This window comes from Dicentrarchus labrax, unplaced genomic scaffold (assembly GCF_905237075.1).
Source record: "Dicentrarchus labrax unplaced genomic scaffold, dlabrax2021, whole genome shotgun sequence".
NCBI lineage: Eukaryota > Metazoa > Chordata > Actinopteri > Moronidae > Dicentrarchus > Dicentrarchus labrax.
In genome coordinates this window covers 19,246,296-19,368,191 of record NW_026136711.1, presented here as the reverse complement: position 1 = coordinate 19,368,191, position 121,896 = coordinate 19,246,296, and the positions used below count along the sequence as shown (strand labels likewise).

The 121,896-nt window shown below is 40.0% G+C and overlaps 3 protein-coding genes and 1 long non-coding RNA gene across 6 annotated transcripts; 3 read left to right on the top strand and 1 right to left on the bottom strand.

Moving 5' to 3' along the window:
• Positions 1-276: 276 nt before the first annotated feature.
• LOC127372130 (sodium-coupled neutral amino acid transporter 3-like) lies at positions 277-37,537 on the top strand. Of its 3 annotated transcripts, none has more exons than XM_051415548.1 (17): positions 277-727; positions 16,930-17,178; positions 18,140-18,172; positions 18,329-18,422; positions 18,514-18,629; positions 23,578-23,651; positions 24,073-24,165; positions 24,376-24,457; positions 27,947-28,029; positions 29,631-29,689; positions 30,066-30,212; positions 30,957-31,036; positions 31,466-31,566; positions 32,259-32,383; positions 32,490-32,634; positions 33,301-33,404; positions 34,422-37,537. In XM_051415548.1, the coding sequence occupies exons 2-17, from the start codon at positions 17,042-17,044 to the stop codon at positions 34,524-34,526; spliced, it is 1,578 nt and encodes a 525-aa protein (XP_051271508.1). In that variant the 5' UTR covers positions 277-727; positions 16,930-17,041; the 3' UTR covers positions 34,527-37,537. The 3 variants fall into 3 exon arrangements, with proteins under 3 accessions (XP_051271508.1, XP_051271510.1, XP_051271509.1); XM_051415549.1 differs by lacking the exon at positions 277-727 and adding an exon at positions 795-1,131; XM_051415550.1 differs by lacking the exon at positions 18,140-18,172 and having other exon boundaries at positions 278-727.
• Positions 37,538-39,408: 1,871 nt separating this feature from the next.
• LOC127371272 (guanine nucleotide-binding protein G(i) subunit alpha-2) lies at positions 39,409-97,148 on the top strand. Its single transcript, XM_051413988.1, has 9 exons — positions 39,409-40,275; positions 80,668-80,710; positions 85,684-85,825; positions 89,204-89,364; positions 92,056-92,184; positions 94,206-94,335; positions 94,509-94,662; positions 95,854-96,080; positions 96,201-97,148. Exons 1-8 carry the CDS (start codon positions 40,158-40,160, stop codon positions 96,042-96,044), a joined length of 1,068 nt encoding a protein of 355 aa, XP_051269948.1. The 5' UTR covers positions 39,409-40,157; the 3' UTR covers positions 96,045-96,080; positions 96,201-97,148.
• Positions 47,670-57,740, bottom strand: LOC127371273 (uncharacterized). The gene is made up of 2 exons (XR_007886382.1): positions 57,692-57,740; positions 47,670-48,332 (listed from the first exon to the last, which is right to left on the bottom strand). It is a non-coding gene; the product is annotated as an uncharacterized LOC127371273 (long non-coding RNA).
• A 5,052-nt stretch (positions 97,149-102,200) lies between the features above and the next one.
• Positions 102,201-105,265, top strand: LOC127372284 (PAK4-inhibitor inka2). The gene is made up of 3 exons (XM_051415829.1): positions 102,201-102,364; positions 102,476-102,515; positions 104,159-105,265. The coding sequence occupies exons 2-3, from the start codon at positions 102,498-102,500 to the stop codon at positions 105,134-105,136; spliced, it is 996 nt and encodes a 331-aa protein (XP_051271789.1). The 5' UTR covers positions 102,201-102,364; positions 102,476-102,497; the 3' UTR covers positions 105,137-105,265.
• Positions 105,266-121,896: the final 16,631 nt, after the last annotated feature.

Sequence of the window (121,896 nt, the reverse complement as noted above, 5' to 3'; positions counted from 1 at the left end):
GTGTCAAAAAAACAGACATTGCAATTGGATCGATTTTCCTTAAAGGCCCGCGTGAGTTATGTATATTTTTAGAACAAGTTAAAGGGGAAACAACCGAGTGGGTGAAATAAATGCGTGCGTGTGTGAGTGAGTGTGTGTGTATGAGGTCTCCTCGCGGTCATTCACTCATCTCATTGTCTCATAATGCGCGCTCAAGCACGACGATAAATCCACGAACATGAATGAAATGAAATACCCCCCCCCTCACCCACCACCACCACCGACTGAAATGACACTTTATGTGTGTCCAGCGCGTTAAAGAGCAGCGGGTGCGACCCTTCCCACCGGCTGATGATATCAATCTAGTGGCGGTTCATTCATTTTCTAAACGATTAAAAAAAGGCGCGTGCCAAATAGGGGGGCTCTCGTGTCTCCCCGCGCGCGCTAGCTGGCTGGCTGGCTTGGGTCTGGCTTCGCAACCTACACACAACAATAATTTGATTGCGTGCGCGGTAGGCGGAACCCGGACCCTCTTCACATCCCACTTTTGAGAAGATTACGAGGACAGTTTACTGGGAAAACACATGACATTAACGCCGTGTGGAGGGAAGGAGGACGGACGTAGCGGGCCACAGACAGGACGACAAGCCACGGGTCTAGGAGGCAGAGCCGAGCAGCGAGCGGACGGAGGCAGCATCGGGTCTGTGTGGAGATATTTGGAGTTGGAGGAGGACACTGGTACTCTCTGGTAAGGCACTGAGCGGCTGCTGTACGCTTTAACGTTGATGTGTAGTCCTTATAATGTATTTAAACTAGTCAGCGAACATGTTTTTCGCGCACGCGGGGACCTAAATATTTGGATAAAATCAAAAACGACGCTCTTTGTGCACGTACGTGCAGCCAGCATCAACGTGCTCGCTATGTCTGCGTGTTCACATGTACTACAGAGGAGTTAAATGCAAAGTAAAGATCGAGCCAGGAGAACGTTGTTATAGGTGGTTTCATTCAAGCGACTTGCAAGTCGGTCCTTGCAAGGTCCTCGCTCGCCAGATAACCAGCCTCAGAGAGAGGTGACATTACAAAGCGTGCTGCACTTGATCTTCTCGTGTGGCTGGGTATTCTGCTCCCCTTTGGACTACAAGGACCCCTGTTGTAAGTACTGTCTTCCTTGGGGCTTATCTGAGCATCTGGATAAATGTTTACTCTCCATCCCTGTTGAGAATGAAACCTCTGATTAAAAACAGTTGTCCCAGTGTCACCCTCTCACTACCATGATCAAGTGGAGCAGCTCAGTGAAATCAAACTTGGGCAATGGAGGGACCTACTGGAAGCTCCTCCATGACCCTGTGAACCACAGCTTCTTAGTATGAGTCTAATTTTTTCCTTTCATTTCATGCTTTTGGCTGAACTGAACACTTTCTTTTTTTCAGGACTTGTGAACAGCACTGTTTCTGTAATGCATGCCAGAGGCATTCGGTGACTGAGTTGCTACAAAGCTGGGTGCCTGCAAATGCATCCTACTGTTTCAAGCTTCATTTTTGGATTGCCTGTCATATTTTTAAGTTGCGCTGGTGAAGCATCCACAGCTGGCTCACACCACGTCACAGCTTGGCTACAGGTGCCATCTGGTCTTTATGTTTGGTCTTGCCTGTAGTCTGAGGGACATACCCAGGGTTTTGGTGGAATGCCAAGTCTAACTAGGAATGGGTAAAATCGGCTTATAAATCATAATATACATTACATAAACACCTCACATTGTTTTTAAACACTTAAGCATTACTTTTGAGGATTTTATAACATGCATAGTAACCACATTTAATCACATTTCTCATAAAGGAAGTGTGCATGCATAACAAGACATTTAGCAAAGTTATGCGTTTGTCCAGCTAAGGCGAGATGCAAAACATCCCATACTGACTGAATAAAACAGCTGCATGGTTTCTGGAGTCACCTTCAGCAGGATAAGTTGCCAGTCATTCACTCCTCCACGATGAGTCACCTCAAGGGCTGTGACTGCTGGATTTCACTGGCCGGAGCTGATGAGAGCTCCTTTCTGGCCCGCTTGGCCTCTGCTGTCATAATCGACTGACTTCTGTCTCTGCCTTGTCATGGGCCCATGTGCTGCCCCATCCCAGAATGAAATCACAGTGTGAACAGACTGCCTCGGACCGGCATCGGGGGTGCTGATCTTTTGATCTCATGTGTGATTAAAGCCTGCACTGTTGTGTGTTTCGCGTATATGTATGAGAGTGAAAGCATGTTAACGTGTGTGTGTGTGGTAACGCACATGTATGCGTGTTCACAGCTGATTGTTGGAGAGGAGATTGAAAAGATATTGCGATCAGATAATCCTGAAGGAAAGTCTCTAACATAAGAGACATAAAACAATAGAGTAATAAATATAAAGTGAGTAAATGCCAACAGAAGTGCCTGATATACTGAGTAAAAGAATAGTAGTATTGGCAATGATATTGAGAAGTAATAAACAGTAATATTTCACGTGACATTGATATTATTGTTCTCAGTGTCAGATATTTCAGCTGTCCCACCTGCACAATGGGGAGGAGTTATACATTTTGATGGCCACTGACCATCCTCTAAGGTGTCCCCCTGCTATTCACTATTATGTCTGACCTGGTGCTCTGCAGCCTCACATACTGTGGCTGACCTGTGAGATAGCTGGTGATCCAGGCCTCTAGTGGAGGATCCACCTGCATATCCCAGCTTACTCCTGACCTGGGCAGGTCGTATGGTGTTAAAAGCACCGGTAAAGTCTAAAAACATGACTCTAGCAGTGCTGCCCGCCTCTTCCAGTTGATATAAATGTCATTGCCTCTCGGATGGATTGCAACATTTATTGATTGACAGAAAAAGTTTGGGAGAGTGGGGAGTGCTGTGCAATGAAGGTCACAGCCCTCATTAACAACTAGAAATGGTTCTCTACTATAATAGGTAGAAATGATTCCAATCATGGCATCACATTGAGCCAGCAGAAAAGAAGCTATCAATAGTATTTAGTGTCTTCAGTATTTTTCCTTCACTTTCAGTCTCAGGTTAGTGGATGAGAAATGTGTGTGGCTCCTTCTCCTGCCTTGCTCTTTCCTTCACCATTTGAATGAGACATTGATACAGAGATTCACTAAGTTACTATTTAATTTAATCAAAGCTCTGTGTCCATGTGAAATATATTCTTGTCCTGCAGCAGTATTGGTTTACCTCTGCAGGAATGAAAAGCAAATATTAAGGGATTGTTCAGTCTTAGAGAGCAGTGTAGTTCACAGTGAGAAGAAAGGAACACCCTGCTGTGACTTTGTTGCTGGTATTAAACTATGAAAGGATATGAGCTTCTGTCTGGCCTTGAGGTTGTACAGGGATTTGATTTTGGTCTTTCAAAAGACAAACAGAATTATTGTCTTAACTCTTTCCTCTCTCTGGTTACAAAAAGGCAATGTTGTATTCGCACTCAAAATGATATTTTGTCAGATTCATAGATGTGTACTTTGTGTTTTATAAAGACGGGAAAGGATGGGAAAGAACATCTAGAACCTGGGCAATAACACAATAGCAATATGTGTTGCCAGTAGAATAACAATAAGAAAATTGTATTAATAGTTTAATTTAAATGCATTAAATGCAAACAGCCATGAAAGCAGATAACGAATACGCCTGGGCTCAAAGCAGCCTATCATATCTCTTGATAATGGAGCATGCTATGAGTGAATCACCATAGCTACTTCCACCTTTTGGAGTACGCAACATGTCGTCAGTCACGACCTACATCTGCTACATCCCAAGAAACGATCCACAGGCAGTCCACGATGGAGAGGTCTACTCAGCAACATTACCATATGACAAAACATCAACATTATTATTATTACTTAGATACTTTGACACGTAAAGTTAGTAAAATCAACCTTTTGTCACCTGATAACTGCACAGCTTCTTCCCCATCCTGACAACATTGTAAACATAACGTAACACAGAAAGTAAATAGAAAAGTAGAAAATTGTACACTTCTCAGGGCAGCTTGCATTCAAACGCGTGCAGAAAGGCCACCACAGTAATGGCGACTTTTTTTACTTCCGGTACTTCATGATAGGGCTGGGCGATATGGACCAAAAGTCATATCCCGATATATTTAGGCTGAATATCGATATACGATATATATCCCGATATTTTTTCCGCAAAGTGAGCAAATGTTCAGTCTCTCTCTCTCTCTCTCTCTCTCTCTCTCTCTCTCTCTCTCTCTCCCTCTGTCTCACTCTTTCAATTCAAATTCAAATTCAAATTCAAAATGGGCTTTATTGGCATGAAAGTTTTTTTAAACATTATATTAGTTATATACAGTGTGTGTGTGTGTGTGTGTGTCTGTGTGTGTGTGTCACCCACACACACACACACACACACACACACACACACACGTTGTGATCAGAAGTTAGGCTGCATTATAACTTTTAAATTAATATTTTCAGAAGGCAGTAAGGCTGTTACCACTCACCAAAGCTGCTACCGTTATTACACAAGCAAGTACAATTATGTTAAAACAACGTAACGTAACTTAACGCTATTACTGAGCTGTCCATTAGGTTGACTCAGCAACAAGTGTCTGTAACATTAGTAACATAACGTTAATGGTATGATAAAGATGTGCTGCCTGTAAAGAACAAGCAACCCATCCCCACTAAAACCACACTCAATATTAACGTTGTGTTTTGCTAACATGAATCATGCCGAGCTTAACAAGCTAAAGCTAGCTAACGTTAGCTAACATAACGTTAGCACGTTAAGTTACCACTCATTTGCTTGCGTCTAGCCACATCACAGTATTTCTACTTTTTCTAAGTGCAGACTGGGTTATAAAAGAGTTGTGGTATCTGAGGACATACTGGGGGATATCATTGATGAATTGCAGCTTGCATAAGGCCATACCACTTAGGATAAATGCCAGGCCATTGGTTAGATGAGCTCTCAGTAGAAGAAAATTATTTTACCTACAACTCAGTGCTGTCCAGTTATCAGCAGTAGATTATAAAGAGTCTCAAATCCACGTCTTATGGGAACAGCTGCCTAATGTGATTGTAACTTCATAATGACTAAAAAAAGGTACATGTACTGTTTTATCAGTGTGACTGCATGCATAATAACATATTGATCCCAGTATTGCAGTGGTACCTCAGAAGGTCTAAGAGCTGTGGGCAGTTTAATTGATGAGTAGTTTATTTCTTCTTGAATTGATTGATATATTGATTAGGCCTGTTAGGTTATATTTGTTTATTGCTTATTCCAAACACCCAGGTTGGGAACCACTGCCATAGGGCATGCTTTTTACTTGCCAGCCTCACAAGGTAGTCAGAGTAAAGGGTTGAAATGAGTCTCTTGTTGTGGGGTTTGATTGAATTGCCAAAGACACCTCAGGACAGATAGAGGAAAGTCTTCACAAGGGATTGGAATTGATATGTTATTGATACCAATGGCATTATTGGTTCTTCTGATTCTGGTCTGATTTATTTTATCTATAAATTCCTGATCAGTGTTCTGCATGGAAAGAAGTAGGTCCACATAGGTTTTCTTGATTCCCTCTAGCATTCATTTTCATTTTGGTTTTCTTAGTCAAAGAAAAGAAATCTGCTGAGCATGTTTGTGTGGCGCTAAAAGTTTTATAACATAAGAAAGATAGACAGATGTTCAGCATGTTGCCAATATTTCCACCCTTACTTGAAATTATAATTGTACAGTAATTGCAACTAGCACTGATTTTGTTTTTTGTTTGTGAAATGAGGCCACGCTTTGGACTGTTTATTCCTCTCTGCACAGCTGTCAGAGAAACACGATAAGCTTGGAGGCATACAGTTCCGATGGATCAGACAATTTGGAACTGGTTCCATCCGGAACCAGTTCTCAATTCCCATCCCTTGTCTTAGCATTGGACCACCTTACACACCCCAAAGTCTGAATAAAATCTCCTGAGCCTCAGCAAGAGCTGTATTTTTTGTTCATTATCCATCGTTGGCTTATTGTACAATTCTTAGTTCTATAAGGGATTTGATACTTAAGCCTTACATTGATCTACTTACAGTGGGTGACTCCCTGCCTCAGGAGTTCTCTGTCAGTGGATTGGGATTTGGACTTCTATGGTGCTATGGCATGTGACAGAGTCAGCAGTGCAACATCCACCATGGTGGTCACACACTGTGTGAGTTGTACTTCCAGCTGAATGAATGCATTCGGCCCCATGATGCACTCTCTTTCTTTTGCTCTCCTCCCATGTGATGAGGAGGAAGCTGAAGGGAGACGGGTGGCAGATGCCAGGAGAGGATGGCACTTTGTTTTAGGGCACATGATTGAGTAGAGACAGAGCTGGCATTGAACAGTGTGGTGTTGATGGAGAACTGTTTGGAATCTCTCCGATTGTTCTACCTACAACTGGCATATGATTTTCTCAAAGAGGTTGTGTCCTTGACTGTGTCATTGCTGTCCTATAGGTTCAGTCCCTAGATACTCTGCTTTTGGGGGCACAGTGTGACTACAGCTGACTATCTGGAGGAGAGAAAAAGTCACATGCTGTCTCTTTTAGGCTAAGACAGGTAGAGCTGCAACAATTCATCGATTAACTGCTTAAAAAAACTGAAACTATTCTGAAAATCGATTACTCATTTAAGCAATTTAAAAGCAAATATTTGATGATTCAAGGCTCTACTTTTGTTGCTCTTACATTATAGTAAATGTTTTATTTTGTGGTTTTGTTGGAGAAAACAAGACATTTAATCATGTTATCTTGTGCCCTAGGATAAAACATCACAAAGCAGTGGGCATTTTACACTGCTTTATGATGTTTTAAAGACCAAATGTTTACTCAGATTACTGCACTAAATAGTCGTCAGATGAACTGATTAGTTAGTTGCAGCCCTATAAACAGGGACTTCTTAGAGCTTGATCTCACATGTTGTGAGTTCTTTCATTCAAACAGTATAACTTGTATTTTTTTTTTTTTTTGTCGTTTAACAGTCTGATAAAAACGTTAAGTTAGAGGAGAAGACTTATGCAACCTCTTAGTCAATTGGATTTGAATGGATTTGCATTATTGACATGCAGACAAAAGATGGGCTTACCTAATCGTGTACCCCAATTAAGTAAACACCAGGTTTGTCCTTTAAGTTTGAAGGAATACTTTGATTTGTGTGTTCCGCATGTGCAAAACATTCTTAGTTTCCCCACAGTAGAGGTAAATACACAATGAATACCAAAGTACTGTATTTAGTTGGTAAAGTGGCAATTGTTTGAAATGTACTGAACATACAGATCAAAGGCGGAGAAGTGGAGTATGCTGCAGGATAAATTGATATATAACGATATATATCAGCTGATCTTAGCGCATTGCAGATATATCCATATTGGTCAATATCTCAGCCGATAAATGACTGGTTTATAAGCATAACAAAGTGGTGGCTTTAATTGCCTCATAGGCAGCTGAACTCATTCAAATGTTTGCATATAATTCCCCGTCAAGACATCATCTCCTGCAGTGTGTCAGCAGCACCGTGTGATATATATATTTTTTTCGTCAAATATTCTTAGTTTACATTTATAAAGCTATAGCCTACTAAAAACATCATGTTTTGAAGTGTGCAAATCGTGTTTGCTCTCACCATGACTTGCAAGCTTCTTCATCTGGCAGTGAGTATACTGGCATTCGCTTCCAGTGCTGTATTTGACAGCAGTCTGAGAACAGGCCAAATTTGATTTGTCATTACCATGCCAGCATTGTGTTACTGTCCTGGCCAGTACTTTTCACCCTTGCTTAAAAAAAATTAAAATGCATATCCATCCCAGTAACGTGCTGCTTCTGCCATAAGCAGCCATAAGCCAATTCATCTATATCTCTATCTCTATAAATATATAAATATAGCTCTAAAAATACACCTTCCTGGCTCTGACTTTCATTCCAACGCCATGATTCCCTTCTGTAAAGGACATTTACGCAATATCACACTGTGGGATAATGTTAGACAACACACAATCTTGTTCTACAAGTTTTCAGTATACTGTAGATACAATATTTTAGAAACTGTTCTTGTTAAGAGTTAATTTGAAGTTTTGCTTATTAAGCAGCATAACACAGTGTTACTGTGTTCAGCACAGAGGTGATGAAGACAGCTCATGAGGCAAGCAGCCACAAGGCTGGGAGATCACATTCAAGTGAATAATTTGTTCTACATACGCAGTATGTTGTTGAAACAGATGTGGGACTGCACAGAATCTTGATAACCTGTCAAGCTCATCACTTCAAGAGCAAATTTGGCATCCTTGCTGTAAACATTATTTATATCTACACTGGTGATACCAGTTTTGATTGACTGTTTCTGTTTGGACACCATTTTCCGTTTTTAGGAAAACAATATATTTACAATATCTGAGTTAAATCAACAAGTGACATAAATGTACTGCTCTTTTAGTGCCTAATTACAGTTGCAATCTGCACCATGAGAGATGTCTGTGTTATAGTACGGACCACACATGCACAGCGGCCTGGAGCCACCATTTGACTATCATCTAAGGCAAATGCAGACGTGTTAAATGGAGGATTGTGCAAATAACAGAAGGAAGTATGCTTGATTACAGTTTCTGCTGGATTTAATAACCTTGCAAGGACCCATTATTAATAAGTACATGCATAAATAGAAAGAAAAAGAGAAGTAATAACAACATATTTAACTATTTTATAGCACCAAATAAATAGAGGTGGGGAGTTTTCAAGTTTCCAGTGGGCATTTAGTGTTATTCCATCTCTTTTTCATTTCCTTTTAAAAAGCTTCTAACAGACTCGGTCTCTTACTGCGTAATTAGCAACTATAGCAACTTGGTATCATTTAGTGAATTAGATGCTAATTACATTTAAGCAAGACTCAGCGCCCTGTACTTTCATGTACATAAGTCTAACCCGTGATATGGTATCCTATTTTGTCTCATAGGACCATACTTCTATCCTCAAGCCCATCCTTACAGCTGTGTGTACCTATCCTGCCTGCCTTGTAAGCTCAGTCAGTGAACTTTATGTATGGTTATGTTGTTTCTCTATTGTCCCTTCCTGTCTGTGGGGTGTCCAGTGTTAGAGTTGAGCCAGAGTGACAGAAAGTGTTGCGTGATTCTATAAATAACTCACATTTTCAGTGAGTCACCAGGCTGGTGCTCCCACTCAGGCGTGTCACGAGACACTAAAGACAATCCACACTTCCTCACGCCTCACTCTATCCCTAGTACAGCCCCACGTCATAATGCAGACACTCATCATCCTCGAGCTACATCATGCCAGTCAGGCCAGGAGACAAAACAGTAGACTTTTGGCCTCTTTGAGTTTCACAGAGGAAAAACACAAATATGAGTTACCAAACTCGAGACTACCCAAAATCAACAAATGTAATATTAAAGAGGAGGTATTATGGAAAACAGAAATGGGTCTTCATCCCCATTTTGCAATTTGAGTATACTTCTGCCTCAAACAGGTCACCACAGTATTACATTTTGGGTCAGGCTTTGTTGTGTAAAGTTTTTGTTTGTGTAAAACTGTATTTGCTCATTTCCAAATGTAATTTATGAAGAAATGTCTCTATTTCTCTCTCAGACTATTCCTGTTGTGCCCAGTGAGGGAAGGGGAAGACTGGCCAATGGATAAAATAGTAAAAATAGCTCTGGGTATTGGGTCAGGTTCTGTTTGCTGATGATTTTATTTTTTTTGCATTTTTGCCTTATTGGACAGTTGATAGTGTGGAGAGAGACAGGAAATGAGGGAGAAAGAAAGGGATATGAAGCAAAAGTCAACAGCTGGAATTGAACATGGGACACTGTGATTATAAGATGTGTATAACGTGCAGTTATTAAGTGCGGGTGCAGGTCGAGCAACATTGTCATTGTCAGCTTATCACAGTAGTTGAATCAGGAAAGACACAAGTTAACATGAATGCAGAAGCTTTATTTGATAAAGACTTTGACAATGACCTCATCTATTAGATAGATGTATATGATTAAAGCCCTATAAAAAGCAGCCAATCAGAGATCCTCCTAGAGAGACTTGACACTGGTGGCGGTGGAGGTGGCGGAGATGCACAGCCTGCAGTGACAGCAGAGCAAACAAAATGGGTAAGGTGGTTTAAATATTCTACAGCTAAGATAATCAGTGGTTGAAAGGTAAAGCCTGAATCCTGTGAAATCCCTGGATAATAGTTGAAGAGGTGGAGCCTCAGTGTGAAACAGGCTCTTTCTCCTTGAACTTACACTAAAACCTTCATTAGATGTAAATGTGGAGCACCGGAAACCAAACAATGTGAAGTAAACTGAGCGACCTAGTTTGAGATAAGTACATAATCTAACCTGTGAATCGGAGATCTTGTCTTTAATTCTACATAATTTCCTCTACAGCGTCATCAAGATTTATTTAAATCAGGTATGCATTATCTATGATTGATTGTTGACAGGCATGTTTATGACTGTTAACAGTCAAGTGCAAATGTTTAAGAGGACATCAGAAGGAATGTGTGGTGATGTGTGTGTGTGTGTGTGTGTGTGTGTGTGTGTGTGTGTGTGTGTGTGTGTGTGTGTGTGAATCCACTGTTTCCCTGACAGTGTGCCATACATTTCAGTATTCCATGCAGTACTTGTGCACGTCAGCATCCATCCATCTGTGAAGAAATGTAAGTTACAGAATCATCAGAGAAAATCGGACCGCAAATTCCTGCTTATCTCTTTTTTCCCTGCTTTGAACATACAGAATAATCCTGATTAGAGACTCTGTCTGAAACACTTGACTCACTTGAAAATAATACCTTCCACCTAATAGTGGATATTTAAATGCACTGCCAAGCAGAGACCACATCCTGCATCATTTAATAGCCTCTGACGTGGGTATCTCACAGCAGCTTATAGGAACCCTGGAGATGAGGAGACTCTCAGAAGCTGACATACAAATCTCTTAGTCAGAAGTTAATCTCTTATTCTCCCTGCTGGCTAATCACAGTGGTATGCAGGGCCTGCAGCAGAGAGGGAGAGAGATGGCAGGAAAACACTGTAAGGAAAGGGAAACAGACCATAAGGCAAGTAGTGTCTAATGAGAGACTCAAGTCCTAGTTACAATGGAATTCTCCTCAGTTTTATTGTACTCAGGCTCAGCATATACAGTATGCCTTTTTTAGAAAGTCAACTGTAGAGGGATGACAGGAAATAATGGACGATGATAGGGAATGACATACAATAAAGGTCCTTGGCCAGACTTGGTATACTTCATGGTTATTTGTTGCATAGTCGGTGCCTTTAATCCCTAGGCCACCACAGAGCTTCTTCATCTTCTATCATTGTTATTAGTACATGGAGCCCAGTTACCTCACCTTATTCCCAGCATAGCCCTGCCCACCTGAGCAGAGGTCTAATTAGCTAGAATGATTTAAAACACCTGTGTGGGTCTGCAGAGCCTTAAATTATATCTTCAGTGTTCCTCAACATAAAAACACCTCCTGGATAATTTAGCCGTACCCAAAGGTTTATGATACAGCCATCAGTTTTAATCAACTTCCCGTCAAATTAGTTTGGTGTGGCTCTAAATACTACACTACCCATGACTCTCAGCCAGAGGCGCGAATCAGAGCTGAAAGAAAAAATGCTTTGCCAATGCTAACACCTTCTACGTAATAACGTAAGGCGAAAATAACAATACTTTTTTACATTGGGAACCCTGGATGCCCGAAATAATTCCTCCTGTTTTGTCTCTGTATGATTGGAAGTCTGACACAGTAGACGTCACAGATTTTTGTAACATTTAGCATTAAAATGTCAACACTAGACCTATGTTATATATTTTCTTGAGGTTTGTACTTACCCAAATGTTTCCAACAATGTTCAAACCTAGAGAAATTTGTAGTTTTATGCCTGTAATAGTGCGTTTCAGCAGTCGCCTGTCAAGGATATCCCCTTTGAGCTGTCATAAGTTGATTTTTTATCCAGTTTTAGACCACATTTTTACAATATACACTGTGTCGTTTTTGCCGGTTTTACTCACCTGGTCCAGTTTGAAGAGAAGTCCTCTGCTTCTGGTACAAAAAACTCAACAATGAACACTGAAGGAATCCTAACCAAGAGAAGCTGACTGCAATGACGGCAATGGTTATTAAGACTCCCATGATCCATTGCTACTTTACTACCTAATCAAACTTCGTCGTTTGTTGTTGTTTTTGATGCGAGAGACCCTGTAGCGGGAGAAATGACATATTGTACGTTTAACATAGTAAGCTCAAAAACTCATCCTGGGCTACATCGCTTGTTTGTTATACTATATACTATACTATACTACTATATTATCCAATAAATTGTATATTGTGTGTACTAGATAAATGATGTTCCATAAGAAGTAAAGGTGCAATAACACAAGCTTTTTTTCCGTAGCTGATTAATTGCCTTCTTGTGTCATAGAAACGCTGAAGATCTCACACATTGCAAACACTTCACTTCTACAACAAGTGTAGTTGTACACCGGCCTCAGTTACACAGTTCGGTAATGATGACAGCTTTATTTTCTGCCTGTAGCTGCTTGGGATGTTCTAATTCATTCAACAGCATGACGGTTTTCCCGTAATTACACTGCATATGTCTTTGTATGTGTGTCATCATGTGTATTTATGTGCCTGTTCACCCTTGTGTGAAGAACCACAATACAGACAGATGGTTGTTGGACGTGTTTGCTGAGTGTTTACTGCTTATTTCAGGCAGCTGCTGTGTTCAGTGGCACATGCAGCAGCACTTAAACACAGCTTTGTGTGTGACATGATGTGGGGTCACAACAAGGCGATTCACTCCTCTGCAGCTATTTTTATACAGGAGCAAGAGTGTATGGAGTGACCTGAGCTGGTTGATCCTGATTTCCTGCTTGAGCGAGATGGGACCCTAATCTGATCGACTCTATCATCCTGACTGTCAGAGGTCCCAGGTCTCGACTCACTATTTTACAATAAAATGGTCTCTGACAGATCTATTAGCTGCTCATCAGTGAGATTGTGGGCATATGTAATCTCTTAATCTACAGGAAATCTCTTCCTGTTCATGGACATGAAGGATGAGGATGAGAAATTTGTTTTAAATGCTGTCTGTCATTTTTCCAGTGCAGCAACTATTAAAAAACAGGCAAGGCAGTACCATAAACAGATCCTTTACTAAGTCATTTCTCAGAATTGCTATGGTGAGACAGATTTGCTGTGATTTGCTGTGATGCTGTAGAGAAAGGTTATTCAAGCAAATTCTAGCTCTGCTTTTACGGGATCCCTTAAAAAAAGAGTAGAAATCAGTCAATGCTATGCACATGCTCTTCAGCAGATTAGGAGAAATTACAGTGGAGACTCAATTAAGAAAGCTTATATAGCCAGAGGCATATGAGAATGTCATCAAGTTGTGACAGAGGAGGGAGAATTACACTTTGAGATTACTCATCGCATAAACTGCAGACACACGCACAAAGCCACACATTTAATTATTCACCGAATGAACACAAATGCACACATGCATAGCAATAAGAAAAGGGGAATCAGCATGCACAGTGCTGCGCGGTTCAGGTATCAGTATAGGAATAACAATCAGTGGAAGAGCCTGGCTCTGTTTGCCTCCTTGTGGGATGACGTGTCTCAGCAGAGTTGTTGACGTCAGAGCCAGCGAACTGAGGCGCATGCACTCGCTGTGTGTTGGCAAACTGAGGTGATGTTTTGGACGAGGGCTTGAATAAACATAGCCTCTGCTGTTGCTTTGAAAAGACTCATTTACTCCCACCACGAGCATCACAATGTAGCAGCATTAACTCTTGCATAGGATTTAGGAAGTTTGAATATCAGTGGACACATTGGGTTTCTCAAGACTGTGGTCTTTTCTTTTCTCCTATACAACCATTGTTTTATTTTTTATCATAAAGCTTTGCAAAACTGTGCTTCTGAGAAATGCGGTTTATGGAATTATTTTATCTGTAACAGATGGCACTACTGAGGCAATCAGACTGTAGAGGAAGACTGATTATCACCCAGTCAGCTTGTCTATGACTTCATTTACATGCACACTAGTATCGTGGCTATGGTCTGGTTTTTGGAGTATTCCTGGTGATGTGTTTTGACACCAAATAAACTTATGTGGAGATTTCTTGTGGTAATGCTTTTGAAAAGAAAAAGTCTGCTCTCTTAACAATGTTTTTCCTTTGGATGCAAGATGTTAATCAGGGTTAATGCATTTGCTCATACAGATAGTTGAACATGTGTTTTTGGATGACATAGTGTCTACAGACTACAGAGCATTTCAGTTTTCCTGAGCATTTCCTTATGGACACACAAGTCTTCTTCTGTTTCATACCACAATGGTGCTATGGTAACTGGTGTTCAAGCCTGTGGGGCTGAACTCAATTGTTTTCGTGCTCATTCTCATTTCCCTTGATTTCCTTGGTTATAAATATTGGTGGTGGCACGTCACTTTGCACATTTGATCCTAATACGCCAGATGGTTGTATTGAGATTTTGGATAATTATATAGTTGATGATTTTGTGTACATTTTTGTGTAAATACATTTCACGAACACACAGGTTATTTATGTATATTATAACATAAATAACCATGTCAGTGAAAGTCATGAGTGCTAACATTATATATCCGTTAAATATTTACATATTGGATTGTCCCATAAGATCATTTTTTTCAACTGAATCTGCATTATTTCAATACAAATATCTGTATTTAGTAAATAATCCCTGATATCAGAATTAGTATTTCTGCAGCCAAAACCTTGTCCTACTTTTGAAGGAGTATTTTCCCCACAGTATTTCAGCTCCCTCTGTTTCACCTTCATTTACTTCAAACTTGGAGGACTTGAGAACTAGTTTTCTAAAAATAAGAGTTTCTGACTGAATGAGAGTTCTCTCACTCAGCTATTTCCAAGGATGCATTTCCTTTGTTATTAAACATAATGATTGTAGGAGCCACAACTCTGTCCAATTGGGTCTGCTGTTTCAAGCTCCACTGCTTGAGACCATTGAAGAGGCACCCTTGTAGCCGGACATCCCATCATGTATTGTCCTTGAATGACTCCCCCAACCTCCTCGTGATTTGTAGACTATCTGAGTGGCAGTGCGGTTCTGTGCAGTGATTTGTCCCACGAGAGGGGCCCTGCCTCTGCCCATGCTACCGTCAGCAACTCTGCTACAACTGTGCATGAATACAGGATACTGGCATTTGCTGAATTCAAGGTGGCGTCTTTTCAATTAGAGAGTGAAATACCTTTTCAGCCCCTCGAGTGGCCTGGCGAACTGCAGCCAAGGGGGCCCAGGCAGTATAATGATGCCTGGCACAATAGTACCACTGTTCTCCAACCCGTTCCCAGGAAACCGCACAACATGTGCCATTGTGCACTGTGCTTTGCTGCCCAACCACGTTGCCTGGCTTTAGCCAGAGACACCGAGAGGCCTGGCTGTGCAGTGAAGCTCACAGCGGCGTGGTTGGTGAGACAGGTTCAGAGGACTGCTAGATGAAGACCAGGGTTTATTCTCATCACACCGCGTTTGATGTGTTAAGATAATATTACAAAAAGCTACATCTTTAAAGGGTGGGCTGTGAAGCGGAAGAAGCCTGAGGGAAAAGGATAGCTGAGTGGTCTCCACGAATGGTAGTACAGAAAACCCTGAGCATTGTTGCTATGTTGAACCCTCCTCAATAAAAGCGGAATCCAAGAGAAAAGTGACAAGCAGAAAAATGGGGCCACAAAGACGGCTAGAACTGGTTCGTAGCTGGTCCTAGCTGGTTCTTCTCTATTTATCTCAATGCTGGGGGTTCTACCATTTGTATGTGTTCCTCCTCTATGGCCCCCAACGTGCTTTCCATTATAGCCTCCAGTGCTGTTTATGCAGCAGAGCAAAGGAGATCATTCAGGGCCAGCCAGATAGGGGGTTTTGGTCAACAGCATCCAGGAGATACATGTCACAGGGGCCTTTCTGGGCCCCACTAGCCAGCTGGTCAACTAAGACACAACAACAGGATACCCAGGAAATAGAGGCCTGACGGAAAGCCCAGTGTGTCACAGTAAACTGAAAGCTCTGTTTCCTCTGAGCGTAGACCTGTCAGTTGATGTGTCAATTATTCATGGGATTTGCCAAAACATCCATTTTACTGTTAACTCTATATTTTGGCTAACATAGTAGGAGTGAAAATGTTGGTTAGTCTCGTCATTTTCATACATTTATATTTAAAGCTCAGGGTTGACACATTGACACAGGATTTTATTCTGAATCCCCAAAGTTTTGTGACATATCCAAAATGGGGTCAAGTTGGTCAGACTTGTCAAGTGGCCCAGTTAAGCCACGACTATGTAATTTAATCACCGTATTACTCCATCTTGACAGCTCTGTTGTCATCTCTCAGTCAGCATTCATAAAGTGATTTTGAGTTCAGTCACGTCCCAGACGTAAGGAAGATACAGACTCACTGGAATGCCCTCAGGGTGGCCTCCTTTATCTTCCCACCTGGCTCTAATTGTCGAAACTAGAAATTAAAGCATTGCTTGGGCCATTGCACTTGTATGTCAATTTCTGGTTGAGTTGGAATTCCTGTGATTGTTCATGATTGTCAAATGTTATGTCCATTCTCAAGCAGTTACATATGTTGCTATATAATGAAAACCATGTATCTCCAAAATGTGCTAATGATGATATGAGAAATTATATGAATCACTTTGCATCTGTTAATGAATTTCACAGTTCTGTTTTTACAAAATACAGTCATCATTACATTACATGAGTCATGAAATCTACGTATATAGATCTCTTTTACCAGTGCTGTAAGGGAAATACAGTAAAAAAGGACAATAGGCTTCACAGCCATTTTATAAACACAGAAAATGCCAGTATCATTGCAAAATATTATGCTAATTTACTCATATCTTTTTTTCCACAGATCCCAGGAGGAAAATAAAAACTCAAACTTTACAAAACTTTGACACAGCCTAAAACATTTACGCATTTCAACAAACTGATTATTACATACACACAAAGGCACCAGAGCAAATATGAGTGAGGATAAACCGGCCGACACTGTGGAAAGTGCTCCTGCTGAGGAGAACGCTATTCCGAATGGGAAAGGCCACGAGCCCGGGGAGGAGATCACTGCATCGGCCAAAACACCACCCGCAGGGGACGGTGAAAAGTGAGTATAGTCCTACTTAACACAGTCTATGTTGATCTCTTAGAAATACCTTTTTTAATTCATCACCGCTCACAGATGTTCACATTGTTTTATTCTTACAAGAAATATTTACTGTCAGTTTGAGAGTCTCTTTCATTTGAACATCTCTTCCTCTAAACCCATTGCCCCCGTTCAAAGCAAGGTGATCGGATTCTCTGGGTGCTTTTAACTGTCGTCTTAACCTGCCACTTACTGAACCTCTTCACTTGTCTTCTCTCATGCATCACATTACACGCCGTGTGTTAACATCAAGTGAAATAGGTGTCAGGTGTAGCTTGCCTGTGCCTGTTTCTTTACTAATCATGAAGGATCGTGCACGAGAAGGACCGGACCATCACTTATAGAGAGACAATATAATGTACTGTATTTAGCCGGAATTCTGTATGCATCAGTTAGAGTGATTATTAAAATATTATCTGAATAGAAGACTTTAATGTTCACAATACATTAGGGAGAGATAAAAAATAGCAGCTAATTGTGTGCGTTGTGGTGAGACTGATTATGTCACTCTGTTGTCTGGGGTAGCAGTTCAACCTTGTCTCTAGAGTGACTGTTTCATAACTGCAGGCACAATACTGGGAACAGCAAAATACCGTATGTCCATTAACTGCCTGGTGATGTGCCTTTGAGCAAGACATTTACCTCCTACCTGCTCACTCACTACTATAATTTGTGCTGAATAATGGAGTGAGCTAAATGCCTTAATTATCATGTTCACTGGTTGACTGACAATATTTTTTGTGTCCTCTCTCTGTGTAATAGATGGTTTAATTAAAATGTCTCTCTCCGGGAATACAGATGATAATTTATAGATGGTCCCTTTACTGTATTATTTGCCTTATTATATTATGACTGAGGGTGTTGTTTTTCCACTTTGTGCTCTCGCTGGGTGATGGATGGCCTCTCTCTACACTGCTTGTAGGGAAACTGTACCCAATAGTGACCAGAATGCTAGGTATGTATGTTATAATAATGATCAGAGAATGTGTTTTCAACCACAGAATAGCAATTTGTTCTAAACCAGAACCTGTAAGAAATTACTCAGTTTGTTTGAGTGTTTTTGTTTATTGTGTGTTATTCAAGATATTTGACTGTATTTCCTTCTGTTTAGTCCCCACAGAACTGAGAATACAGAGGCCAACCTGCCAGAGAGCCAGGAGTTCCTATCAGGCATTGATGACAAGAAGACCACACGCTTCACAGATGTAAGTTCAAACTGGCTTCTCTCAAAGATATAATATGTACATAGGCAGTGCTTATTGTTTATTTCTCTCTTATGCCTTGTATCGGTCATAGTTTGAGGGGAAAACCTCGTTTGGGATGTCCGTCTTCAACCTGGGCAATGCAATCATGGGCAGTGGAATCCTAGGACTGGCGTACGCCATGGCCAACACAGGGGTCGTCCTGTTTTTGTAAGTTATTCATATGTAATTGATACATTAAATATGTAATTCCATGACTACAGATTGGAAGCATTAGAATGAATGAATTGCAGCTCACAGATGTTGTCTGACTCATTTTCTTCCTGCTCTTCCAGTGGAGGTCTGCGTCACACATAAATAGTCCCTAATTGTATTGTAATTGTCTTGTATTAAGCAGGCAGCGGCCTCTGTTTGTGATACAGAACCTGATGATACAGGGCACATTTATTTGATAAATAAAGCCTCAGAGTACTAGCATACTGGAAATCATTTACTGGTGCCATAGACAAGTGCAATTTCAATCACAGATGCAGAAAATAACCCTGTTCTGACGGTGTGGTTGATTCTCTGCTTTGAACCAGTGGGAACATGTACTGTATACATGAGGGGCTTAACATTTAAAAACCTTTGCAGCACCATTGTCTGTCAAGATAATGACGTCACAGTCGACTGCAGCTTCCAGGTTCTTCATTTATATTTTCATGTTTTTTCTACCTGATTTAGATGCACTGGAGGCGGCGTATGTGGAATCAAAACAACAGTATAATTTGTAATAATCATCTTAGTAAGAGGAACATGTCACCCAATGTAATAGTGAGGCTCACTGATTGGTTTTACATAGTTTTGGAACATCAATGGAGCTCTATTGCAAAGAGGAATAACATCGGGCTTTAGCTACACAGACAGTACTTGCTAGCATCAATTTATTTTTGGTTTTGATCTTTTTATGGTATTTGTTGACAATAAGAACAAAATACAGAATATCTCCAACATTATCCTTTAAAGCTTGTAGAGTGGCTGATAGCTTGGTTTCAGGAAAATTCTGTGTCATGTACTGCACTTTTGTTGACCGTCCAATCAGACTACTCCTGCCTGAATCTGCTATCAGGAAGAGCAGGCACAGTCAGCTAGATATTACTCATGTACCCTCTGATCATTTCAGCTAGTGGTTATAGTTTGGATTCATGGTGGCTGGATTTTGCATAAACATAACTATGGCATAATATTAGAACGACTGGTTGTTCAAGCTTTAATATCTCATTTAGTTCTTATGTGTCACTGCATTTAACATTTCCTTCTTGGTTCATGAGCTTTCCAGCTGTAAGCTTGATCTCTTTTGTTGCATGTCTCTCAAAAATAATCAGGCTGGTGTTCACAGTGATCTCACCAGATAGCACTAGCAGCATCAACACTTTCATCTCCTCATCTTCCTCGTGCTGTTTTGACACCTCTTCCTGATGGTGCTAGATTGTAAGGTGGCTGGGGCTGGAGCTGGCTGAGCTAAGTATTTTCTGTAACAGATTAAAGGGCACTACCGTAAGCTTACTAGTGTTACATTGTCAAGCAGTTAACTAAGCATCCCTGAATAAAATTACAATGCAAAGCTCCAGTGAGAGGTGAAGCAATGTTTTGGATGTTTGCACAACTCGTTGCTTGTTTTAATTGAATTTGTAGCTGTAGTAAAAAACTAGTGGAGACAGTTTGTTCATTTCCTGCAAAACTCTACAACACAAAAGTAATAACATATTCATGTTAGCGTTCAATATTTAAATAAATCTGGGAGAAATGTGAAGCTAGTTTTATTGTTTGAGAACCACCATCCTAAAATATTTTTCCAGGACATTATTTGAGCTCTTTTCCAAGTCATGTCTGTAGGATTTTCTCTGGTGTTTGAAAAAGCTTCTTATTTTGAGCTGAGTTGTGTGACTGTAGTTTTTCAAGTCTGCTGTCTGGAATGGCTGAACTCTGTGTCACCGAATGCCAATGTATTTGACACTTGGCTAGACAGGATCTGAAATGAACTCTAGCTGATTAGTCTACATTTTACTTTGATGAATACATGTAATCGCGTGCGAATTAATAGTACGTGACTGAGAGCAACAGAGAGTGTGTATTTATCCATCCTGTTACAGATGAAAGGCTATGTCTTTGTATTCCTGTCTGCATGATCTTTTATCAAACAATAGAGTAGCTACTGAGAAATACAGGCAGGGTCAGCGACATATTTGGTAAAGGCATACAGGCAATTTTTTTCTGTGTTTCACATTGGACTCCAGGCTGGTGATTGCCACAAAAAAATCTTTTTTCCTGGCAGCGTAGTGTGTCATTCTGAACCTTAGGTCATACTCCTAAAGGGGACAGGAGACCTACAAAGGAGATGACCATGTATGCTGAAACGCAGGGAGGTAAACAAAGGCAAAATAAATGCCAACAGCAAGAAAATTGGCCTGTTGCTGAATATTTTAGTTATATAGGTTGTTTTCATTCCCTCCGCTGCTGCGGACATCTTCTGCACATTGGACTTAGAAGGATTGAGAAGGCGGTCATTCATCCACTTCAACTTGCACACTGATGTGAGGCAAGATGCATCAGTTAATTTCACATTATGTCAACGTTATGTGCATAATTGTTTATATCTATTGATTGATAACTATAATTGAATATATTCTGAAAAGAAAGAAAATCAAGAGTGGTATTGTTGCCGTATTAAAAGAGATTAGCTGAACAATAGGCACGTTTATGGTTTATATGGTGCTGAGTACACCTTGTATTGTTTTTGAAGTTGTAATACTTGCAGACTGTAGTGAGGATAAGGGTGAATCAAGGTACTTTCAGAGTACAGAAAGAGCCACAATTATACTCATAGTCTTAAACTTAACAAGCTGTAAATGTACTAGATAACTTATTATATCTGATACTTGCATGGAAATGTCCTTTGTTTCCCTTCTGGCCCGATGTTTCATTTCACACAGATTTTTGTTGGCGGGTGCTGAGACTTCAGCGGGTCAGTGGCCCCGGCCCGGGTAGGAATGCAGCGGGGTGGAAAGCTGTGAGCAGAGCTACAGTGACCCAAGTGTGTCAGTCTGTCTGACTGTCAGCAGATCTGTCCTCCCACTGCCACTTGACTGACTAAATCCTCCACCGCAAGTGAAACCAGCATTCTTCCACACAGTCAATAAAAAAAAAAAGGAAAACAAGGGTAAAAAAAAAAGGCACCCAAAAAAAACTGTTAACTGGCCAAGAGTTGAGGTCGAGATGAAAGACGTGCTGTCTGGCTTTTCCAAAAGGAGACAGGAATAGAGAGAGTGTGTGAGGGAAAAAGTTAACGTCGCCAACAGTAACAACAAAAGAGGAAGAAAATAGAAAATAGTTGGAATGAGGTAGACTGGGTCGGGAAAAGTCAACAGGGACCCATTCACAAAACTTCCTCATGCTGAGGATTCTAACAAAAGTCTTCTGATGTTGTTTTCGCCCTTAAAAATAAATATTAAATAATAAATCCTAGTAAACAATGTTTGCAAGCCATCAAAACACCAATAATGGGTGTAGCAGCTTTTCAAAGTGTTGTTTGGTCACTGACAATCAGCTGTGTCCCCTTATGTTTAACAAACATACTTATGTTGGTCATTAATTAAAACTATCTTATCTTATATAATTACCATCTTTACTATGGCTGTGTGTCATTTTTCAATACCAGTTCCAATATGTTCCTTGAAATTATAAATATTGCTTTGAGAAATATAAACATGTTCTGCGAAACCCTTTTTTGTTTTGATTAAAGATCCAAAATGTAAAATCTTTTATTAACACTAACAGCCATACAAGAACTTAATTTAATACTAAAAATGGCAACATTTTTATTTGAATAAGGAACTAAAGATTTGAGCAGACATTTGATGGCAGTTTTCAGTACTTGACAGTATTCAATAGACATATTTTGGTTAGGTCAAATAAAGTATTGAGGTTAGATACTCAGCCCTAGTCTTAAACTACCACATCCTCATAAATAGCATCATGAACCAGCCTGTGAAGGCAGTGGATGCAAACATTTTGCCAAAATCGTCAAGTTATGTCATGGATTTTCAGTAAATAATACTTCTGGTAAATAGACCTGTACTTATATAGCGCCTTTCTAGTCTCCCAACCACTCAAAGTGCTTTTACGCTACATGCCACATTCGCCCTTTTACACACATTCATACAGCAAACAGAAACTTTGACATGCAGCAGGAGGAGCCGGGGTTCGAACCAACACCCATCTGAATAGTGGACAACCCGCTCTACCTCCGAGCCACAGACGCCCAATACTTCTGTATTTTGTACTTTTATTCACAAAGACCAAAGCAGATTTTAGGCCAGGTTATGAGCTATGAGTGTATGTTTGGAAAAAAATGGTTATTCTCATTTGGAATAATTTTGAATGAGACCAGCAGCACAATATAACTGACAGTCATTCCAGTTCAGAATAAGAGAAAACTCAAAGATTAATTAGAAAAGATAGAAGATAATAACTGCAGCAGAATGCAAGAAGAGAAATAACTTGCAAAACTATGAATATGAGTCAGTGGAGAGAGAAAGATTGCAAGTGAAGTTCCTCTGGCGGAGATGTCTCTATTACTGAAAATGGAAGGAATGACTGTTGTGACTGTGACTCAAGTGGGTTATTCCATAAGTGAGGAACAAAGAGGGGAAGATTAATGTTTACAAAAGGATTTTTTCAGTTTGTCAATCTCAGCATAGCATTGGAATCGTTTCTTGTGAAGCTGTCCATCTGGTGTGTGTGTGTGTGTGTGTGTGTGTGTGTGTGTGTGTGTGTGTGTGTGTGTGTGTGTGTGTGTGTGTGATTACTTACAGCAGGGGGCTCAAAGGGCAGCCTCGTTGGATCAGCTTGAGTAACAAACCAGGGTAAAGAAGAGCCACAGGGACTCTGTTCTTACGACATGATCTAGGTATCGACATCCACAAAATATATGCTGCAGCTGTATAAATAGCCTACAGGGTAATGTACAGTGAAAAGATTTAACCTATAAAACTGAGATTTTCAGTTGTGTGAAAAATTAAAACACTGGGTTTAATAGTGATAAAACATTGATTTTTGCTGGTTAAAGAAGTGGCAGTAATGCTATACATTACCCATTTTTGTTTTGTGTCTGTTTCAGGACACTTCTAACAGTGGTGGCAGTCCTCTCGTCATATTCCATCCATTTACTGCTCAAGTCATCTGGTATTGTAGGTACGTATGTAGCCTGGCAATCTGAATCTTCTTATTCAAAGATACAAGGAATTTATTGAAAATGTGTCCCGTGGCAGTTCTACATTCATCATGTTCACAGTAGTGTTACAGTATAAACAAATAAGTAGACTTGATCAAATAGAACAGAAAAACACAATGGGTTAGTAGCTTCCTGTCCTTGTGCCCTGCACACTGTTGAAAAGTCTCTGTGGTGCCTGTGGACAAAAGCTGTCTCTATTGTAATCCTACAATACTGCTTATTACACCATCAAGGTGTCATCTGCAAATTACCAAAACCTCAGATGATGAGATCTAAAACAAATGTAGAAGCTTAATTTAATTTACAGTGTCTTTATAGTCATACACATTGTTAGTATGGATTTAACACATTGATAAAATGTATCTGGTATTTGTGACTCAGGCATTCGGGCGTACGAGCAGCTCGGCTACAGGGCCTTTGGGACCCCGGGGAAGATGGCGGCAGGTATTGCCATCACGCTGCAAAACATTGGAGGTGAGGTCACACTGCCATCTGTGCTCACACATACACACAAATTCCTTCTGACGTTTCTGGGATAATACTCATAATAGTATTCTGTCGTTTGTTGCTTGGGATTACTATGTGTGTGCTTATGTGTGAGGGTGTTTTCATTGTTATACTGTACATAAGCGTCTGTGTAGTTTAGTACTAACTCATTAGTGTGTTTATATCTCCTTTCCACAGCCATGTCCAGTTACCTGTACATAGTCAAGTATGAGTTTCCTTTGGTCATCCAGGCCTTTCTGAAGGTGGATAAACCTGCAGGGTGAGTGGTCAATGCATGACATAAAGGTTTCTATTCATACTAGCAGTAGCACACATCCAGTAATGGCAGACTCCACCACTAATAACTTAAACGTGTTTATAGAGAACAACAAAATGTTGCCTTGAAAGGCTATTGCTGAGGTTGCTGTTCATTGAAAATCTTAAGAATTCTAACTTTACCTTTTATGGCTTATCCCACAAATCATGGAGATCATTGTTTTAAAATTAAAGTGCTGGCCTGTGTTCAAAATGTCACATAGAAGCACATAGTCAACCTGCAATGCTGCAGAATTAATTCATTTTCTTGCACTTAAACCTACTACAAGGAGTTTTTAAATGATTGTGAAACAGTCTCAGTTTAATACTGATACCTCCATGACCTATAAACACACCAGACCATCAGCAAGAAGATTTCCATATTAGTAATTCTTAATGCCTGCCACCTTGATGTCAGTGAAACAAGTTCCTTGCTTCTACTTTAAAGTAAAAATATAAAAGTGATTCCTCACACTTGAAATGCAGTAATTACATCTGGTTCAGTGTGACATTTGTATGCACTTCCATGCGTCCTAGGGGTTAAAAACATAACCTGCTCATGTTTTTAAAAAAAGCAGTGTGATAGCCCTTCACTTCTCTATGGGACCTCATGCAGCTGTCCTGTGTGTATAAAGATTTTAGCATCCACAGAAGAGTTCTGACAGGCCCTGCCAATTGGCGAGCTTGGTGCTGCTTTGGATGTACTGAGCAGCTGGCGTGAGAACAGCTGTGATAGTGACCCTGGAGGAGGAGAGCAGCATGGCCACAGAGAAACACTCACATCAAAACACAGCTAGACTCCACGGCTAAAAACGTAAACCATGGGATATCACTGGCCTGTGCAGGTGGCCTCAGAGACAAACAACGCTCACTTCCTTGGATGGGATTTTTAGTGTGAAGTTACCCCCTTACCCCTTAACCCTTACCCCAGTTAGAGCCTCTCCTCACCTAGTTTTTGGGTTTGAGAGAAGTGGGTGAGGAGGAGAAGTTTCATGCTCCCTCATATTAAAATGTACAATGGAGTGATGAAATTTTGCTGCCTCTCACAAATATTGCAACAGAGGTAACTGAAGAAACAAGCACATTTACTGCGGCGGTTTCAGCCTGTATGGAAGAGAATAAAGACTACCACTGCTACCACAAATGTTCAGATTGATGTGTACCACTATAAACAGCCACTATAGAAGTTATATAGTGTGACAACATGTCCATGTTGTTTTCTGGTGTCTACTCTGTTTTCGTCGTGTAGCAGGGCTTGGTGCTGTTGGCCATGGTCAACAATCACTGTTTATTTGAAATGACAGACTAGATTGTCCCAGTGGCATTTCATCCTGTCAGTGGGTGTGTGTTTATATTGCTAAACTGTACAGGGGGTGGTCAAAATAACAGAGACACCCCACAATCCAATGCAATATGATACAATCGCTCTACAGCAAACACTGCTTTAAAATAGAATATAATTATACTGTTCAGTTTTTGTTTACTGCACCTACAGATATTTTTCAATTTCATAAAAAAATGATGAATCTCCAGGAATTCATCTGTGTTTATTTAGGTTTTTTTTCAAAGCAATCTAAAATCTGATGAAAAAAAATAAATAATACAAAAATATTGGAAAAAATCAAAATGCTATTTGCAGAGCAAACACTAACTGTTTATTTTTGTATTTTCACGGAAACTTCCTTCACTTCATTTTCTGTTTCTGGAGAGTATACTGCATGATGCATAGTGTCTTCTCACAGCAGGAAACACAAAATAGTTTGCATGCACAGCAATCCATTGAAACTGATCTGTGCTTTTTAAAAAATAAATCTGTTTTTCTTTGAAAGTGAGTTAAAAAGAATATTATTAACAGACACAGTGTCAACAAAAACAGAAAATTATAAGCTTCACATAGATAGTGGTTGCATCGCTGTTTTTTGTATCATGTGTATCATGTGTATGGGTTGTTTTGTCCACCCCATGTGTAAACGCATGGGTGTGCCTATTTGTGTCTCTGGGTGTGTGTTGTTTTTTTAACAAACCTGACCCTGGTCAGCTCACATGCACAATCAGTGAACACCTGAGGCTGTGTCTGTGTGTTTGTTCAACCAGTGAACTTACTGGTATTTCAGTGTGGAGAGTGCTCGATCAAGTTTCTGTCGCTGTGATTATTGGTGATTAACATTTGCATGTTTGTAAAACTCTGTATGTTTGTATGTTTATGTTTATCAGTGTTGGTGAGATATTGTGTCCCTGGTCCAGATGGCCGGAGGGGAGGATGACATGAGGATAGATGAGCCTCTTCTTTTTTTGAGATGTGTTTGTGTGTGTATGTGGCCAACAGATGTTGCATCTCTGTCTCCCGCCTGATAGAAGAGAAGAAATTAATCACTCCTACTGTGTCAATCTAAAAATAGTTCATAGAGGTTTGTTTCCTAGACATGGCTGTGCATGAGACAGTAACATGTGGTAGGTTGTGTCAATGGAGTCACATGTTTTTCCCTGTGCCTGCGTGGGTTTCCTGTGGGTACTCCAGTTTACTTCCCACAGTCCAAAGACATGTAGGTTTAGGTTAATTGACTCTAAACTGCCTGTAGGTGTGAATGTGTTTCTGTTACTGACTGGCACCCTGTCCACGCTGTACCCCGCCTCTCGTCCAGTGTCAGCTGGAATTTACTCCAGTTTCTGATACTAAGTTTAGTTAAGTTCTCAGCAGGGCTTTAGCCAGGATTTTAAAAATACTATGGAAAGGGTTCCGGTTTCCCCCATTGCAACCCCATACCCAGCCGAAATGTTTGGCTAGCCATCAAAAAGTCTGTAAATTGTTTTATAAATTATTTTTGCTCTGATTTTACATTTTCTTTTAATCATTTGAGTTTTATCTGAAGGATCATTGTCTTCTCCACACTGCCTAGATAATTAATACAATTTATTTTAATCATTTTCAAATGTATAATTTAAAGAAACGGAATCTAAAAAGTACCAGAATCAGCCTAAAAAACTACAATGTGGAATTGTGTGTGTTATTAACTTCTTATATATAAATATATATTGAAAAAAACCACTTCTGAGGACATGACCTCTGTGCGTCCTAGCTACAGCCACGGTTCTTAGTGTTCAGTGGTACAGGGAGCAAAGAGGCTTATTTTTTCCACTCTGGATATTTGCTTTCAAGGGAACCAGTTGAGTTCGATTTATGTTCATTTCTGTTCAGCTGTGAATTAAACTACTCGGCATGGTCATGTAGATATAAAATAATCCTCAGTCAGTACCTCTGCTTTTTCTACCACGTCAGCCTTATTTGTGTGTACCTCATTCCCTTTAGCTGTCCACACACTTTCTTCCTGTGTCCTATCAATCAATATCTGACACAGTGCAAATGCTTAACAGAATTGAGATTGAGAGGAGCGTTTGAGCGGAGTAATTCCAAATCAATACATTTAATTCTCTGTGTCTTTCTGCCTCTCTGCAGCGAATGGTACCTGAATGGGAACTACCTGGTGATCATTGTATCTATTGCAGTAATATTACCACTGGCTCTCATGAAACAGCTAGGTGAGTATGTAATATCACATCCTTCTTACAATGGGATATGCAACTCATTCTTCTAAATCCTGTTTTGTGTTACGTTTTGCATGATTAGATTAAAGCGAGACTGTAACTTTTGTACAGTCAAGACATGTAGCTGCAAATTATAGGCTAATGTTAAATGCTGAACTACTGTTTAGCTTTTAGCTAAAATGCTAAGCTATTGTAACAGCAGCACAATTGGAGAAGAGTAATAAAATGAGCCAACTGATTCAGTAATATCTGTTATACAGCAATGTTTAGTTTAAAGGATCACTGTGTAGGATTTAGTGGCATCGCAAAGGAGAAACTATGGTGGCTGTGGAGCGCAAGAAAAACCTGAACGGCCCTACCTATAGGCAGTGTTGGTTCATCTCTTCTAGATAAAAAGGGCTCATTCTAAGGTAACAAAAACATTACGAATCCTGTATTCAGGAGATTATGCATTAATGAAAACATAGTTTGACATGTGACATGCGTATAATATTCCATTTCGGCCAATATATCCTCCTAAATGTTTCACACTGGACCTTAAAGTTTGCTACCAGACCAAGTATTTCTGTAGTAGTAGTGTATTGTATTTGTTCTTTCAATAGTTACATAGTCTCGCTTTAACTGAAGGTTTTCTAAGATTTACAAAGTATATTAATATTAAATCAAAATGAAAACATTTCAAGAATTTCTCAGAATCCTCAGGTTTGAAATGACAGGAATGAAGCCGTGAATATTGTTTTTAAAGTATTGTTTTACGAAGTGACTTTCTGGTCTTTGTGCTTGAATAAAAATTACGTTAACCACCCTTCAAACCTCAGTCCACAGGTCACCTTCTAAATTTTAACTGATGCCATGGGGGGGGGTTTGAGACCCACACATGGATGTTTTAGCTTTTATTGAAGGGCAGAACTGAACTCTGCCTTTTCTATTACGGCAGAGAGAGGATTTTTCAGATCTAAGAGTTCTGTCTTTCTCCACCCCTCCATTGGTCTTCCTCCCTGACCATTTCCGCTGGTGTCTTGCTGAGATGTCCATTGGTACATGGCTTATGCCCCTGCGTCCATTCTGTAGCCGTGTCTGTTAACTTGTCAACACACTCCTAGATTGACTTGTTAACTCACTTTAAAATAATAAGCCTTTTTTGCTCTGGTGACACACACAAATCCAATGTGTTTCACAAGGTCGGTCGAGTGTCCTGCAGTCTATCTGCATTACAGCGCTTTGGAAGAGCTAGCACATAAAATAAAACAGATGGAAAGAAGAAAAAAAACCCAAGGGGAGCCAGTTTGGAAGTGAGAAAAGGAGGCGTATTGGCTGACCTCTTGTAAGAAGTCTGTCTCCTGCCGAGACATCCAGTCAAGTAATGAGCTTCGACTCCCAGCACAGTCCACCGTAGGCTTGAAGAACATACAGCATAAGATGCAGTTCAACAGGAAAATGCTGCGCTACCTCACTAGTGATTAGCTATTAGAGTTTAGCAGAGAGGGGAGATATTATACGTGGCTCATTTTAGCATTTATCGTAATATATTTCAGATTAAGCATGACCATGTAATCCCAGATGAGAGAAATGCTAATGAAGCGTTTGTCTTTTAGGATACCTGGGATACACCAGCGGTTTCTCCCTGAGCTGCATGGTTTTCTTCCTCATTTCGGTATGTCTTCTAACTCTTGGTATACAAGTTGTTGTCTTGCTTCTTGTTTCTTATCTGTTGGCAGAAACATCAAGGAAGCATATTCAGATGCACTAGGATCAGTCTGGGTTTTTTCCACCTTCCCACCACCTTTTTAGTATTCCCTGCTCTCTTTACTCATTGCCATGGACTAATGTTTGCACGCTGCGGTTCCAGGCTGTGTTGGTTCTCTGTCTTTCTCTGACCTAGTTTTGGCTGTGTGAGCTGTAATCCACGCATTGCTCCCTCTCTCTCCCACTCTTTCTCTCTCTCTCTCAGTGCCATATTTTCCGCCTGTCTGTATGCTAACTCTGTCCCACAGCCTGTGTTTCTAACGCCTCTCCTCTGCACTGTACAGGTCATCTACAAGAAGTTCAATACCCCTTGTCCATTCGTGGACTTTGCATTTAATGGCACTGCCAGTGTGCTGAATGTCAGTGCCGCCGACCCAGGCGGGGAGGATAATCCTGCCTGCATTCCCAAAATGGCCAACCTCAACTCACAAGTAGGTTTACGCATGTCACTCAGTCTGAAACTGCAAATCCACCTCCACTGCCATGGCCACTGACAGACACTCACTTATGTCATAGTCATCTTCAGCATGTTTGCCAGTGACAGTTCACAATCCAAGCATGGAAATGACACTTGGTTTGAAGCACTCAGTTGCACTCAAGAACGGCTTTTATCAAGCTGTTAATGATAGACAATAGTCTGCGATTAATGCAAGGCTCAAAGATGGAGAGTGACCCCTGAGCTGTCTGCTCCTGTCGGCAGAACAATAAAAATTGCTTTGGCATTCTGTTGCTTCCAGTGAGATCATCAAGTTTGCCCTTTGTGGACCAAAGACACAGGCAATGAGTGAAATGGGAAAGACCTGACATTTCTTAGTACCTTTACTTTTTACACACAATGCATACCGGGCATACCGGAGGACTCCTGAAACACAGCTAGAGCTTGTAACATTACATATAAAATCCTATCAAGTCTTTATTAGCATCCCTTAAAGATGTATGAGACTTTCCTAACCCAGGCTAGTAAGACCAATTCCTGCTGCTTAGCAGCTCATAAGTAAGGCATTCTTAAATAGGCTAAAGCTGGTCCGCAGCCAGGCCCAAGTTAATCACAGGGAAACAATTAGCTCTCTGTGATGTGTCTGAGGGAGTAATGGGCAGTAAAGCGCGAGGTTGGTGGTAAGACGTCTGGGATGGCGCTGCTGTATCTATGGTGACCTGTTGGGGTTCATTTTCAGACGGCCTACACCATCCCCATCCTGGCGTTCGCCTTTGTGTGCCACCCCGAGGTCCTGCCCATCTACACAGAGCTGCGCAAGTATGTTCTTATGATAGAAATCTCCTGCTATCTTTTGGACGAGAAATAATCAGTTGCATAACAAAGAGGAAAGCTATGTCTGATTTGTGCTTGGCTGATCATAACGTAGTCACATGCACTGCTTTCACCTTATTTTGAAATGCATTGGCACTGCTTGTATGATGTAGCATGTTAGTTTAAACTGATCATCCTGCTTTGAACCACTGCTGCTTGTTCTCCCAAGATTAGTTGTGATGTGTTGATCTTATCTCTGAGGCATAATTGTGCTACAAAAGTAGCACCCCAGCTGAAGATGGTATTTTCTAGTGACATATGGCATATACAGTAATTTGACAGTGGATGCTCTGATGTTATGTGTGTGTGTGTCTGTGTGTGTGTGTGTTTATGTTTGTGTGTGTGACATCACATGGCAATATCTTCTGATTTCAGTCCCACCAAGAAAAAGATGCAGCATGTGGCCAACATCTCCATTGCAGTCATGTACAGCATGTACTTCCTGGCTGCCCTTTTTGGATACCTAACTTTCTATGGTGAGGCCTGGTCCTCCTCCCATTGCAGAAAATTCTCTCTGACTTTGTCTACCTATCTATCTATCTATCTATCTATCTATCTATCTATCTATCTATCTATCTATCTATCTATCTATCTATCTATCTATCCATCCATCCATCCATCCATCCATCCATCCATCCATCCATCCATCTATCTATCTATCTATCTATCTATCTATCTATCTATCTATCTATCTATCTATCTATCTATCTATCTAGTCATTTATGCTACACTGCTTAAGTTTGCTTCTTTATTTCTTTATTCATGCTTTGAATTAATTAATTAGCAATGCCCTGTATTTGTTCTCATATCTCAGAACAGTAATCCTGTAGGTTGGAAAGCATCATGATGCATTTGCTCCCTCTAGTGGTCATATTGTAGATCTTAAAGTTACCATTTATACTAATAATGTGAAAGGACATCATGATTTATGAAGGTTTTATTAGCTATACTAGCATTTCACAAAGTAATTTACCTATATTAAGGATCTTAATAAAACAGTCTAATTACCACTTGTTAAGATATATACCAGTGAATATCAATATTTTACTTACACTGTTATTATATGATTATTAATAAATATTGTCAGCACAAATGATGTTTTTACCAGCTGTTGTTCCCTCATCATTCTTGGACCTACTCTATTTTCCTCTCTTATGATCTTTTTCAGGTGAAGTGGAACCAGAGCTGCTTCACACCTACAGCCGTATTGACCCGTATGACACTTTGATTTTGTGCGTGCGTGTGGCTGTGCTCACTGCTGTCACACTCACTGTGCCCATTGTGCTCTTTCCCGTAAGTACATTTTTAGCAAAGTAAGTTTACACATTGGCTCACTTCTGTTCTTCATGCGTTGGCTCTACATTGTTACAGTAAAACTGGCTTTTATTGTTATGATCAGGTGCGGAGAGCGATCCAGCAGATGATGTTTCCCAACAAGACCTTTAACTGGCCCCGTCACATCGCCATTGCCATCATCCTGCTCACTTTCATCAACCTGCTGGTCATCTTTGCCCCCAACATCCTGGGCATCTTTGGGATCATTGGTAGGTTAGGCCAACCCTGGTTTTGATGCATAAAACACCAACATTTAGACTTTAGACTGACTCAAGGTACCATGACAAATCCTGAGTAGCTTTTCAGAATAATACACTTACATCTGTATATTCACTTATTATTATATTATAACGTAATTAAAACAACAGTTCTTGTAGTATATTTTTTTGGGATGGTCCAGACTGAGTCTAGGTTTTTAATGTGGTGAGTCACACTTTCTACCTCAAAGTGCAGAGTACTTCCAATTGTGTGACATGCAAATACATTTTAAGTTAACACATTACATTTTTAGTTAAAGACCATAAGTATATAAGAAAAAATAGAGAAATAGACACATCCAAGATTTTGAGAGCAGCAGTTAAATATTTGGAGAGAGAATTTTTGTAGGGTGATAAGAACTGAGCAGCACTTTTTCAGATTAATCCAGGAGTCCAACAGGCTCATTCACACTTCAAATATTAAGCCTCATATCATCAATATTCATTTGGTGGTTGGACAAGATAAACATAAACTAATTATTTTTCCCCATTTCCTTATTTCCATACCAACTACACTGCCGTCAGACTGGCAGCAACACTTAATGAGAATTGAAGGCAGTCAGAATTTAATGAGTATTAGTGTCATGAATAATTTTGTGTTTTTTGTCTGCTCTCCAGGTGCCACATCTGCCCCTTGTCTCATTTTCATCTTCCCTGCTGTCTTTTACATTCGCATTGTACCCAAAGAAGAGGAGCCACTGCGCTCGGTTCCCAAAATCCTGGTGAGAATCTAAGGAGAATAAGAGTTAGTTGCATTTATTTTAGGTCACGTAGTGCGAAGTTATATAGAACCGATCTGTCCAAAAATATAATTATATTTGAGAATGTGAACAAAAGTAGGGGATGTAATACTGAACAAAAATAACTATTATATGGAATAATGGGGCATTTTTCTGACCGTTCTTGTATTGTTTTCTCAGTGACTGTTATTTTGAGCTGTCAGGTGTTGATTGGAGTTTATTTTCAGATGTAAAATGTCACACTCTAGGAACACTGGGTACGAACTTAAAGAGAAACATACTCGCAGACTGATAAGCAGTGTTTTGCTGCCCTCTCTGGTTGAAATGTTCAGGCCTCTTTCACCTCTGACCACACCTTGCATCACTGATGGGTGTGGTTGTGGTTCGTGGTCAGAAATGTGTTTTGTTGCACCTGTAACCACACCTAACATTGAGGTCATGATATAACTGTAGCAAGGTGAGAAGTTAAGTAAGGGATAATGCCCGACGAGGTGTCCATTATCAGGAATTAATGGACTACGCAGAGGCCAGAACTCTATGACGCGCAGTGACGTTGTTCACTACCTCAGCAATACGACAAACCTTAGATACGACTTGGCTACTGGATATTTTTATAGTTCCCTCTGTTCCTAGAACCCTTCGGCTCAGCTACGAGCCAGTAAGTTAACGTTATTCTAGCAAGATTCAAAGTCAGAGTAGAGTAGAGTAGATGTCCTACATCAGGAATTAATGGACACCCTGCAGCCAATCAGAATCAAGTACTCACCCAGACAACGATATAATTGGAGTTAAACAGGAGCTCAGAAAAAAGGCTTACTCTCGAAGCGACCCTTTTTACCCCCAAATTAGGTTGGTTAAAGTCATACATACGTTCAATGATTTACTAGTAAAGTTGCTGTAAATATGATGACACTTTCTGAAAATGATCCAGTTAGTGTTCCTACAATGATCTCTCTGTCATCTGTTCTCTGTAATTCAGTCACTCCTTCTCTCTTCCAGGCTGCCTGTTTTGCCGGGATAGGCTTCCTGTTTATGATAATGAGTCTCAGCTTCATCCTTATTGATTGGACATCGGGCACCAGCAACGCCAGCAGTGGTCACTAGGAACCACCTTTCTTTTTTTTCAGGTTTTATATTGTTGATTTAGATCTGTGTTGTAATGTTACTGTTTTTACTTTGAATATAATGTTTGATGTTGAAGATGCCCTATCTTTTCCATTAGAGAATATTGGCCTCAGAGGAGGAGTCTAGAGTTGAGGATGGTTCTCTGTTTCTCCACAAAAAGCTCTCACTCGTTACATTGTACTCTACATCCTGCCAGTCAGTGACTGCAGATGCAGGCCAGTAGGCTTTCTTGGAAAGTTGATAGTGAATTTACAAAATAGGCCAGGTGCATAAAGATTGATGTTGACATTTGGAGGCTGTGCCTTGTGAGATGGATGTAAAAAGTCACAATACAGAAAGCTGCTGTCTTTATACGCCTGTCCCTGTGTTGGTTGTGAGCATCTGCCTCCCCTCGCTGTCCCTGTATTGTCCTAAAATGATCTGCAAACTGCTACTCAGATTATAACACACAATCTAAGGCACCTCCCTTTTAAGAAATGTATTGACTGATAAAGAATTCTTTTAAGATTTTTATGTCAATGATTATTATTATTATTATTATTATTATTTTAAGTTATTTGAATACCTACATCTTTGCCATTCTGTGCAACTGCAGAGGAAAGTGATAGTAAGCTATTGCACAGAAATAAAGATAAGTTAAAGGAATAGTTCAACATTTTCAGGAAACATACACTTACTTTATTGGAGAGTTAGATGAGATTGATTGCCACAGACAGCAGCTGGTTAGCTTAGCTTAGCATAAAGACTGGAAAATGCTGAACTATTCCTTTTAAGGCGTGTAGCCTCTGACTCCACTAACTTGTGCTGCTGCTGCTGTGTATTTTAAAGTTTGGAGGTGTTAACATTCTCACCTCTGACAGAGCAAAGCCACATACAGTATGTGGTATTGTGTTGAGAGCACATTTATTATAACATTCCTATACAATATGATCTAGATGTATATTTTTTATTATTAGTCACTACCTGTTGAAAACCTCAGAAGATGCAGTACGGACTGATGACATGATCCTCAGCGCTTACCGAGGCGATCAATATCAGAAATGCAGGTTTCAAGTTCGGAGCATTTTTAAATGGTTCTTGGCTGTCCAGACCACTAAATAACAGAGTGCCTATATTGTGCACAGGGTTTTTTTTTCAGTATTACTGTTTGAATGACAGTGACAAATGGTACTGAAGACCTCATCAGTTGGATTGTACAGATCAGAGTGATAAATGAAACGAAAAGAAGAAAGTTACCGCTCAGTGTTCTTAACCATGAAGCGGGGACCTGGAGGATTTGATGTGTTGTTTCTGAACATTTACTGGCAGTAATCAGAGATAACCAAAACATGTATAAAAAACAAAAAAATCGACAGGGTCACTTAATAAACAGCTTGGTGTCTGTAAATATTTCTGCGTCCAGCACAAACTTGATCCCTAATGAAAATGATAGACATAAAATTACAGTCACTTTAACAATCTTGAAAAGTTGGTGGTTAGCAATAGCACTTTCCTTTGATAAGCACAACTTCCTGCAGCCATTAATAAGTTAAAACACAAGCAAAGGATTTGTGAGAAATTCAAATATTTGATAGATGTGATTTAAGGGTTATGATTCTTTGTATAAGTAAATCATTGAGAAACGAATCAATCTAATTTAGATAACGAGAAAATTAGCAGTGTATTGATGGTATAATATGGATGTCTTTTCAAACATTACTTGAAATAACGTTAAAGTTAGCTTTCCTGTGAGCCCCTGTGATCATTAGTTTCCTCCTCTGGTCCGTTCTGTGGATAAAAAACACTTTTTAGTTGGATGTACTGTTGGAGGTTTTCAAGTGTCCGTGTTGTTTAAAAAAAGAAAACATGGCTCCACTGTATTTTGAACTATAGTATCTATATGCATTTGTGTTGTTAAACCTGGACCTATACTCTGATCAGAAGTATAATTCAAGTATTCGTCTCCTACAATTGATAGATGAACTTCGTATATAATGTTTATTCAGGCGTATCAGTTGGATCTGATTCAGTGATGAAATACAAGATGCAAAACCTATTAATGATTAATTTCTTGTTTTTTTTCTTCTTATATTTGTCTTTATAGTCAGTGGTATATCATCAGTGGTTTGGGTCATTCTTGACTTTCTGGCTGCTTCTTTGGCGGACAATAACCTACTAACTTGGAGTTGTTAGTGAGCTGGTGTACTTGCCTACATTTCATTGTTTTTAAATGATAAATTCTGTTACACCAGACTACAGTGAGTGCTGTATGGGTAAGTTAGTATTGTCATGTCAATTTGTTACACAAACAAACCTCCCTAATACCTTTTTTTTTTCATTATATCTAGATATATGGTTGTCTTTATGTGTCTGTATGCAGAGGGAATCATCTGAATCAGCCACTGGGGCATAACTTAGTGTTTGTTGTTGTTTAACCAATGCAAGGGTTATATTTATCCCCAACTTCCTGTTCCTAGTTTTGACCTTTATGCATGTATGATAAAGCCATTTGGTAAAATACATAAGTATCATAAGCAGTTTTTAAATGGTTCACACACACATAACACTTCAAAAACCTCACAACATGCAAAAAATAAAAAAGAGGCAACGCAGTGAGGGGATACACTGTGTTAGTGGCTGATAGAAGATGATCTCTGAGGACCTCTATTTAGATCTCAGTGTTGTTAGTCTCCCTCTTTTTGTGATTTATTGAAACGTGTATGATTTGAATAGTAACATATTAAATATTGACATCGGCCAGCATTTATAAATAATGTATATAAATGTATACCCTTTATATTCTATATGCATATCTAGTTTGTACAATGTAAATAGCAATTAAAGTTTTAGTCCAATTAAAAATATAAATGTAATCATTTTCAAAGTGCTTTTAAACCTTTTTGTCCTTCAGTTCATGTCGATTTTCTTGTATCTCTATATATTTTAATATGTTGCTGGCAGTTACTGTACTGTAAACAATGTTGCAATAAAGATAATGAGGTAACAAAAAACGTTGATCTTTTATTGTCTGTTAGATATGACATTGTCCCTTTGTCCTCCACCTCATTAAAGGCTATTGGAAACAGGATATTACTGTATTTATAGACTGACTTTTAAGACTTTGTCCTTGTATTTTATAAAAATCTGTAATTTTTTTTGATTATGCGAGTGCATAACCTGAATTATAACAGCTTTAAATGGACCAATATGGCTGTGTAAGCTATAAGCAGTATATAACTGGAAATTTTAAATATTTTTCAGCGGTAAAAAGACACTGTGTTTATATTTAGTTTATATATTTTAATCTTATAATGTTTCACTTCAAAATGCACAAGACCGTGTAATACTTTTTTTTTTTTTATTACCTCATAATAAAAGGTATTAATTCCTCTCTTGGGTATCAGAAGCCAGTCCACAAGGTGGCTCTATAGCGCTGTGGAGCTATGACCATCATGCAATGTAACAATATGGTTTTTAAAGACCATCTACTTAAAGTGTTAATTATCTAGTTTGCATTGGGCTTATTTCAATTCTGAGTTTTGACTTCATGCTGTCATAGTATTTAATATTTATGGTCAAAAGTGGCTGCTATTCCAACAAGTGCTTTAAATATCAATACCCTCAACTATTTGCCTAAACCAATTTGGATTTGCAGTATTTAAGACACAGTGACCACTAATACCATAGTTTTATTTTTTCTGCCGCCCTCAAATGCTCATTGGAAGGTCCTGAGGTTTAAATTCCTAAAGTCAGTGTAATGTTTATGGTCTAAGCAGAGCTTTAATAAAGTCAGGCTACTTTTTATAACCTAAAAGTAATTTTAGAATATAATTCAAATTATACAGTTTGCAGACTTTGTTCATATTTCAGTGGCACATTTAATCATTTACTGTATTCCATCCGATGTAAAATTTTGACTTGTGCTAGTTTCATTTGATGCTACTTACTTGTCCACTACATTTATGAGGGAAATATTGTATTTTTTTACCCCACCACATGTATTTGACAGCTATAGTTACAGCTAACTTTAGACTTTACATCATCTTATAAAATATGAACCATTGTAAACGATCCATCAGTACATAAAGTATAAAATATCTCTCAAGCAGTCACAATATTAAAATGTTCATTATCAATAATGATAATCAAATTAAATATCTATATTAACATAACAACATAACATTTTTGAGAGGGACCATTCTGCATAGTGAGTATAGCCAGTACATTTTGCAAATATGAAGCTACTTAACTTAGTATTTTTAATCTTTGATTGGAGTATTTTCACACAGTGCTAGTTTTTACTTTAAAAGTAAAATCTGAATCTTTTCCACCACTGTTGTGTTCTGTTGTTTTCATAATGAATAGTAGCTAAAGGCATTGATGCACTGCTGTTGGTTCTCCATCTTGTTGCTCTCCATCAGCGTTGCACAGTCCTGTACACCTCTTAGATCTTTCTATCTTTATTCATATTTAAAAATTCCTTGATTGTGATTCTTATGCACCAAGGCAATATACCCGATTCTGATTCTGATTCTGGCTATATATATATATATATATATATATATATATATATATATATATATATATAATGTATGCATTTGCAGATGTAAAAGTTACTGGTGGTGTCTCTTATCCAGAAATGTAGGCTATTAAACAAACAAACAAAACAAAATCTCTCTTCTCGCCAACTGGGCCGTCACATAAACCTCTGATTTGCAATCTGATCTGCAGCAATTCTTATGAACTGGACCGGGCTGAAGGCAGGTAGACCATTTCCGCTCGAGTGAATTGTTGACTACATTTCCCATGAAGCACTCGGGAGTGGGCGTTCACGTTCCGACGGAGGCTGTCCGTCGCTGCTTGCTGCTGCTGCTGCTGCTGTGTGGAGCTGGGAGGTGTCGGCGCTGTCTATCTGTTTGTCGGACGGAGGGGAACTTCACGGCGGCTACGGGTGTGGCTTCAAATGTGATAAATCTCAACGCGGGGGAAAGAATGCGCAACGCCGATAGGGATTAAAACCAAAACAAGAAAAGAAAAGAGAAATATCATCTAAAAAGGTGGTTAGTGTGTGTCCAGGTAGCCTTTTTTAGGTGGCGGCGTGTGCTCGGTTTTTCAACAGCTGGAATACTTTTTTGTGTGTGTGTGTGTGTGTGTGTGTGTGCTGAACTTCGTGGCCCGTGTTCGTGTGTTGAACCTGCTCCGATGGTCTGCTGTAGGAACTAGCTAAAAGAAAGTCAACCAAAAAGTAGCTTTCTTTTTTCTTTTTAAGGGGGTCGCTGGACAACTTCTCCACGCTCACATTTAAGACCACCAATGCTGCCGAACAACTGACTGAACCAGCAGCAACTCTTTCTTTTTGGGGGGGGATATAAGAAAAAAAAAAAACCCAAGTTCACGTCTCAGAGAGAAATCGTTTGTTTTTGTGATTTTCGTTTCCTCTCTCGCGGATGAACGGACTCCGTCACGTTTGTCGCCGCTTGTCAAAAAGGGAAGTCGTCTCGCTCAACTTCAACCCCTGCTTTTTGAAATAAAAAAAGGGGGTTTTCTTCTCTTTTTTTTTCGGGCTCGGCCGTTTTTCCCAGGTGATATTTTCCCCACCAAGCAGCAGTCCTGAAGCGTGCACTAGGAACCATGGGTTGTACAGTTAGTCAGGAAGACAAAGCCGCGGCCGAGAGGTCTAAAATGATTGATAAAAACCTGAGAGAAGATGGAGAGAAGGCGGCGAGAGAAGTGAAACTCCTGCTGCTGGGTGAGTAGTCTGTCACAACGCTGATACTGTGGGGGGGGCAACCACATTAATGGTTGCAGACGTATTGTGCAACAGCATTGACAGTCTTGACCATTTGTACAGATATGACACACTGGTGTAACAGACGGAAAAACCCACAACTAATGCTATTAAAAGTACCATTTCTATCCCTATATGTCTGCGTTGTTTTCTAGCTACACCAGAACAGTGTGGATTGTTTGGGCTGAGAGTTCACCCACCTCCTGAAGAGACAAACGTGGCAGTAATGCCACCAGAAGTGCAGTAGTAGTGCAGCCCTGGCTGTGCACACTTAAAAAAAAAAAAAAAAGAAAAGAACAAGTAGCATGTCCTTCTTGTCTCCTCTGCCTCTTCATTCTTAGATCTGCTTTGATGTAAACATGTGGGCTTTATTGAGAATATCTGCGGAAGTTTGGAGTTGAAACAGCACCCTGCAGCTCGTGCCCCAGGCCAGAAAAAGGAAAATGTGTTAAAAGCTAAACCCTGAAAATATGATAGTCAAAACAGGCAGTCTGAAGTTTGGAGTGGTTTCCTCCTACCAGGGCTGAATTGAAGGGTCAGACATGGCCGGGTCTGGTTGATAATGAGTGGGCTGCTGTTTGGACACAGGGTGAACACCCCTGACTCTTCCCAGCACTGACCAGGCTCTCTCTCTCTCTTTCTCTTTATCTCTCACACACAAACAACTGATTGAAAGTACTGCCTGGTAGCAAAGACAGTGACACTTTCCCAGGCTTTTAAAATGTCCCCCCGGTTCTTTTAACTTCATGTCTGAGGGGTTGAAAAATGCTAAATACCACTGCTTGCTATTGTCAACAAAGTCCTTCTATATTAAAGCCATACTGACATTATGCTTGTTGGTTTTACTTCCCACATGCTTATCCTCTTTAGATTTTCTACTTCCCTGCTTCTCTATGCAACAGTGATCCTCTAAGCTTTAAAACCTTACTTGATATGCAGCTCAGAGAAGCGGAAATAAAGGAAGGAGCAATTCTCATTGGCTCATAATTTGTACGAATTAACAGTTGAAATCGGTAAATTCCTGCGTCAGTGATGTGCTTCGTCTCATGCTCATTGATTTACACTCCAGTTGTTGCCTCGAGGGCATCAATCCAATTTTCTGAACTAACAGTGAGTCATTTTGTTAGAATATTATTGAAAACACCTTCAAGCTGATTCTGTGAACAGAGGAAGTTGAGGTGACTTATTTAAAGTCTGAATTAAAATGATTAAAGTAGGGTGTGGTGAAATATTAATGAATGAATAAAAATGAGTAGTACATTTTCAAGATAAACACAATCTACCTTTAACTAGCCTAAATATCAACATCTATATTTGTTGGTGAAAGTGAAACTTTTTTTATCCTGCAACACTCTCAAATATACTTTCTTATCTTGTTTTAAATCAGAAATAATGTGCGTGTATCGCTCATGCACTTTGTAACGGTTTTAACCGCAAAACTGATTTGCCATCTTCTTTCCTGACAGAAAACAGAAAATTCTGCTTAAATTGATAGAGAACACATACAGTGTTTTTCTCTCCTGGGTCTTTGAAGAAACGGCTGGTTGTTAAGTTCTGCCCCTGGTTAGAAGGCTAATTACATACTCCGCTCTGTACAGCAGGTTTCATATCAGTAATTACCATCCGGTGCAGTGTGTGGGGGTTGAGAAGAATTATAGGAGAGGTCTGAATTTGAACCGAGGGTTCATGAATTTGTGTTTTAAGACTCATGTCGTGCAAGTAAGAGTTTTCCTTTCAGTCGTGCAGTGTGAAAAACATGTCCCGGCGTGCAAAAAGAGATAAAACTGGAATGTCTTGTGGAGGGTTCCTGGTCTCTCAGAAGTGACATTTACATTCCAGTTATGTGAAGGGTAAATGCATTTGTGCATTAATAATACTGTCCTGCTGGTAGTTAAAGGCCGTGTTACATTAGGTCTGTTCTTTCCTTGGAAGATGTAATCCACTGAATAAAAGATGCTTTGTTGCAGTATGAAGTCGTAGCTGAATTCCCGATCCATCTATTGAGTGGTAGTGTGTGTGATATAGGTGTGACATCCCTCCAGAGGTGCTACATCACGCCTTCAGGTATGCTTTTCAGCACTCACATCTGCTGCCATGGTATCTGTTGGAACAGCTGAGAAAAGACTCTTCCTACATGGCGGCCACACCAGTAAGCTGTCTGTCCAACCTTATAACTTGTAAATTGTAATCCCATGTCCCTCCTAAAGCAAACTCGAGAGGCTCTGAAATGAGATGTGGGGTTTAGGTTGAAGGATGAGCCTCGTTTCTACTTGCAGTCAGAGATGGGAATGATGGATTTCTTTTTGAATCAACTCTGAGTTACTGCCTTCCCTCGACAAGCCAAGGAAGTCTAACCGCTAAAAGCTTAATCAAATATCTGGCACTTTATTTTTTACCTGGTGTAAACAAACTAACCCAATAAGTAATTTCCATGGTAACTGCGTTCGTTTGTCTAATTGTGCCTCACCAAAAAGAAGGCTGTATTAGATTTTGTCTTGTTAGTTGTCCCCAGAGAAAGCCATTAGTTAATGTAGCAGAGAGGACTTCACACCGTTGACGCTTAAGCTTTCATTAACAGGAAACACTCATTCACAGGCTTCCCTGCTGATTCTGGTCTTTGATTGACATTTAATCTCCTCCCCGTCCACAACAAAAATGTTGCGGCTCACTCCAGTTGATTTGGTCTATTCTTTGGCTTACTAACCTGTTTTTTTTCCCAGTCCACGAAAATGAGAAGTTCCTTTTTGGCAGCATGCTTTGCTTCAACTGAACAGTAGCGTGGTAGTAGGAAATATCTCTGCATGATTTACTGTAAGCACACACACATACATGCACACACACACACACACACACACACACACATACAAGCACAAACACACACTTCAGTGTTAATTGTATATAAACACATTTGCTCAGAGGCTTGACAGGCATTGCTGTTATGTAAATACGTTAGAATGCTGAATGCTTGCATGCTGCCTGTGGGCACAGTGGAAACACTTCTAACACAAATATATAGATATCTTACTAAAATATCCTCTGTATGTGTGCGCATTAGAAGAGAGTGCAATGGAATACACCCTTTCCCCCCACAGCTGTCAGCTTGTCAGGGTAGAGGTGATAAATGAAGGAAAATAAAGATCGTTTTATGAAGCCGTGGCAAAAAAGATGTTGATGATGTTCTTAGAAGAGAAACAACATGGTCTATTTTAAGACTAAAAAACAACTGATATGGCAGCACTGTTACTCATTTCCACTGCTGTGTTGTTCTTTTATGACATGATATACAAGGCATTGCACTGCAGTATACATCATGGGCTTTATGACTTTGGCGTCGCTGCACTGTTGAATTGGCTTGAATTCCATTCCACAGATCCTGGTGGTCACTGCAGTCAGGCTGCCACATATCACAACGTATGGCTGACATATTGTTTAGCCTGCAGCTGGCTTTATTCATGATCAAAGCGTGAAATGGTTAACCTAAAATGAAGGTGCCTGTCACATGACATCGCTCATGCCACGGGATGGGAAATGTGCTGTTAATGTTTTCAGGCTAAGAATATATTATCTCTATGAGGAGCGGGGATGTAAAGAGGAGCTTGTGTAACTCTGACATGGTCACCCTGACTGTTTTTTTCCAAACACTGGTCATTATTATGAACCATTGGTGAAACACCAGACGAAAGAAAAAAACACATGACAAGAAACCAGTTATTTTCTCTTCCTCTTTTACATCTCTGCAGTGTGCGTGAGGATGCTCATGCTCATTAATCAGCATATTTTGCTAAAGCCTTGATCAGAAAGTAAGGAAATGGACTTCCAGTGAACATTGAAGCAGTTATCGGATTATATGAGTTCCAACAATGACATCAGGGTAGTTACTGTACACTCAAGTAGTGGATATTATAATATTCAGGTTTCTCAACTGGAAAAAACATTAAAAACTATTAAATACATACTATGGAAAAGCGTTTGTGTAATTGTGGCATAACTACCAGTTTTAACACCTGCTGATGGTATCTTGGAATTGGAAGTTATATGCTGTTCATAACGGCACCATGAGGTGTCTGTCACAGTCAGAACTTGCACAGGCCACAGAAACAACATTGGCATACCAATAGCCACTTTTCGATCTCACCGTCAGTCTTAGAGAGGTCTGTCTTGCCTTTATCCTGCCTTACTGCATTATTTAACCCATACACACACTACTCTCTCTCCCATTAACATGCTGCATGAGCTTCATGAAAATATTGCTTATATTTCGAGTCACATTTTAAAGGGAAAAATATCATCAGTAACTTAAATATATACATTGTTACTCTGTGTCAAAGTGAAAGCTGTGAAAGAAGCAGAAGTTATGTACTACAAGATCTAATCTATTGCTGATGGGTTGCAGTCGGGTACCAACATTGCAGTTAACTTAATATCAGGAATGTCAATTAATTAAAATAATAATAATTCTGTCTTTTTAATCATTTATTTTATGACAGACTGATTCAGTATAGTTTTGGTCAACTGTGTGTGTGGGAATCGCAAACCGGTTCCAAATTGATTGATCCATTGGAACTATATGCCACCAAGCCTATCAGTTCCTTTTATCAATGCCAGCATGTTTTTTTAGTTGTGCATTGCAAAACAATGATATCGAACTCATGGATCTATCAATTCCCATCCCTAGCTTTAACAAAATTGAAATGAAAGCCGACCCATTCACGTCACAAATGGATGTCCCTGAAAGTGTTTATCTTCCAGTAAGTGTCACATCACCTGGACTGTGGATTGCCCACAGTACCCATCAGATAAACTTATGGTATGAAAATAAGTGGAGGTTATCTTTTCAGTTATGGTCTTTCAAAGGCTCACACAGTAATGTAATTTCTAATGCCTCCTTTTTGAACCATGTTTTGATATAACACAAAGATCTATGCTGTAAATTGTACACATACTCTACACACTTTATAGTTTTTCCCTTAAAATATAAATTAATGAATTTATGTACTGTTTTTATTTTATTTCCTTGCTGCAATGAAAGGCCACAGCCAAACACTCCAGGGTGAGATTTTAGCTGACCTCATTTTATTAGGTTGTAACCACAGTTACACATCTACAAAGGCAGTTTCCTCCTGTGGGTTCCTGGAGAACAACCGGTTACCTTAATTTAACTTAAATGCTTTAATTAGGTAACTTTCTCAAAGCGTAGCACTGCAGACACAATTAAACACAACCATTTGTGAAAGCCATCAATCTAAGCAGAGTATACCTGGGAAACCTGAGCTATAGCTACTGCGATAGTGAGGTTAGAGAAGCAAAGCGCTCGATCCTCTGATCCCGTTATTATCTCTTAGCCAGTTGGTGATTAGAGGTGTTTGACTGGTTCCTGTCAGGCCCAATTATTTTGTCTATTTCCTCTCGTACCTCCCCGGGGTTAAAGGGTTGTGATCAGAAACACAAAACATTACATTAGGTGTGTCTTGTGCTGAATTTTAGCAGCACATTGGAGCTGATATATCTAGCACAGTCATTTATTTACTGTAGATAGTCATGTTTGATGACAACACAAGGTGACATGTTCTGCTGGTCAGCCTGTGTGGTCAGTGTTGCATAGACACAGAGTTCCTCCCTCTTATTAAAGTCAGTGTCTGAGTTTTAGTGGGTGTCAGGTGTAATTACAGTTGGCTGATTATAGAGACCTGAGTTTATCTGGCAAAACCAAGTCAGGCTGACCTGTTCCACAGGTATAAACAGCTCTGTGCCTGAGTCCCTGCTCTGGCAGCAGAGTACACTTTCACAGCTCCTGAAAAAAATCTCACCTGAACATCAGCTACTTAGCAGCTGCATTGTAACTGATATTTACAACAAGCACTATTGGCAAAAATGTGCCAGTTCGATGAGAAATGAGCCGCTGCCCTATGTTTTAGGGTGACTTGACCGTGTTTACTCAACAGTCTGCACCACAACGCTGCCCAATTAGCCGTATGACGCACTGGATAGCAGATCTGTGAGTGTGTATGTGAAGGGGCTGAATATCCTGCAATTACAGGGAGAACTCCGAAGATAAAGCCTGCTCCTGCAGACTGTGTGTCTCAGTGCGAATCCACAGGGACAAGGCTGCACTATCCTCCCTACTCTGGAAATACTGATAGCTTAGAAAATCCTCCACCACCGCCTCAGTCCCTGCCTCTAGTCACAGCTTATATCTTTGCCTTACCTGCATTATTCCTGCCGTTTCATAAAAATGCTACAGCAGCACAGCGTTGAATATTTCAGTGAGTGAGAGGCAGTTTGTCGCCCTTTTTTGTGTGCATGAATAGAAACTGTTTTGAGTGCAGCCCTCAGGTTTCACCTTGATTCTGGTCACCTCAGGGTGTGAAGATGTTTGACACAGGTCCAGATCACACGCCTAATTCTCTGTACACGCCCTTTACCTCCAATAATGTGTGTAGGAGGGGGAAGTAGATACTGCAGCATGTAAGCCTGCAGACAGCCCTGCACAGACACAGGAACTGTTGCAAAATGCAAAGCTTTCTCAGTTGGAGACAGAAGGCTAAAAGCTAAGATAGAAGAATGTCTCTTTCTTATTTTTTTAAACAGCCTGTTCACCCGAATTACACAAAAAAACTCACCCACTTAATTATAAGGGAATCCAGCCATGTAGATCTAATTTTGGCTGGAGATGAGTTTTTCAGATCTTCTCCACCAAGACTTCTAGAAACAGACTTGTGCAATGAAGCAAATGGCTTTTCCTCTGTTGGTACTGAAACATCAGTCAGTTTACTTTGTCAGAATGTATGTTATTCTGGCTATTTTGAACATTTGGCACTCACACTTTTCAGTAAGAGCTGTTTTCCATCAGTGATTTAGAAATGCAGGGAACTGTTGACCGTCGACAGGGCTGGTGAGGAGATGAGATCTGTGGATTAACTTGAGAAACTGGAGCATTGTTTGTGGATAGACATGCCCCTGAGGAACTTCTTATGTTATTTTGTGTTTTTCAATGATGTGTGCTCCACAAAGAAAGTTGTGTTCTCTAGTGCTGGGCGGTATGACAAAGAATTTGTATTATTAAGGCACTGCCTCATTTTCAATACAAAATATTTTTAAATAGTTGCATAAGTATTTAGGTATTTAAAAAGATATTTCTCAAATGTTCTGTTGGACAAGTAAGGAACAGTGAGTCACAGTTGTTTTCAGCTGTGTGCCCGTATGGAAAATTCATATTGTACGGGAAACTAAAAGTGATATACCGGTTTATCCACTATATCGCCCAGCACTAGTATTATCCAGCATTGTATAAGGGTGGTGACAGAACTCTGGGTAAATACACCAAATTCATCTGCATTACTATACACAACTTGTGGTAAGAGATAAACCGTTTTGTTTATTTATTTATTTAGTATTTTGATGACCTTGTCATACACATCACTGAGTAGTCGGTCTTCCGTATTTTGCCCCTGGGCCAGAAAAACCTTTATGTTCCAGTTTAACCCAGACTTGATTGTCCACAAAGTGCCCCTGCGATGCTGCTTATTTTGCTAGTGTCCTGAAAAAACACAATTCACCCCTCAAGTTTATGACCTCCCCCCATAGCATCACCAGAAATGTCAAAGTTCCCCTCTTTATATTGCTTACATTGCAAAGTGCCTTTGGGGAGTGGGGGCTTTTTTTTGTCTGACCATGTCATTAAACACACATACAGCAAACCATTATCCCTTCTCTCCCCTCCCACAATCCATTTCCTTCTTCTTGCCATTATAGGAAATGAGCTCACTTCACTTCCTCTCCATCCTCTTCGGGTTATCCTGTCATTTTTCTGCACTGGAAGGTTTGGTGCTCTGGGGAGGCTTCTCTGGGGGGGCTGGTCCGCAATCTGACCTTTGTGCCTGTATATCGAAACCAGCTAAAGTACACTTAAACAACCAAATGTCAGAAGATAAAATAGTTCCAGTTTTCAATGGAGATGATGTCTCTTACATCCTACCCTTAGCTGTCTTGGAGGAGAAGTTGTGGGTGGTGAGGTAGGGCTGAAATGGGGGAAAAAATAGAGAATTTAATTTGTGTCAGAAACATAGTAGAAAGACTCATGAGATACCTAGAATGAAAGCAGAGGGTGGGCCACAGTACATATTTAACCATGTGGAAGATTGAACACGTCCATGATCAGCAGGGCGGCTTCACTCGACCACAAATATCACTGCTGCCCTTGTTCTATGTGTAAGTGTAGAGCTTCACTGTTGTTCAAATGTGTTCGAGGTGGTGGGAAAAAAAAGGCAGACAGCTTCTAGCTGCATCAGAGATTTTAATCTTGCAAAATGTGGACAACAGGTGCTACGACTGTATCTCTGTGTTTTTGTACCGAGTGACAGTGTGCTGCTGCGATGTGAAATGGTGATGTAGTGATGCTGTCAGAGAGCAGACGACAGAGAGAAGAGGGATGTTTCACTCTACCAGAGATACAGGGTGGAACTGCTTGTAATCTCTTCCCCCAGTTTACCCTTCCTCACTTCAGTAAAAAAAAAAACATCCAGATTTGATCTGTCACACTACTTTCAGGATTTCAGTTGCTTCCTCTGGCCTCCGTTGGTTGTTCATCTGAGTTGCATCAAGCAAGGTGCCTAACACAACTTGAGCAGCAGGTGCCCTTGTGAAGGTGATGGATGATGGGAATAGTTTAGATGTCACACTAGGCGGGTGTATGTTTTTTTTTTTCCCCACGGGGGGCTCACGGTGATAATGTTGTGACAGCTGCATTCTCAAGGGACTGTAATTGAAAGGTCAATTTGTTGCAGTAGCATTGCCTGTCCTCAGTTCTTTACGATCAACTGGACAGATGTGATCCATAAAACCTAGCTGATATGTCTGAACTAGAGGTAATAGTGCTCTTAGCGTCTGTCTGTGTTTATCTGTGTCTTTTTTTTCTTGTCATATTCTCTCTATCAAGCTTAAACTAAAGTAAAAGCCTTGCTCCAACACAGTTAAGACTTTAAGGTGATTCAAAACAAGATTTACATAATCTACAATCTGTAATCTAAAACAAACCCGACATGAATGAGGTTAACAGTAGACATTCATTATGTCACAAAGATAAAGCATACTGTTGCAAGCTCACGTGGTCAGGGGTTTTGTAAAGAAGCGCAAGGAGGTTCACAATATTGGTCATATTCTCACTGCACACTCCATTCATATTACAGCTTTTTATACTGTTACACCCGTACAAGCAGTTGTACATCACATCCATGCCCTTTTTTAGACTACCTGAACAGGAAGTTGTTAGTGCTGTGGTGGAGCCTGGCATGCTCTCTGAATGTATTTTTCTTGTTACTCCAGTTACACTTGCAGCTAAATGTATCAGCATTAGCGATATTAATGGCACTGGCAATGCTGTGAAATCGATTTATGCCAAGAAATTAGACTTGTTTTGAAGTAAGGAAATGTAGGAAAGAAATGTAGAATTTCTTCTTGTCAAATTTCTTAATACTAAAAAAAAAAAAAAACACTGTTCACCTTCCAAAACCAATCGGAGCTTCCTTCTGTTTTACAAATGATGATCCTCAGTGGGTAGAAGCGATTTCACGGTTATCAAATAAGAACGGCACACATGGAGGAAGAAATTGAGACCATAATCATCTCTTTTAGCTCCTTTTCTTCGATAGATTTCCTCATATTCCTGAAGGTTTTTAAATAAATATCAGTTAATAAGGTTTGTTGGACTCTACAAACAGTGCAGTAAGTGATTATACCCTGTGTCAAATGGATTAGGCATGGGATATTACTCAATACATACAATACAATATGTTTTCTTGACGCTGGCATGTCAGGATCTCTCTGACTCTCTTTTACCATTTTTGCTCATAGTTGTTAACTGAGTTGCAGTTGGGATTGATGTCATTTCCTGTTTCAGCCCATCAACACCCCCCCCCCCATCTGTCACTTCCTTTTTCAGATGGCTGCGTGTAAAAGAGAAGTAGATGTGAGTCTTTTGTTTGGCTGGTTGAGGAAACCAGCACACCCATCCTGTGTCAGTTGTCTGGTTCTGATCCTCATACTGTAGGCACCACTGTCTGTCAGCTTGTTTTAACACACAACAATGAGGCCCCCAAACAAGTCTGATTTAAAGCTTTTTTGCATGAAACACCCTGTACTTATAAAACAGGAAAGCAGCCGCCCTCCTTCTTCTTTCCTCCATTTTTTTCCTCTGAAAATGACAGCAGTATTAACAATACCAGTGTCAGTGTGTACATTTCACAATGCAAGTGACAGACTTTGCAGTAAGGATTAAAGCATGAAAATGACATCTGCTCTACACGCCCCTTAATTGGCCAATAACATGGTGTGTCTGTTTACAATGCCTGGAGTTAAAAAATGTGTTTAAAAGTGTTAGCTGGGATACTTTGGGACTGTTATAACTCATCTTTTACACATAATACTCAGTCACGGGTGTTAATTGTCTCAACACACCCCTCAGGAATGTGGTACAGCCATAAAATATGTTTGTACTTTGGTGTGTTGTTTTGTTTTCCACCCCATAAAAAACAACTCTTAAAGCAGCAGGGCACAATAGATAAATTGTGTGTGAGACCCCATACCAAGTCCTCTAACTTAAAAAAAAAAAAACAACACCCTGGCAACGCAGGCTGGGTTGTGCCACTTGTAATTTGTGTGTGCGTGTATGTGTGTGTCATGGAGGGCTTTTTTTTGGTGTATAATTTGGCATGCGGGAGGCGGCCTGACGGTCCCTCAAATACGACAGAAACTAGGATTCAACTTAAAATCAGTAAAAACACACACATAAAAAAAATAAACAAATTTGCCCTGAGGGAAAATATTATGAGGGAAATATTATTAGTAGGCATATAGCTTAAAATGAAAGCACCTATTATAATATGCACAGTAAAGGCAAGGCAAGACAACAACAATAGATCCATTTACTGCCTTAATGGCACAGGCTCTTAGATTATCCTCCCCATAGCCGTGACACATTAAGTGTCTCTGTGATGAAAAAGTGATTTATTAGTTTTGCATGTCAAAGCATGCTGCTGCGTCTCCTCCCCACAAAGACTCTGCATGTGGAGACAATCTAATAATAGAGCAGTTGCAGATATATCTATTAAAAGCAGATATATCTTTAAGAAACCAAAAGTAAAATAGCAAATAACATGCAGTGTTGTTCTGCTGAGCATGTTTGAACTAGAACCCAGAATCAGGAAGGTCACTTATTCTTCATTGGCAGCTACTTTGTTCTCAGTATTGTTGTTATTAATGTCATCACATCATGTTATGATAATATGTTTTGTGTGTTTTCTCCAACGCAACTGCTTAACACATACGCACATGCAAGACCTGGCTTTTAATGGCTACATTTGGTGGAAGCGAGGTAAATATGGAGATCCTTTAAGAAGAAAGGCAATTAATGTTTATCACCTGAATTTTCATGTTTAAGGGAATGGGGAGAAAAGGCTGACTCAGCTCCTGCTTTTCAGTGGCTCTCTCATTGACAGGGATTATGTCCTCCAGGAAGACTTTAATCAGACCTGCTGGAAACCTGGGAGCTGCTTTCACTTTGCTCTGTGTGTGTGTGTGTGTGTGTGTGTGTGTGTGTGTGTGTGTGTGTGTGTGTGTGTGTGTGTGTGTGTGTGTGTATGTGTGTGTGTGTGCAAGAAAAGCAACTTATTGCGCTCATAGTGAAAATAACTTCATCTTAAGGCCAAGTACCACCTTAGTTCACTGTGTTTTTTGTTCAAGCTAATGCTCTAACATTAGACTCCGAGGTAAGGAGCTCATAACTGTGGGAGATTCCCAGGGGAAATTAGTTTATTGGTTCCTTTCAAACAGGGTTAGTTTCCAATAAATGATCTCACCAATAATGTTAAAGACAGTGTTAACATGCCAAGTGAAAAAAGATTTTTCTCCCTAAGTTCTGATATAACCGCATGCAGCAAGTCACTGGAGCTTAAGAATTTGAATATAAAAGTTTGATTGTATGCTTTGGACTGGAAATCCCTTTTAAAAATGACAAACTGTACCTTATTCTACCCTATTCCTCACTTTTACATAATTCCCTCTAAATCCATTTTAATGTCAACTCTGGATATTAGCGCTTTCCACTTAAATAACTGAAATTGCAACAACTGTGCCAATGGCTCGAGGAGTTGTGTGCCCTCCATTCCTAGCGCAGTTGTCGAATGTTAGTGAGCCGGAGGTTAGGAAAACTAATAAGTAGAGCATATGATGGTCTCATCCACATTATTAAGAATTCCTTCCCGCAGACAGTGGAGTTCATTGTGGTTCAAATGATGCTTGTGTCGGTGTAATCATAGTAATTACACTCCGACAAAAGGAAAATAACAACAACAGCCGAGGAGATATCAGTGAGCACGTGTCCACCATTTGGCGTGTGCCAGATAAAGAAAGAAGAAAAGATGGAGAAAATGAGCAAGAGAAAAAGTGCTTGACGAAGCCACGCTTCCACTAGCGCCTTACTTCTCCCAGATGCAAACATAAACAATCACAATGGCTGACTAGTTAGGAATATTTGAGATAACTGAGGCGAGATATGGCCTGTAGCACATGTTCATAAAAAGGGATAATTGGATTGTGTGCTATCTTGATTTTTATGACCCTTTATTTCCATTTTTGACCCTTGAACCTTTGAGGCAAGATCTGGAGGCTGTAGCAACAGTTGTTACAGAATGGCTGGATAAAGATATTGGATGGTGACAGGATACAGTAGAAAGCAGAACGATTTCTCTGAAGTAGAGGCGACTGTGAGACTTTGTCTACCTCTTTGAGATCATTGTGAAGGATTGTGTTTTGTCTTCACTTTAGTGTCTGGAAATTGGCAAGTCTGTTTACTTAAGTATAGTACATCAAATTATTTTGGGATACTGGCACTTATCTTACTTTCTCTACATTTCTGAGGGAACAATAATTCATGTTTCACTTTTGCTACATTCATCTGATGACTGTAGCTACTTGGTAGACATGCAAAAACATAAAATAAACTCATAAAATTGTGACTCTTTCCTAGAGTTAAAACTAGCCAACGGTAAATTTAGTAGTATGACTTGGCTCCTCCTGTTATGATGTACAACCTTCAAATACTCATTGCCTGTTAGCAACAGTAATTTAAAACAGAAAGGGACCATTCTTCTGAATTGGTACTTTGAATGTTTTTTATTATGTTTTTAATTGAACATGTTTTTAATACATAACACAGCATATTGTCACGCAGGGATAGATTTTATTGGTTTTTCCACTGTGGAAACTCAGATACTGAGCGCAAAGATAGATGCAATCACATTCAGTCAAAATCCAAGTATATGTAACACTCCCAGAGTTACAGTACATGTTTGCATAGTTATATTTAGTTGTGTAGTTTCCCTGTATGTGTCCCTGCAGGTTCTCTTATTTATGGTCCTGTGTGGAAGATCTAGAAGTGGAAGTCAGTTACACTTTTTAGAGCAATGATAATTCAGTTGTTGCCTTCGCATAACATCAACAAACATGCCACTTTCAAGCAAGAGATTCTGTTTTTGAGGTGACCCTAATGTCAGACCACCGCTGATGCCCTGTAGGAATAATGGAACTATAATTACCTTTTAACTCACTGGAGAGATTTCCCCCCCTTACTCTTGAATACGGCTTAATGATTGGCTTAGTTTTGTTTGCTCAAAGCTGGAGCCTAAGCTCTGTATTAGACTGTATTAGGTCTTTGTTGCTCCGGCACGAATCTTTGGCTAATAAAAGCACATTTCTGTGTGTTTCTGTAGCGTGCCCGCTCAGAAACTAAATTTGTACTTTGTTATTATGGCTGGTACTTTACATTGTACTTTGTGTTTTCGTATGAGCTTCTGAGATGTAAAGTGTTTATACCATTCAAGGAGGGTAAGTTGAGGTTGGGCAGGCATTTAAACACAGGTTTTTTTGTCCATAGTTGTGTCCACTGAGCTGTAGATTGTCTAAGGTGAGTTGTGGCAGGCTTGAACAAAAAAGAGATGAGCAAATGGGACGGGGGGGATAGGAGTAAGATTTACAGCAGGGACGAGAGAAAGGGGGAGGGAGACAGGGAGGGAAGGAGGGCATGGGTTAGCAGACTGAAAGAAATTGGTGAAGGAAGGGGGGCTGTGTAGCTGTGAGCAAAAGCCTGGAGTTGGAGCAGAGCAGAGTGCAGCTGAGCCTCTGGCAGGGACACAGTACTGAGGGCTTTATTGTGATTTGTAATTATGTGGTTTTCTGTGGGGCCTCAGTTTGGTGCGCTCCCACACTGAGGCTCTTTTTAGCCAGGGAATACTGAGTAGGAGAACAGAGAGAGGGTGGGGCTGGGGTCACTGTTAACTATTTGTGTTAAACCAAGAATGAGCAGACATGGCTGGAGCTCTAATGGAGTGTTGAACTGAAGCCATGCAAAAAGCTGTGACTCAGTCAGGTTTATATTTAAATGCAGACTTAACTTGTTGGAAAGACGACAACTTTCCTTTTTCTTGCCATTTCCTTTTGTGGGATCAACATATGTGCAGTTAGTAAGATGTTTGAACCATATAACTTTATATGTGTACAATCACAGAGATCAAGCATAGAAAACTGTCCATGATTAAATCAATTAACATGAATAATTGGGTTGTTCAGTAACTGAAAAACCATGCTGATGTGTTTATAAGAGGGAAGTGAAAAGGTATGGGTAAAAAGGGTTTCTGAAGGTGTACAATATCTTGAATATTATAACAACCAGTAAACCAGTCATTTTCCAAACTTAAGTTCTAGGCCAGGACCTCGCATTGGTTCATGGAGGATTAAATCACTGGTAGTGGTATCTCTGATTTGGTTGTGGATTCCTTCAATGACAATTGTCTTGACTTTTCTCCTTTCCACTGGCATGTTTTTACCCCAAATCTGTCTGCACCATAGCAGTGTGTGATGTAAACACAAGTCAGATATCTTCATTCATATTGTTTGTTTTTTTTATTGTTGTGAGATTACAACAAGCGGGTGGAGTCGACGGTGGTCTGCTCTGGACTGGCTCAGCTATCCCTAGTCATGTGCTGATTGAGGCCTGAATCTTTATTCTTGGCAGCCTCTGGAGACTGACAGAAGATCCCTTTTATATAAATATAGAGGAAAGAACAAATGGGATGTAGGCAGTGGAACAAACTTAAAAAAGAAAAAAAAACAAAGATGAAAAAGAGAAGGGAAGTCACAAATTTAGGTGTCGTCCAGCTGAACTCGAATAGAAATGAAGGGAATGACGGACAGGGCAGTGAAGGAAAGAGCTTGAGGGGAGAGCAGAGGTGATAACAAAGTGTTGGAAGTGTTAAATAGCTGTGCTGCATGTTTTGTGGATGAGCTGTGCCAGTTAAGTTGAAGAGAGCAGACAGCTGTACTGAGATGAGTTTGAAAACAGGGCAGGAGAAGCATGGCTTAACCTCCCCTGTGTTATGCCTGCATGCCACTTTAATTGTAGTGCTTGCAGAGCCAGACGTTTATTACTACAGGCCGCAGCCTATAGCTTCTAATGTTTGTTGTGATTAGTTTTATATTGATCTGAGTTTGATCGAAGGCCGAATGCTGCATGTTTTCAACAGTAATTCTTTTATAAATACTGTTCATAGTTTGTTCATTTTAACACTTACATGTTGTGTATAGACAGTGACTCAGGGCCTTTCTGTGTACCTGCTCATCGATCAGTCTTCTCAGAGTCTGCCCTTTAAAAGCAGGCTGAGCCAAAGACAGAAGTCCATGCATTGACTCAAATCTGCCCACAAAGACTGCCAGTTGCAGCAGGTTGATTTCCTGTTTTTCTGCTTTCTTTTTTTCCCTTTGTGAAACACTGCAAGCATTTAGTCCTGCAACTCTCTATGCAACCACATGCAAAGAAATATGAGATCAGATTCAAGAGATAAATGTGGATTAAATTCCACCCTTCCGAGCTACCAGTCCGTACTTGTGTTTTCTGGTTGTGTTTTCTTAGTGGCACACATTGTCACATAATCTTGTAAAGTAGACCCCCAATCTTCAGCTGTTTCAATGGTAGGCTAATGCCTGTGGTGAAAAATGGCCTGCTCTTTCCACTCAAGTTTGATTAAAGACTGTGGGGAAATGAGGCAGCAAGACAATGGAGGATTCTGGACTGCAGCAGCATGGGGGAGGGCCTACCAGCTTTCTCTAGGGGACCCTAAATACAGCTTTTCCCATCTTTACAGGAGAACTGTTTTGTTAACATTGTCACCTCTCAATTACAGCCCAACTCACCCCAGGCACATGTGTAATCCTGATGTTTTTCAAGCTCTGCGTTTTCATTGGCTCACTCTCATGTTGTTGATCAGGAGCAAAGTAAAGGTAGTTTGCGTCTACAGTCTTTGAAGCGCAAGGCAGATCAGTTCTTGTTATGAGCTGTAATGTCTTCAGCTTTAATGTTGTTTTTTTAAAGTTCATTTTTCTGTACAATATAATTTTACAGTGTGATGTTCACACGATAGTTCTCTGGATGAGTTGGTGGCGCTAAATTACCTGAAAGAGAGTAAGAAACAGTCATCAAGCTGAGAAAACTGTGTGTGTGTATGAATACAAGCATAGGGAACAGGAAGGGCAGGGTGGGGGCTGTGCAGCGTGTTTCCTGTGAGGCAGGAAGTGAGCAGGGTCAGACCACAGAAGCACTAAGAGTTATTGCTCCGAGCTGCTGCAGCCAAAATCCAAAATAAACAATCCATTGGTTTCTCACTCTTCCCTCTGATTTAATACTTCATTCTGATTAGACTATGTGTTGGTTTTGTCTTCCTGGCCAGTCAGCAATGGCGCTATAGAGAGAAACTAACGGACTGGTACATTCTGAAAACGCATTATACAACCACCTGTTGTCTACGTGTAGTATCATCTGTATCATTCTGATATAAGACTTCTCCTCAGACCTTTACAGATTCCTAAATAGGAAAGGTGTCAATGTCACCCTTGCCACAGAAGTTTTCTGAAGGTTACGGTGCAGTAGAAAAGAGCCATTAGTATCAGTAATGCTGCGTGAGGGAGGATAGGAGCTCCGACATTCGTCTGAGGATCAAACCGTGACCTTTCATATTAAAGAGTAGAGAATTAATAGAGCAGAGACTTGGATGACTCAGCTGTTTGGGTCTAGTCTGTTTATGCTGAACTAAGTACTGGATTGAATATGTGCCGTCACTGCTCCCTTTTTTGTTTTGTATTAACATGTATGCACACATTTACACATATACAAAGTCATTAGGGCACATGCAAGTGTCAACCAACGTCATACTGTTGTGAAACTATGCTTTCATATTAGTCCTTAGGCAGGTACCTGTCTGCATGAGCACCAGAACTACATCAGCTGTGGACTGTATTACAAGAAATACACAACAAAGATTAAGACACCACTTACCATGTATAAACATGCTCGGAGACACCCAACATTGTTACAGACTTGCGTGACGTTCTTTTATAACTCTCAGTTCCCTTTTTGAAAATGTGATGCATGGGTAAGCAAATGGACATAATTTTTCATCATGTGATGCATATGTACTTTTCTAGAAATTGTCCATAACAAACAACAGTTCTCTCACAAAAAGTTTAAAGTAAAGAAAATGTGCCCCCTCAACTGTGACCTACTGAACCTTGAGGTATTATTTCTTACAATACCTTCTTCTTATAGTCATGAGTCAGTTGGCTGCTTTTACATCTTCTTTGCAGGAAATATGTCTCACTCATGCACAGTCTCAAGCGTTTACACTGGTCATACATGACTGACCTTGTGGACCATTACACAAACCTTTTTACCCCAAAGTTGGTTTTTATTACATCATAGCGTTCAACCAGCGAGTCTGTCCTAATATCAGGGGTGCTCTTTCACAGTGCAGCTTTATTCTGCCCATTTGAAATCATTCTCTGTGGTTTTGTAATTACTGTGATGTATAGCCGCTATAGCCTGACTGGTGAATCTCTTTATAATGCGCTATGGACTATTCAGATGAATAGCCCCTTAGTTTACAGGGGGTTCTTTCAAATCTTAATTACTATAACCTTGCTTTTTTTTTGTAGGCAGTTAGTCCTGTGTCAGATCTTTCATATGGTGCCACTGAAATTGAATATATAGAGGCAATGTATTAATATATTTAACCCTGGACACAAGGCTGACTAGATAGTTCTTCTAAGTGCATCCTGGGAGAGAATGAAAAACAATGAAAACAATTGCGTAAACAGCCTAAAGTAATGTGGTGAGATGTGGCACGAGAGCCAGCAGTGTTAACCCCAGACAAACCGCTGCATCAACGGAAATAAAATGACTCTATATGGTTGAAGAGAAGGACTGGATGGAAAAATGACTTGTTTGGGAAAGAGAGGAGAAAATATCACCTTCCTCTTCTTCTCCTTTGTTAGTTTCCAGCTGAGAGAATGAAATAAGCAAATATTTGTGGCATACGTTTTTTTATTTGCAACCATGCAGGGCCATTTCTCAATATGGTTGCTCTAAAAAATGCTATTCAAAGTTAGAAGAATAGAAAAAATATACAAACATAAAAACCCAAGATAATTAATTATCCCTCTACTCTAGAATCAGCAGTCACTCGTTATTTAGCAAACCAAGTGTTCGTATCAGGACATGAAACCGAATGACAGCTGGGTTCACTCTGGCCCAGTTTCTGCCTTAAAGCACTCCTCATAAGCTCTGATTCCTATCAAGTAGGAAGAAGGAAGTCAGCAATAGACCCCATATCAAAAAAGCTCTTTTTGCTGGCACATTTTATCTTTATTTTTCTTTATCATAGTCAGAATGAGGAGAAAATCCATGTAAGACATGTGACTGACCTGTAAATTCATTTATTTACAATATTTTTTTACAGCAGATGCTGAACACTAAATTGCAAGTCATCATTGGTTACTGGCATCGCATACAATGCACTGGCACCCACATTTTTCCTTGGTATGTCTGGTGGATTGTCCATTATGTCATTTATAAAAGCACTTGAAGACTGGGTTGCTTTTATTTTGGGCATTGTTTGTGTTTGTTTAATGAAAAGACATTGAACATCAGATTTATTTTCGTGCACAATCAAACTGTGTTTTTATTTCTTTATTTAAACCAGTTTTGGAAATCAGGAAAGCTAAGATATTTGAACAGTGCTACTCTTTGCATATATAAAGCCTGTACAATATTATGTACAGTTTTCAGATTAATCTCTGTATCTAGCATCACAGATGTAGCAAAAATCGGATACACTTTGACAGGAAGTTGGTGCAGGGTTTCACAGAGGGTTAGCAAAACGTTTTATATTTGATTTTGAGCTAATGATGGATGATGCGAGAATCACTGTAACTTTCAGTGGGATATGAACACTTTAACTGCTGAAGCACCATGTCTGTCTGCCTCAGCCTGACCTTTAGAAGGACAACTTTGTTCTGACTTCCTGTAGACGGTGTCAGACAGAGAAGGGGTTTAGCATTCTTGTCATTGCAAAGACGTCTTTTTCTATTTCTTGCTTTTTCTATGACGCCAACCTCTCCTTAACTCCGCTTTTGTCCATAAAAGTACCTGCAGTGATGGGGTAACAAATGCTCATTTACAGATAAAGCATCACCATCAGAAGAGAGCTTGTGATTGAAAAGTTGTAATAGATCTGGGTGGGGAAGTGAAACAGCAGCACTTGAATTTAACTTATTACCACAGTGGAGGTGCCCTGGAGCGAGATACTTAATCCCTGAGTTCTCCACTGGTGCTGCTCAGTAGCCATTAAATAAGACGGAGGTTGTACTGGGCAGCTTCCTGTGTGAGTGTGGAGCAGGACGTTCCTGCAAAAGAGCGTTTCATGCTCAGTGAATCTACCCTGGATAAATAGGGGTCAAAAAAGGAGAAAAAGTCAACAGCTGCATGCACTCAGCAAAGAGACCTTATCTCCAGCCTTTTCTTTATGCCATCTCCTGGATGAAGCCAGAGGGGCCTGTCGCCAGGCTGCGTTGTCAAGGAAATGTTTTCGTTGTCGAGAGTCAACTGTGAAGCTTTGCTCTCAGTGTAACCATGTTAATGAATTAATCTGCTTTGTCTGGTCATCTTTGACCCAATGTTTGATGATGGTCTTGTGCCATGTCGGCTTCAGTGAACTGTAATTGTTAACGTGTGGAAAGGCCCAGATAGCTTAGGGTTTCAGATCTCTGGTTACTATGGCAATTATCACTGGAGCAGAGTGTGTTTTGAAAGCAAACAGGTCTGTTTTGGCACTATAACCGGCTGGGAGGATGTCACTGGCAGCAATAAAGGTGAATGTGTGTTTCGTTTGAGTCCTGTTTTCCTAGTTTTGGCCATCATTCCTATCTATTATGATAATGTAGGGATGTGGCATAAGTTATGGTGTTTAATTTATTAATTTCAATTAAAATATAACATATATACAATATTTTATTGTCTTTTAATCGTTGGTGACTGCTAAAGTTGGTGACTGACGGGAAAGGGGGAAGAGGGAGGGGATGACACGCAGCAAAAGGCCACAGGTCAGAATGAGTGAGAGGAAAAACAGCTGTAGAGCCAGTGTATTTAAAATTTCCAGTGAATTAAGGGTTTATTTCAGCTAGTTTAATGATGGAATACAGTTAAAAGGTGATTCACAGAGGCTCCAAACAAGACTCTAACAGGGGAAGATGGGGCTAAGATCGGTTAACAAGGTCTTAGTTCAGTAAAAGAGCACACACACATGTGCAAATATATCAGCCTTGGCACATGGGGTGCCAGCTCTACCAGGTGAGCTATCCATACGCCCCATCACTGAACACATTTACCGGATTTCATGAAGACCCACCTCAATTCCATTTGTACCCATAAATTATATAATACATATGCAGCATGATGTTCATTTCAATTATGATCCCATTTAGAGTAGAAGATAAACTAGGGTGTGCTTCAGCACAGTGCTGATCAGATATGCATAAGCAATCAACCCTCTGTTGCTGTCCCTCTGATAGAGAGCTAGCCATGAACCTTGTGCCAAAATGGTGCCAAACAAAGGAATGAGTTGACAAAAAAAAAAAGAAACTTGTTTGTGGTTTTTGGCACAGAGCTCATGGGTTATACGTATGAAAGAAATCCTCTTTCCTAACATTGTTTTATTTTTCAGTGAGGAATGACTGTATTGGATGGTTTGCAATTAACAAACTGTCAAAAATAAAGCAGAATGACTGACATTCAGATGTGTTCAACTTGGTAATTGTCTGCCATCTAATTTGGTAATATGTCTATTATCCTGTCCCCATTGTAAACGGGATTCACTTTAGAGAGAATTTCTCATTTTCTCTCATTGAGTCTCTTTTGCTCCCTCTTTCGGAGTCCGCGGGCCGTCCCTCTGGTCAGCTGCAGAGAGGGGAACCTGAAAGGAAGTGGAATAAACAAAAGGAAAGCAAGCCAAACAAAGCTGCAATGAGGCTTTGGTAGACATGCTGGTTCAGGGGCAGTATGTGCACAAAGAGCTCTCTGTGAGAGTGGTAGTGCTCCGTATTCCTGCGGAGTACTCACTCAGTCACACACTTGCACATGCTTTACAATCACACACACAGAAACAGTACACAGAGATACATTTGACTGAGCGTACCGTTTTTAATCTTTTACTCCACAAATGTGGCTTTTATGGAGTCACCCCTTAACCTTTTAAGGGAAAAGTGCCAACAGATGTCTGTAAATGACCACCTTTAGGTTTCCAGGGACCAGCATTGGTAGCCATTTTCCTTACATTACCATACAGGTAATAATTTAAATTCAAGTCTAGGGCTGCACGATATTGTAAAAGAATGCACAATTAGCTATATGCCATTTTCAGGTTTTGTGAGGTGACTAATGGGGCCTATGCAGTACCCCTTAACCACATTACAAGATAATGTTATATTAGACAGACTTTTCTTGTAGATTATTATTACACGTTTGAGTTACCTTGCCTTACTTGACATGCGTGTCCTGCAGTGTGACTATTGCACTTGTGCACATCGCAATGTCAATGCTATAATGATATATTGTACAGCCCTATTTAAGTTTCATGCTTGTTGCTGTTAGTGTAACTTTTCTTAAATGTCAAAAGTATTAAAAGAAATGCCAAGCCCTAATGGATACCTAGGAAAGTAAATTTGAAATAAAAATTTAGTTGAATTTGCCATTATGTCAGTACTGCCTCCATCAACAGTTCTTTAAAGAGGTATTAGAATTAAACCTTTTAAACCCTGTGATGACTGAGGCTGTCCTTTTTCAGCTAATGTATGTTTCTAATCTGATTCTGATCTGCCTGCTGAAGCCTCTGTGAGTACTTGCACCATAAGGCTACCATAAACATTATTAACAAAGGTTACCTGTCTTGAATCTCAGAGGGAACTTAAGCAACAGAATTATGTACTAAGCTCCAGGAGTCTCTAGTGTTGAGACTTACCAAAGTTGTTTGTGCTGGATAAATGGCATGTCACACCCTATACTTTCTCAAATTTCGGCCACTTTGTGCTGCACCAGAGAGGCAAACTACTGCTTACTTTTTTATCTTTCCCTCCTCAGTCCATCTCTTGCATAATGGTAGAAAAGGGATCAGTACCAGCAGGATTCAGTGAAGTGTGGGTTGTTGTTGCATAGCTTTTTCTCTTTGCTGATGTATTGGGTTTATTGCCTAAAGTGCAAAACTACAGGCCTACATGGTGTGTTGTGCAAGTAATGGAGTACCAGGAATACCTGCATGGATTGAAAATATTTTTGCAGAGAAAGCATCAACAGAGAAAGTTTTCTTATTGCTTAACCTTAGACTATGTAGTGCCAGTTAACCCATTACAATCCAAATCACACCAAAAGTCCTTGTTTGTGTTTTACATAATGCTGTACAGAGTCCCACACCATAAATCTCTTGTACATGCTGCAAAAAGACTGTGTAAAACAAATAAAAGACGGTAGATTATGCATATCACTCATGTGGAATATACATGCATATCTCATATATCTCATGTAGTCCCTTATTATGGCACAGTAATGCATGACTTGAGTGAACCATAAGATAACAGAGTGGTAGGAACAGCTTGAAAAGGTCAGTTACAGCAGTCATAGAACAGAGAGAATTCATGAGGCTGTAAAGTGGCAAGGTGTACAGGAGGTTGGGCAGACGTGGTAAAGCAGTATCTATAGTATATGAGTAGTAATAACGGCATGCAGTTAGGTAAGTTCAGTGAAACATATTTTGAAAAGAGGCTGCCTTCAGGCGAGTTAAAAATAGTTTATTTCACATTTTTTCCCCTGGCTACAGTATCTATATCTATGGTGGCCTGCCAAAGTTTTTTTCAGTTGCCTTAAAAAATGCCAAAAACAAGCACAGGAAATGCTGCGCTGCTAACAACAATTATATAAACAATTATATAAACCTTTTACAGTGTAAGCTCTGCTTTAATGCAAATTCCACACTTCCACTGGATACTTTTCACAGTAAAAACCTCCCAGTGAAGATAATTTTCAAATAAATCCTGCGACTGGATGCGCGGCTGAAACTGTGGAGCATGAAACTTAAAATGCAAGCAGTGCACTTTTATTTAAAAGTTTAACGGCACTTCTTCTTACAGAGTTTATTTCTTAACCAACTTTCCATTGGCCCAGGATTCGTGTAAGTAAGTGTGATGGAATTACGGTCGGGCAGCAAGTTGTCTGTTCGATATTTTTAACAGAGATAATCATTAACCACATTGTCATCAGCTACTAGGTTTGAATGATTGAAAGAGCAGAGCACCTGCAGAATCTGCAGAGGAGATAAACTGGTTGGGGGCCTGTATAGATAGTGTCACCAGCACCCCTCCCTGCTGTTTTGTCTTGTCTTTCATGGTGTCATGCGGTGTCTTGATAGCTGACAGGTAGTGGCCCACTGATTAGTGAGGACAACTCAAGTTGTGAACCAGTGGTGAGAGTTGTGAGACGTCAGGATTTCTACTGGTATAAATAGCCATTTGCTGCAGGTAGAACATCCTGCATGAGTGGTGAGCGGGAAGGTTGTTTGAGGACAACGTAATGTCAATTATGTAATTGAATGCATGTATAGTTCCAGTGCAAAGCTTAACATAGCACATAACAGGCCATCTCCCTCCTATGCAAACACAAATTGTAAGCAAAGGTGCCCAAAAACCAGGTTGGTGTCATCTGCAAACATCAGCACCAGTGGTGCATTTATTTAAAGAATAATTCATGTTTGATAAATGTTGTTGAATTAATACCGTATCTTGAAATGAGGAAGAGTTAGCATACTGGGCCAAGTCTCTCAGGTGTGACTGAACCATGCCAGGGTTTCTCTCTGGTACCTGAGCCTGCACAGATATCTTTTCAGGTGCATCATCGGCCCACAGTTCTTTCATTATTTTTGTGATTCATTTTGTGTGATGAAGTCAGTACAATATTTAGCCAGATAACGTCTATAAGTTTCCGTGATGTTGTAATACAGTATCTCAAGGTGCTTGCTGACACTTCCTCCACTATTCTCAGTGTTCATTCATCTGCAGCTTTGTGGCTTCCACTGGCGGGGACAGGAGGCAGCTGCTCCTTGGTACGCTCAGGGCTGTTCGCCAACAAGGGCATTTTCAGTTTGTCAAGCATTGTCACTTCTTTGACTTTTCCATATCCATGGCATTCACACCAGAGAAACAATTTTTTTCAAAGATCTTAACAAAATGACCAGATCTTTCTGGGCCTATAGATTGTTATACCCATTGCTGAGCATCAACAATGTTGCCTCGTAAGCCTACAAATCAAAACCTAGAATACCAACAGTACTCAACAACAGAGCTTCCCTCATGATGTAAAACAGGGAGACTCTAACACTGTATAAGAACCAGAATTGAAGAGTTTTAATTCAGCAGCTACTCATAACTTTTCTTTTTGTTCAGTAAATTCAGAATCAGATCTGTGTAAACCAGTAGCATTCACCTCTGCCTTCATGATGTGAGAAGTCAACTTCAATTCTTTCATTCAGTGAAAGGTGTCAGCGAAGCAAGTTTCAGCTTGTATACTCTGAGGAAAATGTGTGAACCGTTGAGAAACCTCCCATTTCACCCCTCCCCTTTTCATTTCCTGTGCTTCTTTTTTTTTTCAACTTGCAAGTTGAGGTTGCTATAGCGACACAGAGATGGAATAAACTTCCTGTCTGCTTCCTGTGGTTAATTGCGGCCTCTTTTGTCTCTTTATTTTTCGTATTTTACAATCTCTTGCACACGTCAGATGTGATGATTTCACACTATTCATCATGTCATGTAGATAATTATAACATACACAGAACATTATGAGTTTGCTTGATGTACAAAACACATTTTCAAGTTTGTTTTGAATGTGGATCTGTTTAGAGTATTTAGTTATGTCTTTCCAGTTAAATTAATGAACATTTCAAGACTTTACCAAAAGCAGGAGAAGAAACATGGTGAGAGTGCTTTATAACTAACATGATCTAGCTATAAGCGTCGTGTGGCACAGCAGTTGAGGAGTACCAGTTTTTTTGTGAAACAGTCTTTTTACCAGCTGTTCATAATTTTCTCTGAACCTCTCACCACAAAATGTACTGACAAAGTGTTGTATTTTAAGTTCATATGTGTTGGCCACAACACTCTTAGCATACAAAATGCACTAGAGGTGGCAGCACAGTGGGTCTAAAATTGAAATAGAACGTGTTTGTTTTTAAATAAAAACTCAATACCTTTTAGGCACTTTACTTCATGTGCACTGTCCTCCAAGACTAATGCCAATGTCAGTTTTTAACATCAGATTAAGTTGAGTAAAAACTGGATTGGATCATTTTACTTTGTTCAGTTCTGGATCAGACACTTAATTGAGTGCCTCGCAGTACACAATAGAAATTGATTAAATAATATTTAAGTATTTAGAAACCATGTTGATTTGAAAATGACATCTTAACTCAAAACAAAAAACTTGACTTGGCTTTTGGATTTTGCTGATATCAGACATTATATAATGAGAATGGTAAATACAAAACATGTAAATATATTTATAATTACTTTATTTATTATTTGGCTTTAAAGTTCATCTTGAAAGAGAGCAGGTTTTATCTGAAAGTTAAAATTGGATTCACCGTGTCTCATTTAAACTTGAGTTGAAATACTGAGTGATGATGTTTGCTCCGGCCATGTCAGGTGCATTGGTCTGGTCTGCCCTTTCATGTCTGCAGGCTTCAAGGCCAGGACCAGCCTCTGATTTTTAGGGCTGTGAGAAGGCCAGTCGTCTCAGGCAGCCTTGGTCGCCTCGTCTGCTCTTTGATCGATGGCCTTTCAGTTTGGAGTAATTATTCCAGGCCAGACTGGGAGGCTGGTGACTTTGTCGACTGTCATGTCCGCACAAAGGTTTAGAAACCTAAGAATTCTGATTGCCTATATAAATTGCTTGCATCCACAGCAGATGCAGGTAAAAGTTCACCTTCAAAAGGTTCACCGCCCTAACTGAAATGCTAGATGAATCTTTCTGTTGGCAAACAACAAATTAGTTAATTACAGTATCATCTGGTAATGTGTCTCGTCACTCTGCCTGTCTCAGCAAGTTCAAACCGTTGTTTCACTTCCTACTTTCTATGATAATTTATATTGTGTTTCAATACAGCCAAACATTGTAATTTATGTTTCTTTTTCTGTTCTTAGAGTCTATACAGGTATAAAATAAGGATTTAATTACAGCTCATAAATGCCACTTGTATTATGAAGACAGTTGAATAAATCACTGTGTTATCGTCATGAAATTATCTGTCATAATACTGTTACCATAATTACAGTTGAATGACCGTCAGCTATATCAACATTTGGAAATAAATAATAATAGGAAGCTGGAGGTAACAGAAAGTTGTCTCTTAACATAAGTGGTCAACAGCACCTGACAGTAAGCAGGGATACATCGTTTTTCCTCGTCCACACTACAGCACAAAATTTGCACTCAGATTAGATAGATAGATAGATAGATAGATAGATAGATAGATAGATAGATAGATAGATAGATAGATAGATAGAGCCTTTTGAGAAGTTTCAGAATCCACTGAAACTGAGGTCTTTTTCTTTCAAACTCTTACAATAACCTTTTAAGATGCTTTATAAATTAGGTTCTGTATTCTCAAGGTTCTGCCTTGTGGTGGACAAAATCTTATTGAGAAAAATATACTGGATTTGTGACCTGTTCTGAGTTCTTTGCTGTTGAACCGATCAGTATGATAAATTAATTACTATGATAACATCCCTGAATCAATCACATTTAAATTCATCTTTTGTCTTTGTCATATGCCTTGGCTGTGTGAAAGTGCAGAAGTACCTCAACTTGACTTGAATTTTGATTTTTGGGAAACACTGTTTCATTCTCAGTTCTTTTTTTTTTCTTTTTTAAATAATTGTCCGAATTTTGTCAAAATCACCTATTAGAATTTCACACAACCAACCTTTGAGAAGATAGAAACTTTCAAAATACTTGCAGATTAATTTTCTGTTGACCTCCAGGTTTTCACCTTGAATATGATCATGTATTAGGACAATATTCAAGAAGCTTCTGATTTTATTGTTTCCTCACCGTCTGGCTTTTGTTACTGAGCATGTTTTTATCCAAAAATGTATACCACACTTCTTGCACAGTTCATTGATTATATTTTGATGCACCAATCTATAATTCATTGAACCTTTTTCCTCTATCCTTCAGTCTGTGTGCCTGTACATGTGAATGTGCGCATCTGAGTACAAAGGTTAGTGCAGGAGGTGGGGGCTGGTAATGGATTCATGTATAATACATCAGTAATACATTTCTAGTCACCCATAGCCCATGATGCAGCAGATACCTCCAGTGAGCTCAGTCAGGACCACCATACCCGGTATAACTGTTTGCTTTCCTCTTTCCAGTTGATGGTGAATACAGTTTTCTTACAGTGTGCCTATTTGGAGGATCAGTAGAACAAATCCATACTGTGAGGGTTTTTTTCAAGAACTATATCATATACTAGCACTCATGGTTCAGCTTCATCATCGGGAGGCTGCAGCTGTTGTGACTGTGGACTATAACAGAATAGAATAGAATGGCTTTATTGTCACTGTACACATGTACGATACAAAAAAGGGAGGTAAGGTGCACAGTCCTGAGGAGTATGTACATTTGAAATTAAATACAGTGCTATGTACAGTGTTAAATATATATAAATATTGCACATTATATATATATATATATATATATATATATTATGGTATGGAATATTGCACATTGTATGATATTGCACAGTAGGTATGTATGTAGGTTTAACAGTGTTTAATAGTGACTGAAGAGAGTCCGGGGGTTGGGGTGGTTGGGGCATGTGAGAGTTCAGAGTGGTTATTGCTTTTGGGAAGAAGCTGTTTTTGAATCTATTTGTTCTAGTCCTAATGCCTTGTAGTGCCTCCCTGAGGGCAACAGGTCAAAAAGGTCAAAGCCAGGGTGGGAACTGTCTTTGGTGATGGTTTTAGCTCTGTTGAGGCAGCGGGAGGTGTAAATGTCCATCAGGGAGGGGAGAGGGCAGCCGATGATCTTCTGTGCTGCCTTTACAACTCTCTGGAGCCTCTCCCTGTCTGCAACGGTGCAGTTGCTGTACCATACTATGATACAGTATGTCAGCAGGCTCTCGATGGATGAGCGGTAGAAGGTCAGCAGCAGGTTGGAGTTTAGTTTGTACTTCCTGAGGACTCTCAGGAAGTGTAGCCGCTGCTGAGCCTTCTTGATGACTGCCGTGATATTCTCTGTCCAGGAGATGTCGGCGGGGATGAGGACGCCGAGAAACCTGAAGGTATGGACCCTCTCCACACACTCGCCGTTGATGTAAACGGGGGCTGGGTTGGTGCTGTGCTTCCTGAAATCAAAGATGATCTCTATGGTTTTCTTGGTGTTCAGAGCAAGGTTATTCTCTGAACACCAGGCTGCCAACTTCAGGACCTCCTCTCTGTAGGCTGCCTCATCACCCTTAGAGATGAGTCCGACCACTGTAGTGTCGTCGGCAAACTTGACAATGAGATTGTCATTGTGGGCCGAACTGCAGTCGTGGGTGTAGAGGCAGTACAGGAGGGGGCTCAGCACACAGCCCTGTGGGGAGCCGATGCTCAGCGTGCGGGTGGAGGAGAGGTGGGGGCCAAGTCTCTCAGTCTGGGGTCGGTTTGTTAGAAAGTCCTTTATCCTGGCACATGTGAGAGGGGGAAGGCCGTGACTAATACCACTGAGTGATGCTAAGCTTCCCTGCTTGAAGTGAGACTGAAGCTCAAATATTGATTGTGTCGAGTGGCTCTTCCTGTGAGTGTGAAGTGGCTTTATGTGTGACATAAAATAGTACAGTATGAGGTAGGATGTTATCACTGTGGTCAATGATCTGCTTTATTAATATGTTATGTAGTCTTAATGCATCAAACTCTGACACGTAAAACCAACTTCAGTTGCAAAATTTAATTGTTGTCAGAGGGCTGCCAAGTAGAGTGCTGTCAGTAGATCTTTATATACTCACTGTTTTTAAAGGGATGTCGCTGAAGGAGGGGAAAACTAAATGATTAATGAGGGCCAAGAGCTGAAATATGTCAGCTATGAGAGATAGCTGGGATGAGGGGCAAAATTAGTAGCGGTCGCTCCTGTGATCATCTATTGCCAAAAGTTATGGATAAATATCCATGTCTCAGTTGTTTATGCCAAAGTACATACATTGCTGCATTGAATCATTACCATAAATGCTATATACATGGCACATATTTGCACAGAAACACATGTCACCTGTATACTTTTAAGCTTAAACAAATGGAGAAGATTACAAAACCATAGCCAATCACATCTCATGATACAATCAAATTTAATGTTTTAAACATCTGCCACTTATTCAGATACACAGCTGAGAATTGGTTCTAGACCACGGTGCTGTTGTAGATGGAGGAGTGTGTGTGTGTGTGTGTGTGTGTGTGTGTGTGTGTGTGTGCGTGTGCTCAGAGGGATTGTCTTTCAATACCCTTGATGCTATCCCAGATCTTTGTCTCTAGCTAGGGCAGCAGCACAGTGTCAGAGGTCAGGTAACACAATCCTAAACGTGACCTCAGCAGATGCCTGTAGGATGTAAGCTCTGATTAAAATATATAGAAGTTGGTGTCAAAGCAGAGTGAAGGAGGTTGGTACAAAGACACACATACATTATGGCTTTCAGCAGATGGATAGTTCTACTAAATGTAGGTGTTGTTTAATTAAATCAAGGGTCACTTCACAGTCTAAAGTAGACCTGACTTTTTTCAGTCAAATCAGATTTGGCTGTTCAATACGAAGATTCGACTATTTGCTTCTGGGGGTTTTCAGTTCCTGTGGTGAAAATGCGGCTACATAAATCTTGTGTCTCACGTTCTAATGTATTTCTCTGTTATATGTGATCAAGAACATCAGATTTCCACACAGAGAAAGTAAAAGTGAGTCCTGTGTGTGTCTCTGTTGCCGTGCTGCTGCAGCTCTATCAGTCGGAGAGTCAATCACAGTGGACGGCAGTAGAGGACGTACCACTGTCTGGTTCAAAAGTAGATTAGCCGACTTCATTGACAGTCAGCACCCAGAGAGCATTGGAGCAGCCATTAACTCCATTAACTACCACTCTTCTCTGCTTCCATCTCACTTATTTTTATGGTTTGTGGTCATTTTGAGGTGCATCTTATAAAGTGTACAGCCTCCCATGCTGTCGCTTTGTGCAGTGATGCAGCTAAAAAACAAAAGTGCAGAGCTCATGCTAGCATTTGGGTGTTTCATGGTTATCCTTTTTTGAGATATAGACCTGTTTATTTGCGGGAGGAAATCTGCTTCAGATGTTATGGCCCGTTACAAAAAGCTCACACGGCTGTAGACTTTAAGCACCCTTCTGCTTGATGCTGCTTCATCCTTACAAGCAGTTCAAAAATCAACATCAATTATGAATTCATTCCATCTGGTGGGGCTGTGATTACTCCTCCTGGCACTGCAGCGGGCCCGATAGCCTCTCCTGCTAACAGCTCTGTCAAATGGTTTCACTACTAGAATTCATAGCTGACGAAAAAAGGGAGGAGAGACACTTGGGCCAAAGCCAGGAAAGAAATGAGAGCGGGAGAGACCTCACCTACTTTTTCCTTATTGACACATTTAAGGAGCAGGATTATGTAATGTAGTTTTTAATAATTATTGGTGACTGATGGATTGGAGCTTCCCTGTTGCTATGTGCTTCTTAATTAGATTTTTATACACTTGGCTGCTACTCAGGGGCTGCGGATTACAAGGTTGTTTGAATTGTCGACAGTTCAAGGCAGGGGCCGGTTAATTTGGCACCCTCACATTGGGACCTTACTCTAGTGTCCCGGCGGGGTTTCTGAGGGCCTCCTCTCTTCACCTTTCACCCTCCTCCGTTGATCCTCTCCACTGTCTGCCACGATTAATGGTTTGCTGTCCCACTCATTACAGTTTCCCATCTTCGAAACGCTGTCACCTCTGCTTTTCTCGACCCCCGCTGACTTTTGTCCTACTTCCGTTCTCCAAAAGCACTTCACCTTCAGGTGGCACTTCTACCAGTGTCTCAGCAGGCCTCAGCCTCTCCTCCCTGTAGACCGGGAAAGCAGTTGCTTTAGAGGTATTACCTGCCCCACATTCCTTTTCCCATCTATCCAATTAGTGAAACATATAATTTTCCTAATTACTCTAACAGTGTGTGTGTGTGTGTGTGTGTGTGTGTGTTTGCGTGTGTGTGTTTGCCTCCCGGATGTGTAGAAAAGGGAGCCTTTGAGGGAGGAACTGTGGCCAGGGGGAGTTCAGAAAGTTGCTTTTAGATAGAGAGATCTGCAAATGTTGCAAGACATGGCGGTACCTCAGAGGGTAAAAATGAACTATAGATATTTCTGCTGTAAAAAGAAAGAAGTCAGTCTCCTCTGCTTCTTTGTCCCATCAAAACTGCTGACGCCTGACACTATATTTCTGAAGATCCTCCCATCACAATCTTATCGTTATGTGGGATTTTGGCCATTACAGCTGAACAACTGTAATGAGAAAATTGGATTTTCTTTATCTCTGACCATAAAAATAAAGACAGTCAGAAGTACGTCTTGTGATGTGGGTCCTGATCAGCTGTTTGATCAACTGTCAAGGTCTGAAAGGGTAAGACAGCAACTGCAGAGGGGTGGAACTGTAGACATTACTAGCAGGGAGCTGTCAATCTATCATACAACCAGCTGCCATTTCCTTCTTGTTGTTTTGCTTTCCGCATCCCTCAGTGGGAATTAGGAGACAGAAGACATGTTTTTCTAGAGGTCCCAGTAGCCTGTCATAACATTGTACCTCTAACACACTTTTGAGGCTGACAGATTCATGTGTTCCTGCGAGCTCCATTATCAACTGAACACTTCTTAGACACACTTCAACATGATACCTCAGTTTTATTACCCTCTCTTCTATTTGCTTTACCTCTCTCAGCAGCCCTGTGCATTTCAGTCGTCTATTGATGGAAGAGTATGTCTGTGCAGTATCCTTTTCTTCAGACAGTGTGCATTGCTAGTAGGCATTTTTATTGTACTAATAGGACTATTCAATACGCCTATGGCAGGCAGTTTGATGCAAAACCAATACAGTTATACACTGTAACTCTACTACCTAATTGAAATTTGTATTAATTTATTATAATTTCTCACTAAATAGAGTTTGGATCTGTGTGTTTTTGGATTTTATTTTTTGATTATCTGTATAGCCCCATATGAGTAATATGAAGGCTATCTCCTTTCTTTCCTCTTGATTTTCTAATATGCACTGGTTCATCTTTACACCTTCTAATCGCTGAGGAGGCGCATCGTCCATGTGGTTCTCCTGTGACTAATAACCTCTGCAGGAGTCACACAACTACCACACAGTGCTTCAGGCTCCATTGATTCACTTTCTGCATGTTTATGGCCCCATGAGTTTTGCTTTCTTTTCTCATGCCTTGAAATCTGCGATGTTAATGATTGATCAATTATAACCATGATCTTGATCTTGCTGATTGCAGGGCAAGAGGGGTTTTCCATACACAGTAAAACATTTTAACATGTTGAAGGTGTGAGTTGTCCCAAACTGGCCAACCTCTTAATTATGGTTACTTTTCCATTGAGGAAAAACATAATTTTTTTGGTGTTTTAGGAGCTTTTAATAATTAATGGATAATTGTGTCTGTGACTGCCAATTGGTCATCAAATGTGAATTGAATAAAATGTTATTTTCTTCTTCCACCTTCATTAGCCTTACCTCACATTCACTCAGTATACATAGAAGAGGTAGATTGGGTCTTCTAGCCTCTCATCTCTCTCTCTGCTTTGGCAGCAGTTGTCAGTTTTCTGTCCAGACTTGCTCTTTGCCCGAGGCATGGTAACCATCTGTTGGAGGAGACTGAATCTCTCCATCCCTGTCTTTCAAACAGACAGATATGCCCAAGTATGTGTACGTGTATGTGTGTGTGTGTGTGTACGCGTGTTTTTTGCGTACTCGAGTGTACACATGTTCATGCAAGCTGCTTCCATTTCCTCCTTGATTGGATCTGAGAATAGGAAGTGGCACATGTGTCTCTCAGAGGGCCTCTGGTCTCGAGTCTAGATTGGCACATTTCTCAACACATAGCTGAGAAGAACAGGCGGCATCGGGCTGCCTCACGGCTGGTGTGTAGGCGGCTGAAGACAGTGGGAGGAAGAGTTTGAGATATGATGAAAATTGAAATTAATTAGATTATAGAATAAAGAGTGACTAAGGCCGTGGGGAGATGGAGAAACTATTTTGTTGTCTATGAGATAGCTGCATATGTCAGGAAGTTCAGTGTAGTGAGTGTAGTTTTGTTTCACTGAATACCGCAACAGGCTAGAGTTGCGAACTCAGCGCTTTTGTTGTTGTTTTTTCCCCTTTCTAACCCTGTCCCTATGCTTTTCTACCTCTGTTTCCTTACTTCCTTACTCATCTTGGCTTTAACACAAACTGCCTCATTACTTTTTTCCCTGTATGTTTTGTGTATTTTATATTAGTGGGGAGATTTTGAGATTTCAGATGTCTCATTGTGTTATTTGTTTGAGTCTCAAATGTGTGCCTCAGGCTGCTGAGAGTGAGAAAAGAGACTGTGAGAAGTCTCAAGTCAGTGAGAAGTGATGTCTAACAGTGAGACGAGCCTTGCCTGCACGGCGACCAATATTTATCAGCATGCTAAGGAAACCTCATGACATCCGACGTTTGCCTTTATTGTGTACAGAATTAAGCTTTAAAGCCAGCGCATACTTGATATTCATAGTTCAGTCTGTCACCCAATGGGTCAGATATTGATTTATTCAACAGATCTGCTCCGAAGTGGGGACAGAAAGGACCAGAGGGCTATCACATTATGAATTTAGTGGACAGATGAGCCTGACTTAAAAGAAAATCTTCTTGTGCTCTTTCCAATGTCTTATTGAACTTTCCCTTGGTTTGTTACTTAACTTTCTCTACATTCAACGGCAGCATAAGAATCGGTGAAATAATTGTCTCATTAAAGCGTGTGACATTCATTTTTCACACAGCAGAGCTGATGCTTTATTCATTTTCCAGTGAATTGTCTAATTGTCTGCATGCCTGAAGGTTCAGAACAAAAGCTCCTTAGTAATTACACAAAGGCAGTCTATTTTGGACATTTTAAACAGCTTGTAATAGTGTCGCCCAATATGGGTTTTTCAATGGCCGATGGTCGAGATATAATCCTGATATCAAAACAAAGAAAAGTCACGTACAATTCTATTCTATAGGAAATTCATGCATGTGTTTACAGCAGGAAAGTTATAGTACAGTGCTCGAAACCAAAACTCGGGGGGGGTGCTAACAACGTTCCACAGCAAGCCACACTGACATGGCTGCTGCAGATGAGTCTGAAGAAATGTTTTGTTCATCAGCCTCATGAGCACAAACATCGGGGGCAATTCAGATGATCTCAAAATGCCAAATAATCTTTCTCTGTTATATAGAATTTCTCTTTCCTTCATCAAAACACCAATTTTCACTTCCTCCCCTCCCCAAAAAGAGTCTATAAAGGTACACTCTCTGAGTTTGTGGTATTGCCCCAAATCTCAAAGTTTCTCCTTTCATAACATCAGAACATGTGAGGAAACTTGCAGGTCATGTAGGGTATCATAAAGAGCTTGCTGGGATTTCACTCGCTTACAAATCATGGTGATACTCTAAAACTGAGCTTATCGACTGAACTCAGTACAGTTCAGCATATCTTCCTCCCATCAGCCGTGAGATCTAGCTTCTTCAGCCGTTTCTCTGCTAGTGGTTGTAAAATTATTTGCTGTGGCTGGTGAAGGCAGTTGTCATGCTGAGTGAAAGGAGGCGGAGCATGGTGAGTAATTTGTGCGAGCTTATAGCGCTGATTGGAAAGGTCCAGGCCTAAACATCAACAGCGGGCCTGTGTTCTCAGCTAGCAGGGGCCCACACTGCTGCCTTTGTGCCTTTGCTCCCAGTCCCACCAGGATGGGTCACACTTGCGCCAAACACATGCACATTTATTCACAGACAGAGTGAAAGCCTCAATACCAAGGGAGGCAGACCTTTCAGACAGTTAACATTTTTCAGCTTGATGAGGCCGTGGCTGCAGGATGATGATGATGATGATGACATAGGCACTGCAGGAAGATAGAGAAATAAGTTGATTGTTTTAAGCTATTGATCCTCAGTCTTGACACAGAACAGGGGGAAGTACCCTTCATTCTCTCCTCCTTTTATGTCTGGACTTGTCAGTTTCATCATGCTTCACTGAATAACGAAACTCTAGAGACGGTGTGAGCATGCCAGGAATTCTCACAGTAGAGCTGGCTGGCACACTTCTTCCTCTCGTCGGGTTTCATCTCTGCAAATGTGGGAGTCGATAAAGCTTTGTCAGTTCTTCTCTCAGATCCTATTTCTGCAAAAGACAACTGAAATTCCTTATTAGGATGTAGGTTTCACAGCTAAACAGAAAAAAATAGTGTAAATGTAACTGATGGTCCTGTTTTCTAGGCTTGTTGACTAACCCAGCTCTCAGATGCTCAAGTGTCAGGTTTCAGTTTTCAGTTTTGGGACCTCCAGAAAGCTTCTCTGTGCTGATGGCTACTGCCCAGTTTGGAGCGTATGACACCTAAAGATCAATCAATCACCAAGGCTTTCTATGTCTGATAAAGCACAGATAATAAAAACTGGTCCCCCTTAGTGAATAGTATATTAGTGTGGCATTAAAACACTGGCTGCTGTCCATGGCTGTAATGTTCACACACATTTGGTCTACTGCTGGATGTTTAGATGCCTCAACTCATCTCCTTTGCTGGATAATTATATCTGAGCCCCCCCAAAAAAACACCTGTTTGCACAGTGGGAGCTGTCAGATTTCCCCTGGTATGACAATTATAATAATAATAATTTAATTTCATTCCCAGGTGGCCTTAAACAGCTACCTGCTCATCTCCAAACAAAGGTAGATACCCAATTACAGGTGTACTCATTTGAGTCCTAAAGAAGTACCAAGTGGGTCCCATGTTGTCTGTAAATACAAACAGGAGTAATTTCCTTTATCAGCTCTCTAACAATTAAATGAATGAAACCACCATGTTCCCCAGGGCAACACCACACTTTGTTTTTAATATCTTACCTGACCCGAAGGGAGCAATGTATTCTCTCCCTTTTTGCAATTAGCAGAGGTTTGCTTTAGTCTGTGGCCACCTGGGACTTGATTAAAGCTGTTTCTGTTTGCATATGCCGATGTGCTGTGCGTAGGGAATGCATCCAAAGAGGACCTTACTCACTTACCATGACTGTCATCTGACCTGATTGTGTCACTGTTAATGACACCCCCCACCTGTGACATCATGGGGTCAGGCCCAGGCGCTGTCCTGCAGCAGCTGGACCCCAGTTAGTCCTGCAGGCCCCTTCGGCGCAGGTTCTCCTGGCACCCATCCCCTTGCTGGTTCTGCCTGTCTGCCAGTCACATTGTAACCCATCTGTAATCAGGCAATTTCCTGACTCTTGCTGGGAGATTTACAAATTCCCTGCCGCTTTCTTCTAGTACTACATATCTCTACACGCACACAGATGATATGTAAGCATGCCCACAGTCACATTTTTCTTCATTTTGTCTGTTTTCTACACCTTTTGTGTTCTATTGAGGGTGAAGGAACATACAGAATCTAACCAATCTTATTCAAATGAAAGTGGAGACTGAAATGGAAGTTGTCTATTTTTCCTCCCTGTGTCTTTTTTTTCTCTCCTCATTTTCTACTATGAGTCAAAGACAACCACAACTGTTGTACATGTTGCCCAGTTGCTAGGCATTGGGCAGTATTTATTTTCCTGCAGACTCAACTTTCCTTCATCTCCTGCTCTGCACAAGCAGTCAGTGTCCTCTGCATCGTGGTCAAATAGTTTAGTTTAATGCCCGTGTCTTCCATTCAATCTTCATGTCAGTTCAGTTTGTTTTTAGAAAGGATGTGCTACATGTCAGTTTAGTTATATTTTAGGTTATATCAAGTTTAAGATTAGTTTGTTTAAATGCTGTTAAATGTTGCTGAGAAAACCTGATGATCACTATGGTCTGTTCAGTCACCATTACTGTAGAGAGAAGCTCTGCTTCTTCAGCGCTGAATTATAACATTTTTTCCAAACAATCTTTGGAAAGTACCAGTATCAACAGAGCACATGGAAATGGTCTGTGTGTGTGTGTGTGTGTGTGTGTGTGTGTGTGTGTGTGTGTGTGTGTGTGTGTGTGTGTGTGTGTGTGTGTGTGTGTGTGTGTGTGTGTGTGTGTGTTCGTTCGTGCAGCTGTAGAGCCTCCATGCTCTAAAGGGAGATATGGTGATAATGCAGCATTAGCCTCAGATCAGACAAAGTGTGGTGTGAAATAGTTACAGAATCAGTGGTATTAGTCCGACTGTCATCAGAACTTGAGTTCCTGCCACAGCTTTTCCCACAGAACCACCAGCAACATAAGCTAGAGAGCGATTGACACTCGTATCACATCGCTAACCATGAAAAAGCATCCTCTATGATCTCTCAGCAGTCCTGTTAAGTATGTGTGTGTGTGTTTCATTCACTCAAGTCACTTCACTTTATTAGTAGAAACAATGTGTGCCCAGTCCTGTAGGAATTCTGCAAACCGTCCTTTTAAAGTACAAGTGCTTGTTCAGTTGTTGGCAGCCCTTTACCACCAGCTGGCAAGTATGAAATATTAAAGCGAAACGGTGCAGTACAGGACTTGCCTCTGCATATGTGTATGTATATTGTGGTCACTGTAGTCCTAATAATAAGGATGCAGCAGCAGTCCATTTATCATCTTTTTTTTTTTTTGGTGTACATAAACCCCCACTTTATATTGTAATCCATTGTGCTTTCAGTTCAAGTTTCTAGAACTCAGTCATGTGCAGATATATTCATTTTTATGCAGATTTTCACAGTATTATAAACAGTATTTTAAAATCAGATCATTTGAACAGATTCCACATGCACATGCCACAAAACTGAGAAAGTCTGCCAGGAGGTTAAGTGTATTTATATCGTACAGTAAAGAGAGCTTCTACCTATTTGTTAATCAAAACAGCAGTGGCACCAAAGGTATGAGCCAAACTTCACTGCACATTTCTAACTGTTAGCAGCTTCAGGTTCACTGGACAAACTCCAAAGGGCATGTTTACTACTTTCAGGAGAGCGTGTGCTTGTTGTGTGCGTGTGTAAGTGTGTGTGTGTAAGTGTGTGTGTTTGTGTGTGGTGAGAGAGGCCTGCTACCTCGGCCCTGGTCAGTCAGACTCACATGGACGCACATGTCTAGAAAGTATGTTCCGACAGTTTGCCTCCAGATTTGCATATCTGTGGCCGAGCCACAAAGGTTCTGTTGCTCTCTTCCAGATAAGTGCAAAATTATTAGTGTCCTTTATTAGTCCTTAACACTCAGAGGCAATAGATACAGTTAAGGGTCAAGAAAGGGGTTAAGAAAAGGTTTTAAACCAATATTGTGGTTTTAACCAGCTTGAATAGAATGAAGCTCGTCTGTAATATGATTTATTCCTGGCCAAGTACTCCATCTGCATTCTGAAAAAATAACTGGATTTATATGGAATGCACACTGCTCATTTCCATTGAATCGGTCTGCTTCTTAGTTATTTCCCATTTTCGTCAGCAGGGAATCTGTTTACAGTTTCCTATTCACGCTCAAGGTATGCAGTGTTCCAGAGCGAGCATTTCTTTCTTTGCTTTCCCTCCTGCTTAACAATATGGCCCACAGACTGTACGGCAGATGGATGAGCGCTTCATCACAGTGTGATTTGCAAATTGCTTGGTGGGCAGAGTGGTGACTTCAGAGCTCTGAGGTGGATGTAAAATAAAGAATGTTGCAATGTGTTTGTATGTTTCAACAGAAAAATGACCCCAGACACTCACAACCTTTTTGTATTTGTTACATTTTTGGTCACGTACTCGGACTTAGTGCACAACAAGGTGCATGATGACGCACCTTTGGACTGTCGGAATATGATATTCGTATAAACTGTCTTTATTTCAAGGCAAACTGGCACATCCGGCTCTATTAGCCAGTCTGAGCTCATACACTATGGTGGAGGCGTAGGAGCTGACAGCTGTGTGTGGAAACTATCTTGGCCCATTCCTACCCAGAGGCTTCACTGTGCATTTGCGTGCTGCATGCTGCGTAGTAGTGTATTTTGAGGGTCATCCCAGAAAGACTTAACCCCAGGCGAGTACGAGTGGAGAGTGCACTGACAGGCACCCCTGTGTGTGTGTGTGTGTGTGTGTGTGTGTGTGTGTGTGTGTGTGTGTGTGTGTGTGTGTGTGTGTGTGTGTGTGTGTGTGTGTGTGTGTGTGTGTGTGTGTGTGTGTGTGTGTGTGTGTGTGTGTAGTGTTAGATTCCTTGTGGCAGATGAGCTCTCTCTGGCTGCCTCAGGCTGTTCGAATAAACATAGCAGGGGATAAGACAAGCCCATATCCTGTCAGTGTAAGACGTTTCCATTAAAATGTTAACCATGATAAAGTGACTTGAAATAAAAAGAGGAGAATAGGATGGCAGGTGTTTTTTGTTCCTTTTGGAGGCTGAAAGTGACCGGGATGTTTTCACTGTAAGATTAAGACACCCCCTTACCATTTGAATTCAGACTACAGATAAAACCGACTGAGTTATAACTACAGGGGGAGAATCCCTGTAGATATTCAGTAAGAGAACAGGAGAATGGTCCAGGATGAAAATGAGGGCTGAGATCTGTTGCAGAGCTGAAGCCAAGGCTGGGAGGTAAAGGGAGGGGAGCAAGACAAGGGTCCAGATGTGAGACTGCCTTGCTGGCTCCCTGTTTACATTTCTCAGCTAACGGGAGAGTATTTTTAACCTCTGCCTGTTTTTGTTCTCTCTGCAGGTGCTGGAGAGTCGGGGAAGAGCACCATTGTGAAGCAGATGAAGTGAGTGACTGCTCATTGTTTTGCTTTTCCTCCCACAATCTCTGACAAATTAATATATGTTTTACATGCAGTACAGGCAATAAGAATATTTAAATACAGATGGTTTCCAACATTTATTTGAGGATCAGTACCTCTACTGCATCAACATGAAGATTTATGGCAGCACATTCATTTGTGGGTATCAAAGCAAGTGTGTGCACAATTTAATACCATGTTCACATTGGCTCCCATGCTCCAATGAATCATCATGTTTCATAAAGTGCATTTCCATCCACCACCTGTTTTTATCCGCATTTTCAATTTGCACATAAAAAAGACCTGAATGGAAACAGGATTTTTTTTTAAGGTCGCAATATAGTAAAAAAAAATATTTATACACTTGGCATATCGATGAAAGCGAAATGTGACTTAAAAGCATGTTTAAAGCACGTGACTTAAATGTTCACTGAAGCTCCTGCTTCACTGAATAGACTCAAATTTGCAGCAGACAGCAACATCAGGTTTATGTGGACCAATAAGGAGACTGTTACCTTTCTTAAAATAATACATGTAACAAACATAAATGCCATATTTCCATCATATGTTCTAGATCGTTTGACTGGCCTGCTTTTACTTAAGTCATCTTGATGTTGATAATGGCACCCTAATGCCAAACTACTAATATTCATATTTAGAGCCCAACCAATATATTGTTTGGCAGGTTTTGGCCTATTGCAGACATGCAACTCTTTTTTTCTGGTATATAATGCAGAAAAAAATGCTTACGTTAACAAAATTGTCAAGGATGGACACATTGTTGTTCTTTCACTGAAAACCCGACTCAGTCAGGAAATCTGAAGGAAGCATAATACAATAGTCCAATGTGCAAATTCAAGTAAACCAGATGTCAAATTAAGTCTTCTAGAGTAGTTTCTATTAGGAAACATCCTCTTTTCTGTTAGGGACACACACGCACACACACGCACACACACACACACACACACACACACACACACACACACACACACACACACACACACACACACACACAACAGACTGGCGATATGTATCTTTGTTTGCACTGCCGCTGATATTGTATATAGGGATGTCCTCTGATAAAAGCAATCTCCTAGCTAGCTGATATAGTGAGTATTGTTACCTGATACCTGTTGGGCAAATATCATACTCAAGTATACAGCAGAATTTGGTTCTGAATAAATTGAAGGAAAGAAATTGGCAATGCATTTGCTAAATTATGGTTAATTTTACTTCACATTTACAATGCTGACCAGAAATAGTTATTCAAGTACACAACATCTGAGACTTGCAAGAGGCAGTGAGTCATGTATGTCACTATGTAAACCGCGTCTCTTGCTTTGCTGATTGTTCCTGCTTCCAGCTGTAGGGTTTAACTGATTCTCGAAGGATGTTTTTAAAACAAAAATCTTGTAGGGAGAACTGTAATAGCCTCACAACGTGAAGATAAAGTGAGCAACTAAAAATTTACTCTGGGAGGCTGTTCAAGAAGCAGTGAGTCATGTCATGTAAACCACGTCTCTTGGTTTGCTGATTGCTCCTTCTTCCAGCTGTAGGGTTTAACTGATTCTCTAAGGATGTTTTTATCACAAAAATCTTACAGGAAAAACTCTAATAACCTCACAACGTTAAGATGAGCAGACTTGCTTCGGGAGGATGTTATAAAATCAATAATTCTATTTTTACTCCTTATCGATACCCAGCCCTTACTATACCTTGTACACGTGATCTGTTATAATGTTAGATTATGATAAAATAACAATTCAAATAGTGTTTTCTGAAACAAAGTTTGCAACGTGTCTCTAGTCAAAAATAACAGTATGGATTTAGTAAAAGTATTGTTTGTTTGAGGAGGGGAAACACTGTAGGCTTTCAGTCCTCTTGGCTGTGCCTCACAGTGTTTCACAGTGGGCTCACTTGCATTTTAATGAGGTCCCATTCAGCACAATAATTCTAACAAATTTCCAGTTTTTCAATTGAAGAAAACGCTGACATGACCAGCAGCAGGCTCAAAAGATATGAGCAGGGAGGAGTACAAACATAAGAAAACACAATTTTTTGCCCTCTTCTATACAGCTGAGGCTCTGATTATTGTTTGTTGAAGCATAAGTGAAACTGATGTGAATGAATGAAAGTTCCTAGTGTTCCTGTTTTGTGTTGCTGCACTGACTGGAAGCAATTTGATACATTTCTATGATACATGGTTCTTTAAAATCCCCTCAGTTGTGCGCATCAATGAACACCTACAGGCTTGATGCTTTTGATGTCATTAACAAAAGCACTCATCACACAAAACACAAAAAGGAGTTTCTCAGAATTTCTCTGTATATATTTTTGTTTTTAATATGTTTCAAATTCCCCTATCTGTGTTGTAAAGGTCTATCAAGCCTTTTAACTGACACTGAAGTGAAAAGAGAACAACACTACTGTCTTCTCTTTGCTCACAGAGGAGTAAGAGTGAATTCTTTCAGCTACCCAAAAATAGAGAGCAAACCTAACTGACTCAAATGTAACCTCTCAGTCTCAGACTACACTCTAAATTTCTCGGCTTTTTTTTGGAAGATGGACACACAATAGATTTCAGAGATACTATGTGTGGAATTTTCCTATTCTTAATTCTGACAAAACGGATAATTATGCTGCAAAAATGTCAACGGAAACTGCTGTAGTAATGATGGGGTTTCATTTTATGTAGTTTTGAAGTCCTTTTTTAAGAAAAAATCAGAAAAAAAAACACCTCCGGTTCACACTAGACTTACATGTTGTGACAAAAAGGCATAATTCTGCTTGCAGAAATGTGACAGCCACAGGATATGACAGCATTAATGATGGGATTTCAATGTAATCCAGTTTTAGAGTTCTATTTAAAATGTCCCCCCTGGTTGACACTAGACGTGCAAGTTAATTTTAACACAGCAGTAATTAAATATTTAAATGAGAAGGAGGTGGCCCATAAGTTCATACAACATAATAGGCACTGTCACTTCAGTTTGTCTGATTCAGTTCAAAGGATATCTCCAAAGTGCTCAACTGATTTCAGTCAAATCTCATGGAGAGTTAGGCCAAGAATTAAGCTTTGTTTCTAAGTGTCTTCTGTAATGCTTACAGTATGTAACCACACAGGACACAACCATCTTAATCAACACAAGGTCTTGGTTTTATGGAAAACTAATATTCGGTAATAATACATATTCACTCTATAAAACATTTGTTCATATTGTTATCTTATAATTATTTGCTAACCTAACCCTTGCCAAATGAGTCTCAGTCACTTGAAGTGTTAGAAAAGTCACCCTTTTACACAGCTCTGAATGTATTATTCCTGGTATTATCCAAAAAATCTGTATGATGTCCATGTGTGCAGATTGTCACATTGTCATGTGTTTTTAAAGACATACAGATAACAATACATTCATATAAGTAAAATCTTAATGTAGGCATTCAGGTGTAGAAAGCACAATTTCCTGATAATCTCAAATGCAAAGACCTAGATGACAATTGGTGTCCAATAATACCCATTCCTCAGATGTTTTTGATTTTAGTGATACAGATATTGCTTACTGTTACCAGTACTTAACGATTATCTTATTGATACTACTTGCCATAATTTGTTGCAAAAAAAGACATGACATGAAACGATGTGAAAATATTTCAGTTATTTTATTACTTTTTTGAAAAAGTATAAATATATAGAAATAAAAAGTGACATTGTTTTCTGAGTTACTGCATTTAGCTGCTTTTTTTTTTTTTATTTAGTGTGCATACACTTTTGAATGTTTTTAACAGCTGTTTATGCTGCGTTACATAAATAACAAAATTTTTGCCCAAAAGAATTTCTTGATATTTTGGTACTCACCAGTCATAAACCGGTACTGTTGTTTTACTCTTTCTCGATACCCATCTCTAACTATACCTGTTTATAATGTTAGATTATGATGAGATATGGGGGGACACTGTAGGCTTTCAGTCCTCTTGGCTGTGCCTCACAGTGTTTCACAGTGAGCTCACTTGCATTTTAATGAGGTCCCATTCAGCACATCACACAGCCAATGAGCATCCTGGCTGTGTGGCTCTCGTCTCTTGGCTGTGACGGGCCAGGGGAGATGGTTCTGTTTGGTTTCCAGCCCAGCAGCTTCTTTCTCAGCCCCGTGCTTTTTCAACCACATGCCTCTTTCTCTTCGTCTCGTTCCACAGCTCCAAAAGCAAGTAAATATTTGTTTTAGTGTCCTCTAGCTGAGAGATACAAAAACAGCTGAATTTTCCCAGTGCAGCAACCCAGCAGTGATTTGTGATCACATACGCACAAGATTAGATTGTCTTTGATAGATCTAATGAAATATTAAATATAACAACAAATGGACAACGTTTCCTCAGTGAGACAAAATATTTAGCAAGCTAGTCTTTCTTTTACTTTCTTTTAACAGCTGATGGGCAAATAATAAATAAGCAAACCACATAACAGCAGTATCTTCTCTAAAAGGGTGTAGGTTTGATTTCAAAAGTGGGGGTGGGGCACAATGAAGTGAGACCTTCTTGAACCACAAAAAGTAATACCTGCATTTGTATCAATGTATCGATCTACCAAATAACGAATTATGATGGAATTGGTTGTTGTGCTTTCCATAATAATGTTAATGTAACAAAAAAACAGAGAGAGAAATGAATAAATTAATGCAGTTTACTACATTGTCTTTGATTGATGCTCAATTGTAGCATCTAGGAGTAGATTAACAGTGAATAAAGTTTTTTTTTAACTTGAAGAATATGCAGAAGTGTTGAAAGTACTTTTTTCAGTCCTGAGTAGTAAAGTAGTAGTTTTACACCATTATAATGTGTAGTCATATGTAATAATGTCAGTAGTATGTTTTATTGAAATTCAAATAGTGATATTTATTTTTTACAAACTAGTCCTTTTCTCTCTTGCTCCTCCCCTCCCTCTCTCTGGTTTCTGTTTCCAGGATTATCCACGAGGATGGATACTCAGAAGATGAGTGTAAGCAGTACAGAGCAGTTGTCTACAGCAACACAATCCAGTCCATTATGGCCATCATCAAAGCCATGGCCAACCTTAAGATTGACTATGAGGAACCTACTAGAGCGGTAGGTATCTGAAAGCCCGGCTGGAGAACCTCTCCAACCAAGCTAAATGTGCCTGTTCTTGTTTTACATGACTTTGTCCTACAGATAGAGTCATTAACAGTATATTAGCCAAATAAACAAATATTACAGATACTTAAATGACATGGCTTCAAGTGCCATATTGTTGTCAGACTATTTAATAGAAAGCTGTTAAAAGTATTGTGTAATATTGCTTCACTCAGGCCAGTGATATCATCTCTACTTATCACAACTCTGCCTCCATCCTAACTGCCCATATCTAGCCTTGAGGATTTCAGCCCGCAGAAATTATGCAGCTCAAGAATTTCTCTCGAGTGCAGTGTGACAGTTTCTACTTGGAAATCAACTCTGGGTAGCAGATGCTTAAGCTGGACTCCTGCAGTGTCATCTTTTTTCTGCGTGTGTGTGTGTGTTTGTGTGTTAACGGAAACAGTAAGGAATTGCCTTTCAACGAGGCACCACCCAGGGAGATGATAAGATCACAGAAATAAAATTTAGGCATTACTCATGAGAGGAGAAAATTATGATTCCCTTTTCTATGCACTCATTGTCTCACAAATGTGATTCATGTATTCCATTCTTGCAGATCATTTGAAAGATCATTTTATACTGTAAGTATGTTTAGTTATAGAGGATGAATCAGTCTGTCAACTCCTTCATCAAAGTACATTTGAAAGGATTATGTTTGAAAATGCAGTGAAAAGGAGACAGCTGTGTGGCCATGCCTTTTGAACAGTCCGACAGTTCAACCTAATACAGCATATTTCCACTCACGAGCACGTTTCTCTTCCTATTAACTTACATCAGAGTATGTAAATAGTACATAAGGAAATCTGACCTACCAGATTTTCAGACTGTCAATTTAGCTGAATTGCATCCATACTTGCATTCTTTCCAATTGTCGCTCTCCCAGGCGACCTTCATTCCACAAGAGTTGGATAAACATGCTTTTATGTGGAAAGAGCTTTTTGACTGCCTGGTATATGTCAGGATTGGCTCTGCCACAGTAGCTAGCTCTGCATGGCAGGTTCTGCTGGACAGATTACAGTATTTCAGGTTTATTTGAGTTCCACCTTCTCCCCCTTTGCAGTGGCCTACACAGAGCTTTGAGCATCCTCGAACATTTCACAGATTTCAATTAAAAACACAATATTTGTCTCACAGTCGGAAGCAACGCAGCTGGCGTTCAGCAATATTCTGAATCAGCGTGTGACTACATCTCTTTATTTATATATAAGGAACAAACTGCTTTCATTGTACACACAACATAACAATTTGTGCAAACTTTTGGCAACCAAATAGTAGTTTGTACAATGCATACCTCTGCCAATGCCACCCCTAGATATGTCATGTTGGATTTTTACCAAATATGTATAATTTCTTTAGAGCCCCGTCAGTCAATTTCCCATCAGAAGTTACAGACATTGTCATGACTGTATCAGACTAATTTAGATGTTGATTTTCTTTAATCCAGAATGAGTTGAATTATCACTTTTCTAGACTCTATTTGGCTGTACCTCACAAAGTTACCTTTAAAACATGTAAGTTCTTTCATTTGTCTGTGGGATATTAATAGAGACCAAAGTTGGGAACTCCAACTTCAGAAGTGCCCAGCCATAGCCAACTGCCATATGAATGTAATGTGACTAAATGCCCTTCAGGTTGACTGAATGCCTGTTATTTGGGTTGGTCAAGGAGAGCGTAGGTATCAGAAATCCCTGGTATTCTGACATCCATTTATAACAGCTTCTGCTATATCACAGGATTTTAATTACCACCACGTGGTACACAGTAAAGAGCTGCTAACTTACTGTGACCTACAGCTGAAATGGAAGGCCAGGCAATGGTTAACTAATACATGAAAGCCTGCTCTCAGTAGATAACATCAAAAGTTTAGGTAAGCCCTTGAAAAACAGAAAGGGTCAGAGTGGTGCGATGAAGGTGATGTAAGCTGTGGACGATGCCCTTCTCGTGCTCCCAGCGAGTATAGCTGCAACTCTACCTTTGATTGTTGACACATAAATCCACCAATATCAATAGTCCATTTGCTTGGTGGCTGCCTGTGCCAGATTCGTTCAGATGGCTGAGTCACAACTCAAATGTTTTCAACGCTGAAAAAGTGAATCTCAAGGTTGTGTGTGTGTGTGTGCGTGCGTGCGTGCGTGCGTGCGTGCGTGCGTGCGTGCGTGCATTGTGTGCGTCGTGCATTGTGTGCAGCGGATTGCACAACAGTCCCCCTAAAATGGATAGAACAAGAGAATAGCCCTTGTTGTTAAAGAAGCTGCTCCTGATGACAAGAAACAACAGAAAGTTATTAACACTAAACGGGCATAGCTAAATTCAGCCGTAGACTTTCAGTGAATGCCTCCCTGCTCACTTGATACGGGGATCTCTGGGTAATAAAGGCAAGTAAATACTTCAAATATTAATGCAAATATTGATGTACTGTCTGTCATTTGACACATCTGTTTTTTCAGGCCACTGCACCTCAATAGGTGGATTCATTACAGTGCAAAGTCTGGTGGTGGACAAGATGTCCTAGGGCAAATTAGACCAATGATGGATACATACTTTTGGTCATACTGTTGCTCACTCTTTAGTTTACTTCTCTGTTTCTTCACTTCTCTTTTGTGTGGTCTGATTGGTCGAGAAAAAGCATATCTTCTTCCATTTGGCCATAAAACATGTTAAATCAGACTTGTGTGGAGGGCAGGGGGATACAGGACACAAATTACATAACATTGGAAGAAAAATACTGTTTTTGTTTCCATCATGGAAACCAACAGTTTCCAGTGGTCGCAGCTCTTATCTGCAATTTCTAAGTTTAGCAGATTTAGAAAGAGCTGTTTTTGAAAAGCACCAACTGGATACTCGCAACAACAGCAAGTTACAGTTTGTATGTTGACATGGCAGCTTGCTGGCACTCACCATATCAGATTAATGTTTAGTCCATTGAAACTATGCTCTCTTTTTGTTTAGTTTTCCTTTCTACTACTGGTTACGTTCCAAGAAAGCCTCCGTCACAGTTAGCCAGAAGCCCATTGATGAGAACAATACTATATACATTATAAACATGATATACGGTAAAAGCTGCAAAAATGTTGCATCTGGAATTTTACAATTACTTAAAAATAATTCAGAATCACGATCAATGAGGTATGCAGTTGCAGATTTCATTGTGTCTCTGGGCCTTACAAGAGACAAGTAGAATATTATCCATGTGGGGGGGGGAAAGCCCTGCATTATCATGCTTATCAGCTTTAACCAGTGAAGAAAAATGATGAGGGTTAAATAATTGAATTTCTTTTTTAAAGAGACCTACTCTATCTAATGGTGTGTGTGTGTGTGTTTTCTTGTCAGGATGATGCCCGCCAACTGTTTGCCCTGTCAGCAGCAGCAGAGGAGCAGGGCATCCTGCCAGAAGATCTGTCCAACGTCATCCAGCGACTGTGGGCTGACGGCGGCGTCCAGAGCTGCTTCACACGGGCTCGAGAGTACCAGCTGAATGACTCCGCGGCCTAGTGAGTGCCTTAATAACATAAAATACCATGAAGGATATTGTGTGGATTATTGGGTTTGAAAATTACTCCTACAACTTTCTCTAAAGTGATAAGTTGGCCATGCAGCCAATGTTACTTTTCATCCCCCTTTCCTCTATATCTGTTACATCAACACCATACTCTTCTCTACTTTAATAGTTTAAAAAGTTTCCTCTGTGCTGGATCCAGTTTTATTGCTTCATATATTGTTAATGTGGCACCACACTACATTTCTCTCAATCACAGCGCTGGCTGTGGAGAAGGCCCCCATAGAGAGCAGCTACAGTTATTAATAGTGAAGACATTACGGTTTTGTTTAACCAGTGGCTTTTACTTTTAAGTCTAGCCGTGTTGCTAATCTGCAACAACATGGCAACCTCAGCCTCTCTCCTCAGGTCTTAATTACCTAAATTACCCCTCATCTCTGAGTGCTCCATTAGTTGGCCACGTTGTTATAATGTTCCAGTATAATAACAGGGAGAGCGTGAGGTAATTGTGAGAGGCTGCTGGTAGGAGGTGAGAGGTGGTTATCACTCTGACCCTCGGGGATGCACTGCTGCTCTGAAATGGGCGTCCAGAGAAAATGGAGAACCTTCAGTGTTCGCTCAGCAGCAGCTGCCTGCAAGCTGCAGCAGGAACTATCTGCTCTAATTTCGGTTTAATAGGCAGGGCCTTTGGTAATACTATGACACCTCCAGAATGTGCTGCAAACTGTCAGGGGGAGTGTTAAATGTTCACAAATGATTGCTTTGCAGTCAAGGCAGTATTTAACTTACAGGGGGAGTGATATTGTTCTCTGTTTGTGTTGGCCAGTATAACCATAACTTCTCCGTGTCTGCTCCACCGTTCTTGTTAAAGCCGGCCGACCTGGAAGCATACAGCCTCACATTTAGTAGCTGGGAGAGTGGACAATGTACGACGTTTCATCATGGCTTTGTAGGGCGCTGAGAGAGTCGGTTGCTATAAGAGAGGACTAAATGAGTCTGGCACTAGACCATAATCCATGTCTGAGCACCTGCTGAGAGCCAGAGAAAGGAAGGGGAAGATAAAGAGAGAGAGAGAGAGAGAGAGAGAGAGAGAGAGAGATGGCACAGCTCACATTAACAGAGACCTCTCTCTTCTCTCTCGCTGGTTTGATAGAAAGGCACATGTACTGTACACTCTGAAAAGAATGCACCCAGCCACTATTATCTGAGGAAACAAGACTAACCTTTTCACATGTCTGTGAGTGTGTGTGTATTAAAAATATATTGCTCTTTCCTTGCACGCTGGCATTAGACTGTACAAGTCTATATAAACAAATAGTGCTGGGCAGTATGACCAACATTTCTATCACAGTATTTGTTTAAGATTCTGGTGGTTTCATGGTATATCACTTTATTTTGCAGGAATACATATAAATGTCATACTTAATGTCATCATGTATATACTGGAGGTTTTGATTATTATAGGGATTTCTTGGCCCCTCAAAATGAAACAATTTTTATTGCGCAAAGTAGAACGTAGTAAAAACAGAATGTAAAAATAAAAAAAGATATGTCAACAATTTCAACATTGTTTCCTTTTCAGACCAAAATATTTAAAAATAGTTGTGTAAACACTATAAACTGACATAAAACAACAAATCTCTGTTAAACCCATATAACAAAATACCATTATTTTGGCATTGATGGTTCTCCGTCACACTACAGTTGAGTACCTTTTCTTATTAGAGTGTAAGCTGACCAAATTCAATTAATCTTCAAGGCTTACAAACCCAATGGCCAAATCAAGCAGTGTTAGAATTTATGATGTGTGGACTACAAAAGCAGCCTAAACCTCTGTGGGGAGCAGGATTATGATTAAACTGTCAAACACGTGGCATGAAGTAGTGGTGCGGAGGATCTAATATCTACACTTGGACTGTGGCTTGTATGGGATTACACTGAGCACCAACACTTTATTACACAACACAGTCTTTTTTTTATGCAGTTGAATATTGTGCTGAAAGATTGAGAAGATTGAAAATATTTTTGTGTGCCTCCCATGGTAACATTATATTTGTAAAAGTTGATTGTGGTCTTGTTTTTAGGGATTTTATAAGGCTTTAGGCATGCTGGTCTGAAAAGTCAGATTGCTTTATCTGGCCATCTTTATACACACACACACACACACACACACACACACACACTGCTTCTCTTAAATAGATTCGGAACAGTGCGTAAAAACAGGCCAGATACATTGATAGAAAATAGAAAATGACATGGAGTTTTTAATAGAGTTAGTAATTAGAGTTTAAGTAGAGTTTAATAATGAATTGGGTGCCATGTCCTGGCTGTCTGCACTTGGTGATGTCTCTTATCACACCATATCAGAGGATTTAAACAAAAGTCACTGTCTTTTGTGTGTGTGCATGTAGTACAAGCATCTCAGTATCCCTTGGCAGGATTTAAGCTTTACAACACTGACTGCACAACATAATTTTGTGATTGCTGACAAAGAAAATTTATCTTTCTCAAGATTTTAGAACAGTTAAGTCCTTCTCACATCTGGGTGAAGGAACGGATGAGACCTTAAACAACCTTCCCCTTATACCTTACCTGAATATAACATCTTAAGATACATTCTCTCTGTGAGGTTATAGGGCAGCAGTCTTAGTTTGATATATATTGTTTGTGTCCGTGTTCCCATCAGCTACCTTAATGACCTGGAGAGGATAGCCAAGCCAGATTACATCCCCACACAGCAAGATGTGCTGCGGACCCGAGTGAAGACCACTGGCATTGTGGAAACACATTTCACCTTCAAGGACCTGCACTTCAAGTAAGATCCCACTTTTAAAGTTTTTTTGTCTCAGCAGCATTTTGTGAAACACTGTTCAAAGTGTTTCATTTCACCTGCAAATGGCCCCAACCTTCTAGTTTACTCACTTGGAGGGCCCCTTGAGCTGATCAGCTGCTGTATGTAATAGTAGAACAAGTGATAACAAGACATTACTGGGCTATTTGAACATAATAGTGCTTAGATGTTGAACATTATGTGAAAGCAATCCAAAAAATAATGAAAAATGAACTGTTGTTGAATAACAACATTCATTTGAGGGCCAGCTGAGGACAGTTCATTTGTGTGTGTGCGTTTATGAGTCATACATTCGTGTTTGTACTAAAAGTGTTATGTGTGTTTTCCAGCGTACAATGTTTCCCCGTTTTGGAAAGTCAGTAAAGTTCACAGTAAGGAAAACATTTGTTTTCTGATTTGTGGAGTTGTTGTGAAGTTAGGTCTATTTCAGCAACTGATGTCTTTAACACAAACAGCCCGTCCCACTCGATGCTGTTACAGTGGGGACACCATAAATCTTGCTCACTCACAGAAAAAGAAAAGGGGACAACCTTCAGTGTAGTGCCAACCATAAATATAAGTGAAAACACAAACAGATTTATTTTTGTTGTCCCACACAAAGAGTATGCATATGTGTTGCTTTTTGAATGGGTATCACAGCAGGATTACACATATTAGTAATGTAAAATGTATTATATAACACAAACTCATTATTACCCCTTTGTTTGTTGTTTTCAATTCTAGTTTTCACTTCTCAGTAATAGGCTTGTTTTTACAAAGTAAGTGTCATTGTGTTTGCGTGTTCTGATAATGGTATATTCCTCATTGAAGTCATACATTCTGAGGATTTCAGTCACCCCTCAATCCACTTACAAAGACATTATACTTTATATCTGATTGATACATTAGTCACTGTTAAAGCTTTAGCAACAACAGAGGAAATTGTCAAATATCAAAGATAAGAAAGCGCTTTCAGTCAGACTGCCTCATCAAGGCAGTGGAAATGAAAAGGTGTGTGTGTGTCTGTCTGTCTGTCTGTCTGTCTGTCTGTCTGCGCCTGCTGTGTGTAATATTTATACTTGATGTATTTTATTTCTGTTTGGGAACACATATATCAAATCCAACCAACATATGTTTACCTACAGCAGCACTTCAGTGCTGTGCTGCAGTGATATATTTAGCTTATGTATGCAGTGCTGGAGACGAGCGCACTGTTGAGGTAAACAGTCTGAAGTGTGTCACTGTTATAATGAGCTCTGCTTACTCAGCCTAAAGCTGGGCTAGCCACAAGAGTTAAAGTTCTGCTCTAATGAACCAAATTCTGCAAAGTGAAAAACTGCTTAGCGGGTCGATAGAGTGTCATGACAAAAGTGTGTCACAGGATGCTGCAAATGGTGGCCGCCAGCTGAAAAGCTCCCTCTCGATATGAGATGGAGGAAATCTAACCCTGGCTCTGTCCATCCTCTCACATCCATCTAGCTACCCTCCATCGTCATGAATAAGTCATGTAGGATCTTAGTAAAAAAAAATAAAATAAATGCTGCTTCCATACCTCAACCTGTCTGAAGGCTTGTGTTATAGCAGCGTTGTTTAATTTATCTATAGTGGACTTGCTGAAGTACACTGTTGGACAGTTTCAATCATGGATACTGGAGAGTGAGGAGTTTTTTGTTGTTTTTTTTCACTGGAGCAGACAATGCCTCAACCTGTCTTAAGGCTGCCTGTTACCACAGCAACTGTACTGAACTAAAATGCCAACAAATGCCAGGAAAAATGACAAGGCCTGTGCAGCAAAACACCCTGCCCTGAAAGGAGGAAGAGGCAGAGATGTTTTCACTGGAAAAAGAGAGAGAGAGAGAGAGCACACATACATTTCCAGAGGGAGACCTTGAAGCTGCTCGGCTTGTCTGTCAGTGTGAAAAAGTGTTGTTTCTCCTGCGCCCCGGTCCCATCCACTCTCTCTTATGAAAAAAACAGCATTGTTTACTCTGTGTGTCTCTGTGCAGGATGTTTGATGTTGGAGGCCAGCGGTCAGAGAGGAAGAAGTGGATCCACTGCTTCGAGGGAGTCACAGCTATCATCTTCTGTGTAGCCATGAGCGCTTACGACCTGGTCCTGGCTGAGGATGAGGAGATGGTGAGTTAGGCTTGTACTTTTTCTCTTTGCCTGTGTTTGACAGTAGAGCCCATTCCCAGATGATTTAACTGGGGAGGGAGGTTGGGGTTTTCAGTGAACTCATTTCCTTTATGTGCCCTAGTTGTGCTCTCTAATAATCTCTTTATCTCCACATTTGTGCCCGCCCAACCCAGAACCGGATGCACGAGAGCATGAAGCTGTTTGACTCCATCTGCAACAACAAGTGGTTCACAGAGACGTCCATCATCCTGTTCCTCAACAAGAAGGACCTGTTCGAGGAGAAGATTGCCCACAGCCCTCTGACCATCTGCTTCCCTGAGTACACTGGTACAGTCCGAACGTCTCAATACCATAGACTGTAAAATAAAAATAGACGTAGTGTCTGTGACGTGTCCGTGTCACCTGGCACTCAAAGCGACCATGTCCTCAATTATGAATAACTTTAAGTCTTAATGTAATTTAAACAGCTGAGTTATACAAAAATCCACGCCCGTGCAGTTGTTATGAACAGGGAAATTAGCTATAGAGACTAAAACTGTTATTTGTACCAGGCTGTAAACATGTTAATATCTGCTTTAAAGTTGGCATTTTAACATGGGGCCTTATGGAGATTTACTGACTTCTATAGCCAGCCTCCAGTGGCGGTTCGAAGAACTGCAGTTTGTGTTACTTTCGGTGTGCCGTCATTTGGCATTCACAGAGATTGCCGCTTGCTTCAAGCACAGCCAACAGACTTCGTTTCACAGCCACTTGATTGTTAATGATGCAGAAGTCAGCAAAACAAGTAAAATATTGTTTCAGTAGGCTGTGATAATTCCACTTGTTTCCAGTTGTTAACGTGTACTTCTTTGTTTCTGTAACATAATCATAAAACTTGGGACAATTCAGCCCCAGTTTGTGCCTCTAATATATTACCATTACGTTCAAGTCAAAGCGATGAGCATCTGTTTCTGTCAAGAATTATTGCCCAGCAGCTTGTTTAACAACGCTAACTGCTTTTCTGAAAGTATTTCCAAAGTCCATCAATACTCTTCTAACAATCTGGATGAAAACAATATTGAGTTTGCTGCATGATGAGAACAATTTTTAACCCATTTCTTTATTTGCTACTGTATTTCCTAATTTTCTCTTTTGTACACAGGAAAATATCAACTTAATATGAAAATGTAAAATAAGAGAAATCATTCAAGTGTGACTGCTAAGAAAATTGTTAAAACTTTGGTTCAGATAGTATAAATTCAGCAAAGACGTATGAAATTTTTATTTAACTGTCTTTTCATTCAGATTACCAGAAGGGTTTTTAGGGATTCTGTAAATACATTCAAAACAGCAGAGTGTTGTTAAATGACTGCTTATATGTGTGACTCGAATGTAAAAGTAATTCAAAAGAGGCACAAACTGGAGGTCAGCAAAATCAGGTGTGAACAGTATGAAGAAAATGAGATATGATTCAAGGAACAGCTGAAATGAGTCTAGCGGATCAGACACTGACTCTCCCCAACGCTCTCTGTCCTTCAGGCCCCAACAAGTACGAGGAGGCCCAGGCTTACATCCAGACCAAATTTGAGGATCTGAACAAGAAGAAGGACACCAAGGAAATCTACACCCACTTCACCTGCGCCACCGACACCAAGAACGTGCAGTTTGTGTTTGACGCCGTGACTGACGTCATCATCAAGAACAACCTGAAGGACTGTGGCCTCTTTTAAAAAAAAAAACATGTCTGAGAAAAAGAAAGAGTCAAGGTGAGTTCAGAGAAATGACACAGAAAATGATTCAGCTCTCTAACGTCACAAAATGAAGCCTGTTTTGAAATGACTGATTTGATTGTTGGTATGTGTGTGTGTTTCTTTGTGCTTTATTAGATTACTTGAACAGTTCTGATGACCATAAAGAAAGGGGAATATACACACATCATGAATGACTGCACTGGCCAACCACGATTTCTGCTTTGATCTGCTTTTTATAAAGACACCTAAGAGACTGAAAACCCGACGAGCCTTGTGGAATTTCAACGATGCTGATCCAGTCACTTGTATTGTTAACTCTTTGGGCTATGACCACAAAAATCAACATTTATTATTGTATTTTTGTTCTTTTTTTTGTTTGTTTTTTTCTTCTTCTTTATTTTCAATTACTAGAGGAGGCAAAGGAAAACTTTTTTATATAAATGCATTCATTTTACTTTTAGAAATTCTGATGTGCAAATTATTAAACTTTTAATCACATGAAACTTATTTTTTAAGAGATGAAGCACAGGCATGGACATAAAATATGATTGATAAAAGAAAGTGCTTTTTTTTTTAATAATGTTTACATAAGTTCATCATTCATAGCCAAACCGTATATTGTTCTGCATGACTCAACATGACAAATATTATCTCTGTCATCTACACAAATTATCTAACATTCCTACAAAATGAAAAGAAAAAATATTAAAATGTTGAAAATAGAAAAAAAAAAAAATAAAGCTTCACATGCTGGGGAAATTATGGCAAAAATTCTAACCGATATTTAAAGTATGTGTGTACCTAACATTCTCTCACTTTTTATAGTACCATTTCCATGTCTGTTGTAGTATGTTTGTGCCTTGACTTCTGTTTACAACCAATTCCTAGATATGCTTTCAGTACTGTTTGACCTACTGTGCGCCTATATTTTTCTTCCATTTTCTGCCTAGCACCTATGAATATATAGTGATTATTAATGAGAGACGAAAATCTAATTCAGAAAAGGTTAGTGTTTTTGGTAAATATTAAAATGCTTTAAAAGTCCTATATGATTTAATTTAAATAAAAGTAGAGATCACCGGACTCTTGCACATTGTTTTTCCTCTGTTTTTTTTTTTTTTTTTACTTTATACATTTTGTGGTGTATTTGCACACATGTTTATACTGTTGTTACACATAAGGGTTAGATTGCAATCATAAAGACAATGGAAACACCATGGAGTTTAGAATAATCTTTATCTTCCTTTAATAGAGCAGACAAGTTTAGTCATCACATCCTCAACCAAGAAGGAAGGAACAATTTATGTGTTTGGTTGCCAAAATAATACAAACAATCAAAAAAACTACTAGACATGGGTTGGAGTGACTAATGTAAGTACAGTGTAATATATGCCTCATGAAGCCCCTTTTTTCAGTTAAAGCAATCAATACTCTCTGGTAGTTGAGCTGAAAAGGTAACTTAGATAACCCTGAAACTGCACAGAAATGACATTTGTTCATGTCCCCTTTAATTGTTAAAGTGAGACTATGTAACTGTAACAAGTGACAAGTGTAGTGTAGTGTAATAGTAGTACAAATATAGAACAGTCGAAAATTCAGTGAAGTGATGCAATAATGATTCATCTTTAATGGTCAGTTGTTCTCTACTGTTATTGTTGTGTGTTGAATATAACATGAAATATCCATAAAATATGTTTCTTAGTCAGGGGTTGTCAGTTTACTCAATAATAAAAAGGGGGTCCTTTAAGGAGAACGGTTGGGAACCACTGATCTAAACTTGGCTAACATTAGCCACCATAAGCTACTGCTCATACCAGACCAAGTACGGCTCAAGCAGCAAAACCCAACTTTATTAAATGAAGAAAGGATGTGTTGTTCTGCTTAGGAATTCAGCTTTGCATCTGTAAGACTGAGAGGAAGAACGTGTTATTTTCAGCTTTCAGTTGCATAGTCTCAGTTTAAACATTCCTACCCTTTGTAAAAAATTGGGTGCACACATATTTGGTATAATTATTCTGTTTTATGCAGTCAGCACACACATGCAGTATGTCAACCTAACCTCAAATTCCTACTGGACATATGTCTTTAAACTGACTGACAGCACCATCTGGTGGACACTTGAAGTGTATGCCATCAATTGTCTTGGACTTAAATATGATCTCATTCAGCTCAGTTTTGCCTTCATCTTCTATGCTTGATTTTTCTTAACAACATTGTACCTTATTAGTTATTAACTTTAAAAAGAAACATGAAAAGGACATAATACTGTTCACTGAAGAGATCACCAATTGTTTTTTTTTCCAGATGTGGAACTGAATGTTATCTTTCCCTCAACCTGTAGTTGTCCATCTCTGAGCTGGAGTTTGTCGAATAAACAATTGTTGTCAACAAGTGGACATTGCTGTGTGTCCATGCCCACCTCAGTGGTCTCAGAGACCTTCAGGCTACAACATAAAGAGAGAAAAAGTTTATATCAAAGGAGGAATTGACAATGGAGAGTGTATTATTGAAACTATTATTTATTGTGTTTTCATTATTAATCACAATATCTATCTCAGTGGACATTAAGAGTCACTCACAGTTACCGTATGCTTCAAACTGTCTTATATCTGGATTCGCAAGCATATAAAGAGGCTGTTCATGGTGTGATCCATATCACACAGATAACTAATAGTGATAATTAATGATACTTGTTTTAGCTTAATGACAGGGTCCCTCGACTCATCCTGCCAATCTTCTCCAGATGTCCTCCAGAATAATAATAACTAGTATTAAGATAGATTAAGAACAAGTGACAGCGAACTACAAAGACATACAACGAGGAAACCTATAGCATTACAAGGACAATATGGTGTAAATGGAGGTACTCTAGACCATGGAGTATAACTTCTGCAAGCAAAAATACAATTCTATTGAATACAAAATCACTATTAGAATATAAAGTGCAAAATCTGGTGACATGTCATATCACTGTTGTAATGGTTCATTTATGTCCACATTCAGACATTTGATTAAAACCAGAGGCAGGTAGAGTCTACAGCCCATCCAATTAATAAATATCCACCAATGCAGACGCATGATGATTTGTGTCCTAAGTTATCTTTTCTTTCTCTAAATAAAATAAAATAAGTTAATTCCAATCTAGTGCTCTTGTGCTCATCTGGATATATACCTGATGGGATCATTGAGGTGCCCCCATGGTTAGGACATGTACCAAATACAGGTTCCCAACCTGGGGTTCCTAACCCCCACTAGGGGTCGCCAAAAATTCACAGGGGCTTGTGAGGCTTTCTTGATTTTAAGGGGTATAAGAACACTTTTTAAAAAGTATACAGTCGGCCTATCTCAAAATTTCATTCATTTTCCATGAAGAAAATTGAAATTGTTATTTTTTAATTAAAATCCTATAGTTATCATAAAAACAAATGTCTTATCCAATATTCACAGGATAAAATCTGCTCAAAACATGTGCTATGACTTTCCATCTAAACTGAAGAACAGACATCAGTGACAGAGTTTTTACTGCTAAAATTTTGTTTGTGTGTTAAAAATCAAATCACGATGAGCTACTGTACAGGTGAGTTCTGATGTTACAGTAAAATCTTATCAGCTGACAGCTGTGTCAGTTTTATTAATTGATCTTGCATGCATTTCCCATACCGGTGCATCATGGGAATACAGTGTTGACAATGAACAGCAACAATCAATAGAGATAAAAGCAATATAATATATACAGTATATATGAAGAATAAATGAAAATAGAATATTAATAAGATAAGATAAATATACCTATATGAAAATAAAAAACAAACTTTACCATCCTGCACAAAAAAGGGGTAAGAACTGCTCTTTTGATTGAATCCAGTGTTGCAAACCCTTCAGCAGTAGGCCACTCTAGAGGGCACTGCAGGTCTACATCTGAATTCTACCAGTCCCCACTTTGTCCTCCAGGCTCAAGTATAACATTTCAGTGTTTGTGTACACGACAGTAAAAGACAAAAATCATCTTCTTCTGTTGTGTTCAATTCAATACAACTTTCAAAGTAAAGGTACACTTCTTAAAGCTCACACAAGGTTTTCTGCAGACCGACGGGTTTGACATATCAGCTTAATGCATCTTTGAAGCTGACATTTTGAGTTGAAACGTTGGCCTAAATGAATTTGTTATGCATTCAAACTATGAGTCATGGCTACATATCTGTGAAAATAAATGATTCTCAGTTAAAGCCAGAAATTATAGACTACCATAAAATGTGGTACTTCAACACCACATCTTGACAATGTTGGAGCTATAAGGAACTATCTGGAGCTGTAAGGTTGAACACAACAAAACAAAATACTAAAACTGGACTTGTAGGAGTGAGTTTTGTAACTCAGAATTGGTTACCTGAGAGCTTAGCCTTAAGGACCATCACCACAACAAAATGTACGACTGTAATGTCAAGAGAAAACTGATGACAAAACATCGCCATAATTATACAATTAAGTATTATAAAGAAAGAGAGTAAATTATTCAGCAGTGACCTTAATGGACACGGACTGTGTTCAAGTACCAACTGGTGCAATTATTATATCCATTAAGCATTTGGGAAAGCAGAGATGCTCAGAAATGAAGGTCAGCTTGTGTTGAAAATTGAAATAATCACAATTCCATTAGCAGCCCTGTGTAATTACTTAATGCATAGTGCAGAGTGTATGGGCTGGTGGATGTTAGAGTGGAGGGCTTTTGGAGGCACTATCCTTAATGGTGTATTTTGAAACATAATGTAAGTGAAAGGCTGGAGTTCTCAGGAAACCGCACTCTGTAAAGTGACTATTTTCATACTCTAATGTTAGTCTGTACTGAAGCTTATGTTGACGCTTTATGTGAAAATATTTGCAAGGACAAATGTTTTTTGTATTAAACTGCTTAAAATTTCCCTAAAAGAATTGAATGAGAACATGGTGTGATAAAGGTGAACTCATCCATAGATAGAAGAACTGGGAGAATGTGATCAAGTTAATCATCCTATCATGATGGTTTAATTATTTCTTACATATGTGTTAGAGTCGAGCTGGTTAAGCAGGTTAGGACATGCCATGTACCTTGATGCTAATGGTGGACTTGTTAAGGAGACAAATCTGCACTTGAACAGCAGGCCATCAGATCTGGATTTACCCCCAACAGTAATGAACAGATTCCTCTTAGTGCATCGGATTAGCATAAACATCCATTCACTGAATAGTGTGAATGGAAGGTCGAGTGCCAAATGACTGTCAGGACTACAGGCTCAATGCCCAATTAGGTTACGGATTATTACATTTACATTTAGGTAGTTTGTTTACACTCGGATTCAGTGATTTACAACAAGCCACTAGGACAAGCTTTTACTAGAATGCAACCAAAAAAAGGAGACCAAAAGTTTGGGGTTTTTGCAATGTGACTTAGAAGCTATGATGCAAAAAAACTTGGAAATTAAAAATAAAGCTTGCCTGTATTTTCATAAGGTTTTAATTAGACACACAACTGCATTATAATTGAGCTAGACCAATTTTCTTTTAGAAAAAATGCAAATTCACTGATTATAGCTCATCAAATGTTGATATTTGATGGTTTTCTATGACAATAAACTGAATATCTTTGCATTGTTGGTCAGTATAACGAGCTATCTGGGCTTTGGGAACTTCATAGTTCATAATATAATACATTAAATCAGAGACACACTGACAGAGACAGAGACACCGAGACACAAAACAAACTCAAAATGACCTCAGAAACTAGTTTCATAAACTTTAATGATCTTTAATTACGATCTTTAACCCAATTTAAACAAATTAAAATACATGAAGTAAAATGAGATTAAAAGAATGTCCACAAAACTTTTCCGGATGGTCTCTCAGCTCTTTTCCAAAATAAACTGAGAATGTAGATGGAACTATTCTGACCTTAGAACACCTTTATAAGCTTTTCTAAAAAAAAATAAATCCCTATATTGTATCCTGTGGTGGTCTAAGGTCTAATTTAAAGGGTATTTTCTTCGCATCTCTTGCAGAGTTGAAAGAGCGCTGAGCTTCCTGCGCTCTGATTGGCTCATTCTGACTCAAGTCGCTGTGACTGGCTGCTGAGCGCGGAGCTGTAAAAAGGAGGCGAGCAGGGCTGAACGAGTCACTCAGCACATCTGCCTCTGTTCAAGCAGGCTGGAATCAGGACTGGATCCTTACTGGTGACACTGTAGTCCGCAACACCTCCGAACGAACCGGGACGTTTCCCTCTTAAGGAGACCCATTATTTCCTTTGGACGGAGGCTGCCGCATTAGAAGTGAGTGTGTGTGCTTGTGTTGCCTACTTCTTTTTACACGCTGTTCTGATTTCTTAGAGTGATTCTGAGTTTATGTGTGGTGTTAAAACGGCTCCATCATCTGTCTTGCAGGATCTGACTTTTAGGCCTACAGATGAGAGGAAAAGACATGGTGAGTTTATCATGTATTTCATACTTTTATATTATTTTTCATCTTCTTCTTGAACAAAACTCTTATTTTGGTTACTATTATTTGCTCTTCTGGAGCGGTATTGCAAATAAAATGAGAAATAGCTTTAACTATATTTAGTGTAATCTGAACAGAAGATCAGTCTCGTAATCCTCCTTCAACAACAACAACAACAACAACAACAACAACAACAACAGCATTGTTGGTGCAAATGATTGTTCTTTTCCCAAAGTTATGCAGCACATGAAAATGTGTAACAGTTAACATTGACTGGTATTGATAAGTAGGAATGCAGTTTATATTCATTATATTATATAATATTATATTGCAATATATTAAATAGGATTGTATTGCACTTCCTGCTATTCATTTCATGTGTGTCGGGGACTTTCTCAAGTTCTTGCAACATCTCGCCGAGTTATGATGAAAACCAAATGGGGGCTGAAGGTCTTGCAGCAGGGTCAAATGCTTAAATCGACAGTGTAGGCTCAGAGCAGAGGGGTCGTACAGGTTCAAAGGTTAGTGTACTGGCACCAGTGGAGAAAAGGAGTGTGCTGTTATGTTGGATGTGACCTCTCTGGCCACATATGAGCCTGTATCCTGTGTTTCTCCTCTGCTGCTCTTACTTACACATATCACCTCTTTGTCAACTCTTAGCTGGAGGACTTTTGCAGTATTGTTCTCAGCTCTGATAATCAGATTTAAATGAAGCAAACCCATATAGGAAAGAAGTACTTGCATATATGAGGTACATATAATGTGTTATTAACACATACAGTAACTAGGCTAGACTGTGTTTAAGGATATGGGGCCTCATCTTTATTCCTTTGCTTTACGTCTACTCTTTCTCTCTCTCTCTCTCTCTCTCTCTCTCTCTCTCTCTCTCACACACACACACACACACACACACACACACACACACACACACACTGTTACATGATCTCCCATGCCCTGTTTGAGTTTGAGAATCAGCCACTGCTGCTCACTGGCTGATTCTAACCAATCAGCACAGTGAGTCAGAGAGGAAACAGGAATATTATATTCTTGAGTATGTCACTGGTGAATTTCATAGGCAGGCACGCTACACCCTTAAAGAGGCAGATCCCCTGTAGCTAAATCAAGATCCACAAGAGCCCAGTTGCTCCTTGATATACTACAGATGTTTTTACTTTTGCTCCTGGAGTTCTCTCAGTTTGTAGATAAATAGTTGAGGTTAGATTAGTGCAGCCCTCTCTGTACTAACATCTGTCTGACTTTTCAGTTGAATCACGCCTGAGTCAGTGAAAATAGGGCGTTCACTTATGTTGTTGGCGTGGCAGAGTAAATTAACGGACAGATACATTTGCTTTGTGTTTTAATTATTCTGTTGAAGAGTGTTCTTTGATCAGCAGGTCGGCTAGCCTTCAATATTACAATAAGAGAAAAGGTGTTCTTCTTTCATATGTTGAGACTTACTGCGTGCAAGCCTGAGCGTGCCCACGAAGCAATCCCTGCCATACTAGACTCTTGTTATTATTAGAGCCATTCTGCAAACAGTTCATCAGAAAGGCTTTGAAATTTCAAGATCTTTTCCAAATGCCTTTGCTGGCGGCTTTTGTCTGACTTTCTCTCTCTTGCCTCCTCAGCTCTGCCTGCGTGACTCAGGCGACTGCCTACGGGACCAGATGCAGTATATGATGAGGTCACTGCAAGACCTGAAACAACTGCGGAAAACCTGTCCTGCAGCCAGGCGCCCCCTGGCTCCCATCAGCACCCAACTCCCAGCTTTAGTGCGCCACTCTGCTGTGGCACGTGCTTGTCAGCAGCGAGCACTGCAACGAGAACAACGCACACGCCTGCGGATGTCTGATGCGAGCACGGCCAGCACCTATGACTCTGCCTGCTGCCTGGCGAGTCCTCTGGAGGAGGAGGATGACGACTCGAGCAGCCTCAGACTAGGCCTGGGCTCTCCCAGCAGCCAGAAAAGTTTGGAGTTTGATTCAGGCTACTCTGAGGCATCGTGGCAGGATGAAGGGGTGGTCCTCAGGAGGACGAGGAATGTGCGGGTCTCATCTTCAGCCTGCCTCCGCACAAACAGAGCACCAAGCGGACGTATTCGTCCCAAATCCACGTCTGATGCCTGTCTAGAGAGATGGACATCGTTTGAAGTCAGCGACCCAGAAGACTGGACAAACTCTTTATTGACCAGAGGACGCAACCGGCAGCCTCTGGTTCTAGGTGACAACAGCTTTGCAGACCTCATACAGAACTGGATGGACTTGCCAGATTGTCCCGAGCCCACCGAGCTTAAGCCAAATTCAAGACATAGATTGGGAAGAGGTTTCTTTGTCAACATGAGAAGGAAACTGGTGGGGCTTTCTAAAAGTGTAGAGGACAGAGTGAAGATCAGATCCACAGACTCTGCAGCTCACGTTAACAGAGCTTCAAATGCTCCAAAACGTCTGTCCTGTCCAGTTGTGGCATCACAGGCTAAAGTCCCTTTCTTCCACCAATCCCACTCGGGCATTAATGAACTGGACACAGATTTTTACAACTTTGCGGCCCTCATGAAATCAGGCAGCCGACAACCCATAATCTGCAAAGACATCATTGGCTACATCTGACTTTTCATGTAAAGCCATGTACAGACGGGACAATCCTCTGAGTCACTTTATTTTTGTATGACTGTTTTTTTCACTTTTTATATGCTGTGAGTAAGCCAATGGAAAATAAAGATGTTATCATAATTTAAACTCTACATACTCTTATTTATATCACTTGTGTTTTGCATGTGACACAGGATATGTGGTTGGTTGATATAATTTTGAATTCCCAGAACACATTTTTTATTGGGATGAAGCTTCTGCTATAGTCATCTGATTTTCATTACAGCTCATTACAGTCATACAGTGCCTCCTCGCTGTTGGATTCGTTAAAGGAGGCTTTCACTGTCTCCGCAGTAAAGCAAATTAATGTAGGTTAATTTTCATTAGAAATGTAATACCGTGTCCGTGCATGATGGAGTTTGTAGCTGTATGGTTTCCTGTAATTGGTGATAAAAAAAGATTAATTGCAAACATGATAATATCTCAGACGTGCAGGCTTGTAATCATTCCAGGACTAATAAGGGCATTTTAGGTTGTAACATCCATTTTGGAACACACTCGTTAGATACCAATGGGGCTCCGTGTTCTCAAGAAAGTTCTGTTCTTACTCAACAAAAAGTTGAATCCTTTGGAGAGGCTTTAAACAGGACGACAAAGCTATTTACAGGCCAAAAACAGAGGCTGTATCAACACAGAGCGTTGTGTGCCCGATGAGGTAATTCCCCATGTGTCCACGCAGAATGAGGTGAAGAGAGGCGAAGCAGCTGGTTGCAGATGGAGCAGAAGTTTACTCTCCCCTTTGCTTCATGAAGCATAACGTCTCGCTAACAGCCCTTGCCTCATTTAACTGGGTCTCTGCTCTTATTATTGTTGTAGCCTCACAGGTGGTACCAACTCATCCACACACATTGGTTAATGGCACTATTAGTTCTGAGAAAGTAAAAAAAAAAACACAAAGGAGTGACATATGTGCAAAGATAAGCTAATGATCACTTCACCTTTGCCTTTACATATTCGCTTTGTTCATCAATTCAAAGGAGAAATAGCACCCGACATTATAAAGATAAAGAATTTTCCAAACTGGGATTTCCCATGCTCCTTGCTGCAGCCAGCCTCACCAATCATGCCTGATATCACGGGCATGGGAGGTTACAGAAGAGAGATGGTTCTTACTGGGTGCTGTTTGTCTCAGCCTGTTTGTCTATGTCTCCTGGTAGAATGTCACTGGGGTACACTTTTATCAAGCTATAACATTCACACCACAGTAGAAGCTTGTGAAAGTGTGTGACCAGCCTTAATGGAAAAAAAGAAGAGAGAAAAAGAGTGTTCATCTTCTCTGAGATTTTTCTGGCTCTACTGCTGATTTTCCTTTTTAGCACACACTGGATCCCAGTGATCTGCAGCTGGATAAGTGCATCAATACATCACCGTCCCCAGCTGACAGAGAGTCATTCAGGGAAAGGGGATGAGAGGCGAAGAGAGAGGGAGCAATGGATCCAACCCATTACTCAAACTCATCCCAACAGCACATAGTCCCCAGAGCATAGTCCACCATGAATGTCTATGAGCAGAAGTGTCCGTCATGTACGTAAAGTATGCGGAGTAGTAGATGTAAAGCATAATCATGGCTCAATTCTTCATTACTGTAAACTAAGGTTTCACAATTGCATATTATAATGAACTAAACCATACAGACATCTGCTAACATCAGCTTGTTGAAGCCAGTTTGTTTGTTCAAATATAACCTCATTATATGCTGTTCAATGTGTTTTGAATTGAAAACTTGGCTCTGTGATGTGGATGCTCAGAGGAAAAATAAAAGATGTTTTCAAGCTAACAAGCAAGCAAGTTAATGGCAATTTGACAAATGAAACTTGGAGAACCCTAGAGCCTTTAGAAATCAAACGCAGAAGAACATCAGATTCAACTCCAGTGAGCTAAGAACCTTTAAATGAGCAAACAGCAACAAAATGCTGTTTGACCAACAGCAGCATGGCTCCGTAATCGCATCTTGATTATCCTGGAGTTAATGATGTAGGCTGAATAATCTAAAACCAAATATTGTTGCTGGTAATGTCATCTATTCATGGTACGTCCAAACAGCATAAAATGCTGTGTCACAAAGCATTAAGGAACGTTTTTATGCTGAATCCATGTGTGTGTGAACTAAATGTCACATGTTTTTACATTGTATCTAACCTTATCCATCCATGTGCACTTGTTGAACTCTCAGTTTCTAGCTCTTTACTTTTTTGTTCTCTTGTCATTCTGGCAGCTATAGTTTATATTCAGTCTATCTAGTTGCTCATTTAATCAAACTATTCATTATATAAGCCTCTATGTCTGACCATGTTCACTGTATTTTATTATTTCCACTATAGACTATTTCATAAAATTTCACCCCTACATTTCTCAAACTTTAAAAGAGCCTGACAGGCTTCTCTCTACACTTCCTTGAAGCTGGTACTTCCTGGAAACGTTCAGGTGACAGTTGGATTTCTTTCTTTTTCTTTTCCACCTTTTGATCTCTCTCTTCTCATGCTGGAACCTGTTTCAGTGCTGATACTTTTCATGACTGTATTATCCTGGGAGCATGTCGCTGGTCCTTTGTTAATGGGTTTCAAACAACCTTTTGGGACACTTTTCGATAGGCACAGAGGTAAGAAAGCTCAATAGTAATAACAGTCTGTCTAGCAATACTTTTGACAGCGCTAAATGACCTAGCTTTCACACCATAAAGGACAAATTATGGCTGCCACCCACACTCTGCTTATAGCAAGTGAGAACTGTGAGTACCAGTTGGCATAAACAGTGCACAGGACTTTGGCACACACAATGATCTCGAGCAGATCTGCTGAACCATCGCACACTTACAGGGTGGCCCAGTCTAATGTAGTGGACACACAACGGATCTTCTGTTAATTAGTAAACAGAAGGAGAAGATGGGCCATGTGTTTAAGTTTGGCAAACTTGGTTCGTGTGTGTTGATAGAAACAGGCTCTAATTAGAGCCATATTCAGGATTATTGCACTGTGGACCTTAAATTTATCTTACTTGACAGTTTCAGATGTCAGCAAAGTGGGCTTTGTATGTCCTTGTCTGAACTCACACTGCAGGATGTAGTGGATGCAGATGTTTGTGCTGCTGAGTGCAGTAATTGTGATTAATTTTCAATGTAGGGCTGTTGAGATGTCACATAATCATCTCTCTGCTCCAGTAGGGACTCATGTGAACAGATATGGAAAAAGGACGACGTGCTCAGGTGAAATGTGTGAACAGAGCTACAGTGTATAGGTAGAGGGTAATGAGCTCTCCAGGAAAACAAGTGGGAGAAATTGGTCAGAAGTGGGCGAATGACAGTGAGCGGTGAAGTTTTCTGCCCAGCAATCAACAAGGATAAAACTGCTTAGCTAACATGCTGCACATTACAGTAAACCGATGTCATTGCAGGGGCAGGTGACTCAGTCCAGTATCTGGACAGCTTCAACGCCTGTTTTAAATCTTTTAGAAAAACATATTTTGTTACAAGACCTTGTGATTTTGTTTTCATCTCGTTAAGAAAGAAAGGAGCCACTGTTTTTATTTCTCCACCATTAACATGTGATGACTCTGATTACGTAGTTCTGCGACTGACTCCTCACATAATGAAACTGTCACTGGTAAGCTAGAGGGTTAATGGCATCATGTGGCAATTTAGCTGGAAGCAACTTTTCAGGATGTGATCCCCCAGAGAAATCAGGTTTCCATTTGTGACAATGGAAACTGCTGAAAGGGATGGGGAAAACCCATCTAAAATGTTATGCCACAGTAAAATCATGACACAGAGTTATTAGGATATCCGCTGACAGATTAATTAATAAGTAGGATTTACTTTGGGTTCTGGAGAAATTCCATTGAACTGATTTGCCAGTTGCTTGAGTAACTCAGACCTGCATGGTTTCATATTGCAGAGAAAGCAAAACATCAAATTATGTTTTGTCCTTCAGGGAACAGTAGGGTTAATGATTTTATCAAACAAAACATATATGAAGCTGCGTAGAGTCTAAAATTGTTGAGTTATGTGTTGGACAGATGCCCAGCAGGGTTTGATTAAAAATGTCTGCTGCACAGTTGGAAAAATGCTCTGTCACAGATAGAGAGAATTAACTTGTCACTTTATGTATCCTTTACTGAAGAGTGAGACTCTGACTGCTGAGACTTGAACGAAGGCCCTATCAACTAGCAAAGAGTGGGGACAGGAAGCAAAGTGTGGGGGGTGTTTAGCCTGCAGTCTGGTTAAGAGTTAATGTGATTAATGTTCTCTTTTGTTTTCTTTCTTTCCCATTACAACATTGCAAAATAATCTGCGTAGTCATTAATTCAGTGCTGTTCCTATTCTCAGTCTTATACATCTTAATAAATTACAGACTTCCACAAAATTACCCTTACAGTAGAATTCCCTGCATTAAAGTATTTGAGTAGTATTAAAATTGCTATCTACCTATTCTTGGTGATTATGAGCGGTCAAGTGCCAAGCAGTGTACATTTCCTTTTACGCTGTAATACATATAGAATATAAGATCTGAAAGGGTAATCAGGGAATCATCAAACAAGCTTTATTTAGAACCCACACAGCTGCTTTCCTCTTCTGCTTACTATAAAGGTCCATGGGAATCATAACAGACGAGATGACACTGGCGAAATATCCCAGAGGACTTTGCTCTGGTTCTCATGGCCAAACAGGGCCTCTTAGGTCAAACCCTACTTCCTCTGTTCAGTACAACACACGGCTTTACAAGCAAATCCACAATCCCATAATATAAATAAAACTTCATCATTAGAGGTTAAAATAACAGACAGTTTTGTGCTTATGTCATTACTTGGTTGTTTAATTAACAACTTAAAAACAGTATCAGTATATGCTTCAGTTCTTAAATTTAAGAAAAAAAACTGATGCAGGAAACGCTATAACATCGAAACTCACTCTCTGCAAAATCAGCATAGGTTCTGCATTTATTTAGTTTTCTTCACTGCTGAAAATCTATTTATTTATTATTATTTATTTATAATAATAACGTTACTGCCTGCTATGATCCACTGTGTGCAATTCCCGTACATGCAATTCATCAAATGCATGATTGAATTTCCATAAGCTTTTTTCCTTCAATGAAGCCTTTTCTCAGTTTCTGTAATATTAGAAAGAGTCACTCTCTGCTGTCTTGCAGATTTTGAAGCTTGAATAAACAACCACCCTCTCTGGAATGTAGTGCTATTCTTTGCAATCTATTATTACTGTGAATTCACTGTACCCGCATGTGAGTCTGGACCTGTCTGAGTATGTGTTGTGTCATGTCCCAGTTCACCCACAATTGGCTCAGCCAGTGACACGACCGCCGGGCCTCTGCAGAGCCTGCAGCCAACAGGTTCACAGAGCAGAGTAGAGCCTGCAGCCTGCTGCCAATGTGACGTCTCCACACTCTGCCTTGGAAAAAAAGAGGAAAAACAGCACACTAAAGAGAACGGAAAAAACATTAGCTTCTCTGGAGACAATTAATGGTTTTTGTATTTCTTGCAGAACCTCATGTTTCAGCACTCCTATAAAGCAGCAGTTTCCCCCTCTTTGTCTAAAAAAAGATAGAGCCCACAAGGTCCACTTAGAAAAAGGCAATTGTTTGAGACAATGGGACAGAGACTCACATTTGTTTTGTTTATAAGGATATATATATATGAAGATTAAACTTTATCATCGTGCAAAGCAAAACAGGAAAGGTTTGAAAAAAGTTATAATAAACACCACAATAGAAGACTTCTCAAACAAAGCCGGTGGAAGATGACAAAGCCAAGTAATGTTGACGTGCTCGGTACAGAACTTCAAGCCTTGCTGCTGGAGGATGCAAGAGTGAAAGTGTCCATTCACAACCACACAGCCCAACAAGTGTTTATAGTCCCACACACCAGGCATTAACTCCAACAGCCCGGCTAAGTCAAACACACACTTCCACTGTCAAACACAAACATTCACACTCATACATACAAACATTATCACATAGTTTACCTTGATACAATAGACACAGAAGGATACAGTCAATAAACCAGAATCTCCTCTGAAGGACTCGCCTGAAACCCGGAAGAGAAGATGGTCAAAATCAAAATGCTCATATGAACATGCACAAATGTCTTCTGATTTTAGGGCATAATGGGGCCTTTTTTGCCAGAGTAGCATGTGACCTTCTAAAAATCTTTCTTTGTGCTTTAAATGGCTGATAAAAAGTTGAGATTTTTGCCCTCATATTTGGTTATCCATCATTCTTGGCTGAAAGCTGCACATGTGACTGACAGTTAAAGCACGGGGAAGTAATGTAACCTCTGTCTTGCCCAAATATTGCAGACACAGGAAGCATCATAGACTGCAGCAGTGTGGGAGAGCAGGCTTGCTTGGCTCATGGTCAGATGAACTCAAGGTGTGGAGAGATAAGAAGAGGTAGAGAGGAGAGACATACATCTTGCACTGTAAGGAGGAGAGGGAAGCAAAGGAACAAATGCTGATGAAGAAGAATAGAATACCAGTAGAGAGAATTTATCAAGCAGACTGCGATAAAAAAAACATTGTTTTCGATGTAAGTTAAAGTGTCAGTGTGGGAAAGCAGAAATTAGAATATGAAGCCTGTGAGCTGCTCTGTCGCACAATTGGTGATTCTGGAGAGCAGGAAACCGAGGTCAGAAGAGTGACCTTGATAAGTTGTCTTCCTGTGGTGCTCCACAGCATGGTCGTGCCACTAACTGTCCCCCTACAGAAAACCCTTGCTAGACTTCCACACAATAGAGTCCTTCTTCATCCTAGATGGGCCACAATGAGGAGACAGACAGAAAGCAGACATTGTGTGGTCTCAAAGATCTTTCAGTCTCCTGCTTCCTTTAACTCTTTTTTTCTCTGACGTTTTCACTTCCTGCTGACATCCCCCCATCTCATCTTCTCTATCGTATGATGTCCTTTCAAATCACTGATATAAAAAACGTATAAAAAGTATTTGCATTTTAATTTTGTCCCATCAGAACAGACCCCTGCAGAGAGTTGTTAGTGAAGATGTGCTATTTGTTTGTGCAGACTTTGCTTTACTGTGCTGTTGAACCAGCTGGTCATGGCTGACTTGCTCTCACGCTGTGTCTGGCTATAGATAATTTGTTATGACGGCTGAACTTGTTTAGTGACCTCTTGTCCTGATATATGCCAGAGCACGCTGAGTGTAAATAGAAATGTTGAGAAAAATGAAAGAAAATGTCCACTGAGGCCATGCAGTCACACACAAATTATAATCATAATGATACCCCACGGGTTGTTTGTTTACGCTTTCAGAGATTTATTTCTCATATGCTGGAGTAAAGAGAAACTGCAGCGTGTGACTCCAAATATTAACCCTGCTGTTGGCCATCTTGGACCCGTTTAACCAACATGGTTTCAATGTAGAAATGTCCATTAAAAACAGATGTGCTGCAGTCTGTGATTAAGCTTCACCAATTTTTTTGAAACTGCTCCACTGTTGAATGGCAAACCTTTAATAAGTGCTTTCATTCTTCAAGGAGCTGACATCTGACACAAGGCAAAACGTTAAAAAAGCTGTATAACCCAGGTTCAAATCATGTGTCAAAGAGGATCAGCTGCTGGGTATGAGGGCATGTCGTCATGTGGGTAAAGAGAGGGTCAGAGGGTGAAATTACATGGTCATGTGAGACACCAGATGCCTCCATCCTCAACCAAATTCACTGACAGAATTATTATTCGGATGTGGGAAATGGTGAACAATGTAATTCCTCACATATTTCACACACACACACACACACACACACACACACACACAATGAAGGTCTTCTCATATAGTCTCTTTCTTTTTAGGCCCAAACCAATCGTCCTGTATTCTTTTTTTCCCAGCACTTCGATAAATAGTTTGAAAATATGCTGCTTATATGAGTTAGATGAGAAGATCGATACCACTCTTATGTCTGTTCAAATGCTTTTTACCTGCATATCTGACATGGATATATATATTGAATATACCATTGCTATTTTAAAAGAGATGTTTTTAACTAATGTAAATGTAAAGAACAGACATCAGCTACCAAATCTCCTGGTGCAGCAGTTTTTTGAAATAGGTAGAAGCTCCTGGCTGGCAGAGAGGCCCCTGTGTCAACACACGGCGCAGTGGAGGTGGGCTACTGCAGGCACCAGATGGCCGTCTGCCGCACCTGGACTACTGTTGATTTTAAACAAATCTGTCAGTTTTAATGCAGACCGCCTGACTGAGTGACCGCCTCAGTACCACTGATGTAGTCAAATATTAAACTTAGGAGTTGTCAACCCCCCACTCCCCTACCCCTTTCACCTCTCACTCCCTCTCAGCTGACACACACCGCACACACTGCACACATTGTCCTGTTCCAGTGGTTTTACATCTATTCAGCTAACTGTAAACATCATAGTGAGCTGCTGAACCCCAACTTCCTTTTTGTATTTCTTAAACTTGGTTGGTTTCTGTATTGTTTTCTTTGCATTCAAAATATAATCTTCAGACCAAACCAAAAATAAACCAAATATATATCGTATGTAGTTTCACAAATACCACACCATTGGTCTTCATCAGCTGTGAATACTGTATGATCAATCTGCTGATATTGTTCAGTAGCTGCTATGATTTCACCAAAAGCACTTCTAGGACTTTCTGTTTTATTTTGGGATGAAAGTTAAGCATTAAAGTTAATTCTTGTCTCTGGGAATTGTGGTTGGCATGTGAGCTCAGTAGATGTTGAAAGCATTGGAAAAAGTTAGTAAGTGGCTCTTGAGTTAGGATTGTGTTTGTCAAACAACAATTTCCAAGGTCAATAATTTACTTTCATAAACACATGAACACACATATGAGTAGTTTTGGTTGTCATTACCTTCTCATTGCATGCATGCATGGTAATCTGATCTGCTGAGGTTTTCTAGTTCTGAAAATAATGATTATCAGTATTGATTAAACTACCAATTTGTTATCGAGCAATAAAGATGCCCAATAAAACTTTAAATAACCCATTATGACATCTTCAGTTTCCTTGCTTTGTCCAACCACAGTTCAAACCCCAACAATACTGAATTCAAAATGATATACAACTGAGAAAAGCAAAAACGATGCATAATCTAAATTTATTGAATAAATATGTTCAGTCTAAGATAGTAATAATAATAATAATAATACTAATAGTTTTTCTTACATTTCTCTGAATGTGAATTGACCTTACAGCCTGTTATTGTATTAATGCAGTTTTGAATTAACCCATTAGTGTTGAAAGCCATCTGGATTTCCTGGACAAACATTCTATTTATATATAAATGAGTGGAGTCAGAATGAAAACAAAAACCAAGTGCAAACACTGGCCAACAGCAACCAGTTTTACCGTTTCATAACCAGAATTTCAAGCCTTAATTCAGCCTTTGAATTCAGTTGTAAACAGTTAGCTGAGTCAACGGTGCACAAGAAGGTGAGACAGGTTGGATGACATGTCACAAAACACTGTTGTAATTGTGCAGATTAGTCATCATGTCCTTTAACAGTTCATCTAAATGAACGATCGCTTTCATTTCACTCTTCCTCACAGTAATCACTTACTTTAATGAGAGTCACTCTTAGACACAGACAGACGGACAGCAGCATGTCATGTGGTAACTATTGTTGTTGGATCCTCTGATTGGTCTCACCTGACAACAGAATTGGAGAACGGATCAGCAGTAATGACTTCTGCACTAATTTAATGTTGAGGTAAACCCTGCCTGGCAAGACTGAGCCTATCACATGACCAGACTTCACATACATTCACAAACACACACGTTATTGTGGTAGTACTTGGAAACATGTAGCAGTCTTTTGTCCATTATTAGATGCACCAGGGAGGCCGGAGAGGATGGGAAACTGAAATGAAACAACCCACATGATCACAACATCACAAGCATGAAGTGTGTGCTTTATACAGCTTTTCTGGAAATGTTAGGGAACAAATGTGCCAATAGTGTCACTGGAGCATTAATTGCTCAGCAGTAGTTTAGTTGTAATATGAAGTCGCCATCCAGTCACTAGCTGAAATGAAACTTCTTGCAGGTGTTGACTAAAATAAGGAACACTCTGGATTGTCGTTGGCAGCGAGGCCTCTCAGCCAAACTGCCACTGCAGATCAGTCTTATAATAACTTGCTGTCCCTCCTCTGCCTGCTGCCACGCCTTCTGTCCCTTAATGAGGATGTGAATGGCAGGATAACAGATGATTGAGTCAGGAAACGGGATAGATCACTATTACACCCAAGACAGAGCAGAGCAGTGTGGGAACTTTAGACCGGCTGAACCAGCCCGGTAAAGAGGGAAAACAGCAAGCAGGATGCAGCGTGGGAAAACATGACTGGTATCACTGTCACTCAAGCATGCCTGTCAAAAGTTCAATGCTCAATAAAAATTGGCCCTCTGGACTAGATGATGATTTTAAATGCTGAAACAGATTGATATAGCTATGCTAGCGGTACATGCCGCCCACTGAATATGCGTAGTAGTGTTTCTCCCACTGGCCCGAGTTCCTGCCCGGCCCATAGACTTTACAGTGTGATAATGTCCCAGATTTTTAGGACATTTTTACAAATATAAAACCTCAGTGGATCAAAAATTCATAATAGAAAGATTAATAATTTAGCATGTTTGCAGATAAGGTGTCCCGTTAACAGATTTACAGACGTCTCTTTTATAATGCTGGTCTATGGGGTAAATGCTTTTTGGACAGCAAGATCATTTTTTGCTGCAATGCCGTGAGTGGCCACTGGTAAAAATAGGAAAATAAGGCTGAGCAGCACTGCCACATCTTAACACATCCATTCAAAATACAGTCTCACAGTGGCGCTAACAAGGCTCTTAGTCTTGTTGTAGCTGTAACATTTTCCATGCTGCAGTCTCAAATGTGGATTTGCAGAGTTGGAATTCTAAATTCAAAATGGTTTCATTTATAATTGGCACTATCAAAAGCTGCTGTAGTTCAATATGGAATAACAATAAACAGTTAGTTTTATATCTTTTGATGCATTTACACTACAGAACATTTGGGTTTTTTGTAGATTTCAACTGCTTAACACTTTCACACCAAATCAATCAATTATTATTTACTATATTGTGTTTATATCCTTTGGAGCTGAAAGATTAATTAATTAATCAAGTAATCAGTCAGCAAATTATTTAGCAATTATTTTGATAATTCATTAATTGTTTTACTCATATTTCAAGCAAAAATGCCAAACATTTGTGGGTTCCAGCCTCTTAAATGTGACGATTTGCTGCTTCACTTTGTCTCACAGTATATGACAGTAAGCTGAATATCTTTGGACTGTTTTGGACTGCGATTTGAATGTCAATAATTCCTTCCAGCTATGGGGAAATTGAGATGGCGATTTTTTAAAAACTATTTTCATGACATTTTACAGACAAAATTATGACTTTCATTAATTAGATTACTCAGTAATGATAATAAGCGTTAGTGTCAGTCCATTGTAATGCAAAGTACATGCCTAAAAAGAATTCAAAAAATTAACACAAAGAAGACAAGTCAAGAAGCATCACAAATTTAAATGACATAATACTGTCTGGAGCATGTGATCTATGACGCAGAGACACAAAGGTACACATCCACGCAAGCAGCAATAAGCTTGTGATGTCGACCACTTTATGACGGTAGCAGTCGTGGTGACCCATGGCACCGTGGTGTCTGTAGCTGCAGGGCCGAACAGTACAGCAGCTTTTACATCTGACAACACAGACTGACCACTGTGTTGCTAATTACTCTGCCGTTGAGCTCCGTCACCTCTGTGGCCCCGTGTGACTTGTCACCACCCACCCACCACACAGCCACCAACCCTCCCCCAAACACAGTGTCTGACCCATGACAAAAGTGAAAGTCTTTGACTTGACAAGAGGACTTACACCCTGACTCAGACCGGAGGCATGATAAAATATGCAGGAAACAGCTTTTGTTTTTCATCTTCCAAGCCACTGCATACAAAGATCCATGGCTAGCACATTATATGTGACAATATGGGGCCTCCTTGGCTCTATATCAGCTCAAATAACAGCCCTCATTCACCCGTGCATCATTTTATCAGCACTATTAATCACATAAATGCTGTGTGAGCTAATCAGGAGTCGATATCTGTTCCATTTTTGTTATCTGTGCTGTCTTTTCACCTTCTGTATTTGAATACAAACACATACATCAGCCAAAACTATAGCAAATAAACCCCAGATAATGCCCGTGTTTACACAGTGAACTCTGGCCGTGCTCTTGGCTGGTTTTCAGCGATGTGTCGCTCTGCAAGGCTGAGTAATGCATGTCGCTTAGTACAGATCAAATAGACTGGCTCAGCTGCAGTTAACATCCACATTCCTACTGAGTGGTAAACCCACAAGCACGCTGTGTTTGATAGTTTTACTGCAAGTTCAGCTGAATCAGGCCAGGACTGGGTTTTACTCACGGTTCCAGATGAGTATTCTGTTTTCAAGCTTCAAAAAACTATTTATTTTTCAATGGTTGGATGTAACGTTACCACTGCAATTTGGCAATAACCCTGTGTTTATTTAAAGGAATAGCTTAGGCAAAATACACATATTCACGTTCTTGAGAGATGGTTGATACCACTCTCATGTCTACCTTAGCTTAGTATAAAGACTGGAAATGGGAGAAATTAAATGATCTGACATGTAACCCCCCCCATAAAACCACTATTTTTTTTTATAAATGATTAAATAAAACAAGATATAACATGTTAAGTACCGTTAGCTGACTGGCCTCCCTGTTTACAGGCTTTATACTAAGCTAAGCTAACAGGCTGCTGGCTATAGCTTCATATTTAGAAAACAGACATAAGAGTGGTATCAATCTTCATCTAATTAATGCTCAGCAAAGAAAAGAAATAAGAGTATTTCCACAAATGTTGAACTGTTCCTGGAAGAGCATTGTTGCTGACTATAAATTCACCTCAAACCTGCAGGTCCTGTTGTGAAGGTGTGTGATCGGATGTGTTGTTTTATTTCCTAACTTGTGTTACCATGTTAAGTGTTATGGCACAAAATGATTAGTCAGTCACACTCTGCTTAAGACCACAGCTGTGAAACCCAGAGGTGTTAATTGAGAATGATCCTATTATGAGGATTTCAACTTGGGAATTATCATTAATATTAAGTCAGCAAAATGTTCCCTCATCTGACATCTCTCACAGAGGGTTTTTATTCCCAGAGTAGGTCCACAATCTTTTTTTCCATCTAAATCCCATGAACAAAGAGTCAAAGAGATGATGCTGCCTGTTTACCGCTCTGCCTCACTTCCTCCATTAGGCAAATAAGAGACCACACTATCATCACTAGTATAAATGTACATCATCTGCAATGGGAGCAGTCTGAACTGCTGCCTTTGATTAGATGCTAATGTCATTATCACACTGGTATTTGGAACACTCTTCTATCAGACCAAAAAGGAGTGAATACTGTGCTCCTTTGTGTTCAGCTGCTTTTCCCCCCATGCACTCTCCTAACAGGGTTGATGTGATCACATTAGCCCCCCACTCCCAACTCTGCAGCCACGTCCTGTTGCAGCAGGCAACAGTGGGGTGGTGATCCTCCAGTCCTGACTCCAGTATGACAGAAAGCTTTCATGTCACATCATCAGACCACACCAGGCTCTACTTTCTCTTTCTCACATTCTCTGTGCATCACTATTTCTGTCTCTCACTTCCTTTATCTTTTGCTGTTTCTTTCCTCTGACCTCAGGGGACTTTCTCTCACCCACAACAAACACAGAGCTGCCCCACAGAATGCCACAGAACCACCAAAATAACTTCAAAATGAGCCATGCATACTATATTCTGACAGCTAAATTATGGGTGAAATGCATGTTTTATGCTATCCTTGTCTTTATGCTGTTGTGGTATAGTTTCCCTCACAGAGTTTAGGATCTTTTTAGGTCTTAAAAATATTATCCAGTTAAATTATTATCCAGATTTTGGCTCTGTTAAGGTCTTGGATGTGATTTTTTCCCCTCTCAGTCTATTCAGTATTGCCAAGAGTGCCATATGAGATCATAATGTCACTCTCTTGTTGACTTATTATACATATTACCATGTACAGATCCAACAGGGGATCTAAAAAAAGTTTTCTCCTATTTTTGTATCCAAGTCCTATTACAGTACTTTAACAACATGATAAAACAACATACTGGTTAGCTCACAACATATCTGTAGTTCAAAAAAAGTTAAAACCAACAATTCCATAACAGATTTAACATCCTCCCTATTGCACTCCCATAAAACCGGCAACTTCTGTATTTTTCAGCGTAACAACAATGACAACATTGTAAGGTTTTATTCATTGAAGTAATCATGGTAATGTGACCTGGACTTATTCATTTTTAGGAATGCTGAACAGTGTACTTTAACAGCTCAAGCGCCTGCACAAAGCATCTGTCTTTGACATCATCTATCAGTTTATAATATACAGTATACACGATTCTTCTAATGAGGGATGTCGTTGTGAAAAAATCTAAACCATAGCATGAATGTCTTATACCTGGACAGATCCTTTCATTCGTGGAGTGCTTTATGTTGGCCTGTGCCTTCTAAATCTAATTCATGAGCCCATCAGTCTTTCATTCACTTTGTATATTTCAGTGACAGACTGCACTGAGGACTTTGTCAGGTGAAACATCTGGTTTGGGGTGATGCTCTTTGGTCTTTAATGGCCTCTGCGAGAGGCCACATCAATGGCAGGGATGATAAATCTGAACAATGAGAGAGCCAGTAAAGCAGTCAGCAGGGGTTCGATGGTGCAGGCTACAGGAAGTGTGGCTCCTCTTGACCCCTGAACCCTGAGGCGATGTGTGCCCTTCAGTCTGCTCTCTGTGCACATCAAGCATACTGATCAATTAATAAAAATGGAAATTTAGTAATGTTAGAATATAGATTATCAGCTGTTTCTTTATTGGCTTGATACAACAAAAATGTCAAGACAGGTTTTTTTTTTTACATTTGAATTACAAAAACATACAATAATCTGCTCAATATTTATTCTCTAGTCACCTTTAATACCACTGTGCTATCCTTCGAGGGAATATTTCTTGCATTTATAAAGCGATGGTTTTGAACAGAAATTTGTGAAATATAGTTTTATTGTCTGACAGGGTTAAAAAAGACATGGAAAGACCAAAAAATGACCATGAGTAGCAGCTTACAATAGCTGCAAATATAGAATAGTTTACACCCAATGCTAACAAGTGTAAGGTTCAGAGCAAAGCATATGATTAGTTTAGCTGGTTTAGCACAAAGACTGGAAACATGGGGAAACAGCCAGCCTAGCTCTGTCAATCAGCCCCTCTAAAGCTCACCAATTACTACGTCACGGTCATCTGTTCAAAAATCAAGGTGTAAAACCGACAACATGCAATGGCAACCGCACTGTGACGTCAAGATTCCAGAAAGTCACTGCTCCTGACCAAGAAAATAGCGCTGTACTTAATCCCATGTTAAACCACAAACTGTGATTTTTCCAGCTGTTTCCCCCAGTCTTTGGGGGAAAAAAAGAATAACACAACCACTTTTACATTGTATCTTGACTACCTGCCTGGTGCCTGTCAGTAAACAACACAGAGTTGTAAACGCCATTGAGAGAATTAGTTTTACAACAGTCTGGTACTATAGTGGCTGGCAGTTGTACACATGAAACTTCTCTCAATTAGTGCTAAGCAGATGTCACAGTAGCTGGGTGAAGATCAATAGGGTTAGTTGTGACAGACTGGTCCTCAGTGTGGCCTGGCATTTTACAACACAGGCGTCTACGCTACTTTGGGACTGGGACTGCTAATAATATGAGAAGAAAGTGTGGCAGTAATATAAGTCCAAGAACAGAGGGACTCTCAAAAGACAAAAGGGCCCACCAGAGGTAAGCCAAGGCGGCTGCAGCCAGTGACCTCTTGGACCCCGAGAGCTGCCCTTTCACTGTCCGCTGCTCTGGAGCAAATGAGATGCTGCAGCCAAACAAACTGATGATCTAAGTCTATATAAGGAGAAGGTTGTAGAAGCACTGAAAGCTGCTGAGTTTAAACAGTGTAGTTACCCTCTGCTAGTCCTCCCTATGGGCAGACGTTTACAGCAACTTGTCTAAACAATAGCAAGTGAGGCGGATATGGAGAGGAAAGGTTTCACTTTATGTATCCAATACCATATTTGGATGAAAGTGACAGCTGTGGCTTGTCACGCTGTTAATGATAGAGTGTACCTGAGCACCATAAGCATGTCTTGGGAGTGATGAAGCTGATATTTTCTATATAATCTGAAAGGTATAAGAAGAGAATTGTTGTGTACAGCAGCTTTAAGTGAATAAGCACTTTACTAAACACTTGGCCCTGGGCTGCAAGAGGAAATACTTCTTGTTCCCAGATATTATTGAATGGTTAACTCTGCTGCCTCTGGAACCACTTGTATGCTTGTACTGGCCCAAAATTAAATCTGGCCTCAACTTAATCTTCTGCGTGTCCGCTTCTATTCTTCAGGATGAATAGGCTGCCCCTCCAAGGAAGTAACACATCCCACATATTTGTTTTTACTGCAAACCTCCTTGTAAAACCCAGTTTGGTACAAGCATCGAGGAAATGAGAGTACTTTGCTTTGCCACTTCTGAAAATGGTACACCAGAATCAGATTTCAATTAGTCTGGCTGCAAAGAACACTAAACTCTAATTTTGCTGAGTGAATCACAG

Bases quoted from the DNA above. Each gene is read 5' to 3' on its own strand.
- LOC127371272 (XM_051413988.1), top strand. From the start codon at position 40,158: ATGGGTTGTACAGTTAGTCAGGAAGACAAAGCCGCGGCCGAGAGGTCT. The intron at 40,276-80,667 runs GTGAGTAGTCTG...TTCTCTCTGCAG, and splicing joins AGTGAAACTCCTGCTGCTGG to GTGCTGGAGAGTCGGGGAAG. The intron at 92,185-94,205 runs GTAAGATCCCAC...GTCTCTGTGCAG, and splicing joins TTCAAGGACCTGCACTTCAA to GATGTTTGATGTTGGAGGCC.
- LOC127372130 (XM_051415548.1), top strand. From the start codon at position 17,042: ATGAGTGAGGATAAACCGGCCGACACTGTGGAAAGTGCTCCTGCTGAG. The intron at 18,630-23,577 runs GTAAGTTATTCA...TGTCTGTTTCAG, and splicing joins ACAGGGGTCGTCCTGTTTTT to GACACTTCTAACAGTGGTGG. The intron at 32,635-33,300 runs GTAGGTTAGGCC...TCTGCTCTCCAG, and splicing joins GGGCATCTTTGGGATCATTG to GTGCCACATCTGCCCCTTGT.